Source organism: Varroa destructor, unplaced genomic scaffold (assembly GCF_002443255.2).
Source record: "Varroa destructor unplaced genomic scaffold, Vdes_3.0 BEIS01000003.1, whole genome shotgun sequence".
NCBI classification, from domain to species: Eukaryota; Metazoa; Arthropoda; class Arachnida; order Mesostigmata; family Varroidae; genus Varroa; species Varroa destructor.
This window is the reverse complement of record NW_019211456.1, coordinates 7234719-7378897: the sequence shown is the minus strand read 5'-3', so window position 1 is coordinate 7378897 and position 144179 is coordinate 7234719. Positions and strand designations below refer to the sequence as shown.

Genomic DNA, 144179 nt, shown 5'->3' with positions numbered 1-144179 from the left:
CCCCCGGTGGAACAATGTAAGAGCACTACGTTGTGTTCACTTTGAGATCTTAGGTTTGTTGGAGACAGCGTTATTCGTTTGCCTGCCCGGCTTGTATCAATCATAATACCGATAGCTTGTATACGGAAAGGGTAGGGTAAAAGACCCTACGAAGAAGATGCGGTTTTGCCGGCATTGAGGCTAGTAAAAGTAGTTCGTCTTCCTAAAACGCCTATATTGGCGCACGCATTGGTCTTACAATCATTGCCTAAGCACATTATAAGGATTTGTCTCAGTGACTATTAGTTGAACCATTGCGGAGAAAAGGACGCTACATGTACAATCGAAGAAACAGCTAGCTTGGGCTCAGAGGATGTAGCCAGTCGATTTATCATTTAGTGAGCCGAAAAGGAAATCACTAAGTAGGCAGCTACTAGGCCATTTTGACATATGTTCTTTTCCATAGAAGTCTTATGATCTCTAGTTGCCTAACATGGTAAATGAAAAACTCATTTAGGTAATAATCAAGCAAGAGGAAAGCGGTTGGTTTATCAGTCGTCCATCGCGAGGTCGTCGTCTTGTAGCTGACTACGATAAGTAAAAATCTATGTTCAAGTTGTAGTAGCAGTGGTTAATTGAATGGAGAGTGGATAGGTGGGCTTAAAATGAGAAACTGAAAAAAACTTCCATGGCAACAGCCAGCATGATATCAGTTTGTATAAAAAGAATAATGCCAAAGTTTTTCGTGTAGTATCAAAACCAAAGGCACGGAATGTTTGTTTTGTTGAAACGTACTCGAAGACCAAACTGCACGAGAGAGAAATAGTCCATAACGAACAACTTCAAATAGAAGCGATGTTAACGGGATAAATGCGAACCTGTTTATAGGATGTTTATCTTTTACTAATTTTTGTAACTGTGGTAATCGCTGCTCTGGTACGACAAAAAGAAGCTATTGTTCTAATAGTCGGTGTTATTTATAGTAATTCTATGCACTGTTGTTATTATTTAGTGTAACATTTTGGTAACAGCTTTTAGATAGTAGATCTACTATGTCGGTTATCTTTGAGAATCTCACCATATTATCCTTGATACATAGTAAAATTTGAAGTAAAATAAGAAGAGGACTTTAAAGCGGACACGAGAAAGACATATTTTTTACTATAATTAATTTTTTTAAAATATATTTTTATTATAATAAACCTTCAACATTATTGCGATAATGGCATCCCAGAAGTATGTGTCAGAACAGAAGTATCAATTTAGAAAAGATGTTCAAAATCGAAAAATCTATAATTTATAAAATTTGTAATAAACTATAAATCATAAAATTCGCTCGCACCATCGATTACGATAATGTCAGAGTATAAATCAGATTATTTTGTAAATAAGGTCAATAAATTTCAATGAGTCAAATGAGGTTAAAATTACACGTGTATTTTTTCTATAATTTTCCCATGATAGGGGCTGCCAGCTTTGTGGGCTGCGCTTTTTGTGGAACCACGAGCTTTAGCTTTTGCTGTTAAAATACAGGTTTCAGATACAATCATAATTACAGGATGGAGAGGTTGCAATTTTTCTATGTTATAAGTAACTCCACATAATGTTTAGCAGTTACACTACCCGTTTCATTGGCGGACTTTTTTAAATTTTGAAACGAACAACAATCAGCAAACATGTACATTTTGCAAAAACTTGACCAATCACCTCCAACTTATTGTATCCCATTCTGCTTATTCACTAAGTATACTTATAGTCGTAATTTTTACTATGTCAGTGACGTGAACTAGATAAACTCAGATGATAACTAACGAACTACTTTGATAACACGAGCTTGTTCCGATTCAATGCAGCCGTTACTTACTGACATCTTACTGCCTCCTTCTCTAATTCTTGCTGTGAGTTGCGTACGCGTACGTTTTTGCCCTTATATGCTCTTACGTTCGTTTGTAAATAAACAGTTCCCCGAAAGGGAATATTCCTATACATGCTCCAATCGGTAGACGGTGCCGAAAAGTTCCGCAAAAACTGCGACTTCGTATCCCTTTCGTTCATTTCCCCAATCGAAAACTTCGCGCTTCCTGGAAGAGCAGAGAAATCTATCTATTTAAAGGCTCGTATATATCTATGTTAGTACGTACATATGTGTCTGGAAGTGGGTAATAAATATTAGATGGTCTAGAAGTTCAACCGAAAAGCAGCTTGCTGTCGGAGAAAACGTATCTTGCAACCGAAGGCCTCCATAGCCCAAGGGGCTGCCTCGTTATGGTGTGTCCGATGTATTTGCGACGGCCCAACGCCAGCAGCAGTTGAACCGAATGGGATTGAGATAGAGGGCTAGCGGAGATCAGGCTTTTCGTTAACCGCTAAGTTCTTGCGCGAAGCGTTCCGTAAACAGAAGCCTCCTCTCTCATAGCATACATTAGAGAAAGGGGACCCGCAGCAGACAGCATCATGGTAGCAACGGAATCGCAAAAAGCTAAGCCTGTCCTGCTAACCTCATCTTTTTTCTAGCATTTCCTTGTAGAATTAGTATGTATATAGTATTGTATACTATACAATTAGGATGTTTATATTATTTTTAGTCTCTGGACTAGATGAAGCCAGAGTACATTGATCGGCATGCGTTTAGAAACGTATGACAGCAAACGTCCGGGTGAATGTATCTAGGTCTGTACGCATTTAATACCTGTTTATATTAAAATATGTTACGTCGTCGTCCGAGAAAAACGTGTTAAGCAACGATTACTCATTATATAACAATGAAACGAGAAAACACGAAACAGGAAGAAAAAAAAACTAATACCATCAAGGTTTATCAAAGCTTTTGCGATACAAGTTCATATAGATCCCCTTCATTCGAAAAAGTCCAGCAGTCTAATCACGCCTATACAATTGCAAGCCTGATAAATCGAGTGCCACGCAAAAAAATAAGTGTTTCAAGTTGTAGAGCACACTAATGAGGAGATAATTGTTAATGTAGCATTATTCATTTACAAATCTAGTAGCAGTACCTCCGGTGGGTTATTTTTGCTCCATGCAGACATATGCGGTTTTAAATCGTAGGCATACATCGTCGTAGTTGTAGACGTAAGATTTTGTGCAAATATCGTATGCTGTAAGCATGAATCCTAAAATGCGCCTAAAATGGGATGATCAGTTTCAGACAGGACACTTCCAACCTTGACAATAATTCTTTTGGCCACCAGGTACGCATTGGATCAACGTAGAGTTCATGAATCTACTCTTAGTACACTTACGTTCTAACGTGAAATAATATGGTCTATTATTTTACGTTAGAATGTAAGTGTACGCAGAAAACTGAAAGAAGCAAAAGCATTCTATGGTTGCGGATTACTGCTCAGTCGTGCCTAACCTTATGTAGCTTTAGCTAAGTTGCCATTTCCACCCGCGCTGGGGAAGGCCAGGCAATCTGTTAACTAGCAGATACTTGCAATTGGCAAGAAACGGACCTTTGCGCAGGTGTAATAATAAGTTCTTTCAGTATAGAAAAACCACACCTTCCTCGAAACGACTCACTCCTGTAACAAACCACTCCTGCAGAAGTGAAATCGAGCATCAAATATTTCTCTAGTTGTATAGGTTGCAGTCATGCGAATCACTAAGTGCTTAAACGATACTTCATAATTGACTCATCACCAGACGGGTGAGTAGCACGAAAATATATACAAGAAATACATACATATGAATATGTACGTGTACATATTTATAGAAAGCGAGAGAGAGGGAGAAGGGGAGGTCCCCCGATGTGTAAACAATCTAACTTACAATCTAGCAAACGAGCTAAACTGTTTAGTGGACGAATCTCTAAGGAGATTTTATCTAATCTATTAAATTGGTTTTGTTAAACCTCACGTGGCCGTATTGGGGACTCAGGTATTTGTAGATAGATTGTAATAGACCTTCTTCAATTACGCATATACCTTCCTTCTTCAATTACGCATATATTTAAACTACAACATCTTAATTTCTACGGCCTGCGTTGATCTTAATTGACTTGGTCTGTCATTGATAGTTATCGCGTTTATTGAGGCCTGGACAAGCAACGAAGTGAAAAAATTCAAACAAAAAAAACAAAATATTATATAATTATGCATACTAAATACATAAATAATTGTGAATAAATAAAGAAATAAACGAAGAACATTTCATCTCTTTTACTTTGCTGTGCTATAACAATCTGTTGGTCATCCATTGAGACAATCGGTGAAGGGTTGGCTGAAGTCGAATATACGTATCCATAAACAATGTAAAAGCAGAAAAGTTTGCTAACAAGAAGTGCATTTACGGTAGGTAACTTGGCAGTTCGGACTTCGTGACGATTCGCCGGAGAAAAAACCAAGCAAAGCCATTGGATCTATTTTACATTCCCGACCGAAGAGCAACGGGATGCGTTTCAGATTTTTAGCTAAAAAGGTGACACTGAAACATTTGCTTGAAAATCATTTTCTGCGTTTTTTTAATGAATAAGAAGCACCACATTTTTTACTTCTGTGGCAATAAGCCGTCGTGCTACGTAGCCTCAGTCATTGTTTACAACTATCTCTCATCTTTGCATTAAATGACACGCCTCGTCTTGCCAGAAATCAGCGGCTCACGTCTAAAAGAAGCTTGATCGTTTTGAGCTCTTCAACCATGTTAAGGGTAAGACTACAATTGTGACTGTCCAGTGAATGGAAAGATGAAAATCCGTTATCGTAAGGCTATAGGGTTTGCAGCACAACCTCCTATTTGAAGGCTAAGGGGGGCGCTTTAACGACAATTGTGTGGCTTCACGTCGCCGTGGAGCAGGATGACCTGATCTGTTTGTCGGGCCTTTTCTCTTTACAGGGCCCAATTGACAACCAGGCCAAATAAACATCCCGATCAACTGGGTGATTTGCAGGAAGCAATTTCCAATGAATTAGGTCATTGCAGCCTTACTAAACCTCGTCTGGATAAAGATCTGGTTGTATCCTGAGTTTTTTCGGAGCTATTCATTTCGTCTCTGGTTCATGTTTGCGTATAGACAATTACTCTAACAGTCAGTGTCAGTTTTCTGTAACAGATGGTAATTCTGACGAAATGTTGAGATGCAGCGTTGTCCTGTAGTTTCTTGTTGGATTCTGGGAGTTCATGAGATACCACACTTCAAGTTCCTGTGTAAACGCAAACGAGGCGAGGTGGTAAACGGGTCTTTGTAGCTGCGAGCCATCTTTTCCACTACTTTGTCGTGTTGTTGTCGACCGTCTTTATTCAAAAGTGCCTTCAAGTGGGCGTCATAAAACTCGCTTTAGGCGCGGCACGCCGTTTCCAAATTTGCAAACAACTATTGAGCAGTCCTTTTAGCGAAAACATCGTTATTGTACACAGGATAATTGTCTCGAGTTGTTTCGACACCGTTCAAGCTTCGACTAAACAGATAATACAGCAGGTGTCGAAGCTGCACTTTCCTCCATCTGGAACGTCAATATTTAAGGACTTCTTTCAAGTTAAAATTACACTTACAACATAATACTATTGCAGCACGTCAGTAGAGCAGGGAGACCGCTTTCGAACAGTATATCAGAAGGAAATAACAAGAGATTTCAAATAGGCAGAACAAGTTTTACTTAGAAAAGTGTCTAAGCTTATAATATAATAACCTGCCATTAAACGTCTTATTTTTCTGAAGAAATTTCTAATCTTAATCAATGTCTTAAACTTTAGAATGTTTATCGCTGATTTCATCCTACCACCTTCCTATTAGACTTCAGTCTGCGAAAAAGAGTTAGTTACCGACTAATCGATCGATTCGACAGATCCTTTGAAGTGCCATTGGCATGGCATCTTTCGTATATTAAGCAATTTTGGCAACTGTGTTACGGTAGAAAAAAAATAATGCCTTCAATACAAATATACGCATGGTCAAGCATTTTGTAATAAAACGTTTTTAATGCCTTCGGTTACTCGCACTGTGTGAACGAATCTTAGGATTTCTCGGTGAACATAAAAGAGCTATCCCACCCGGAAGGTTTAGTTGGGGGTGGGTCTTGCTGGTTTGTCTGGGCGTTCTAATACACCTATGAAACGGCATGGTAATACTCAAATTTGAGCCAGCGATAGCCTCCTGGTCATGGTTACTATAACAATGCTCTCAAAAAAAGCGCATTCAGTACCCAGGCTACGCAGCAACGAGACATTCGTCTGATTCTTCTTGCATCTTGCTGATATAATTATAGATCGTAGAACAGTTTTGCTCTTATCGACAAAGTTCATGTGTAGCTATTTACATCTGCCTTTTACTTCTACGCTTTCTGTGGGTTTTTTTTCGCTAACCTTTGTTTTTCTCTTTCTAAATTTATCCTCAGTTTAACTGGATTCCTTGATATTGACCCTTTGTTCAAATCTCTCTCATAGCGGTTCACAACTTACCTTCTTTATTCCGTTTTCTGTTGATGATAGCACTTGAACGTGTTGACGTCTCGTGCTTTTGCTATTCCCGAAATCAACGCCGATATCCATTTGCCCTGTCTGTTCTTGCTTAGGGCACGTCTCTTTTACAGTAACATATTTAAATTTCCTTCGACCGCAAAGGAATGCCCTCAATGTTGTCTTTATTTTCTCGTCGTATTTTACCGGTCCCCGATTAGCGTATCGGGAAGAAAAACTGCCTTCAATCAATTGTAGAAGTTCGTATATGTTCGCTTTAACAAGTACCTTTTTATCTTCATTCGTTTGTTTGTTTTTTTGTTTGTTTGTTTGTCTCGTTTTTCTAAGGAGACTCTGTTTGGTCGCATTCTACCAGCCAGTTCAGAAGCTTGACCAAAAACAATGACGTCGCTTCGTCGAGAAGCCTCCTTAAATCCATTTGAAGACGGTTGGAAAATCTGCAAGGAACTACTAATATAAAATGAAAGCCCTTAACAGAATCAACGTTGGGTACGCCGATATACAGAAACAGGAAGGAACGTTGCGTTGTATCTGGTTGCTTGATTGAATGTAATAATATATTATTGGTTCCCGCATACGTAGACGTACGATGAGAAAAATCTTACGCTTCCGCCAGTAAGGTTCAGTCTGAAGTTTAGTCAGAGACAAGTCTAATTTGATTTTCCCTTTCTGTCTTTTCCACTTTTTTTTGATTTAGCATGAGTAATTCAGTGAATGGTTTTTTATTTTAAGAAGATAAACAAGGACAGTAGGAACGGCACCGGGAATAGAGTTTGAATGAATGTACTTTAGATTTGCACCAAATGTCATACATCATTGTAGGAGCTTAGAAAAAAGGCCAATATCTTCCTGAAAACAAGCTCATCCATAACATTTGAAAGGCTTACAGAGAAAAATCGTTTAATTCGACTTAATAAACGATCAGAAATATCCCTCTTGTAATTTTGTGTTTGTTTGTTTGTTTGTTTATCTGCCTAACCCGTCTCGACGTTTAAAAGTAATTGGGCAACTTTTTTTTTTCGACGAATCGCTAGAGTTTCATTTTGAGAAAAGCTGCGCGTCAAACGAGGCCGATCTACTGGGTATTGTTTTCTGGGACAAATTTGTTTTTCAGCTCTTAGAGCGTATTGTTATGTTGAATAAATTATTTGTTCTTTCTGATATTTGCCTATCTCAGATTTTTTTTTGCAGAAACCTCTTACATGTGTTTATGAGAAAAGTTCTAGAGGCTGAGAAGGGTCATATTTTAGTGCGGTTTTTGTGGAAAGTGGCAATCGAATGCTTGCATGGGGGTCTATGTAGAAGTGGTTGTTTTTCATGCCAAGCGCGAGCTTTCGCCAAGCTAAGTCAAAACGCAATACACATCCCTAAACCTAAAATTGATATTTTGATTAAAACGTCGAAAATGTTAAAAAAACAAAAAAGCAACTATAGGTACTTTTGAATTCTATGAAAATTAATTCTCGAGGAACTGGGTCAAAATGCAACACATCATTCATATGCTTGAATTCCTGTTTTCGAGTCGCGAATGCTGTTTGAAATTTGAAAACCTAACTTGGTGTTTTATGTAGGGGGATCTCCCCCGACGCCCATCGATAGGTCTCGACAAACTAAATCGAAATATACTTACACCTGAAATTGATCGTTTCAGTGACAACTGGTAAAGCCCTATTTGTCACCACGGCTTGTCTACGCAACAATAGCGTAAGGGTGCGTTTCCATCGGTTATTCGAACGGATTTCCAATAAATGTGAATTGGAGAGTAGAAGCGGCAAATGTGTAGCTAATCTTCGGGAAAAAAAATCTAATAAATCATTTTTCTTGAAAATAAATTTGAAATTCCTTAAGCTTGGGCACGTTTTAGGCCGTCGACTCTAGGCCAACGACCCATCCTATACACGTATGGGATTCCTATGGTAACGAACTCAATCAGCCCAAAAAAGCTCCGTAATAACATTGCAGAAACATGTTAAAAGCCAACGCATAGCGAGAAAGGCAAATCTCGGCTTCGCTAAGCCATCTACCAAACATATTAAAACAGGCTGGTAAAAACGTTAGGGATTACGTACAACAAAGTAGTTGCTACGAGACAATAGTTTATGTTAGTTTCGGTGTAATATCAACAATAAAATAGGCGTCGGGCAAAATTGCGGGTCCGTCTAGCATCTAATAAGAATAGGTTGTACACTTTGTTTCAGTGGTCCTGCGCGATTATTATTGCTGGTAATTATTTTTCAGAGACTATGTATTCTTGCTGAAAATATTTCAATCTACAATGCTTAGAGTGAGAGATATAATCATTGCTGCGCACTGCGCCAACATCAGTGAGCCTGTCTTCTTAGGGCACGCAGATAAGTTTCACCGAAAAGTAGCATAGTAAATCTATAGGCAAATATAAACAAATCTTTGTGCAGAAACGTATCGACCAACGGCTTGGTGCGTGTAATCAAATAAGGGGAGTTCAACATTCGGGACGTTGCAGAAACGTTACCTCTGTCGAGAGGCGTTCAAGCGCTCTCGTACGTAAGGTTAGGTTTTCCTACCAAATCACTCGCAGAGTATACCTTTACTATAGCAAAATATCTTCGTAACACATTCACCCACAGAGTTACCCTATCGTTTTTGCTGAATTGATAGATAATGAGATATAGTTATGCGACATAAATATCTTCTCTAAACATACGTCAGTTAGCAACGTGAGTAGAAGCGTTTTAACTTGTACGACGTGACACTTGGAGCACCCGGCTCGAACATAACATAAATTTGCTCGAGATATAAACTGCCGCGGCGCCTCATCTTTTTCTCGGTCCCAAAGCGACTACCGTGGTGCTATCGGTAAATAGAATTGAAATTCTTATAAAGTGTTTCGCTCTTATATGACTGTATCGCTCCGCGTGCATCAATATGAAATACATATGCTAGGATATAAGCATCAAATGTTGTTAAGGTTCAACTGAGGAAAATTACCTTTGATTTGTTCTCGCCTAGTTAGAGCATTGTTCGATTGTTTTTTACATTTAAATGCCACCGAACTAGATCAGTCTTTTACGACGCTACATAACTGACATGTTAGGCTTCTGGCTATATGCCATAACAGTGAAGAGATAGGACTCAGTGTAGCATTTTTTTCTAGCTGTAGGCAAGCCTTCCGATTAAGCCCGGACCGTAACACGGGATTCAGACTGAGTTCAAACGATGTATAAAGCAGTCGCGTTCGCTTTTATTTTCCCTTCCCTCCCGATAACTCCCTGTTCTTAGCCTCTATTTTTTATGACGCTTGAATCATAAGCGACTGACAGAACGGCGGCCTTCCTCACTTATGAGGAACATTTTAGAGGAAATTAGCCCCTTCTCTTCTAGGCCTAATTGGCCCAATCGGTCAAGTAGAGAACTGATACGCGCGGCCGTTGTCCAAATAGACAAAACGACTCTTTTTCCGAATAAATATGTATCGGTTTCGCATACAACATAGATGGATGAGGCAGCTTTCCACCTAATTGAGCTCTGTTTGGATACACCGAAAAACAGAGGTTCTATTCTAGAGTCACAATTACCTTGAATCACAACTTCGCTCGTTACCTAATCGCTCCACGGCTTCAGCAACGAAAACAAATGGCTTTCTTGTGACAATTGCGCATGCTAGAAACAGATCCATGTTCCTTTAGTTCTGCCGTTCAACAACTGGGCATTTATTTATTGGCATTCAATTCTCATTCTCTCAAAAAAAAACTCACTCAATAAGTGCAGCTCCTTCTGTGTATGACATTGCACTGTAAATTCGATACGTTTGTAGGAAATCGATTAATTGAGCGGAACGCTCATCGTAAACGCCGCAAGTAATTCTCTGGACGTCTCAACGACCTCGTAGACAATTCGATTTGGTAGTAAATATTCCTCTGGCCTCATATGCACGCAGCCTACATATGTGTCCGTTGTGGTTTTCCCTTATTCTGGCAAAGAACATCCATTTATGCGGATTCGAACACGCAACTAAATAAAGCGTCGTAACGATAATACCAGCACCGCTATTGCCTCGGCCATGCTCGTAAGCGCACAGTGTGCCTATATATATATGTGTGAGGAAAATTTGGTGGATTGCATGAGTAGATAGATCAAGTGGTTCTTGCTAGTATCATCGATATATAGCCAATATTATCTTATGGTAGTTTTCACGTTTTGATAAACGTTCGTCCATCAAAAACTATGTTGCTTGATTACAACGGAGGTCGCAAGCGTAATGCGGTAACTAGGTAGCTAGGTAGGTAGGTAGGTAGGTAGGTAGGTGGGGCTTAAAGGTACCAGCCCTAGCAAAAAACGACGTCGGCGTCGTGTATAATGAAAGTATTTGGATCATGCTGAATATCAATATTCGCATTCTAAATAGGATAAAACAAGTTTATTTCAAGCGGAACATAATACGAACTGGTTATTTGTAATGTATCTGATATTTTGCAAATCAATGGCACAGTTACTAAAACACCCAATATTCAGTGAACCAATCCACAGATTCGTTGTCGTAGAATTTGCCTAAATAATCCTGATACGAGAATGTCGGTCTTCCTAAATACATACGTATAGCAGTAAAGTACCACACTATATAGATATATGACACACAGTTGAGTAAAATTGTGAATGTTGTCTATTGAACCTAAAAAGTGAGTGCCCTATAAAAATTTCGAAAACGAAAAAAAAATACAACATCTAATTAGTTCTTTGATGTTAATTCATTTACGGATGTTCTTCAAACTATGATGGCCTCTAGCGACAAGGTATCCTTTGTAGAAGATCTGCTCCACCCAGCAACGCATTTCTTATCAGTGTGTCTGCTGATAGTTGAAAATTTCGTGGTCAGATGTCGTTATCGACCACGGGTCATCGATCTGTTCGTTAGTGTAAACAACGGGGTCTTTCATTGCCGTTCGTCTGTCAATTGTGCACGTCGTGCAAGCGTTGTAGGTTCATATTCAGGGCATATGCGTCACGAAACGTGTTATTTCCTCTCTTGCCACTGACCGCTTGCCGTGTCCTTAAATCGGTGTTAAACTGGACATAATTACCACTGATTGTTTCAACTTGTCACTGTTGCCGCCGCCGTTTTTGTTAATACTCGGTAGGGTGCAGATAGCATTCAGAGTACATCAGTATATTCTATGTAAACCAACTCGAATTGACTTTCATAGAAAAGTTCCTCAGCGACTATTTCGAGACCTACAATAATATCCTATTTCGCTGTAGCAGGTCGAGCTGGCATGAAGTATTTTCCTACATAATCGTATTAAACATTAGCTGTGACTGAAATGCTACATTGCCTTGTTCATCATTACGTTGTTACAGGCCGTAGTTTGCATGGTTTAACGGCCTGCTCGGGCAAAAGCTTTCTACGTTTCGGACGCTGATTACAGTTTAATACTAACTACACAAAATATCTTGAGTAGTATTACCTAAGCGTAGATGGGCACTGGCAGACGAGCAGCGATGGGTTCCGATCGAGTGTACACGAGCCGAACGAAAAGTCTCTCAGGTTATTTGTTAATTTTCCTATGTGAGCACCGTGTTATTAACGAGGAATTCAGGGGGCTTTGGTCTAGTTCGTCGAGTGTTTTAGGTTCTAGTCTTATGCATGGTGTTTAGGAATCTCTCCCGCTTTTGTTTGAAAGGGTATGCATACGCTGTCCGATATAGAAGATACATGATCTTCGAATTATCTGTGTATATAATGGCAAGTTGAAATAGATTTACTACGTTACAATAGTTAACAACAGGATATACGTATGAGTTAACGAATACGAATAAGGTGTAAGGCCTCCAATACAGGCCTATGTAACTCATAACCCTGCTTGTTCATGGCGAGAAGGAAGCAGCTCTTATTTATTTTAGCGACGTCAATAGCCTCAGCGAAAATGTCGAAGAGGGGTATATCTATACGATGCTTGTTTGCCGATAGCATGGCTCTGACGTTGCTGCTTCGATCCGCTGCTAGTTACAAATGATATTGTCCGCTGTAGTTATAGGCGACCTGTTGTGAATCACTGGCCGTGATAATATGCGATCCAGGTGTTGTGTGGTCGACGTTATAAAGGGACTTCCGCCTTGAAGTGCACCACTGAATACCCTGAAGGGATAGCGGGAGAGGCTGTTACCTAATGGATTACCTTCCAATCAGCTTTTCACACTCAGATGGACACACACACACATATAGCATGCGTTCGTATGCGAGCGGTCACTGTCTATGCCGATGAAGTTGTGTATTTAGAGAATTTTATTTAGAAGTTGCTTTTTAGAGAAGTATATATTATGTGCATAAAACTACGAAAACTGCTTACTAAAATACAGCGGGGCCTGTCAGCTGACAGAGCGGCCAGTGAACGATTTCATAGAAGAATAGATATGAGGCCGCGATTATTGATGTAAATGTCCACTGCGTCTTGACGGAAATCAGACACATTTAAATAAATACTTTGATAGATAATGTAATGCTACGTTTTGGTTACGACCATCATGGTGGACCGGATTTACCAGATTTATGCGAAGCTAGTCAAACCTTGAAAGCATCATAACGTTGTTTATTAAAAAATCTTTTCCTAAAACGCTTGTTACGAACAGAATTAACATAAGAAATAGAACTTTGCGAAGGAAAAACGTAGTGTTTCATATCTGATTGCTGATACAGAGTACGATTCCTTAATTTGGACTTTTTCTTAGTTTTTGCTGATCAAGCTGAGGCCAATACAAAAATGGACATTTCAACACAGTCTTTCATCTGTGCTAGAGGTGTTATTTCTGGCGATGACGTCCATTCAATATTAACATTGTTCACCGAGAATACAACGCCGATTGCGAGCCTAAATCACTCATAGCTCATTTTCAAGATATTTCTCCCTTGATCCACAAATACAAAAAATTTAAAACGGCCATCAAAAACATTTAAAAAAAAAAAAAAAGAAAAAAATACGTTCTCTCAGAAAAACTAACTGTCGGAGCTCATATGGATAACAGTTGTCGTTTCCTTTTTCAAAACGACTGTATATTTCGATATAAAAAAATCCGGATACGTTAAACATGGCCTTCTAAGCCACATGGACGCATTGCTAAACAACTTAAATTCACTATGAGGAACTCTCTAATTTGCCTTATGGAAATATTCCTCGTTCGTGAAGTCTTCTTGTCTCCGTTTTTTGATTTTGTGCGAGGCAAAAAGGTTAGATAACAGGTCGTCGTTCGTAAAATTGCCAAAACGACGCGTTACTATCTACCATGGCGAGTTTATTGTTTTATACTAGAAGGGACGGCCTTTCTTTTCGGGGCAAAAGTGGCGGATTAACGAATGTTTTCTTTACAAGAGTAAAAAGGAAAGAGCAAAAATACTTTAGAGTTAATAAAATTAGCCCGATTATGAAAACATTGACTCAACAATTAAACAAATGGCTCCGGACGTCATGTATAGCAAGGATCTGTTTTGTCCATTCAGCGATGCCGGTCCAGCGATATTTCAGGCGCGCCTACTTCGAATACGATTTTTAAAATGATTTTAGATGATCCTTTTGTCAAACTCGGACCGTTCCTTATTGTCAATCGGTCATCTCCACGATAAACTGCGCAATGGCACTACATAATTAAACCATCAATTATCGCTATTCTTCCAAATTCTGGCCGACTGCAGACGCAAGTGGAAATCATTTGCACTGGACAGCGTTAACGAAAATGTCGTTTTTCAAAACAATGTCCTATTTTTTGAGCCGTTACATCTTTGTCCTCTTAACGGAGACGATTACGACTAGCAATAGTAAATATGACGCCATAGATGATTTCATTTTCTGGCGTAGCAGCATTTCAGTATGATGAACAGCAAATTCGAAATAAATAGCTAACAGAGAAAACGTTCTCTGTTTTATAATTCGTGGAGCAGCTCTAGGAAATGGAAATGGCACTTTCGTTTTCCTTACGGCAAGTGTATACATGGAGCCACCGCGATGTACGGTGATTATACAGTCTTCACAATGAAATTCAATGGAGCTATAAGAACTTTCAACAAGGAACTAACAATGCCTTGTTTGATAATAGATCTGTCAGTTCGCTTATCTACTATGGTGTATTAGTGGAAAGCCCTTAAATACGTCGTGAGGATGTTGTATTGCGCAAATATATCATTGCTTCAGGGCCAATTCTGAAATTGCTATATATATATGGCGTCAATTGTTGCATATGATAATCCTAATTTGAAATTGATTTTCTTTTATACATCTGGGCAATCCTGGATGTAGAAGCAGACGATAATCTAGAATGCAAAATCTCAGCTGTTATCGCCTTTTCATAGAAAGTCTTGATAACATTGTTTCCGTTAAAAGCCGGTAGCCGCTGACAAACTAGATGTGCACGTTGGGCGACTTGTCTGCACGATTTAATCTTCATTTGTGCCCGTATTTTTACCTGGCCATTTTGCATCGTTCATGTGATGTGTTCGTGCCGCACAAGGGAGCGGCCTGTCTATCTGAGTAGCAGCGGTCCTGCGTCAGTCACAGGTACACTGCCTGTGCTAAAGGTGTGAGAAAGACGCAGCTGAGATACAAGACCTCGCTAGAGATCAGTGATATTTAGTTAGAATTCTTTAAAATTCATTATGATTTAACTTGCTACTCTGAAATGTATGTATTGTATGGAAAACACACGGACATACCCATTGACAGTTATCGAGTCATTTTTATGGAAACGTTCGAACGACAGCCGTCCTCGTTAAATGATCAGTGTTGGTGAATCGTCACTCTTTGTGTAAAGCAATCCAGTCAATGTCAAGTTCATATATTCGTGGAAATTCATAAATTGCGTACAGCTTAGCGAATCAAACATGGCGAGGTATGCGTATTGGTATTAATGGTCCGCGTTTTCGTAAGTTGCTACAATATCGTTCTCGAGAAGCCATCTTTTGTAAAAGAAAAGCTTTATGAAAATGATAAAGGTCAACACTTAAATTTGCTTAAACTTTAATATATACTTCGAATCTATGTGTTATTTCAGTGATGATCCAGTCCAGGCCTTGCCGACAATGGCTTTAATCGATCGCTTCAAAGGTCTTAACAAGCGGTATGTGTTAGCAAACAATTGTTTACGTTATAAATATAAGACGTTTTATATATATAAACATAAACGTATAAAACGTCATTAACAAATATCATTTGATTTTGTGACATAATAAAAATACAACGCTGCAAACTAAAACATGATCCTAGTTTCTATTATTGATAAATTTATAATATATAATAATAGTAATACAGATGCGCTCGAAATAAAGCTTTAGGAAAACATCTTGGGATCGTGTTTAGAACTGTACGTCAGCTACCTGCATATCTTTAGAAATGTGTATCTTGTCTCGCATACGGCAATATTTGCCCAAATAAAGTGAGGGTTAGAGACATTCTACCTTTTATCGAGTTTGAAAATACCGATGATGTTCAAGCAGTATGTGCGGTTGCATTGGGCAGCAACATTTCAAATTGCGCGCCACCCGAACGTCAGAGCCAAAACGAGCTTCGTCAACAAGTACATGCTATTATCTAGATGTTTCGCAGGAAATATTGAATCGGTATCCATTTTTACTTTCAGACTAATTGTGATACGAGATTCACTAAAAGAACGGTTGCAGCTTCAGATAAAAGCTTTCAATGAGGTCCATATTCTCAGGGATCAACTTCGTCATCAACATGCTGCGTATAACCAAAGGTAACCAAAAGGTGAAGTTCAATACAGGCATGTGTCTCGCCACCACATCAGTCGTGAGCTGGGTTGACGCTTTAGAAGTTTTTACTTTCGAATATTTCATAAAAATATAATTCATCCGACAAAGCAGATATTCTACAACCGTTTTATATCGATTTACAATTCAGTTCATGGTAACGTGGAAAACTGCGATAGGTAACTCTAGCTTAGGCTAAATTGCGTAGATTGAATCGTCGAAATCGTAGGTAGCTTCACTATAGCTAAGTACGAGAAAAAGACAATGCAGTGATTGTTCATCAGTAATATCTAGAAGTGTCGCAAATATCTGTCGTTTTTTGTTAAGCATAGAATAGGTCAACTTGCTCACCTATTTGAACCGATCACCATCGCATCGTTTAAGATGCAGGACGCACCAGAGATGCTACCTCTATATGAACGAACGGGCTCTGTGAAAGACGTCAATAGCGAGTTCGGTGAGAGTGACAAGCAAAGTGACCTTTGCCCCGCCGTTTTGCAGTTTGACTTAGACGAAGAAGATTTCGATCAGGTGGAGGGGCATTCGACCGCTTCAGGCAGCAATTCAGACAAGGATATAGATCAAGATAGGCAGTTTGGTCAAGAACTGTTCAAAGAAGACAAAAAGATTGTTCGCGTTGAAGATGAGTTGGAAATGCAGGTATCTGCAAACGGTGGCTCTGTCGGTCATGAGATACGACCTGACGAATCTAAACAGGATGCAGAATACGAGTACGAACCAGAGCTCATTCCCGAAGAAGGTATATATATACATATACATATGCATGTGTACACTAGGAGAACGCATATGCAACATATATATGCTGTCTGCAGGGCAGGGAAGGGATGCAGATATATGTTAACGCTCGTAAATGAAATAACACTAATTTCTAGAAAATAGTTACGTCTGATGTTCATGCCCGAGTAAATGTTGCGAGATTTCACAGTGTTCCTCTTCAAAAGCGCCGGCTAATGACAGTATTTGAAATAGAAAAATAAAACATCGATAAATATCTAACCGTAGACCGCTCTGCCTCTGTACGTAGACGAAGACGAAAATGACCATGGCCACGACTCTGGAATGAGCGAATCTTCCCAGACTGAAATGCCTATGCAGTCACAGCCACGCACTGTTGTGCGTTATCATATCTTAGATGAAGAGACGCACAAGATCGAGGAAGATCAGGAAGCGGCTGAATGCAACGAAAGCCATCGCAACGGTTGATATGATCTTCTATTAAAAAAAAAAAAAGCTTATCTACTTATTAATTTAAGTAAAACTGTGCGAAGGATAAATATTTTTACACTGTTTACACTATTTAGTGTATAAAAGTATTGCAATCTCTGCTGAGCTGACTTCGTTTGAAAAAAATGGAAAGGTTTTACGACAAGAGCTAGTTTCGATACGTTCCCTTTTGAATAACATCAATGTCCTACTTCATCTCTGCTTCAACCGAGTGTATTGAAGTTTCGTCTCATATAAATGGACAAAGTGAACTTTGATGCAAGGTTTGTTAAGCGGTTACCATATCACGCCCATAGAGTATTAATTAGAACACTATTTGCAATGGTATTCGATGCGCGGCATCATTACATAGTCCGTATAACGAGTTTTGTACACTATAAGACTCAAAGCCAAGATTAAGTGACGGACGCTGTAGATTGAATGAACAATCATAGGGAGTACGACGCTATATTTGCCAATTACTAGCTATTTATACTTGAATAGAGTAGAATTGTGAGGAACTTCAAGTGTGGAGTGACTATTAACTACCAGATCATCGCATACGGATATGTATTTGATATACGTCAATACATTCTGATAATACATCCGAGTACATATGTTGGACAGATATTGCAAGTGCTATTTTTTCTATTCGACCGACCATTGGCTATATATATCATTAAGGTTACACATTGCCCCCTTTTTTTGCCATAGAAGATGAAGACTATTTTTTAGTCGAGCAACCGCAAGAGACAAGTACGCATGTCGTCAACGCACTTCAACGTAACCCCTCACCAAACCGAAGCGTGCGTCCCATCGGGGAACTCCAATTGTCCAATGGTGAGTGCAGAACATACAAATTTGTTACACGATTTGAATTGTTTGTTACGCCTCCAGCTAATTAATACTGAAACGCAAGCGACTTCAATTAGGAGTGCTCAGTGAATGATGTGGCGCTATGGAGAAATAGGTGCAGTCAAACGTAGATAATGTAACGATACATATCTAGCCACCTTCTCTATGGAGGTAAAGGACTGGGATTATCAAGCCAGTTCTATTAATTTATTACATAGATGCGTTATAGTCTACGATGCGCGATTTGCCTGTTTGTCAACAATTGACAAACCTCAACGACGATTTGAAACTTTGTGGAAGCTACGCATAGTAATGACAGTGCTGAACGAAAATTCTCTATACCAATGTATGATATATTTATCTATCTGTCCGGGATAGCGATAGGATATTCTTCTTCGAGAGAGCTCTTGATAATAATGAGGGACTCGTCTTTGATCCTTGCCGATCCTATTATTTCTTCAGAACTACATCTGTCAGCGGTGCTTTCGACATCGGGGCTAGGCAACCGGCCATCGGGCATGTTTGAAAGCACGCGAAGCACAGCCACTTGTACGGATCCGCAAGAACTACTTAGTCCTGAAATTGCACTTTCTTCCCCTTTGGCTGACCAGACAGAGATACGGGAACTAAGTACGTGGAAAATATGACTTTATTTATTTCTGTTTAAGAATAATAATTAGTGCAAATGTGTCAAATTGTTTGAACCATGTCTCTTTGAATTCAGCAATGACACCAATTAATAGGCTCCGCTAAGTACTGGATTATTAACAGCTGTAAAATTGCACGAAGCTCTGTGATGTATACAATTGAAAATACATATCCATTGCTAGATTTAATGTTTGAGTACTGATCAAGCAATGCAACGATTCTTTATAGCTTTTAATCGGACAATGGACGCATCCTTTTTGGACGAAGAACGTTCTCGATCAGAAAACCTGACGAACGACCTTGTGCCATTAGCAAGCGAAACGATTATTCGAATCCCTAGTCTTGCTCCTGGTCAGGAGCTCAGACTGGTCCTGATGATAAGAAGCGATCCTGAAGGAATAGTAAACGGAAAAATATCTTGCTCTAAAGCGACGCCCTCCGACTCGCAGACGCCATCAACGACGCCGGAAGAAACATAAAAATGACAATTCTGTAACACTCTAGCTTAAATTTAGGTTTTTGCATGACCTGTTACATGGGTTCAGATATATCCATGCGTAAATACGTAAAAATAATATAATATATTCGTATGTCAGGTAATTCCCATCAGAGCAGTAATGTAGCTTTACATAATATAGTCATTCCAGTGTCATATATATATATATATATATATATATTATAGTACTAGATACTGATCTCGAACGGTGCGATCATGACAAATGGCGTATGTAATGCTTTCGAGTTGGACTGGCTATATAAAATTAAGTTTAATCATGTGTTGATTTATCATTTTCTACAAAAGAAAACAATGCGTTGCTTTGCATTATTTATTAACTCTTTTTTTTTTTTTTTTTTTGTTAAAAAAGCAGTCAACGTAGACTTTTTTTTATAATTCTACCTAAGTCCGGTCTGATCTCTTTGCATCAACTCCGCATGTATAAGACAGTCGGCAATACACTTCGCTGTGCGTTCTGTTGTTAGATCGAGTCACGTTTTCAGATTTTGCCTGTCAGAGCTTTTGCAAATAGCCTGTTAGAGAGTTCGATAGTCCTTAGCTCCAGTGTAAAAACCTTGTTTCGTTTTCAAGGCTGTATCCATAAAGAGGCGTGATAACCGATTGAAAAGAAATAACGAAACACCTTCGTAAAACGCAGGCGAGATAATGCTGTAATCTACAGAACTGGAATTCCTCAAAAAAGTTTCAACACGACAAAGGTTCATATGGACGCTACTACTTCACAAAACGACGCCTAAGAGACATGAAACGAAATTGAATGGGGAAAATTTTACTTGTACCATCGTAATAATAACAATATCGTGAATGTAAACCTGCGGCTATGTCAGGTATAACACATTTTAATGAAAGTGAAATCTTAGAAGATGCCTGTAATTCCATATCATTGCGATCTTAGAACATTTCTTTGGAATAAAACCATACAATTTAGTCGTACATCACTTTTTGTTATTTGAGCCATAGGAACTAGTCATGAGCCCTGTGTACATTTTTTGGATGCTTTTATTTATAATAGATATTTTTTTTTTAAATAATGACATTTTCCTATAACGGATTTTACATTTTTATTTCATTAATACGAGCATTTTACGAACGGCAACAGTCCAGAGAATAGCTGCTTAGCAATATGCTGAAAATACATATATATATATATATTTATGGAGTGGTTCCTGTCCAGTTGGAAATTCTCACGGCATGAAACTTGTCTAATAGACGACAAATACGCAGAGCTGTGATCTCTCAATAAATAAGGACCAACCTACCAGTTCGTTTAGGACGTCCCTAAGGTAATAATAGAGCGACGCAATTTCTTAGCCACAGCGGAGTGACGCATTAGGTTTCAGTCACAGCTGTTTGAAAGCTGTCCTACTAGACTGTAACTACGTAACCCCGTAAAACGAAAGCACTCCTCATCGTCATGCAGATGAAAGGCGTCATTGTACTCCGTTTCAGAACCTTTTAGGGACTGTACTGCTCAATTCAGGGTGCCACAGGGCAGAAAACGGTTGCCTTATCAGCCGAAATTGTAGCTGAAACCGACAACTGCATGGCTGTTGTGAAATTCGAAGACTTGTTGGTACGCGATGCACGATCTTCGTACCGAGCTCTATATGCGGGGTAACATTGAATAGACTTATTAGTAGAGCTTTCGGCCCCCTTGCCACTGTAACTTAGCAAGAAATTATTTTGTTACCATTATCTCGGGCCCATATTTGGGATTCGATTCTCGCCAGTCATTCTGTGATAGTTACTCAAGTGTCGAAGATGGTAAATTTCTTGTATCAACAGTTGCCACAACCCTTCTACCAGATTTGACTGTTGCCTTACGTCAAGATATGACGAAACTTATATTTAACGATTCCTGTAACTCTTTCTCTTGATTTAGTAACAAAGAAAACATCCTTTCTGCCTTCGTATAAGTAGCTGAGATTCAATAATTGCTTGTCCTGGATAACGATAGCATTTCCGGTTGGCACTAGAATAAACTAATCCGACGCAGGATAACGAAAAAGATGATAATAATACAGTTATTAATAGCCTCAAGATTTTTTCAGATTTTTTTCCATTTTTCGAGCCTCAAAACGTAATTCCGTGAAAAGGTTGGATCGTTTACGACATTGGGGTGGGTACCTTCTGTCATTCCTAGCATGAACCCTGACTTGTAAATGTTATTCCGTTTAGTTTCCGCTATACATGTATAGCATCTAATAGTTAGCATTGGCCATCTTGATTGAATTGTATTTATTTTTCTCAGAAATTCTACAAAGTATTATACATAATCTATCGAATTCCCTTCATACTTAACTAACAAGAACGTTCGTGTGATGTGCCGCTAGTCAATAATCCTAAGCTTCCATTTTTGTAACACACTGAGCAGATATCATTGCCAGCTTATCATGACGCTAATACTATCTCTACACCGCGTGTTCAGTCGGTTGTTTGGAATGACGGGCTCACGTGTTCGCTATTATCTCTAATAGACGGACTAAACGACAACGCGCATTCCCTCCTCCAATGTAGAAGAAGGCAATGTGAAGCATTTGTATGTGATGTCGTATATTTACAGAAAAAGCAAGCCAACAGGCTCGTACGCTACCGCAAGTGGTAGTTTTCGTACTAGCCATATACATGGATATGTATGCTACAGAAGCGTTCGATGGAACTGTGAGCAACTGGACCTTGCAGACCAAGCCAGCGGACTTGAGGCTCGGCGGCCAGCAGACATTGCTTGCGGCATTGGTGATTTTGTCTCTGTTCTTCTCAGGAAGAGGCGGTGGTTGAGTTCTTTTGCATAAAGCTCGAGTTATTTCTCTATTAGGCACGGTTATCGACATAGGAGCGAGGAACTATTTTCTTCCTTCTGTTCCTTTCGTGCCAAGATTTCCAGCAGCAAAAGCGGCACCTTTTCTGCACTTGCAAGGATCCTTGTTTGCCGTCTCTCCGTGCTGCGCCCTCTCGCCGGCGCGCACCGTTTGTTACGGATGAGTGGCTGGCGACGGCAGCAAAAGTAGCGACGACCGCCACGATACTGCAAATCCTTTCGATGGGAGCTTCTCGATAGCTTCCCTAGCTCCTCTGGGCACATGAGCTATTTAGAACGCATGTGGATGCATGGGCCACCGGGCTCACCCGCTGCCCCTGACGCTTGGTAGCTGACCCACTTTAGAAGCTCTAGGAGTCTGCCAAACGTAGCCGAAGTTGAAGCAGCCCTCTCAGCTGTCATTCGTTATGCTTGCTTCGAAAAAGTAGATATCAGCCGTCAATTGCAGGATAACATGATCAACCCAACGTCATTGTTTGTAAAAAGAAGAAAAATTAAAATTATAGGGACGTGAAAACGTGTCTTGATTTCAGATAAACAAATTACGAATTCGGAAAATCGAAATTTCAACAATGCACATATGAGGACCTCATGTATATCTCTAGTCGAATTACGCTATGTATTTAATTCAACTGAAAATGGAGAAGGGTAGTAGACGTTTAATAACTGATAAATATATACATACATATATACAATAAAATCTCCTTTTATTTGGAGGGTAATCTATTTATCCTGTTACTGCTGAAAAGTGGGGTACAAGACTCTATGAAGTTTCAAAAAACGATTTCGACATCACGTTAAGACTTGAATGATTTTCTTGTTAAGCAGTGGAGGTTTTGAAAGAAAACCTATGGGACAAATGTCCTGCGAGGATAGCGAGTAATCGAGAGCAAGTGCAACCTATACATTCATATCACCATGATTCTTCCGATTTATAATGAAGCTTTGTCGTGCAACAAGACGTCATTTACCTTCGTCAAATTTGCCTTCGGGTACATATAAAAAGTAAATATTTGCTTCCTAATCTTCCTTGCTTAATGCAGAATTCTTCGTCAGCGTCTCCAATTGTTGACAAGACGCCTTAACAGTGATCGGCAAACCAGGACTCGTAAAGCTGTAGAGGATAATATCTACATTATACCGCCAACCAAACACGATAAGCGTTTACAACAACTCATTTACTTTATACTATCCTAGCAATTTAATTCCATCAACCTACTGATGGGATCATCTGTGAGTATTGTAAAAAATCATTTTTTTTTTTTTTTTTATCAAAAGTGACAATTCAATGCACACAGAAAAGCAGGCGTCCCTACGCCTTCGTTTTTGATTCTTGCGCAAATCGTGTGACACACATTTCTTCATTTTTCGGCCTTACTGGTTTGACCGAAGTAAAAGTATTTTTATATATGTGCGCCAAACTTGAGAGCTAGGCTCCGGTACACTTTGAAATGAGAACTTCCGTCACAGCCCTTAACTCAGCGTTATTCACCTTCGCAGAAGTCTTTAGGCCTAATGCTTCATTAATCTTCGATACTGTAGCTTTCGAAGAACAGAAACTTATCCTATGAGTGGCGATTTTTGAGACTAGACTAGGAGATGCTTTTCCTTCTGAACTAATTTCTCCTTGAATGAAATTGGAGAGAAGATTCCAGCCAAATCGCGTCTGCTAATAGCATGTAGTTCAAAAATTATATTATTAATGTAACAATATATGTATATACATATTAGCAGGTAGATTAAGTTTTCATTTTCGTTTATATATATATATTAATTAATTAAATAAATTAAATAAATAATTAACAACTAATGGAAACCAGTAAATTTACTCTTATATTTTATATTAATTTAACTTAATTTCCATGTTTATTGGTCTGTGGTTTATTTGGCTATTGGTCCTTCACACACATTTAGGAAATTCAAAGTTGAGGAAGCAATAACGAACCCTTGGTTAGGAAAGGGACAAATAATATCGAACGTTTACCTGAAATATATATTAAATTGATGGTATTTAATTTTTTTTCTAAATTAAGGTTTTGTTAATTTGTTACAGTAGATGTATGAATCTGAAATTATTTTGGATTGACAGTATCATTTTTTTACAGTACGTAAGATTCGACCTTCCTAGACACCAGTCTTAGCTGTTTGATAAACAGGTAGGACTAATGTAAACGAGCAATTATCCAGGGTCAAACTTACTTAGATAATCGACAAAGCGAGCCTGTTAAACGCGACAGTGGGTCATTGATTCTTTTACTAATCTTTCTAACTTCATTTTTGTCAAGAATAAAGCAGGTAATTCATTTATGGGCTGGCCAATATTTATGGCAGAGAGGTTTATCTGTGACAATTCCTGTAAACGGTTTAACCACGACGGCAGCGCAGCAGTACAGACCTTAGTCCACCAATAAGGAACACCCGCCTTTCACCTGTCGCCCGACTACTATATAAATAACATTATGGTGAAAAGCTGTTCTGATGTATAATTGAGTTTCGCTATTGGCAGGAAATGAACGCTAGATATACGGATAGACCGAAAAGCTGCCGAGGCTTTGTCAATAATGTCAAAGTTTATACACCGCATTACCGGTTTGTTAATGAACCGAAATCAACGTACTTTTCGTCATCTTCATTTTCACCGCTGCTCAAGTATAATGGGCTTTTTGAGAAGCACTGTTGGTTCGCTAGTAGATGTTTGTATCTGAGAGATCAACAACTGAATGAAAAGTCACAAAACCTCAATCGTATTATTCTGTGAAGAAGATCCTTCAAAGAATAAAAGGTTCACTTTCTCGGTTTGGGGCAGGGCTGACAATAAGCCTTCTTTAAATAGATGCTTGTAGTCATACAAATATATGTAGTACAATGGAAAAAACATACTCCTTTCCATTTCACTTAACGAAGACGTATTTTGTGTGTGTCGCGACGTTGAAGGACATCACTGCCAGGCACAAAACGCGTGAAGTTACTAATAACATCTTATTTATATTATAATGTTACGGTAGCTAGTTAATTCTAGAGTTTTTGGTCACCTGAATAAAATACATTACCACGGTGACATTACTCGTCCAAATTCAGCTTCCCATAGAAACATCAGTGCCCAAATACGGAAAGGGAATGGTTATCTATTACGCATCTCTACCTCTCATTAGATATAGAAGATCTCTAGAACTTTTCCTCAAATAGACCTAGGGTATTTAACCGAGAATTCAGCAGTCCTGGAGCAGCGGGTTTGACCATACCTCAACCAGTTTCAAGTGAGACTACCACACGTCATCGCTTACAGATACATGAAATATGGAGGATTCGACAAAGGCCGATTCCCGCATAAAGTAGCGACTCTGACGCTGAGCAGCGACAATTTTTTCTACAGGCACTAAAATCGGTGGCTAAGAAAATTGGCACTTCATGCTCTTTTTCTAGATAACAAAACACACTGTTTATTGCAATAATTTCTTAATCTATATCGCAAAAGCTTCATAAACTCAAATCAGTATCAGATTTAGTTGCTTTGTAAAAATTAAGTAATTATCTATTACTTACTGGTGCCTGTTACGAGTCTACGAACCATACTCATATGCAATTAACTATATATAAAATGATTAGATGCACGTCAAAGTTGTTAAGAAATCTGCGCTGGAAAACTCGAAAAAAAACGTGATAAACTGAGATGTTTGCAAGTCCTTAATAAATAACTACAATATTTATAACAATCTATCCTAAAAATATGCAGATGTTCTAATTCGAATTCGGAACAGATCTGCACTAGAAATTGGGTAAAAAAAAAAAAGGTTTCTGATTGTATGCATCCGTTTGTTAGGTTTTAATCGGATCTACCGGCTAACCAAGAAACTCGTGCATCACAAAACAAATCTCTCGTTCCAAAAAGATCGTTATCAATAATCAAATAATCCAAAAAAAAACAAGCGATCTACACCATACTGCAATATCTGTAGCCTAGAGCTACCGTTATCTAGACACAACGAAGCTTAAAGATTCGTTCAACAAATGTCTTATGTGTTTTTTGAAACATCGAAGCTAAAAATAAGTCCCTAGTAAAAATGTGAGGCTTACAGCGTTTTTTTTTTTCTGCCAAAATGCAAAGCAGTTGCGATCACCCGTAGAGTATAATTCACTCAATAAAGGCCATCTACAAAAGAAAACGAAAAATGTAATATCGTCTAATTAGAAGCTCGACAGGCTAACCCACGTTTACAGCTATATATTTCATACTTCGCTTAACAAAATGTTCACAAAAATGATTTTGGTCTAATACACATAAAATCTATGAGTTTTTTTTTTATGTTTAATCTGAACGGATACTTTCGACACACGTCACCATAATGTTACTCGTCCAGCCAGACTTAGAAGTCAAATCGTATAGATCATTAGATCCGTTTTTGAATCAACATATAAACAAAACTCGTATCTCTTAAAGGATTTAAAATATAAACGTAAAATAAGTCACTGAAGGCATATAGAAAGAAGTTGCGGAACAAGTTGAAAAACTTCACGCCGTAAAATAAGTTTCTGTAGACAGAGCTCTGTAGAAGTGATTCACGTCTTTCAGATCAAAACGTCAAGTGTTGAAAATGTTCGCCTTTTGTATAATGTGAAACTGTTAATGTACGTCTCACTATAAATTACCGGCGGGGCTTTATTAATAATAAACAGTAGCATGGGATGGTTGAAGCTCTAACGAGGCTGGTATCATAAGCCATTTCGGCGTAAGTATCATGTTGGAAGCAAGGCATCGATCGAGATTTTTCACAGGTTTCTTTCACGTGAAATTACATGTCGAGGATAACGGCTATTGCCAAAGACATCAGAACACTGAAGGCTTAGCTTAGCAGGAAAACATGTCTTCTGTGAGGAAAAAAGTGCTACCGTATGCGGACAATGCCAGAACACGTATGAAGGTTGCTCGCCTGTGGGGCAGTTTCGATAGTGCTGTCCAAAGAGGGTTCAATGCCGGAAGTTGTAAGGCATTCAAAGAAGCAGCCGAAAGTCAGCCAGGAAACAAAAAACTTATAATAATAGTTACTGTGTATCATCGGAAGGTACAAAGAACGCTTTCCTGGTTGGAGCCCATTTTTACACTTTAAAATATATGCCCACTCTTCTTTGCTGACGACCGAGTAAAAGGAAGTTGAGATCGTTGATAATCATTTCTCGATCGAACAAACATGTATAAAAATTTGGCACATTCAGGACCTATTCTACATTCCAGGACACTAGACAAGCCTATATGTAGGTCTACGTGAGCGAAATCCCAAATCGGCGAGCTACACTTTAAGGTAAAGCCGAATTCTAGACACTAGGCGGTATATAGAGTTAATTTAATATAGGAACTTTTTTCAAAGTAGCAGTGTCCGCTCTCGTTCAGTTCTTGCTCCTAAAACAAGGTTCTGATGGAAATGAGAACTTTGCAAAGAGAAGAGGAACATTTTGAATAGTCGTTTATCTATAGAAGACGAGGTATTGGTTGTTGCCTAGTTGTGCTGTACAACACCCTGTTCTGGCTATTCTTAAGGTTTTTTTCTATTTGTTTTCATCATGTTTATTACTGAGGTTTTTTTTTAACTATATTAGGCCTCCAGCCTAATAGGTCCAAAATCACATCATATAGACTGAAATCTAGCTTTTACAATACACCTATCTAATGGGTTTTATTGTTGAAGGTAACTGGCGTGTCTTAGGATGCAACTGAGATGAATTTCTAAAGTAAAAGCGAGTTTCACAAAGTACATTGATATGAAACAATCACTAGTAGCCAGCACGTAATTGTCAGCCTACTCTTATGGAACCACAGTGGTATCGGTCAATATGATTTTAGATTCAAACTAACTCTAGCATGGGCCCCCTTTTTTAATGTTACTTGAACATGATGTTTAACAGTAACACATTTTTTGTCCGTTCCTAACTAAAGTTATACAAATAATCCTAATCTTCCGCAGGAATACACGCGCATGTACCTTTTAATCGTGTCCTTTGAGTGCTGTACGACACACGTAATTGGAGTTAATAACTGTGGGAAAATTATATAAATAAAAAGAAAGCAACATACTATGTGCCACTTTCAGAGCTCTTTGTTCACGTTTTCTGTATATAATTTATATTTCATTTCGGTGCAAACGTTAGACGGTGATCCTCATCGAGGGTCCCGTTCCACGTTACAGCTCGGCCTATCCAAAACCCTCATGAGCTTCGCCATTTCGTCCCTAAGTCCTCTTTCAGATTCTTCAACTATACGCCGTCAGAATCCCAACTCTTGAGGCCCTTCCGCTTCCTTTTTTTCGTTTTTCTCTGCACCCGCCTTTTTTCACCGCTCTTTTCCTTCTTTGCTATACCACCGTCTCAAGGAAACAACAAGCAAAGCCGTGCCAGCAAAAGTAACGACTATAGGCGCAGTAGCAGTACCAGGAGCAACGAACGGCAGATACCGACTTCAAACCCCCACTCCTCCTTTCCTGCTAATCTGCTTCCGTTGTTCGTTCGCCCTTGTTGTCATCGTCGTCGTCGTCGTCCCTGGAGAGATGATCGTCGCTCTTCCTTTTTCCTGTGCTTCATTCCCGGTTCTCTTTGCGCATCGCTTCCTGCCAACATTTCCCATATCCCCCTTCGTTTTCTCCACAAAACGCGATTGCATTGCCTAATCCTATCGTCGGTCGCGCCTAGTTCCTCGTAGCGTCCTGGGAAGTGGACGGCCCTGCCCCCTTTCAAGCTGTCTAGTTCAAGCCGTAACGTTTTTCTTTGCCTCTTTCCCCTCGTTCTTTGTTCCTCTTCTTCTCTGCCTGCAACGCATTTTCTAAAAATTAAAAAAGGCTCTTCCAATCCCTTCCGATTTTCAAGCATTCGCCATTCGCACCCATTCCATCCCTCATGCATCCTCGACTGTCTCCCCGTTCCAGCTCGTCCATCAACCTTGCTCTTCATATAGTCTGCTTTTCTATTTTTTAGAATGCTCTTATTTCTAGCTGTAGTCGTTTTCTTAGTTTTCTTTCAGTTCTTTTTCATTTTCAGCGACAAGAAAAACACATACGTAGAACCAGTCAGACAACACACGTATGTACGGGTCTGTAGCAAACAGTAGTGAGCATCACAGCACAAAGAAGACCTGTAAATAGTAAACTCTACGTTAGGTTGACCCTTGGTTCAGTGCCTTGCCCCATTTATACCGCTTTACGTGTGCAGATACTCCTCTAGCCAAACTCGTTTGCTCTTTTTTCGTCGCAGCAGGTTACAACAGCACAAAGCGCAAAAAGAAATGAATTAGCTAGGCAAAGAGTTAGAGAAAGACGAGAAAGGTGAGGGATGAGCACGGTGGAGCAATGGGGACAGAAAAGCAATAAGAGAACACAAAAAAAAGATGCGAAAAAAGGCGGAGACATCGTGTGTACATGTGGGCGATACAGAATGGAGAATGCATTTGAAATGAGTTGGTATTATTATATGTCTGCTGACGTTGTCTTTTCCTTGTTAGCTTTCACAGCATGTACCACCTATTTTTCTTCTGGGCAGAAAAATGGGAAGCAAGAGGGTGGGTTGAAAAAAAGCCAGATAACTTCATCGTCCCCATCTCGCCCACTACCAGATACCAACTATGCTAAAAGCAGAAGTCGTCCTTTTCTCCTTCAAGAAGAGAGCGGAGGAAGGCACAAAATCATAAAAACGAGTAAACTTCGCTTTAGCCGCAGACGAGTAGGAAGAACGTACAAGAAGTCTTAAAAATTTGTCAGAGTCACTCATATCCAGAAAAGACGTGAACAGGGCGGCCAAATGATAGAACCTGAATATAAGGTAAGCTTTAACAACCTTTAGCTGCCTAAAGTAAATGCACCGATCTTTTGCATTTTGCAACCGCATGCCCGCATATGTAGGCGAAAGGCATGACTCTGCGATGTAGGCACTTGTGCATATGTAATACTTTCAATCGGATTTACCATCCCTTTCATATTGAAACTTGGTTCAGATTAACTAATGTTCGAATGAAGATCACAGTACAATATAAAAGCGAAGCAATATATATATGTGTAGTAAAATAAGACTACTTTGTACAATGAACACGTTAGGCACCTTTAATGTTTACTTGTATTGAATATAGTCTTACAATAAACATGGAGAGTACATTAGAGCGAGGTTATACTTCAAAAGGACTGCATATACGCCCAACTCGTGAACGACGTTAAAAGGAAACGATCCAACGTCAAGCGACATACAGCGTAGAGTATTTGATGGTGGCACCATTTGAAATCAGACTCATCACTTCATAATTCCTTAATGTTTCAAGCGATGTCAATTTTTGCTAAGTATAGCAGTTTTTCGCCAAGAGATCAATGACACAGGGTACTGTTTAGAAAATATTTTACAAAATTACGCATCCCTTTGATGGCTTTCATGTAAGAGTAATTTATTTCCTTTGAAAAGGAACCATTTAGTTGAAAAGTTGTGAAACTTTGTTTTGTATATTAAGCGATCTTAACCACCGCCTGATGCTTGTGGTAACAAATGCATATCGTTTCATTCTCTAAAGGATAAACGCTGCTGCGTGAATAGGCTTTTATAGAACGAAAAATGTGTGATTAATCTCCCGCAAGACTTTCTGACTGCTTTATGTTCGTGTGATATATAGATATAATATTTTCTCGCGGCCATATATCTTGCTATTACATGATCCATATGCCTGTAACCAACTGGTTTTTTGGCAACTGTATTAAGGATAAACTTATTGAGCTTTTAGTCAACTTCACTAAAAACCTATATCATACAACATATCAACCCCGTTTGTGAACATAAGTATCTGCCTCAGTCATCTCTTCAGGGAAGGACGTTATCCTTGGACTCGGGAAACTTACTTGATAACTTCTACGGCTCCACCGTCACAGAGGTAATTGTTTCGAGCGGCTACAATATAATCTGCGACATCTTGTTTAGCTTGCATGTGAAATATTTTCTCTTTTTTCGGTCGTTATTCTCGAAGCTCGGAGGTTTCACTCGATACGTATCACAATCAGCCGAGATGGCAACTGAGGTAGCCATGGCACAATAAAAAAATACCAAATCGCATTACTTTCGGAGACCTTCTTGCATCGAAAAATTTTTCAGCATTTTCTATTTTTATGAATTTAACATTTTAGCATAAACCCTATTTTTCTATGATAATTTAGTCAAATACATATGATGCATATACATTAACTATTTCTTTTGAATCAGCTACATCTAATAGTAAGAAGGGGTGTATGAGATAGAATCTACACAAAGGCTTGACCTAACACTACTGTTAACAGCTAAGACGATTCGGACCCAGAACGGAATCTGAGCGGCAATTCCTGTGAATCTCTCAAAAGGTCACCGGTCCGTTACTTCGTTGCGAACTTCTCACCACTGACAATGCTATCGGGGCTGTAATCTACTTGTGTCATTATATCTCCCAAACATTTTCAAACACTTCATTTTGCAGCTCCTCATTGAAAATTATGCCGAGAATATTCTCGGTCGCTTTGTCTATCAGATTGTTAGACGGGTCATTTTTATTTATTACGTTCTATTTCGACTTTTATGCTTGTCGATTGGCTATTGGAACGGTTGTTTTTTTTTCGCTCTGCAAATGCGTTGTATAATCGTTTTGTTCAGATCGAGTATTTTAGTGTGAACTTGGACTTAAAAATAGGTACGTCAAGACTGGGTTAGCGGCGGCGATCTTTGACCGACGTAAAAATAGCAGTTAACGAAATTTTTTTTCTATGCACTGAACGCAATATATCTAAAGGATATCCTCCTTGTGCTTCCTCCCCACGAACGTTTTAGCTTGAAAAGGCTATCATTATCGAATCTGATTATTTCTTTCGGTAAACGGTGTCGTTTCTTTCAATTTAGCAAAGCGTTTTTGAGTAGGAGTTTACTCAGCTGCAGAGTCTTCATCACACATGCTACACCTATCCAAGGTTGTTTCAACAGCCTTGAGAGAAAATGCCATTGAAAATGTTGTTTCTTGCAACGCTACATATACAGAGCCAAGCTAAACTTTTATGGTACGAAAAAGCATAGAGAAGTCGCAATCATGAACCGCAACCCGTATTGCTCTCTGTCCAGCCTATACCTACCTGTAGTATCGAGTGAGCGCATGCCAGAGTTCAATCGAATTTTCTTGTTTAACCACTAGTGCAGATGGAAGCTGATATTACCCGCAAGCCTCCAATTCCGCTCGGTACCTGTACTCAAGCGCAGAAATCTGGGCGAATGGACATACGTCGCACGCTAACTGTAAACAACACCATAATCGCCATATGGTCGACTATGACCGATTGGTGCTGTTGCATAAGGTTGGGCTGGCAACCTCGCTCTTTCTGGGCTGAAGAGCTCACCTCTTTCAAAGACCTTTCGTCAAACACGTGCGTCGACGCGTAAACAAAACCCATATATTTTTTAAAAAATACAGTATGGTCATCTCTCCTTTTTCTTCATAGGTACATATGTTTAGGTGCTGTGTACGGCGCCCGCAGTGCTTTCATTCAGCTATGTCCCTATAGGCTTCTTCCAGACGATCGCGACGAACACATCTCTTGTGCCAGCTAATTGTGCCCATTTAGACGCGATCTGCCAACAGCCACACTTCTACTCCATATGATCGTACAAGCTGCGCGTTCGGATCGAGAGATCCTGCTTTAACGCTGCTCCGACCCGAAGAGCAGCAGCCTCTACAAACCCAGCTGCCCATCAACAACTATATCCTTGGTGTTCCCCTGGGCTTTGCATGACTTCACGTCTATTGGAATCCAATGTTAGCAGTAATGGCTATTGGGTGGTAACCTGAAAATGTGCAGACCTATACAGTCGTTGGTTTTGGGTAGGATAACGTTTCACCAAATATACCTAGATTTCGCCCCTGAATAGATATGCGAACGTTTGATTACAATACTTGCGTAGAACGATGAGGATGCAAAATTTTCGAAGACTGTGCTTAGTTTCAGTTAGCAGTAGGCGTGTAATAATTCAACCGCATATCATGCTAGCAGTTAAGTGCCACTTCATATGGACATATATAATAACATATAAAAAATTCTGTGCAGACACTCGTAGATAGATGTGCGACTTGTTTAATTGTATTGGTAAAATTAATGAGAATCATTAAAATGAACGTCAATAAATAACAGAGACTAATGGTTTTTCCTCATTTTGCTCGCATTGGGCATGGGTCTAAGAACATACTATTCCCAAACAACTACAGAAGAATACGATTACAGATTTAAAGTTAAAGGGGCACCTGTCTCTCTATGCTATGCTACGCTATCTATAGATCTACCTCGATAACTGTAACAATAATTGAAGAGCACCGAATTCTACAGCAAAAGTAAGTTGCTTTTTGATAATATTTATTTTTCAGTTAAAAAGTTTATAGCCATCGTTAAATGGATGATTTGTATAGACGGTGCAACTTAGAATTCATGTCAACAGCTTTCAGTCTCTAGAAACGTTCACTCTAGATAATTCAGATCGATGATATTGCTTGGCTAAAAAGGTTTGATTAAAGAAGCTCTGAAGCAAAAACAATGAAGGTCTTTTTTTTTTTTATCGAAAGCTTACTAATCATATTCTTCGTAGTTATCCGAAAACAGTATAGTCAGATGTATACGAATATACATACAATCTAACGCTGGCTAAGCACAAATTCTCTGCTGGTTCCTCAATACCGCTTTTACTGAACGATTGCTCGTGCTTCTATGCATATTGACGCACACGAAGCTTGTTTATTAAGAACACGGCTGGTACACCCTGAGAATGACCAATCTTGTAAGGGAGCCTGAATGGTGGATAATTACATTTCTCAGTCAAGGGTTATATTAGGCGAGCTGAATAGGCTCGGGTATTTTCCACAGCATCAAGTGCTAATTGTGTCTCAGGATGTGCGTTGTAGTGAATTGGTTAACGAAGAACACTGGAGGAACTTATAGTTCCTTTCAAGATAAGTAAGTTAGAAAAACGACTACGGGGAGAACGATGCGATATTTGAGGCTCTTGTATAATGTTTGCATGCAAAAAACCGTACTCTTTATTGATCGAGAGCTCTTCGTTTCCTAAATTGTCAACCATTTCAAGCTTCATTCCGTTACTATTCATAATCATTAGTTGAACGCTAAGGCTACTCTTATAGGAATTGCGTTATTTACTGTTTCTCTGATTCGCTGTACTATTTACGCCGCCGCCATCATTATTATTCGACATGGATTTTATGCACCGTGTCTTCCGCATATCTGAAAACATATCTTCAAGTGGCCCACAGTAAATATGAAATACATTTTTCAGTGAAAATACATTTTATTAAATGTTGCTGAAGATTTTATCTAAGACCTATCAAATGAAAATATTATAGAAATAAATAAAAGTGTAATATTTATTGACTAAATTAATTGTCTTCAGTTTATATGCTCCTTGAACTCTAGCGGGTATTCACACATGCCTAATCTATATACATATATATGAATAAAGTAGATTTATGTATCAGCTTAGCTTTCTATCGTAAATTATGGATCATTTGTTCGTGGGCAGCTACGCTAAAAGCTAGATATTTTTGACGACGTGACTTAAAAAGACAACTTTAAAAAGGATGAGCGAAATATCAAAATGAAGGCCATAAAAATTAGCCAATACCCTTTTCTTACCCTCTTTTGCCCATCATTACCCCATCGGTTTAATATCGACTGCGCTCTGTATTCTCTGTTCACATAGATTATACACATTCTTGCGATTCATTCGATTATTTGAAGCCTGAGCCAAAAAAAGGCGCTGATGACTTATGATGACGATGATACGATTTCGACAGAGCGCCCTCGTGGAAAGGCGTGGCCTCCTCGTGGCCTTTGGAAGTGAAACGTGCCTGTGTCTGTATTACCAGGAACCTTTTTTACCAAGAGAGATCTTTCTAGCAAGATATTCTCGAAACGGAAGTACACCGAGTACGCTAATCCAGTCAAGATAACTATATATGCGCAGATATGCAAAGCTATATGTAGGTACTTATTGGTATATCCACTCAACATCTGCAGAAAGATTTTTATAGACAGGTTGTTGTCCATGTTTACAAGTTTATACGAACGCCTATGGGGGAATGTACTACATAGGATTTGATTAGCGCATATGGCGCTGCTACTGCGGAGATCTGTATGGCAAATATGCCACTGGTATATGGATGAACATATATCTGATTCTATGATGGACCAAATCTGAATGAACTCCTCCGATAATCTAGTAAAGCTGGTAACTGGAGCCGAATACACACACAAAGATATATTTACAGATTTTCCTGTCCTATTGAGAACAACTTCAGGTTTTCGATGTACAGGTGCAGAATGACCATACAACCATGTATCGCTGTACTGCGTGCTATTGTTGCACGAATGTTAGAACGGTGTGCATATTCAGCGCAGTCATTGACTGAACGCACAAAGATTCGCACAATACACAACATTGTGTACAATTTACTAAATAACAGTACACAATTTAACGCCAAACTACAAATATACAGTTGCATATGTGCTATGGTCTTCTAGTCCCCGCCAGCCGTTTGCTAAACAATCGTACGATACGCACTCTCCGAGGCGAGATGCAACGAATAGTAGAAAGGTGCCATATATGAGAAGGTTTTTGCTATCGGCCGTTCAGGGGGAGGCAGAGGGTCTATGTGCATTTGCAGGGTGCATTTGTCGAATGGTAGCGAGAGTGGAAGAAAATTAGCTATAAGTTACAGTGGTCTTGTACAGAAAGGTTTTATTTATGTCTGCAACAATCAGGAAAAAGTCATCTTTGTTTTGGGCAATGACAACAATACGTTTGGGCCGCTTTTTTCTACTGGTGACCGCCACCGTTCCAGCGCACGAGAGGAAGAAAGAGACGGAGGAAGTGCGTATCTGTGTGAGGAGAGAGCTAGTTGAGAGAATAACTATGAGAGAACAGAAGTAACAAAATGCCATTTCTTTACACTGAAGTAAAGCGATACGGCTCAATGACCCTTGAATAACACAGCTTGTCTGTAGTAAATTGCCCGTTACCACCACCGTTTGTACAAAACAAACAGGTAAGCGACTAAGGCAACGGCGACGTTATGAGGTGTTTATTCGTATATTTGATGCCCCAATGACAAATCATATCAATTTATTACTAATACATACATGTGCTCTAATATTATATGATCCGGGTTGACTTCCAAGATCTAGATTTTAGACGAGTACTTACCTGTGCCTACTTCTAAAATGTTAATCTTCTAGCCCGGCTCCCCCCCAAAGACAGCATATTAGTTTCAGGAACCTGAGAAAAGCCGGCACATACTAGGATTTAATAACACTTGACTGAGCTCTACTTTTTCTATACGGTAGCTAACATTAACCAAGCTAATATTAAAGAAGATCAAGTAAAGGAGTTGTATTGCAGGTACGGGCGGACATTGGAGGACAACTACATTTCTATGATCCTATATTTGCTTATCGTTCGTTAGTGCAACTAGAAAAACAATCGATAAATACCTACGTAATTTCAGCGCTCTTTAATCTATCAGGATCTTGAAATCCCATTGACAATTATTGAAACAGGCAGTACCATACATAAAGTCTGCGAATAATGAAAAGATCGATGCGGGATCAAGGCGTTGTTATTTCATTTTAATTTCTCATATCAACTTGCAAATCATAGGGCTTACGGCGTCTTAAGGTTCGACCGCCATAAACACCAGCAGAAGTTTGTAGTAAAAACTTTTTGCTCGCCTCCAGTAGTAATCAGTGTAACGTTAACTGGATCAAACGCGCCTTACTCAACAACTTCAACATTTTGCATTAGCGGCGCTTTTCCAGCCTCTTAGTTTGTCCGGCTAACAACACCTTAGCGATGAAGGTCGCTTAATTGGAACTCTGACAAAACAGTGCCTTCCTACGCGAAGCATTTCTCTGTATATTTCATCTGTTAATTTTTGTTCCGGCGAATCATAGGAATCGAAAAAAATATGCCTTTGTAACATTTCCCTGTGACGTACTCCTTTAGTTCTTTTCTAAAAATAACTGAAAGCGCTACCGATTTCAATCGTACGCGGGCAGGGTGCGCCTGCCACATGTTTTAGCCATGGCCATAATCTGTAGTTAATGAAGAATAGTGCTACGGTAGATAGCAGTTCTTTGGGTGCGTCAGTGTTCACAGTTAGGCAAAGCAGCCACTTGTCAGTACCAATGGGCTTCCCTTTAACCTTGTTCTCGTCGCACATTATTAAGGAAATCTGCTCAAAAATAGGTCGGCTAGGTCACATGTTATTAACGGGCTTTCTTTAGCGTACATATGGCTTTTATTCAACGCCTCTATGGCTATCCGGTAAGAGGTTTAACGAGAAACATCTGCAAATCTGTCCTCGAATTATCGCCCTTCTAGCGCATTCTGTTTTCTATTCTGGTGCTTAATCTGCTGCTCTTGGTAGTCTTGAGAGGAGCCGGCGTTCATTTACAGCCTGCACTGCTCTCTGTTCGTAGGGCAAATATCGGGATTTCGAATTATATACCTGCTATTGCCTGCCAACTCTTGAGGACTACGATTGCTTGTGACCAAATTCAGTTGGCAGGCACATTGGTGGACTGATCGAAATATTTCATTATACGGCACTTGACGGGTTAGTGTGGTTATGGTACGCGACGCGTCTATCATCGCTTTATGTGATGAAGATATCTAGTCCTATAAGATATTTGCGTTTTGATTCGCTCGTTGTTGCGTGTAATTGATGACGATGCCACAGGCTGTTATGGGCCGAGTTTTTCGGTAACAGAAGATATATTCACTAAGTTACAACTTAACCAGGCCTTCGCCCGAGCACATAAACGTGAACTCTACTATGTATACTGGTAGCGTTTGGCCTGAATCTAAATTACGGGAACTACCTAGACGGCTCGATACGTTATTTAGACTGCAACGAGTTGGTACCAAAGCGAGCCGTTACGTATACGTTTGAAATATGAGGGCGGCAAGCAATACTAACGTTTCGACGTCACGATCCAGTTTTGAGAGAACTTAGGTAACGGAACAAAATTACTACGGAGTCTATTGTGACGTGTTGCGTCGATAACCTAGTATCGAGTGAAAAAATATTAATCCAACGTAGTATTTCTATGTATATCTATTTGCTCAATGTCGAAACATTTCAAGTGCTCAGTTTCTTCATAAGTGGACAACGGACTTCTTCCGCCATCTCTACATAGCCCTCATTCGCTCGATGTGCCACACTATTGATGGTGCGCGCCTTCAGAGCCTCATATGAGCAAGATGACTTGATTACTGAAAATAGCAGATCATTATTTTGCCCACTCCTAATGAACAGCAATTCAAGGAAATATTGGCGTATGCAAGTGCTTACTGTCACTCAGTTCCTTCTCGAATTATGTGTCCGAAGAGATACTCAGAAATTTACCTATACATGCAGCGTATCGCTTTATTCTCTAACCAAGCAGCTAATCATCTTTGCTAACTTAATAAACTATTTATTTGGAAATATTTTGACTCGTTATCGTTCAATAAAAAAAAAACCTAGAAGTTTCTGCACTGTTTGTCTACAGTTAGCCGCCGTTTTACATCTAAATAGAACATCATAAAGTTTTTTCCTATAGAGTCTTAAGTGAATAAAATCGTTTTCCTACACAGTCAATTGTTAAATAATAATATACAAAGAATTGAAGAATAATCTTCCGAGTTCCACGTTCAGTACAGCTGTTAAACATTGTTTCAGATGACTGACTCCTAATACGGTGTGTCTATATTTGAATTACCATTACGTGCCCTTAAATTCAGTAAGCAAACGTGTGATCACTGCGCTATTACAGAGATAGTTTTCGTACAAGCTATAGCTTTCCAAGTAAATTGAATTTCGTTTACGAACAATGAGCTCCTCTTTCGTTCATTCCTCTTTTGTGCACCTTATCGTCTTTTTTTTTTTCTAATTTTCTTCAAAGTGAACCGTTTCGTTTCGTTTGTAGAATATATGTCCACACTTTTCCAAATATAAATATCCGTACACTGCTAGAAACGTACCACTCAGCCAAATGAATCTTTCCACCCTTTCGGGCGAGCCATCTCAAAACAGTGTTGGACCTTTCCCGCTTATTTGTACGTCTCTACGAAACGAAGATCGAAGAATAGTGTGTACTGTCTAGTAAGCAAATGAGGCTGCGGACTAACCATGCAGTACATAGTGTACCCTAGCCGGGAGGACTTGGGTCGAAATAATATTTTTCTTGCGTTCGCTATATGAGGAAGGGGGCTGTGGTGTCCTGCTTTCCGAATAAAGTCGAACCGATAACCTGGAATCTGGACCAAGGCGTACAGCCGTGGTCGCCTTCCTTTCGTTCCTTTATAACACAACCAGCATACAAGCAGCTGTTCTGTTGAAGACCTCTTAAATCAGTAAGAACGGGCTCTTCTAAGAAATAATTTCAAAGGAAATTAGGCTACTATTCAGGCACGCTGTGTCATGTTGGCCTTGACTGAAGCAACCGGTCACAGTAAAGAGGTTGGTTGGTTGGTACGCATCGTTTTACCTATCTGCTATGATAGGAAGCTGTTTCTATACTTTAGCTAGTTCACAATGTCTTTGTATTTTACTTCTCTGTTACTGTAGTTGAAACCAAGCTTGATTTACACATGTTGAAAGTGAACTCATTTCTTCCGCCCTTCACATTCAGTTCCGTTTATTGGCTTGATGACGACAAATGGCGTTGGGCAAAAGGAACTTGTCCTATGTAACCACGGTCCATATGGCAGCGTTGAAGATGATCCTAGTCCTGTGTTGTTAATGTGAAACCAGTTGTCTGCGCCTCTGATAAAATAACAGACATAGAAACGTCACTTTGAAAATATATAACAAACAGTGAATAAATTCAACGAAATGCAATAGTTAAAATTTATGTATCTCCTTGTCGTAGAAAATTTACATGAATTATGTTTTCGTCAAATTCATGGCAGAAGTACACCAGACCAAGCGAAGCCGATTTCGAGACAGAAACATCGTTTATATAAATTTATTACGTATATTAAATGATTTGAGCTCCATTGAGCAATGGCATACCACGTGGCAGATATTATTAAATAAAAAGGAAACATGTTAAACATTGCCTATACGTACTTGACAAATCCGCGAAAAAATTAATATTGTCCTTATATTTTTTTATGGTAATCCTGCGTTCATTATATAATTATGTATCATAGATAATCGTACCGAAGCGGTGATCAGCACCACTTAGCGGCTTATTGGTACTCATTCGCTGTACCAGTGGTGCTGCATTTATTTGTGCCATTAGTTTTACCAATATAGTTTATAGATATAGTGCATGTTTTACTATTATTACAACATTTAATTGAACATTACGCATGTTATCATCATGAAGAATGATTGAGTCTTGCTTTTAAAAGCGGCTTTTACTGGAAGTAAATTGTACGCTTTTGTAAGGCTTTCGGTAAGTAAGATGGCATTCGGAGGTAACGTGCGATTTTTGCTAGCTCCGAATTTGCCCGAATGGTAAGTGTCTACTAAATGCACTCGTTGACATAGGCCCTCGAGATTTTTCTATATTTAGATTTTCTATATATATGGTTATAGCTCTAGTATAGCTAACACTAGGTCAACGGCTCTGTGCCGAACACCTAAAAATATCATTTGCACCGTTGTAATATAATAGCATTTATAATTTTTTGGTTTAAATAAAATATTCTAGATAATATTTTAGGGTCAGCAGCATAATTTTGATAACATACACAGTTTATTTGCCTCTAGCGTGGTTCGCATCCATCCGAGAACATCACTGTCATCGCCGTGCTTGCTCGGCCTCTTCGGCCTCCTTCAATGAAGGCTAAAATGTCGTAAACGCCTATAATGGAGCTACCCAAAAATAACAAAAATTAAATTTTCGAAACAGGATTTTGCCACTGTCCGTTTGTTCAAAAAGTAAAAATTAGCTGCTACCCTCGAATTTTACCTTCAGCGAGACGTAAAGCATTTTTGTATAATCTTTAGGGCTGTGCATACCATCTCACCTTACAGTTATACCGAGCCACCATAATGAACACTTACAATAGATCTTACGCATTCAATCACGTGCTGAATATGGTAAAACACTACTACTGACAAGAGGTTAAGGGCGACGTAAACCTTGATACCCCACAAGTTTGAACTGATAATTATTTTCAGTTGACTTTCTATGAAAAGAGAAACATTTTCTTCACACATGTTACGGACCCACGAAAAGTAAACGAAGGACAGGGCAAGCTCACAAGGCCACTTCGTTGTACTGTCCCGATGCCAGTGCAGTGTTTGCGTATTTATCTTGAGCACACGTGATGCCTAGGTTCGAATCCCGGTGTAGACACATTTCATTTCGTGCCAGAAGTCGATGGTTTCAAGCAATGCTTAATGACTTAAATATAAAATTCGAAGCATTTATCACACACGCTAAGCGTGAGCGGGCGCGAGATGGCGCGCTGGTATAGACTCGATTTGTTTCCATCATGGTCTAGATGTAACGTGTTTGCCTATGTAACATAGAAACGTGTCAGATAGTCTAAGCTTGAAAGCGGGCAAGCTCGTCGCTAGAACGTTGCTGGGTCGTCATTGCGAAATTGAAATTTTGCATTTTCCAATCCATTAGCTTAAAGACGATCACCTAGTTTCCTTACTATGAAGTTATTAGTGTTGGTAACTTTGACCTTTATCTTCCACTGGAAAACTTGGAATTTCAGTCTTCTAACTTTTTCCTTCAGCTTTCTAATAAGCGCCTGTCAGATTTGTATAGCAATCAAGGTAGAAATTTTGCGTAGGAGTCCAAAAAATAGAATCAAAGATTTGACCCAAAGATAGTTTCTCGACCCTCGGTCGATATAACATCGACTTTGCCGGAACTATCCATACATATAGCGCTCAATGTCCGGCGTTGAAGTCTACAATTATTTTTTTTTTCTATCAACGGGTAAATAAAGAGTCAAAATAGGCAGCCTTAGCAAGCCGTAGAGTTTCAGTGTCTTCACTTAACGAAACCAGCGTTTAACGTTAGCGTTAGTTTGAAAGCTCAGACTTCCCTAATGCGCAAACAGCGATCGAAATGTTAATTATACGAAAACCGTATGTGGTCGAGTATATACAGAAGAAGGAAAAACTAGTCTTACAATTGAATGGGAAAAGGCCTATAGTTGAGAAGAGAACATTTCGCCCTTCGAAAAACAGTGGCTTAGCGAAGCAAACAAAAAATGTCTGCTTTTTTCTCAGATTAAAAGCCTATATTTAGCTGCCTTTATATTTGCGTAACTAGTTGTAATACTAAGCTTGTACCTATATGCAGAAGCTTAATTCTCTTCAAGCCATCGGATGATCCTCTGCATGATTTCAATTGCTATCTATAGATCCGCCGGTAGTTGCTTGATTTTCTTCTTGCAACGATGCGATTCGTTTAACCGGGAAGAGCATTGTATTTGATCTAATATTAACTCAGTCATAATGATTTTTATTCACACCGCCTGTTCTTGCTAGAGAAGCTTAGGAAGACTGAGTTCCGTCATTTTGATTGGAGCTTGCTTCCGGACAAGTTAATTTGGCCATTTCAGCAGCACACATGAATGCAACCCATTTTTTTTAGCCCAATAATAGTTCATAGTTCTTTAATTAAATAGTTCGAACGTGATTTTTATGTTAATTGTCATTTAATATGTGATTTGATGATTTTCTGGGGGACTGCTATCATTAACGTTTACGTTTTAGAATTATACAAGCCTTCGACACCGTTCCTATCTACGAAGTACACCACTTCACGCTTCTTTTGTGTCGATGTGAAATTGGACATAATTTTCAATCTTGTTTTTGAGCAAACGATCAGCTTTTATGTAGTTAGTGGTTCATTGGCACCATTGAAATATTTTCACTCTAAATAGATAGGGGCATTCGTATGCTCTACATGGACAAAACAGGTATTCGTGAAGTGCGAATCACTTAACCGGTTCTAGTACCCGTCGAAAATTGAACAAGATTTTTGGAGTCGAGATCAGTATCGTTACTAGCTAACAAGCCCGTTCGAAGACCAACCCTTGAAACTTTTCTAGCCTAATAATGCCTTCCGTCCTTCGGTCTTCGTTACTATGACACTTGTGACTATGTCAACCTCATAGATGACTATAACTCGATGTTTGTTCGGTATAATGACCGTTCAGGTACCATTTGGTTAAGTATCACCAGCCATAGGGGGGCGGCGACTATGGGATCACGGTCTCTTTGACATCATTCTTGACAATCTGCCCAGTAATTCTTTGGTCGATCAAGGGGCATTTTATGCGCTGATTACGTAACGTTCTTTGAGCGCCTAATCGGCCAACAAGTGTTGTATTACGAAAATTTTGGTTAATAATATCCATATTTACTATCGCAATAAGAGTGGTTATTTAACCTGTATTTAAATCACTGAACTGTGTCAGTAATGCTGCTACTTTTGACCATCTAAACGATTGTTTGATTGATAATTCTTACGCCAGAATTACCATTTGCAATGATATCTGTATGGGTTAAGTATATATTATTTTGGATGGAAACATTAGTATTAGTAATACAAGTACGATCTGCAGAAACAGTATCAGTAATTTCTGACTGAAGTTAGAATTTTGAAGCTTCTTCACATGGTAGATGACGTAGGTAGAGAGGATCTGTGGGCAATTAGCAGCAAAAATAGGAATGAAACACAAATAGCTCGAACGTGTTCGTTTTCTGAGGCACACTGATGTTGTTCTTTGATCCCTATCGGCAAAACATAAAACACAATTGAATTTAATCCGAATTCTAAAATAATACGTAAATAAATTGCTACCAATAGAACCGGTCCAATATTAGATAAAAAATGCCAAAAATAGGCATATAGAAATAGGAACGCAGTACAGATACATACATACATACATACATAGGCAGTGAATTGATGTCTATGATCGATTCAGTTCAGGCTGTTTACGCCTACAGCCTAGAAGGACTCGTTTATGAATGGCCACTTCTGTCGCGTAAACCGAGGATATATTAGCTAGAGGATGTCTGCTAAATGATTGTCATTACTAGAAATATATAGGCCTCGGACCTAGTTCAGTTTCGTCATAAGCTCTTGAAAAGGCGGACAGTCTCTGCACACGGTCGGACCCTTGCTTACGGAGGAACGACAGGTGTAATTAATTATGTTGGTTAGTGATTCAAACTGTTCGTAACCTGTTTTTTTTTCTTCTAAGTTCATACTAAAACCGTAATTTCTCTTCTATCAGATTTCTGCTGTTTCAACCCTTTAAGTTATACCAGTATTCAGTGAACATGCTATAAACAAATAGCATATGTTCTTTTTTTTATTATCAATTGATATTCGAAAACACCTAGGTTAACTGTGGAAAATGCTGCGTTAAGTCAGCGATCCGATCCATTAAAAGATTGTCGTGAACTAACTACGATAGAGCTGAACCGCGCTCACCTGCACATAAGTCCTAGAAAACACATCTATGTTTTCGGAATTGCAGGAACCAGAGGCTACGGTTTCGATGTGATTCCCCCCCCCCCCCGGCCTTAATAAAGTAAATTTCAAATACTATTTTCTGCTAAAAAAAATTTTAGTCTATAAGAAACTTACTACTATTTACGATTACTATTTTCCCTCTTCTTTTTGAACCAGTTATCGCACTTTCCATAATTGTCGTGCATATCGCTTAGGCCTTGACGGCCCTGCAACCGGGAGTGATACCACAACGTAAATGATAGCTTAAACAAACAGCCCCATAAACAGCATGTAAATATTCAGTTAACCATTTTTTACTGTTACCCTTTCATTTAGTGATTACAGGATTGAATTCAGTTCCGCTGTATGAGTGTATCTTTCTAGAAGAAACAGTTGGGACTCATGTTTATTTAAGGCAGACCTTAACCGAGCTGTCTGGGTGAAAGACTTGATTGAGCCGTGTAGCATGTGTAAAATGGTCCAAGTATCGTAGGTTCTTTACTGAAATTATAATTACTACTCGAGCTGCTATTTTCTTCTATTCTTCTATGTTTAGTAACAAACCAATGTCCGTAGAACAAATCTTCCACTTAATCCGACCCTTCATTAAGATTTCTAGGCTGATTTATTTAATATTAGAGACACTTAAAGGCAGCTTACCTTTTAACAACTTGAACCAGGTGAGACAAACTTAAGGCGACTGTTCCGCGCTTACCGGCTTATACGGCAGTGCTATATTGGGTTATATGGATCTAACAAGGTAGACCCAAAGGCGAAGTATCGAAGAACAGTCCAGTGTGGACCCATAGCGTGTGGGCGAGGCCATCTGCATACAACACACAATGAAGGATACATTAACAATTCGATAGAAATAATCTGTTATGGCAAATAATGTCTTCACGATCATGTTATCATAGACAAAATGAGGACGAGAGTGCTCTAGCAAAAAGTGCAATGCTTTAGCAGTGTGCAGTCAATATATATATATATATATATATATATATATATATATATATATATATAGGACTTTACATTATTACGAAGCGATTTAAATGTACGATAAAAAGTTTGGTTTGTCCGAAGATAGATTTACTTTTTGGGCCATTTTAACTACTGGTAACTGCAGGAAGAAGCCGATTTCCCTAACGAGGAGTATCGTGCCCTTTTCTTACTGTTCGGCTAATAAATAAGTTCTGTACTCAAAGCCAAACTCGACTAAACTTCCCATTAAAGCCCCGAGAAACTTCTGCAGAAACTTGAAAGCAAAATTTTTCAATCCAGTTTGACGAGTTCTTCAGTTGGTTTTCAGGTTTGGAGGTATATTGAAGTATAGCTCCAAATCATCACACAACATCATATTTCATAAATGGTGTTTTCCCGATAGATAAATGTGTGGTGTTATTTAACCACTATTCATATTGAGAATTGTCCCAGAATATGAATGTGTCATCCCCTCACAGAAAATTATTTTTTTCTCATCGATAGAACTTTCAGTTACCTAATGTAAAACTTATCTTCACCTCTTTAGACTCGCGTTTGTGCTTTCCTAAATCATAAAAGCTATCTAAAGCGAGACTCTAGCTTAACTTCTCAAGCCGACTGAGTTATATTCTTCTTTGTTCCTCGAAGCAAAATCTGCGTTTGGAGTAAAGTTTCGCCGAGATATATTTGACTCTCCTTAATCAAGCATCGTACGGTTACCTTGGTCTCAACTAAGAATGACGCAGAGCAGAATCGAAAAAAAGCATACTAATTTTCAGCTTAAATTACGTACGTATGTGCAAAATCTGCATCTGAAATAGTTAACAATCTGTGGAAAGTACTTTTGACTGACTTAAAACAAGAGCTTTAAATGTGTGACGATGAAAGGAACCTCTCTCTACTGATCTAGTAGTCCCAAGGTGAACTTTCTTTATTGTATGTTCTATTACCGGTTCGTACCACCGTAGTGTTAAGGTGGAAACAGGCTTTCAGAGATGCGACAAATTTAGGATCCTTGGCAAATGGACGTAGCAAATCTAGGGATAAAATCACTATATTGGCATGTCTCCTAAGTAAAATTATGCGAAATTAACCATAATATAGATTAAATTATACCTGTTTTTTTTTTTTTTTTTTTGTCAAAAAGGCTATTCCGGCTTGGCTAGTGACTTGAGTACAACGGGTACCATGGAAAATTATTCAGCATCAAGTGCTTATGGGGTAACATGTTCAGGTAGAGTTGATGTCTGTGGCGAGGCTATGAAGGTCGTTGCTTTCGTGAATACACTGTCTGTTCTGAAGAATCATACCATATACTTGCCTACATTCTATGACTATGAATAATACTCAGATCAAGTGTTTGTTCACTCGGATCCCCGACCGCACACGAGCATTGAGCCTTACCAGACATCAGTCCGAGGAACCTTACATTATAACAGCGACTATTACATAATACGAGCGTAAGTTCACTTCAGCTTCTCTATTACTCTAATTTATTGCGGCTGTTATTGATCGTTTCCAGTTGCGACGATCTTCACCGTCCTATGCTTTTAGTAGGATTATTCGTCCCGAGGATATCAGCCTGTACGTAAAAGAAATGTCGTTCACTCGTTGCCGGTAATTTTTGTTCTTCATTTACCTCGCCACACAAATGTCATTATATCGCTCTAGTAAATTATTGTTTTTTTTTACCTAATTACCATGATTTTGGGTAATCGATTACTGTCATCTTGTTACTCTGTAGCAACTTATCTAGAAGCTCGGTGCAATTATCCCGTCACTCTGCCGTTGTTCTGCAAGCGTACTGAAGTGAATCAGAGCAAACTTTCCCAAAATCCAACACAAAAGTTACAACCATTTTACGATCCCGACCCGATTTCGTAAAATCTATTTTGAGAAAGAAATTTGACCATCTTTCCAAGTATCCACCATGTGTTTAATGTGCCTGCGTCGCAAACAACCCTATTCAGCACAGATAGTAGTTTTGCGATACGATAGTCATTGTAGTTTTCATTGTGGGGGGTATTTTTTCGGCGTAAACGCATATAAAAATGAAAAGTAATGTATGTAGAGAAGGACCCGCGTCGTACTGTCACATGCTTTCACATTCGCCATTGATTTTTTAGTGACTTTCTACATTTTAGTAGATAATGAGGAGAAAAAAATGTTTGAATAAGGCATACACGTACACGTGCACGTGCCGATATAGAATGTAAGATGAAAATATTCGCGAGATACTCTCCTGTCGAAGGCCAATATCATCTGAGCCTTATGTGGAGAAAAGGTAGGGTTGAGTGTATCCTGGTAGAGGTCCAACGGGATTCACAGTAACACCTATAGAACTGAAAAACATTCTTAAATGTAATATTTGTTACATGACGGGTTATCATTGCACGGATTATGGAAAATATGAGAATTTGCCAAAGATCGAATAATCTTCCATACTGCAACATTCATCACATATATTTTTATGAAATATGCGTTTGACTAAGTATAGGGCATCGTTTAGACGCTGTATGATATAGATTTCGTATTGGCGAAAAAGAAACAGCTAAACAAAAATCGCAGACATTCTAATAAATGCCACGGGATAATAATAATAATTAAATAGGTACGGGAATTTACTGAAGGGTTGTCTCCGCGTAGCAATGGGCATCCTAATGCGAAAACCGCGAAGCAAGACTGTCGACGATTTACGCGTATCTGCCACTCAATATTTTCGACGCGATCTGTACTCACTGGAGCATCACAGACAAACAGAAATATTACGATTGACTACACCAGGGGGCGTGAGATTGCTTTAGAGCTTGAAAACAATACGATCGAAATCTAACGACCTCGACCAGTTCATTTTGTCGACTGAATTTATTGCGTTCGTTTCGAAGCTGGTTTCGTCATAATTCCACTGTTGGTGCAGCTTTTATCTAGGAACGCTTCTTCAATCAAAGGGCAGAACAAGCGAGAAAAGCCAGAATATCGCACATGCATATAGCACGATTGCACGTAGTTTAAATAAGTACAAAACAGAGAACATTTCAAATTTTACGTCACCTTATTGTTCTCTGTCTCTCCATATCAATAATTCGCCCATCGGGCCATAGTAGCATCGAAAAACAAAGGTTATTACGTTACACTTACTAGAAAATCTAACTTCAAGTTGAAGATCTTCAAAACGTAAAGTTGCGAAGTTCGGACAAATTTTGCCTGAAGATCTTAATTATCGAAGTGTAACATCTATAACCACAAAGGCTTACGCCTGTTAGGAACGGTTCGCTTCAATAAGGATTGTCTGGGCCAAACATAACTTAGGGAAACTGAATTCTCATGGAAATATAAATATTTACCATGGGTTTGCCAGGTATGACCTCTACCTCGTAGCTTAAGGACTATTCGCAGCATTTCATATTTTTAGGAAGGTATTTTGCTACCGCATGTAGAGGAAAATGTTACGTTCCGACAACAACTTTCTGCTTATTTTCATGCTCTATACATGGGTTGCCTGTGTATAAGGCGATATGGGAACTAACACAAAGAAAGTTTCTTGACTAACCAATTAACTGGTCTATTGCGCCTCTCATGAGTAACTTTAAAAACACGCAAGGTTTTCTAGGTGTTGATTATTAGACATAAACGGCCTTCTCGGGTGGTCGAAGTGAGACAGGTGCGAAAAGGACCCATCCACAGATCTGCGACAAATTTTACATCAGGTAAGTACAATATGTCTTTTATATATCTGAATCGAGCAACGGTTTGTCACGGTAGTAGCGCCAAGCTGACGCGCTCCGTCGAAGAAGCAGAAACGAATCAAAGTAAACGATTCTGAAACTTTTGCGACCCCGACTTCATTGGAAGGTGTCGATATTAGAAGCTTTTATCATCGGTAGCTTGTTCGAATCGCCAACTTCTATGCATTTAAGAGCATTTGATAACGAAATGACGCACCGAAAACTTGGGCTTTGAAGATTCACTATTGTTTACATTCTGCATCCGGAGGCCACTTTCTGCCAGCTATTTGGATGCCTCTATTTCCTACCAATTTAACAAAGAGACTCAGATTATCGCGTTATGCAATTGTGCGACAGGAAGGCCTGTTTTTGGAGATCGCTTTCTACATTGCGACACTGCATAGTCGACGCCCGCACTTCGAATTCAAATGTGGAATTAAAATTAGGAAACTCCAACAGGTTCATTGCAAGACCAAGCCTGGTACTAAGACTGTGTAACTAACGTAACAATTTAACTGATCGGCGTTCCCGATCGTACATAAAGGTTTGTTATTGTAACCCGCATGCTGACCTAAATTCGAGCCACGCAAGCTAATGCACCATATAAGTACACCGAAATCAACGAGTTTATGGCCTTAAAGTTTAGCCAAGATTTCGAAGCGGATACTGTTTCAGATTGCTGGGTCATTTCAATTAACGGTAACTAATAGAATAAACAAATAAGTTCTCTAGGCAATCAGGGTTGTCTAGACAAGTAAACCACTTCCTACATATATATTATTTTTAGTACATTTTTATATATATATATATATATCCGTTTAGTCCGGACGAATAAACGACATTTTCTACATGTTACTTTTTACGTTGATCTTCAGAGTAAAGAGCTAACCTCGACGCCCTAGGGATATATTTGGAGACGAGATGTGTGTCTCGTTTTACACTGACCGTGTCAAGCTTTTGGGTGATCGTCCCCCGGACTTAGCTTTAGGTTCTGGGTAATGTTGACAGGCATTTTTGGCTCTTGCAACCTCTGCTACGCAGCTGGCTTAATTACGTCTTGTACAACTGTCTCGTTTTCTTGTGTGGCCAAGCTGTATACTAATGAGTTACGTTTGCTTACTAGCGAGAATAGGTATATCACAACTGATGTGGGATAATGGTGGATCTGTAGATGGTAGAATAACGGTGCTTTCGATAAGCAGCACTCGAGTAGCTGGCTTATACACGGAGTGGATACTGAAATTACTCGTTGTGCCCTTTTACTGATGATCAAGGAAGGATCGATAGCGTAGTTGGAATGGCTTAGCCTGGCCTGGCCTGGCCTGGCCTTTTGTGGAAGGCGCAAAACGTTGGCAGAAACCGTACTCCAAATATATTTGAATTTGATGCTTGGCGGCGTTTAGCTACAGCCAGATGAATTAGCACGAGTTTCTACATTCAGCATCAGAGGAAAGTTTTCCTTTGTGACTGGAGCTAAATCGATAAACTCCAACCAGAGAAATCCAATCGAAACACCTAATGTTTTGTTTTTTTGTTTTTATTTTATTTGACATTCTACTTGATGACGTGTCGTTACGTGCACGTACACGTTCCATTAATCGGAGTACGCACCAACTTTCACATAATTCAGCACATACTATTACCGTAAATGGTCCAGAATGTTTATCCAAAGCAGGCTTGAAGTGTTCGCGTATGATTCGTTGGAAGTTCCTTGTGTTCAGCCCGTTCTACAGCAGTACTATACTGTTGTTAAATCTCCACTCTCGATTCCAGCAGTTGCTAATCTGCGAGTGTGATTTTGCTATGAGAGATCCAAACGGCGATTAACTCAATTTTACGGAGCTGCGTCGTTAGGTCCGCTACCGAATCGCTATTAGTAAACTTGCATTGTCCAGATGTTTCGAAATACCGCCGTAGCTAAATTATTTGTTAGCATAGCGCCAAGTTTTCCTTACGTTACGCCACGTTAGTGGACTTCGTGCTGTCAGATTTTCTAGTAAACGTTATAGCACCGTAAGTAAACTAAAGATACCTGTTGAGTAGATCCTGCAGTAATAGATACCGCACGATCGATTTAATGTTGCGGATTTCATTATTTATCTCTATGGTATACCGTAAGCTGTAATTCCTAACGAGCGCATTCAATTTAGTACAAATAATTTGGTTAAGAAAGTGCCAGCTATTTTCGCTAACCGAAGTTATCGATAAGCGTCTGCGCGAACCAGTTGTTGAAGTTTTCACACTCCCTTGACCTGGTACGAAGCTAGAACGCGATGTTTATTATTTAGCCGAAAAGTCAACGCGGCCATATGATTCGAGTGTCGCCTTAAATCCGAAAAAACGTCACCCTTCCTCAAACAAGTTTATCAGTTCTATACTGCAAACGTTGTCTCGGATATCCTTCAAAGGCAGACGCCAGAAAAACTATGCAAGTGTTCAAGTGTGAGAAAGCTGAATGAAAGAAAAATAAACAGTGGCTTTCAGCCCATACCAGCCAGGCCTTTGATAGGATTGAACCTGTCGATCTAAAAATACAGACTAAGTAAACAATAGTCACGGTCAAAGTTTTTCACGGCCAATTAACAAGCTACGTCTCATCGTATACACAAAATTCATCCAAGATACGCGCAACGTTTATCGTTCATCATAAATCGGTTTCTCATTTATTATATACAACTCGTTGGTGAGTCGCTATAGCTACAAGCAACCATTGTGTATACCAATAGGAATGAAACGGTTGTGAGCTATACGAGCAGAAATTTACTGCCGGCCAAGCACATAACGATTTACAGTGCTGGCCTATCAGAAGCTACACCAGCTAAAAACAGCATAGGCTCATCATTGACATGCTTCCATAGGGCTAGTCGACGTTCTGATTGAGCATTTGCCGCTAATTCCTTCTTGATTTTTTGAGGTTGCCCTCTAAATGTCACAGGTATTAAGGAAACCAACTGTCACGCTTGTATACAAAGAGAAATCACGCAATAAAGCAGCAAACAACAATCCGATGCCCAAGGCTTCGTCACGAAAATTGCTTCTGAGAGCACTTGCAAACCGAGGGAGCCGCTAAGGGACTTTTCGATTCATATCAGCGCAGATTTATGAAGGTACGCTCAACCGATACATACCTACTTGAAGTTTCCTTTGATCGGGCGTTAATTCATAGTCGACGTGGTATTTTGCACGTGGCCTAGTTTGATAAAAATAGTCATTATAAAATTGATCTACGCGACTTCACGTATTGCACAGATACATACGATCGACCTCAAGACACATACTCATGCCATACATCTAAAAGCAACATCGCTTGCTAGGAAATGGTCGGCTGCATTTCTCGTCGAGGCACTACAAAGGGAGTATTTTTGCTGAAGTGTAGAAACTTTAAAACAAGAGCTGATGATATAATATACAGTCTGCTCATTGTGCAGCTTACCCACATAGAAGACTGGGGTTGATGTTTGAAATTCGAGGTTAATATTTCCGAAAAGGTTAGAGTTGTGGCACGGTCGTAGTGTTTTTACTTTTTGCAGAATACTTGTTGTAATACAATTTGAAACTCATCGAAAATCGGTCACGAAATATTTAACGGTTTAAAATGTTTATTATAGTCGTATTTTTTTTTTGGTTTGTACTACGTCATTTTATCCTATATATTCTAGTATATGGACCTCTGATGGCTGAACAATGCAGTGCGGCATAATTGAATGTGCATAATTTAGGTAGTACCCACTATTAACAACAATGCCTACAATACGCGGAACCGTTGTACCACCCATCTGCGTTTTTCGAGCTATACAATATTTGAGAAACTCAGTGTACGGGCCCCATTTTCGCAACCCTTGGTGGTTATAGTGAATTCCAAGTATTATTATAAATTAAAATGGGTAATATTATTTGCTATATCATCCACTGTGGATTTCATATTAGAACCATACTAATTAGTATTTCTGATAGGGTTACACAGAACAGTTTTGTGTGGATGGGTCCTGCTGTACACAAGGACATGCTGCGTTTTTCCATTACGATGTTTATCTTCGAATATCGACCACTAAACATCTCTACGTCTAATAGATGGGCACGACTTCAATATCCACAGTTATCTGACTAGTTGTCGTACGTGAACGAGAAGGATCTCAGATCAGTCGTAATTTATGATTCAGTGCTTTAAAAAAAATGCAGTTGTACTAACGAATATGATTGTAAGTTCTGAAACCGACTAACTAGGCATAATGATTGTTATTTAGATAGTAGAAGAAGTTTACTCATAGTTGATCTGTGCAATAACTAGCTACAGACTGTTGTGCGGTTGTACGTCTGCAATGCTGAGATATTCCTAAATGAGGCTGTCTTTATAGGTTCACAGTCAAGTTACGAATCTTTGAAACGTGCCCGCATTTGACCTGAGACGTTCCGATGTTGTTTGTTTTTTCCCTAGTTCAATAAGCAGTCGACGGCCAAAATTATTTTGCCAGGAAAATATTGGCTCGATTTCGGTCATGGTCAAACTCATTCGTTGTTCAGACCGATTCTCTACTGAAAACGATTTCCTCTCTTCAACGGACGGTAGAAAATTTTCTACATCTATATAATTGAATAGAAAAGATGGGGGAATGCTCGTGGTGGAAAAGCAGTTCGCTATGGTATCTCATCACTGTTTCTAGGCAACTCTTCCAGTCACCTTCGAAGGTGAGGCAAAACCATATCACTGCAATACAAGGCGCGATATATCGAGGCGATAAAAGTTCTGGTCCGCTTTGAATGTAAACTTGCCTTCAGTGTGCATAGGCAACACACTCTTTGTTTGATTAAAGCTCACCATCGTCGCGTATACTTTGTTAGCCATTTTCCACCAGGCGTCCTTTGAGATTGTCCGTTCATATTGCCTACAATTCGCCGATTCAGTTTTCGTGGCGCTCTGCGGCTATAGTTTATAAGCTTTCCATGAAGCGCACGTCTCGGCCTCGAAGAATGTAGAGATCTTTTCCACAGTGTCCCCTTGACCTGCCCCCTTCCCTCTATAGGTATAACTTCGAAACAGTCAGCTCGCAGATTGGAATTTGTCGCTTCTTTCATCGACGAGAACACCAACGTTTGAAATTAGAACTTCAAGGCGAGTGAAGCCTATAACACGTATAAATACGTACCCATGAATGGCATTGCACAAGTTCTTGCGGCTCCTATAGTCGTACCTTTTCGGCACACGAAAGCTTGACGTATAAGTTGCGAAGCACACAAATAAAAGCGACGAACCCCGTCTGTAAGATTTTACCGGGCCACCAGCTCTCTCCAAACAAGCCGAATCCTTCCTGACATCTTCGATCATACACTTTCGCGATTCTTTTGTTATTACCGCTATGGAACATTACTACTTTCTGGGATTCTCTGAGCGCTATTAACTTTAGCCAGGCTAATCGTAATTTGCCCCTTTTGGGTTGAGCTATTATTCGAGGTTCGCAGGAACAAAGCCTATCTTAATGAAATGACTGTCTTACATCTTCTTGGGAATGTATTCGTGAGCTTCGCAAAAGCTAACGAGTCTGTTTTGTCTATTCGTTTGCGTCCGTTGTGTAACAGTCGTTATTCGACTTATCCAACTCCCGACATGCCACTACCTGCCCACAGGAAGGCTGCTACCTGAGCCAGCTTGAAGCCAGATTTAGCCTTGCTAGTCAGCTTTCAGCTAGGCCTACGCGGCCAATCCTTCCTGGGTCTGAGCTTTCTGCTAGATAATCGAGCCATGGCCGTTTGTCGGTTTCTTCTGAGCTGCATCAGCAAAAAGCATGCGGAAGCTCGCTACTGAGTTTTTCAAGAGCTGTTCGATCATATTTATACAGTCAGTCAGATGATTACTATCATGATTACAATTGCTCCTTCAGTGAGCCTTTAACATTAATTTTTGATTGCTCTCTGCAGCCTCTGCATATGCTTTGTCCGAATAAGGTCATAGAGCATATCATCATAAAGCAGAGCTTGCTTGTAGTACTGAGCAGCTTCTCATCATCAGACCAAAGAATCCAGCTTATAAAATGCGAGGAAGTCCTGAATTAATCCCTAGTTTTTGAATTTCAAAAGAATGCGCAGTATTTTTCGTGTTTATAGCTCCGTTGAACTGTGTTCAAAGTTATGTCGAGGCGGATACTGGTTCTCTGCTAATCTCGATAAGTGAGCCTGCCAAGACGCTTTTTGTCTCTTTCTTGCAGGCGGCTAAGGTCGGGTGCGATCTGAACACCATCTTTTAAGATATCATTGAATGCGTTAAATATTTTGCATTAAATACTATACAGCAGGCCTGTTGTAGCTTAAGTAGCTCACAATATACTTTATCATCCACAGTACACCGAATGTACCCTTTTCAAAAACCATCAATACGCTAATGAGATTAGAGAAAAAAACGCCTGAGAAACCGCACCATATTCAGTCGAAATGGTGCTCAGCCGGTTTTGAATATTGGGATTATGGTTTGCAGTATATAGCGGAAACGAGATGTATAAGCGGTGTATATGGTACGTTTATGATCTTCTGAACCTTTGCCGTACGTTAAGGCGACTAGTACGCTCTAGTGGTCCGATTCCTAATAGAATCAAAAAGCTTTTTCGGCCAGAACGGCTTATGCTATTTCGGCAAAGACCCTTGTTTCCCGAAGATCTGCATAGCAGCATCATGTCAATGACAATAACAACAGGGATCTTCTGGAAGCATTCGTCCAGTGCACGGATGTGGGAGTAACTAAGTTCTAGCGTAGCAAGTATACGCCCCCGCTGATTTTCTGCATAGAAGAGAATGTCCTTCTCACCGAATATCAATGCTTAATTTAACTATAGATCCGAATATTTCGGTAATTTGTGTAGCTCAATGCTTTTTCGTCTGTGTGCAAGAGCTTTTCCGAATACTTCGAAATGATGCGGATGAGCTCGAACTTAAACAGGAGTGTTTTGCTTTTGCAATCAATATTCGCTTCAGTAGGCTTTTTGCCCTACGCTTAAAATATAGGAAGACATATTTATATAACTAAATATTAAAAATATCTGTAAAAACAAATTTAAATTAATCATTTGAAATATACAGAGAAAAACAAGGCAATATTTTGGTGGAAAATCGATGTGATTTATGTATCACTCTATATATGTTTTTTTTTCCTGTTCGATAGTCTTCAGTAGAATCCTGGCTTCGCAGGGAAGTCTTTACGGCTGTGTTAACATAAACGGGGTGCTCCCAATAAACAGGCTCAAAACCTGTTTGGGTAAACCCATCATAACATAACCTAAACCTAGCAATCCAACAACCGTCATAACTATTAGCCATTAAGTGCCAATTTCAGTAGATAAAGCACATCCGTTAGCACACAAGTTTGTTAGTACGTTTATAGCTGAAATTAATTTACAACCCTATATGCCCGCAAGTCACACGTGGTTTCAACTAAAAATACCTTATTTTCACCAACTAAACAGCAGGCATTTGTAGTCAGAAAATTCAAATGCTTACAAGTTTCTCACTACAGCCGAACCAGAACAGATCACTGAAGATACAAGACTGAGATCAGCTGGTCCTACGGTAAACCGCAGTTAATTTCACTAGCTATGTTTCACCGCATGGGGAAGGAGGTAGGAAATATGTGAGCTGAGTTTAAACATAAGCTAACGTACCTGAATTTGTCCGTTCGGATCAAAAAGGAGCCCAACTTATATTACTGAACTTATAATCGTTATTTTCTCGAGCTGAACATTTCAACGTCTGAGCAGATGACGCAGGAATAATGCCTATAATATTTCTTACATGTCGTAGACTATAAATGAAATGTTGAATCTGATCATGTGTAGTAGCTTCGTAACTCAAGCCGCAATGGATATGAAAACTTATAAGGTGTCTTTTTATAAAAGCAAAATAATAAAATGGATTTGGACAATAAAATCTATTGATTAAAAAGTGCCCCCTATCATTTGTCCCTGTTGTAGATACTGGCATTAATACAGTAGGTATATATATAAGCTAACACAAATAGAATTTGTACTGATTTTTTTAGTTAAATGCTATAAAAGTTGATCTATGTAGTAGAAAATATCAGACCAATATCCTTTGCACCATCATAAAGAGTTTGGAAGCTTCCGCCGCATCAGCATTTTATTTATAATTGAAAGCACTGGATCTGTTCTAAGGTTTATTGATCACTGAGTAACGATGTCATGCGAAGCTCGTTTTCTTTACATATATGTAATCCCTGCTTGCTGCGATGTTCTTCTGTACGGTCTCGTGGTAATCACTGCAATGTGGCGTTTGAACGGATAAAAGCGTATAGGAAGATACGATTGTGACGTTGAAGGCCGAAGCCGGCGATCTACAGGGACATAAAGCGCACTGCATATTCCCTCCTAAATCGAGCGTCGCCTGTAGCTAACTCGATGGCTCTGTTCTAAAGGTGACTGTTATGCAATAATAAAACTTTTCTAGATAAGGAATGACCGATAGGGCGTTCGCATATATTCTTCTTTGGCATCTGATGTAAGACAATCTGATATAATACCTCGCTTCACACTTGACTTGCATGACAGTTAAGTTGTTGCCTCCTCAAGGAGGGGCTTTGCATTTTTCACCATTACTTAAAAGCGTTGTTGTTTTGTTCCTTTAAATATACGTTCGGTGCTTTTATCTGTTTGTCAGCGAAGCACATAAAAAGGGAATAAGGAAACTACGGATTGTAACAGCATTGTGGCACGTCGTATACCTTATGGACGAGTAAAATGGTCGATAAGACATAGCAGAGTAAACAGCAGGTACGAAAAAAGAGGCAAAAGCAGCGAACGATTTCTACATCCGATTTCAGAAGCAGGGAAACATTAGTTCACGGTCCGTTATTGCTCTGCTTGAAGAATTTTATTTGATACAAGCAGGCAATACATAAACCAATTTAAAAAAAAAAAAGCCTCAGCGCGATAAAGTTCACAGGCAGTCAGTGGAACAAGCATCGCATCGACGTTGACAGAGAAAAATGGTTTTCAAGTATTTTTTCTTCAATTGGTCTGCCAAATGTAGATTTTTTAGCGGGTACAATGTTAGAAAAATTCAAATTTCATTTTCGCATAACATTCATTATCTTATTGTGAAGTATTTTCGCAAGCCATCGTCAAGATGTCGTATTCCTGTTTTCATACTTCTACCAGATTTCCGTTAACAACACAACTTATATAACATCAAGAAGCGTTTATGGGGGACTGTATCCGGATATCTTGCTTCAAGGATCGGTTTGAGGCGTTGATGGGGACATGTACAGTCACCGCCTTTCTGCGCATGCGCGTTCTCCTTCTATGAATATTTTGTTTTCTTGATAAAGGAACGGGTATGCTACTATACGACCAAAATCTGTATAAGGTTAGTTTAACGTGCGGATTCATAAATACGAATAATCGATCTCGCCATGACCAGTGACTTTTCTCCTCTGCCAGTGATTTTTCTCCTCTTTCCTGTTAAGGGGCCATCTTTGGAGAAAAACGCTAGGCAGGTGATGCACCCGATGATGGATATGATTGCCTGTCGGCGTGATCCCGCAGAATGGTATGAAAAAATGACGGTTCATCAATCAGTATTTCCGTATGATGCTCCTTAAAATATCCGTCTCTGGATAAATGAATATAACGATTCACAAATCCAAGTCGAACTAAGCAGCTTATAGACGAACTGGATCTCGACAATTGTATAATGTCTTTTTTCTCAATAACAGCTTCAAAATGTATTCGGGCTTTATATAAAAATTTCTAATGTCAGTTGGGATGTGTCTCGAGGTGTTTTATAGCAGAACTATTGCATAAAAAATACTTGAAAAAAGGAGTTCACCATTTTTGAAAACAGAAAATCATCATTATTGTGTTCCTGTCATAATAATAATCACTGCATACTGCTTCTTTGTCTGCTTTCTTCATAGAAAAGAAAAAAAAAAAGCAGCTAATCCACAAGTGACGTTTTGTTAGCTTGATGGGTAGATGGCATATCACGAAGCATTCTTTGTTCGTGGAATCCGAAAATATTTCTATTAAAGCTTACCAAAAGCTTGCTTTGCTTACCAATATACCTATATAATGGCACCATTTACCATGATGCATTCATAGAAATGTCGCATGAACATGTAGACAAGCTAGTTGTTGGCTCTGCATTTGATTTTTCTATTGCTCAGTGTGGTACACAATCGAAAAACGTGAGAAAGCAGGATGGGGACGGAGACCAAACAAACGTAGGGACAATTTGGGAGAAAGTTGGTATCAAAAAAATACGTTTGGTCCTTGGTCGGAAGTCAGTCTGGAGTGCCTTACAAGTTTCGACACTAGAAGCTTTTCAGTCAGAACCAAAGAAGTCATGAAGCACATCCTCGGTGTCCTACTAACACATATTCGAAAACTTAGTGTGATGGCTGAGAAGCAAGGCTAGGTTTCTGAGCGAAAGCTGGGGCGAGCATTTTCGAAAATACGACTAGTTATCCAGCGATTTAAGTAAAAAAAGCTAAGAAAAAACATCGGTTCCTCAAGCTAGATGAACGCACATAGCTACAGAAGTTATCAAAACTCGAATGGTAAGTGCCGCAAACATTTGTTGAGTCTTTATGGAGAAGTGACGTACACAGTTTCTGTAGATTGAGCCGTAAGGGCTAGGAACTTTAGGGTAATCGGAAAATATGGCTGGAATTAGCAACGCTACAAAAACAAGCCTCAGGGCCTCTGCAAAATGGTTCCATGATCCTGGGCAAAAACTTAATTGTTCAATGTTGCGATTTTCAGCCATTGCTCTCTGCCTTCCACGTTTGCCTACAAATTGACACAGTTAACCAACTGATCCTGACAGCTTACGTGGGCATTGGTGTGTCGGTAGTTGTACCTGATTTGCTTTATGGCTCTTACCCTTTTGGTACCGGAATTTTTGCCGGTTTGGTAAAGTGGCATTAAATTTGCTTCCGTAGACGACGCCACAGGCAGTAAAGACGATATCGTCCTTCAATATGAGTAGTATCTTTTTATAGGCTTTTTGTATTTTCCAATAGACTCTCCAATACTCACGTTGTCTGTTCGCATGTTATTGAGTAGAGTTCGCAGCCCATGCGTCAGCTGTGATAATCCCCGTCGAATATCATATTTCTGCGGTCTGAATACGAGACCCGCTTGGTATAATACAGTCCGTACGCTTGTCCATGTTACTACAACGTACCTAAGCCCAGGACTCATTTACAGCTGCCCAGGCATATACGGACTCCATGTCAGAGGTAAAGCTATATTTATATGCATAATAACCACAAGATCATCCGTTTTAATCATTAGGTTCACAAATTACTTTCGGCTTGAGTTTTAAATGTGTTTCAATGTTGTATATTTTTTTTCTTTATTTCAAACAGCTCGACTAAAACACACAAGCCCAAAGAATCACTTAAATTTAAGAGAAGTCTTGACCGTTTGAGGGCATTTATAGCAGGTCTAAGGTCTGTCGACCGTATATCATAAAACCTACCACAGAAACTCTAAGTTTCGAACTTGTTTGTAAGGACTTGTTATCTGAGCAGTTCTGCGATGCTCCATCGAACATAAAATGTCGCGTTTGTTTCAATATACATGCAGATATTTACACACCTTAAAAAAGATTTTCGAACAACATCTGCCAGCAGTCGCAATTATAGCCCACAATAGGATCATCTACTATCATCTTGAAACTAATACCACTCTAGTTTCTATTTGTTATCTCTCAGTGGTTTTACAATGATGTCTTGCCTTATTACTGCAGATATAAATCTTGTCTACCCCATGCTTGAGCTTCTCACAAACAAACCAAGTTGGTCAGGTATTTCGCAGCTCTCGCGTACTGCTAACAAACTGTGACATCTACTAGAGTAGCTTTACTTCATTACACCATATTAAGTGGCATTAGTTTCGTACGAACCGGCTGGGGAGAGTAAAAATAAACTGTACTTTCTCCGATGGACACTGCACACATCTTTCGGATGTATATATGTATATATTATCGAAATCGATTCATCCCGTTGAAACCCTTTACTTTGGCGCATTTGATTAATTACCATTAGACTCATTTGAATTCATTGGCGGTTTTATGGTATACCTAGCGTTACCTACGTTGTTTGAGTAATCTATACAGAACCTAAATAGCATTTTAAGGTCCCAATAAAAGGATACTGCTTCCTGTGAAAGGAGTCTCAACACTCAACAACAGTCAATTCTTCTCTCACATATTCGTCATGCCGCACTACGATGTATCGCCCTATTTATTTGTACTTATATATTGTATTATATTATGTAGATTTATATTTGTTATATAACTACTATATATATGAATATTATTATTTAAACCAATCTTTTTCAACAAACTATATTTGATATATATAAAAGAAAACCGCAGCCAACTAAAAGACCATGTTAATCTTACGTAAACTACAAAATTGTGGACAACAGAGCTTAACAGATACGCTATGAGTATGACTTATTATCTTGTAAACGTTTGAATTATATTCGAGGCCTCCAAAAGTTGAAGAATTACTTCGATTTAAATAAAAGTTCCGCAAGCTTATTGAAGACCTGTTAGGATGGATTTGCGCATTTTGTATTTTACAGAGAGAAGGTTGTGGAGGAGGCAACTTCTGAAAATTCGTAGATGGGCATGGTTGGACCGTTGGAATATGTCAAAGAACAAAGGCTTTATCAGACAATAATTTCCGGACACCGATTGTGTATCACTTGATCAGGTGACAATTAGTTCATTTACTAATTTCGTTCTCGGGGAGCTGTTTACCTTAAATTCTCATTTCAACAGTGGACCTGCGAATCGTATCAAGCTGTTAGATTAGTCTGAAGGTTGGTGTGGCAACCTATTGAGATGTTTGAAGCTGAGGCCGTGTTGATGCACCTTCGGTGTTTACTAGCAGCAGTAAGCGATAAGGCACGAGTTTTGTGTTACCTTTCTCTCTCTCTCTCTCTCTCTCTCTCTCTATATATATATATATATATATATATATATATATATATATCTTCCCTCTTATTTCTATTCTATTAAACTTATCAAAGTTTCCCTCAGCCAACGCTAGATGCGGTGTTACCATTATTATTATGGCTGAGTAAACGTGTCGTCTGTATGTATGACCTTCTGATTTGACTTTTCGGTAGTAGATGTGTTCCAAAAGTTCAAATCATCAAACGAATATCTTCCTCTGCTTATATTTCTCTCCTAAACATTTAATATATATGAACATATACAGATTTATAAGAGAATAGCACACAAAAATGGCCCATCGTTCATTCGTTTGTGACCATATGCCTGTTATGACAAGGGATCTAGAGTGAATGTTAGTTTATATTAAACCATATGTAAAAAATTTCAAATATCAGGGGTATGTTGAAGAAAGGTTATTTGAACAATAAATGCAATACTGGAATAACTGTGAATTTTTCTTCCGTTTATTCTTCATAGAAGTATCGGCTAATGAGTTTACATACGATCGGGGCTCGGAATATGTAGAATATACGACGATATGCCGCTATCGTTCTTGTCACCCCTTCTGAAGTCTGAAACCATTTTGAAACATTGTTCGAGGTTCCTTGGAGGCAGAAAGGGAGAAGAGTTTTTACATTACTCTTTTCCCGCTTTTTTTTTTATTTCTACTTTTGTTTCATTCGCTATTGCAAGCTCTCCTTTCTTGTATATAATTGTTTCACAAAAATCTTCTCTCTACTCTAGCTTTGAAAATATCAAAGCATATAATTAACAACATTCTTAACCACGGTCTAGCATGTACCACGCATGCACTTTTCTGCCCTCAGGGCGCCTTATATTCAAATACATATAGCGCAGTGGACCCTACCTGTCTTACCTAACTTTACCATACAGGCTTGGCACCAACCGTATTCCGTCTATACCTACATGGTGCGGGTAGTAAGGCCGACGTTGTTATTGTTACACCAGCAGACCCGAGCTGAGGGGCTTCGCCTAGTTTCCCGGTTTATCTATCGTTACTGGTTGTGACCTGCTATTTTCGCATCTTTTCTGCTCTGACCGTCGACAGATTCATATAGCTATCCTCCAGATATCGTTCCACTCGTTCGACCGGCAGAAAATCCCACCCCACAGCAGCATTTTAATAGCAGCTTAGCAAACACGAAAACCACCTTAGTGAACAGAGTCCTATATGCCTTGGCTATTCCAGTTTCTATAGCTCCTTGTACCATAAGCAAGGTCTTTCTGGTCCTTTATTTATCTAGAGCGTTACTCGCCCATATCGGGGCAGCATACAATGCTACAGATTTTGCCATCGACGCTAGAAGGTGTTTCGCGTTTTCTGAGAAACTACTCATTCTAGGAGAAAATCGCGTTAGTACGGAGTACATTTCCTGCAGCGTATTAGACATGTAGTGCTCCTGTCAAATCAGCGTATAGAACAATTTCTAGATACCTTACCTGTTGCATGATCAAAGTGCAACTTCTTTCTATGTCTAGAACAACTTCTGCAACCAAAGTTACCTTTATTCAGACCACCACGCCGTTAAAAGCCTTACTTGCCTTTTCTTTTAATTTTCCTTTGGAACAAGCTGTTGCAATTAACACTAAATTACCGACGTGGGCAATACTCTTCGCGTTGTTCTGCATACTTAGAATAGTGAACCCTTCATCATAGGCAAGGTTCCACAAGATCGGTCCGAGAATCGCAAACCCACAATCTGCAGACTTCTATTCTCTAGATACAAAGATACCACCCCACTGAAATATCGTTTTCCTCTTAGGCCTTTATAATTACACCTCAGTTCTAAAAACACATCCCTAAAGTATTAATTAAGTAATTATGAGGAAGGTAATGCTAATATTTTTTAATTACAGTTTAAATCTACAATGGATGGCTAAATTTGATGCGATGACAGCACAAATTCGAATACAATAGCGCGGGTCTAACACAGTGGTAACAATTATCAGTCATAGATAATTCAACAATAGCAAATTGTGATGTAGCAAACTCCTCATGAGTTGCAACTGCGTGTGTAGGTGATTTCACTTTTCCTCGCCACCTTTAGCCACATTAAAAATTGTTGCATCGCAATTTTTTTTCTCAGGCCGTTTTTTTATTAATTTAAATGTGTAGTATATTTAAGGAATTGATCTAATGTGGTCATTATTTAGTTTCTGTTTTGTAGGACACGACAAAATTAGCCTAGTCAGGTTTCATGGACTATAGTCTGGACAACAGGACGGAGGCAAAACCGCAACGCGTGTACCCTCAACTAGTCCTTCAAATGTTAATGGCATTACAAAGATTTAGATTGGGATGAAGTTGCAGTATTTTTGTTCATCTTTCCTAGTATTTCGTCCACAAACAATCTTTAGCGCAATGCATTTTTTTCGCTGATATTTTAGACTTTACATCATGGATAAACAGACTGTAGATATATCCTGAAGGAAGCTTGCTACAGTTTACAGTCTAGCAACCGCATTCGATGCTACAGTAGTGCTGACTTAAGAGATGGTCTCGAGCACCGCAAGCTACAAATAGAAACAAGATGTCCATCAAGACTCTATCCGAATGACAGTAGATAGAAGACAGCGATAATTATCTAGAGTGCAAAAGTAATTACGGTCGTTCATTACACTGCATCAGAAAATAGTGTCCTCCTTAACGCGCCATTAGACTTTAGAAACAGTTACTTTTACAACAGTCTTTAGAAACGAGGCCTGTTAACTTTTCCGTGCAATGCGGTACGCTTTATACCGTAAGTCCTGACAGTCATATGGTATATTCCACGTCAGCCGTCACCCGTGTACTCGCTTATTTCCGTATATTTCAGGAAGCTTTAGGGCAAACAATAAAAAGAGCAGGATTGATAACGACGCCACCAATGTCTATGAGGGCAACAGGACGTCAGATAAGGTTTCGAGAAAGCGAGAGGATTCACAGCGGTAGTAACGGATATGACTTCCTATCGTACGTGTTATTAACGTACAGCTGCTCCAGTACGTGCAATATAAACAGTACAGTAACAGCAGCAGATAAAAAAAAAACTGAAAAAAGAACGTATCTCAGGGGCATTGTGCTACCTAAAACAGTCAGGAAGACCAGACTGCAGATTTAAATTTATATTAATCTTAAATGTAATAGCAATTAATTGGTCAGTTCAAACGGAACAATTATTCTCTATACGAAAAATTCAAGAATACCCTAATACCAAAATTAAGGAATTGTCGTGAACATTTAGCGAAACTTAGGTCTGGTGCTAAAAAACCCCTACCGTGGAAACCGTGCGGTATTTTCTTTGAATTTCTTAAAATAAGCTCGTTAATTGAAGTAACTCTTTGATTTAAATGGGGTACTCGAGCAGCCCATATACGACGTATAAGCGGATATGATCACTGCAAATCATTAGGTAATATTAAGGCAGGTCATTTCCATTAGGGGTGTAATCCTTTACTCCAAATGATCCACGAAAAGTAAATCCGTTATGGGGTACGGTATTAAAAAGTTATTTATCAGTCTGAAACTAAACAAGCTGAACTTACCGCTGTCTTTTAAATGGTTGTTCAATCAAAAGTCCGTCCACTTTAACTTTAATTTACTGACTAAAAAATATGATTTCCTAGTTAGAGAAGCAATGAGATACGATTGCTGAGACAGACGTTCAAAAGGGTTTTATCGACTCTCAAGGATAGTATACATGAATGATATTGCTTATTTAACTTTTATTTAAAGAAAGCGTAGCTAATAAAACTACATACTCTAAATTAGTACGAAATATCAAAGGTTTCGACACACAATTATCTAAAATACCAAGAAAATATGAAATAGGCTCAAAAAACAGAAAAGTAAGCGAGCGTAACAAAGTCTAGATCGATTGAACAAGCTTTTTACCTCACATTGTACTATTATTTACGTTGTAATGGAATAATATCTCGCGTCTCAGAGGTTCCATATATACCTGACCTTTTCGTCATTAAAATAGAGCGGAAAGCGTTTTAAACAAATAACCTCTTCTGTGCAGGCTGCTTATACTGTTCACTCAATCGGAAGAAGTCTTCACTGTTACGTATAGGCCAAACACTCGTTTTTATTGGGTGTCTCTTGACAACAATCATAGTCGCCCAAGCTGGCGACCTAAAGTCAAAATATCACATCTAGGACATGTTGCAACGTTCCCTTAATCCGCGATATCTGCTTCGACGATACGTAACCATCCACAACATGGCTCGAGAGTCTTTAGGTAATCTAGTTATCTAGTTAGTCTTGGTTTTCTCAATTCAATGCGGCTTGGAGAATAAAGCAAAGGCCACGATCTGAAAGGTAACCTCTGTCAACAGCCTCGAAGGTCCAGCGAAAGCTGTCACAAAACTGTAGCAGCAAGATAATTTTGAAAACAAGCCAAGCCTAAAAATTAATTTCAGTTGAACCAACTGGACCCTCATTGCTTACAAACTCTCTAACTGAGATGGCGAAACCCCTGAATCATGTGACTAGACCATTTAGAGGAAAACCGGCTGCAGCGGTCATATTCCAGCTTAACTGTCAGGTAACCTATTTTACATCACAATTTTAAATGCAACATATACGAAATATTTCATTGTATATAAATATCGACCGTGTTTAAGGCTCCACGATAACATTAAATCGGTCTATATAATAGGCGTCGAAGTTTGATGCTATGTGTGCCCTCGGAAAAGCCTATGGTCGACTTTCATCGCTGAATATCACTGAATTTTCTTACGCATCTATGTTGGCGTCCAGTAAGCTGATCTAGAAAACCCAGCCTAAATTTCTGCATGTCTGAGCGATTCTGTTTACGTGATAACGTAGAAAATCGGGCCACTAATTCCTCTCGTAGCGACAGAACCCGATTTCTTGCGTTAAAGCGTGACACTACCGTCGCTTAGATGCATCTTACTTTATCTATCTGGTACGTGATGATCTTCTGTTTTAATGAAGGATAAAGTGGATGTATATAGTGAATTGTCAATATTCACCGGAACAATCAACTGTATTTTGCATGTACGAACACTGTGTTTGACACTTGCTAATACTTTTGAACTGGTTCCGCCAATGCACATATTCTACTTACTGAGTGCCTGAGTACTCAGTCATCATTTACCTACGAGATTACAGATCCGATCGTTTCCGTATTGACCGGCAGAAGTTTACGGAACTCAGTTCTGCCGTTAGCCGCCATCGTACTTATATAATGTCGGCCGCCATATTTATGTAGACCATGTCAAGTCAAACAAGCGATGGGTTCCTTACACATGAGGGCAACACCAACGGTGACTTTTTGCCAAAAGCAGAGAACAAAACGAGCAACCACTATATGAATGAAGGGCCTACGCCGAACGGATACATCCACAGGGCCCGTAAAGGTTTTCTCCATCTATCCTACTTACTAGTTCTAGGGAGACTGAAGGTAACAGTTTATACCGCACGACTTCGGGGTAGTTTGGTAGAACTCTGTGAAGTCGGACGAGCTGCGTCTCAACACTTCACTCAACACTATACAAAGAAGAATTGTTCACTTCGAAATTATGTAAATGTCCTTCGATGTTCTCCTGGATGGCATATTGAGAAGCGCACAAGGTGAAAAATAGTAGGTCGGCCAGCTTTTTAGAGGAAGTTTACTGACTCATTCGGCCAGAAAGAAAAAAGTTTATTGTACGCTCAGATCAATTGGCAGTCGATACACAAGGCCACCGTGTATTCCCCAACATATAACGACCAAATCGAGCGAAAATATTTGGCTTGAGAAACAATTGGCTAAAACCTTTGTGATGTGTAAACAATATACTATCAAACATGTTGCTACTAATACGAAAAGGATTACCCGTTAAGCTTGCGCTCAGATTAGCTGAAATAGAAATTATATAAATTTCTCATACAGATAGCTCATTAACGTATAAAGAAATTAAAAATATATTGTCGGTAGAAAAGTGCCATTGTTGATTATTTTCATAGACCCAAACTGTGTGCAATCTAAGCAAAGTACGTGAAAGAATATAACCATATTTATAGTATTTTTCAAATCCTTACAATGACCTGCGTTTTCACGGGACGAAATACCCTTCTAGAGGCTAGACGATACCTACTCCAATTATCCAATAATTCCATAATCGATTACATGCAAATGAGTTCTACAAAGCAGTAGATGACAGCATTAGAGACGATGATACACTTTGAGGGTAATATCCAACTTATGTTTAAGTTCTCTGTTCTTTCCAGAAGCGAAAAAGCGGCCGCAGCTATACGATACGGTTCGCATATAAGTATACCCACGTAACATCTAATGAAGCTGACAAATAACGCTTCGCATTGCAAGCACATATCTTTAATTTTTTAATTGAAGTTTTTTTCTATCGAAGCTTCAATACAATGTAAGCACTTGACTAACTCTGAAAAAGGCCCCGAGGGCGTCCGTTTTTTCGACCAAGCGTATTCTTCCATTGCAATAGCCGCCATGACTCCAATGTAGTACCTTCTGGAAATAGCTGACCAGCGAATAGTATTTGTACTAGACGGTATTGAGAACAACAGATAGGGCCACGGATCAAGTGTTCACGGTTTATAGAAGATCATGACATAGCTTGCCTTAGAAACACACGGTTCACATAATACGGAAAGCAAAACGTGTCTATTACAAATTGAATGTAATAGTCGCATACTGTTATTGCTCAGTATTTTAAAATTTTCGGATTAAACGTAAAGCTGTATTCAGTAGTCAATAGGGCTTTGCCAGCTTGAGTGGCCCAAATGCCCAGCTATACATTTGATATTCGGATTCTCTATTTTAGATTTCAGTCATAACAGACCAGAGCTTTCATTTAACGTTTTATGTACAGAGTTCAGACTATTAAGCACAACGATTACTTTGTAAATATTTTATATTTTAACATATTTTTAAAAATAGAGTAACATATTTGGTACAAATGAGCGAACTATTGTATAACATTCACCATGCAACAACCATGTACATGACTATAGGCTTATCTTAACGATAGAGGGACATTTCTAAACGGCCCTCGAAGCTAGCTAATTTTTAAATTGGGCCAGTGTGCTGAGTGCAAACAATCAAGGGAAAGCTTTTCGCCACGACTGTTCTAAGCTTATTAAGGTCCTCTTTCAAAATCTTTTTTATTGCATCAGTTGACGCCATTTTCGCATATCATGACTGGAAGTAACTGATCGCGCGTTATTTCGTATTACTTAACCTTGTGAGACGTTTCCTGACACGAACATATGTGTGCCTAACCTGTCACAGATTACATGCGATCGCAAAGGGGTAGCACTATACGTTTAGAAGGCGAATCTGAGCGAATTTTGTGCATTTTCTGCTAAATACGCAGTACAGGATGTTTCCGTAAGCATTGAAGGAAGCACTGTTGGTCGTGCGCGGTATGGCTGTTTACGGGGGCCAGTTTCGTAAGTCAACTACCCCAGCAGTTTTGACACCCTGTCATTACTCAGTTCTTTATTAATCAGCGTTATCTAGCCAAAACAAATAACAAACTAAACACAGCCTTCGAGTCTTTGCAGTTAGATGCCCACACCACATTTGCCCAAAAAGGAAAGACGCATGGGGAGGAAGGGGGAGAACGAAAGGGAGAGGGAGAGAGACAAAATGCAAAATTGTTTTTGCAATTCATAGTTAACAGAATATACAAAGGAGTGTGACCTGATATAGAGCTGCCTTCCGGCCTACCTGGCGCACTATAAGAGTGTGCTATGCAAAATAATAGTGCACATCGCCTCACGATGTGTAAACTAAAATCCGTCGTTCCTATTTTTCAATAGAAAATATTGCATTAATTCTTCCTTTCTTTTCGAGGCTGTGCAATGACAATCATTAGCAGTATAGCTAACAAATTTTTCTAACAAATAGCCAGGAAATAACAGCTATTTAGAGCAAAAATTCTCGACTTCCTCGCGTATTAAGGTTTATTATTGTCATTGTGACATGACTAACGTTTCATAGTTAAGTGTTAGCGAGACATATATAAGTTATCTAAAGGAGCTATCTTGATATATAAAATTTAAAAAAAAATGATGAAAAAATATTTATTTTCGTACTGCTGTAAAAGATGAACGTTGTTATGAAATGACTGAACACGATTAACAGTACAAATAGCAGCAGCTTAAAAGTAGTTGTTTTAAAAAAAGTAGTTCAAGTTGGGTGACCTATTTGCAGTGCCTTAAAACAGACTTTAGGCTTTATAAGAGTTTCAGTGGTAAGGCTTCACAAATCTAGGGTAAAGGTGAAACAAATACTCTGGTATAACTTCATTTCGTTTTAGCTTTTCGTAGGCACCTTGAAAAAACAAAAAATGAGTTTCATTTGAGGTCTATGCTAAAAATACTATTTAAAAATATATAGCATACTAGTAGAAGATCAAACGGCAACAAAAGAAACGGTTTGATCTAGAATGGGAAAGTAGTTGGTACTCAGAGTCGTCCTAAGTCGACGCGCAAATCAATGGCCAGTCATACAGCCGATCATCATCCCGTATCTGCTACATCAATATCATCAAACTTGTAACTTAAACAATCGAATTCTACTTAATCGGTACTGGTGAGATAAAGATACCTTTCTTCTCATTGGGACATTATTTAACTAAATACATTCCAATGCGGTTTTCAGCTTGGTGAATACACACTCCCTCAACACCTCTACATAGAATATTTTATTATATATGGCTCGCATGTCTTTAAACTATGGTGAAGATCTGTTATTATTGGACACATAAACATGTATACAAAGGTGAGCTAAAAAGTCCAGATTACCCATGTCAACCAGAAAAAATACATCCATGTGTCATTTTCGTCTGCGTAAAGTAGTTAGAACAAAATTTCAAATCGACCAAATGATTTTAGCCGTTGATTGAATTGATCTCAGTATAACTTCATCTTCCTATGTCCAGCGCCGTCAATCATTTGGACAAAAACGAGTAGCAAGATGTCCTTCAAAAGTCGAACGTCATCTGAAAATGTGTTCTCTATTATAAACGCTAATTCCAAAGCGTCAAAATGGAAAACCACAATAATTCACAAGATTCACTCACAGTATATAGCTGGGAAATGGCATAATTGATAAGCAACAGGGGCACTTCAAGACGAGAACAGTCATAGGCCGCCCCCATATAGGATCGACAAAAAACCATTCGATTCTAAAGGAAGAGCTTATCGATTATAATAGGCTTTTCTATAATCGGGTAAGGCAAAAGATTTGCAAATGTTTACGTTCTAAGTAATTGTAAACCATGGGAAAGTGTTGACTTTTATTGAAGCCGTATCACTCTCCCAGTCATTTTAAATTTGCCCTAGAGATAACCGCTTAATAGCATCTTTCCCTAGTAGCTCAGTAGAGTACGAAGCCTGACAATGGATCACTTATAATAATGGTAATTAAATTATATAATTATGGAAACAATTGTTTTTTGCACAGGTGCGATGAGAAGTCCCTAGAGAAAATAGCGATCTATAACGCTAAACCTTGTTTTTGTTGTCACGACAGCTCTATGAATGAGCCCCCGTTGTGAAAACGGGTGACGTTATTAGAAAACGGTCTGCTCGACATTTCGAAGATACTGCTATGCAAAAACCTTTATTAATTTTAATAACTATTTATTTAATGTAAGTATAGCAGTGGGTTTTTGCAATTATGGACAATTAGAGAAAACAGGAAAAGTGAATAACATATAAAGAACCTTTTCTTATTATTTGATTGGTATGAAGTACACCTACAAAACCTGGCATAAAGTATGATCGTATTCGGTAACTTTTTTTTTTGTATCTAGCGACCTCTGTCACCATTACCGTCGTTGTTGACTTTTCTCTAGAACATCTTGAAGACGGAAAGCTGATGTGGTCCTAGCCGTTTTCCATTCTTGTTCAATTTTAAACAGTCATAGCAATTATTGATTCAAAAACGTGAGGCCGTAGACCATTGGACATCGTGCCCTGCGGTGTGCTTTTCTGTTCGTCATCGTTGACGAATCCTATTCGATCGAATAGTGGAATGTTGGGGCGGATCACAGCAATCCTTGACTCTACTTTCACTCTAAAGTCTAAAAGCTTTTCGTTTTACGTTTCGCTCTCTACGTTCGTTTCGCAACCGACTCGTGCTGCGAAAGGAAGCGCTGCCAGAGCGAGATTGGCTTCTGCTCCTATTCGATTTCACGCAACATTAGAAACCAAATTGCATCTGACATTTGATTCGCCTTAAGGTCCTAAGGCAACGCCGTACGAGGCTCAAGCAGCCACGTTACGTCGGAGATGAGTTCAATTCTGAAAGATTAGCAGAAAAAAATATTTTTGATTACTTGTATGCTCCTATGCCCTATATTCAATATTATCTACTAGCGCATACTGACTTAGAGGCTTAGTCTAAACTACGTTAGTACCAGGTGTATTAATAGCCAAGTATTCGCGTACCCAAGACAACGGGTTAAGGCCCTGAGAATCTCAGCTATTATATTGTACACTTTGCAATAGTGTGCGTTTAAGACACCGCGGCGTAGCCATAAGGTAAAATGGCTATTTTTAATAATAATACAATAAAAGTAGCACGAATAGTAACATCGTTTAAAGGATATGAAACAACGCACCATTTTCTTCAATGGCTATTCTTTGCTTATGGTGCATGCTTACTGCAAAATAAGGAGCTGACTATACAGCATAGTTGCATACATGAGGTGAGGGTTGCACGTGTTTGCAGCTATTTAGCGTCATGTGAAGGGGAACGAGTGTACAGTCTCTCGTATACGTCTGAAAGTGGCTCAGATCATTTACTTCAGTAGTAACGAAGGTAGGCCGGACTTCTAACTAAGTTTGTTTTATCAGAACTGCACGGGTATATTAGTGACAAACTTATCAGCTGTCGCCTATTGTAGACCGTCGCAGGCCGTTTCGTCAAATTGTTCTACTACGAATGAAACTACGGTAAGGCGACGGTAACTCTCTTACCAAGATGACGTTTTTGCAAAAGACTATTGGGTCCGCTACACAGCCAACTGCCCCTTTAACGCATCCAGCAGTTCCACTGCCTCGACCTTACATTATTTGTAACCGCCGTCTAGACACAACCGTACCAGCTATGGAAATCGCTTATTTCTTTTATTTCACCGTGCCAATGTTAATATCCACCAGTGCGACACTGATGTCCTTGACTCCCTTAGGTTACAGGCACCCGTAAAAACAGGCCGTTCTGCAAGAAAACCATATATGGGACAAAGTCTGCTTCTCCTCGACGGACAGAATAGAATTGGCAGAAGTCATATAAAAGGTTCACCTGGGCGGAGAGGAAATGAATAGTTGATCCAAATTGGACAACCCGCCATCAACATGAAAACTCGCATAAACAGATTGAAATTGCATTTTGAACTTGCGCGCGCCAGCTATAGATTACGATCGAACAAAGGAGACCAGCAAATATTCGTCAGTCGTTATGATATATAGACTTAACAAAGCTACGTTCAATCTAGTATAGCATATTATTGTTTTAATATTATTTAATGAATTATTGTAACTTTTCTGCTCATCTATTTTGCCCTATATTTCAATTTTTGGTTCTAAATATTCTGGCTCTTTTTTTTCAAATGGAGTCCGGTCAACCGGAATAAACCTGCTAGCTTCCTTTGTCCGATCCTCGTCATAACTCAGCCTGAAAGGTCAATGATATCTAATAGGTAACTTTGGCAAATACTCGATAAAAGACAATATTCAGACATTCATGTTTGGATACAACTCAAATATTTAAACATATCGAATATACTTTCAGAAAACAGAGTAGTATATGACAACAGAGGCTTTTGAATTGTTCTATTTGAACTTTGCATTACACGTCCCAACGAGTAGTTAGCTGACAAAAATGGCCTCGAACTTTACGACCGGTACTGCCATGAAGCATTGTTTCATACGACTGGCTCTAAGCACGAAATGAAGTTCATCTCGCTTGGTTTCAAACCTAGGCCTCTAGATCTATGCCTTAAGCAGGCGAACAAGTTACAACTGCGCTATCTTGTAAACGATTACTACGTGGCTAACTACGAATGGGTAGAACGTAGGGGAATGAGCGTGTCCATAAAGATTGGGAAATGGAGTTAATGGAAGCGGTTATGTACAACCTATGGAAGACCGGAAACAACGCATTACTCCAAATGAGAAAAGCTTTTGGCTAATGATCTAGATGATGGCTGAATCTCGCATCTACTGCATCTTCTTTGATTATTTGAAATACAAAGATATTTAACTTTTGCATCTTCACGCACTCTCGACCACGCACTCCCTGGTCGCTTTCACTGTCGCGTCTTTCTTCTAAACTGAGAATTTGGAACAAAACTTCAGCCACATTTTTTCCCGTCATCGCTGTCATTCGACGTCGTGTGTCCGACATAAAAAATGTAATCAAAACATTAAGCCCTTCCCACTGAAAAAAAAAAATAGAAAAGAGAAAAGCGGACCTATATGGATATCATGCACTTAGGTAGTTCGGTGTCTGTGTTATCAGTGTCTTCTCTCGACATACCCCAAAAACGCATGCATACAGACGACGGTAGTCCATGATAATAAAGCAGAAAGACTAGTCTTGGCAAAGGGTTTGGAGTCATTCGTTGACGTATATGTATTGGGTGTGCGTACGCTACGAATGCTACAAGATGACACATAAAACATGTTTATTCATTGAGATGCGACGTATCTGATCGAGATTTGCTTCTTACATATGACAACAGATATTCGAATACCTTAACATATAACCTTTGTTTTATATTGTAACAGTAATAACGGCCTTGTACTTTAAAGTGGTAGTTAAATAGGATTTGTTTCTTATGATTGTTCTATCTGTACGGAACGTATGATGCATTTTAATTGTACCACCAATTAAGACTTGAACTCAAGTTAACTCTATTCAGCCTCAGCTATTCAAGCCTCAAGGCTACTTTGCAAGTTTGATAAACTGAGATCATCAGAAAATAAATTCTAACTTCACGTAACTTAGCCAGCATATGGTAACAGCAGAATTGGCGTCGCTGTTAAGCTACCGCTAGCGACGCCCAGCAAATCTCAGTAACTCTGAGCGGAATACTTCGCGGATATAAAGTGGTAGGAAATTCTAAGTATACTTAGAATTTGTGTTCATAACTTGGAGAACACACTTTGAAGTTCCTGCACAAGTATCCGTGGTCATTTCGAAGGCCGGCGGCGATGTAAATTAGATGTAGTTTGGTTTGGTGTTGATGTGATTTGTATAGCAAACAGCAGACTTGCACTCATTAAAAAGATCTTATGTCTAATAATAAAAGTAATAATAGATAATCTATAGGCAGTCTACCATTCTCTAGAATAGCGCTATAAACTACGAAAAAAAAGAACGATGCTTGAATTAAAACGCCATGCCGAAATCGTCCATATTCTATAAACCTTCTTTAAAAGCTTAATGTGCGCATCTGATGTTAATGCTTTTGTTCGTTGTCACGGAAGGATAGTATCAGGATGCCTCAGATTTATCATCATAACCATTCCTATGTTTAAGCAAATTATGGTGCATCATTATTATTCTGAAGCGCATTAAAGCATTTTGTTTATATCACAAAATTGCCGGAAGTATCGCTCCTTTGAACACTACCATAGGAAAAGTCCGTCGTCTACCTAGCAGCGCATGCCTCCTGATTCTTTGGCGCTATAATACTCAAAAAATGCAACAGTATCCATCAAAGTATCTAATCGATCCCGTTATCGATATCGCATTATAGTGCGTGTGTACGTAGCTCTTTTTCCATGTTTTGTCAACGACTTTCTGGGTCTAGCATAATCAGAAGGGTTAAGCTTTCGCATATGCGTACCGTCCTTAATGTGCAAAACCAAGAAAAAATGAGACTTCGACCGCGAAAAAGACAATTATTGTCAGACCCAACGTTACTACATGCGTATGCATAAAGCATTAGATAGAAAAATTACGTACGTAATTTTTATGCAATATCAATCGAACTATCTTAATATGCTGTTGTTGACTTCTGTTGTTTCGCTCAGGTTGCCAGTCGTCGCGCTCGCAACGGCAGTCATTTGGTAGGTCGCGGCATCTTCGTCTTTGTTAACGCCCACCTCGGTTGGTGTTGGGTGACTGTAGACGACAGCAACGGAATGGGTGTGCATCCTTCGACCCGCTCTGCTCCCATCCAGCTGACGCCACCGCTGATTCCCTTAGCTTCTCCTTATTATTATTATACTTCTAAGGGAAATGTACGGAGTGGTAGCTACCCTCACGTACAGTCTGCAACCACAACGGCCGCCATACCCGCGTTGATCCTAATCAATCCTGTGTGAGTAATAAATAATCCTGTGTGGGATATCTAAAGCGGAAGAGTACGGAGGTTGGAAATAAACACGTTCGTTTAACATTAGCATTTTAATAAAGCACTTTCGATGCCAACAACGAAGCGATGCTTAAAAGATGATAAGCTCCTTTTTAAAAAATATAAATAAATAAAAAGGAAATAACTTTATTAATTTATCCTGTAAACTGAGAAAGTAAAAGTTGGAAACGATATCCGGTTGAGTTCCGTAAAGTAACAAAAACATGGATTTACAAAGTACCATGGCCAAAGTAATTTTCTAGTATCAAAGCTGATTTTGCAGAGTCCTTCGTACGTCACAGTTCTCTAAAAGCGGACCAAATTCTACTAAGGAGCCCTACAGGTTGTAAAGTAATGATTGTTTAAGCTTCGAGTTAATAACGAATTCGATAAATATTTCAAGAAGTTCGAGCAGTGTCCAAGATTTTATTAAGTTTTATAAAATTCGAGCAACAGATGACTAATAATAACTAAAACTAGCGTCATGAACTATTGATATCTGCTGCGCTGGATACGAACCTACAATTCTGAAATATTCACACAGTCACGAGCGAAAGAGAGTGCAATTGTCTAGTTCCATCCGTTTGCTAAAAACAACTTTTTGGACGTAATTTTTCGTGGTAAAGACACGATCTAATGAATCATTCAACGACGATATCTAGGTAACATTTCGAAAAAATTGTAAAAGCAGTAGCTGACATATGTCAATATTAATAGGAAAAGCTGTTGGAAATGTTCAACTTGACCATCGATGACTGAAGGTAACGGAGAAGCCGATGTACTTTGTGACCTGTTTAGGTTGACCCAAGCCTTGAGCTCGTTCGTACCTACACGAATGGCTGTGCCACCATTATCCGGTGCTCAGTAAGAGTTCAAAGTCTAAAAAAAAATAGCAGTTTACCGAATCGTATCTGTCGGAAATATCTCAGGATTAGACAGGAAGGCCTAATTGTCGAGTAGCAGTTCGCTTACATGAAGAAGAGCAAGGCAATTGACTGCCTGCTGTCTTCCATTAATCAACAGTATCACTCGATGAACTAACCTGTTTTTACCTGCTTATAGTATGTAGTGAGATTTCAGAGATGTCTTTGAAGTTATGACGCGTAGCTTGTTGTTAGGCGTACTGCACACCAACGGGGCAGCTGCCCCTCGGGCCTTTCGCATAGTACAGTCTCCACTGTTAGAATAAAGACCGCGTTTTCAAGATCTAAAAATGGCTTCACGAATCTGGAAACAAGGTACAGTTCTAGAAATGTTCTCTTTATGTTTTTTATAGATGAGGTTAAACATTTGTGTGCATTTACCTTATATAGTAGAGCTAATGTACAAAACAGTTTGTGCCCCTTCTAGCGCATGAAGAATGGACGCAGATGCTTAAAAAAATGCCAAGCGATTTTTTACCACGGTATTATAAAGTATGTCTAATGCTAGCGGTGCACCAATGCAAAGTAATCTGCATAAGGACACGAAGACCAATGTACAGTTATATTCTCAGCAACGAGAGCTTGAATCAAATGAGAATCGTAAACTATTTGAATGTACAACCTTTATCCACTCTGAAGTTCATTGAACAGATCGAACTCATAATAGACGATGTTTCCTTGATTCGATTCGACTAGATATCGGAAGGTCTTACAGGAAAAATGTGGACGCACACATCAGGCCAAACGAATTTTGTATCGTCCTACTAGAAATGTACGCAAATGAAGCCTGTTACCGTTCGCGCGTCCATAATCCTTCTTGTCTCGAAAAATGCGAAGATCCTTGTGAAGGGTTGAATTTAGATTTGACGTACGAAAGCAGACTGAAGTGGTATCGGTTGATGATCCAATGAAAGCTGCAAATAGAAAACGGCTTATTTGAATAATGAAAAATGGAGAGATATCCTGCGTAATGTTTTACTAGACTGGAACGAATCCAAAGAAGGTTAAAACTAAAGCTTAATGATACGACACATTCTCAGCCACTGATTGAATCAAGCCCGTGATACAATATGGATCGCAAGCATTGTGGAATCACAATGTAAATGGGAATAGTTTGACATGGAACAAAGATACACCCTTTTTCACTTTATATAAAGAGATAAGACAACAAAAACTTTCGCTGTGTAGGCTATCGGCTATTTGATGACTACAATTGTCTACAATTATGAATAATCCTCCGACAGTCTAGCCGCTATCAGATGCGTTGGCAAAGCCCTCAATAAGCTCGTTAATAATTACCAGCTCAAAACACGGCAGTCACTTAGCTCCACTGTGTCAACCTATGAAGAAAAAACTTAAACGAATACAAAATGCAGTTACGAACATAGAGCTAGGAAGACTTTATATGCCGCAGAATACGCCACCATTTAGCGTAGCGAATCAGATCATTCATTTCTATTCAGTCAGAGCATTGTACAAGTTATATATGTCAGGCTTGAAAAACCTGTTCACGTCCGAAACTTTGATTAGAGAAACAATTTTTTCTGCACAGTAGTCCCCAGCGTATTGATTGTGTAATACAGATCAATGATGTTGGACTTGTGCGTAAAGCCTAGACAATTTAATAGAGGCACGAACAGTCATGATGGTGATGATGATAATAATAATAATAAAGCTCTTAAAAAACGGTGGTTGAACTTTCAAACCTAAATCTAATGCTTGACTCTTCTGTCTTGCCAGACTTATGAAGTAGACGTTCTTTAAACAAGCGGACAATCTACCTTTTGTGCCACTGTGCCGTAAAAGATTCCGTTTACCAGAAGTGCTTTATGTTATGTCATTTTCGTATAGGCCAGCAGCGGTTCTCGAAGTTATCTGTCTAATAATAATATTAATAATAACCTATTTAACTCGAGTAGTCGACGAAAAGAGCGTGTAGCCACGTCGAGGCTCATATAACCGATTGCGGCCTAATAAAGAGCAATTTCAAATATACTAATTAGATTTAGTACTGAATATTTCTATGCTGGCCTATGTTGATAATAATAATTTTATATTTTGTCTTGATGAGTGTAAACTACGGAAAATTAGGCTTCTCATATTTGCAGAGCTCATTTCAAATACCCAGATAGAAACCTTTAATACATCCGAACACGTGCTAGCATGTTATATTAATACGCTGTAGTATCTCCGCTTACCAAGGTAATAGGCAGCCCCGTGATACCTGCATTACCTTCCAAAATCGACTTTTTCAGTCGGTACATTTCTCCTTGCGATCAAATACGCTTTATCGACATCTATGCTTATTATATTGTACCGTGCAATTGCCTAAATTAATGTGTATATACGCTACATGAATAAAAAGCCATTTCTGCAGTGTATCCTGTTACGAGTCTACTTGAATCCTTTGTTTTTATAACAAGTTCTTATATCCTGACAGTAAATTGAACCAACTGAGTCACGTAAAAAAGAAATGCACTTGTATATGACGTGAGGTTCGTTTAAGAGGCATTTTCGGGTTCTGAGGTTTCGACCCCATATTTTTTTCGTCGCAATATAACGATCGTATTATTGGTAGGTACTCTCGTAAAGCAATTTCCTGTCCGACTGACACCGTGCCCGTGAATATTCTCCATTCATGTTACTGCCATGCAAGCCAGTCACCCTCTTGTAGATCAAGCAACTTTACTCCGCTCACTATCGAAGTGATAACATATATCTTTCTTATTTTATGCCACCATGCAACTCTGCCTGCCAAGCCCCGTCACTATACACAGTTCCTATACATAGGCCATAGCTTGTTTCTATCTGTTGTGGTTCCTCGTTGCCATCCTTCCGCCAACGTCTGTAAGCCGCCGATCCAATGAAGTAATACCGAATGAATCAAATTTGGGGCAAAGATGAGTCTCTTCTTCCACTGTTCCGCTGTTGGAACCGAACCGGTGCCGATAATCAACGATGCGTTTATAGAGTAAAGCCTCTCGTATATGGAGTTCAGGTTTTCATCCGACGTGCCTGTCTGTACTTTTGTTTGCCTGGATGCGTTTCTTTTTCCAGTCGTTCATCCCTCTGAGCACGCCCTTACTTTTCCCTTTCCACCAAATGACAAGCAAGCGGCAACTGGCTACCCTTTCCTCAGGGCCTTCGCGCCGATTCAATTCTGTAGCACAGCGTAGCGGTTGTGATTGTCTGTGGTGAGCACCTTCAGTGGGTTCCGTCAATTACGGCTCGGAGCGGACTAAATGCGTGGACCAGCTGCACCGACACAGGCGCCCTGGAGTAGAGCGTTCCTGGCGCCAAGGGCGCAGACAGCGGAGCCGACTAGCGGAGGGGAGCGCAGACGACGGTAGCAGTCAGAAAGAAGCAGGCGAGTGGCTGTATTCGTTCGCTGCCGTGTTCAGACGAACAAGAGCTGCAGTTCAGTCGACCTGCAATCGCCAGTGAGTTGTGTCCGGAGGGCGGCAAAGAGGGAGAAGATAGATATTACGCTCTGTTAGCGATGTAATCAGACGACAACATCAGCTGCTGTTAGTATGGTGATGAGACGTGTAAATCTGTTAAGTGCGCGCTGAGTTGTGCAATAGCAAGTAAAAAGTAACCGTTTTCTAGTCGACAGCAGCGTCGATTGATTCGGCTGATTTATTCTGTGTTGCTGTTATATTGTGTGTGGTATGACGGATATTATCGATATAGAGCAGATAAAAAGAAGCAGGGTCCAGTCAAATGAGCATGTTGCTGAACTAACATGACAACTGCAAAAGGTCTGCTTAACAAGGATACCATCGCTGTGTCGCCTCGAGCAGCGCAACAACTTGAAGTCGATCGAGGTTAGTTTGAAAACATGTTTTAAGAGAAGTAAACACAATCGCCGCGTAAAGAAACTAAAACTGGTATACTGCGTTGATTGGTGTGTACTATTATAATGCTGTCATCACAATTCTAGGTCAAAAAATTAACACCATCCAGTGTTCAAAAGAACGTCAATATGTAAGAAAAGATTTAATGAACATTTGCACACTGGAAGTAACTATTCATAGGGATTCATGACCTCCGGTAGTCCGGATAATCAGGCATCGAATTTTGTAGATACCCCGACTAACTCATCAATCATTCACTGAACAAAAGTAGTTCCGTCAATTGGCTAACAAAATTGCTCATTTTTTTTTTAGCTAATTGACTAACTAGCTAGCTTTCAGTTGTACTAACTACAGACAGCTAAGGACCGTTCAAACTGTCAAGAGACTTAAAGAACTGCAATAACTCGTCGAACAAATAAGCAGTGCCAAATATCCTATTACTTTCTGTAGCATCCCTTGTCTTATAAACTCTTGAACTACGTTAATCAATAGCATCAACGTTTGTTCGTCACTGGTAAACAGTTGATGAAAGCGAGCTTGGAGCCGCCCAGCACCTATTCATCATAGCTTCATGTTGGTTGTCGTTGTTAAGCTGAGCGTGTCAAAAAAAAATCAATACAGTTTGGCAGAAAACCTAACTCAATGGATAACAACAAAAATGTCGTCAATGCATGGTAGCTAAAATATACCTATCTATCCATGTAGCTTGATTTTCTTTTGTATTGTCTGCTGCGAGATGGGTTGTCCTTCAGTCGCAGGTGTGGTCTCGGCGGGGTGTCAGTGAACGCTGTATTTCTCGGTCCCGAGCCAGACGGCAGATGGAGTGACGGTGATGCAGGCCACAATGGTAATGCTGCTACAGCGGCGATTTCTGACATTGTAGAGTTATGGCCCTAATGGGAAGACTGCGACACCCAAGAGGTCCTAAAGTTGTACGTGCGTAGAGGGAGAGAGCTGAGATCGCTACGTCCCTACCTTTCCCGCCGCTTATTTCATCTTTCGTTTAACCTCTATGTCTGCTGGTGACCATGAGGGCACAAAATGTACAGAAAAAATTAGGCAGCAGTTCCGATATCTGGCGATGCATACAAAAAAGATATACAGGATATGAGAAAACTTCCAGAAATATTTCTATTGATGTGAATAAGATAAAACTGCGAAGGTTATAACTTATAACTTATGTGCGTGCAACAGCTGGATGGAGCAGGGCATCCCGTTATTTCTCTACAACTTGCTTTAAACGTTTAGAAAATAGAATATGATTCACTAGATTTAACGGCGCCGGTCACGATAATAGTACAGACTGTTTTTTGACAGAAAGGAAATTTTCAGCCATGTTTCTTCAAAAGGGTTACATTACTACGAACTGCAATCTTCTATAATTATTACCTTAATATATAAAATTCTCATTGTGTGTGCATTTGGAATAACCAAAAAGCCAGAGTCGTTTAACACAAAATAAATCGAATAAGACTGGGGTAACATCTATTACAGTAAATTTTTTTTGTTCGACATTCTATTTTTATTAAGAGTAATTCAGTAATAGATAAAAAAATATTTCTACTGAGTGGGTTTTTTTTTAATTATTGTTATATGAACAAGTCGACGGAATCACTTATTTTTAGATATGTACGAAACATTTGCTAGTAGTCGAAGTGGAGTGGGTTTTGCTAGATCCCAGAGTTTCCAACAGACCTTTTGAAACCGCATAAATTACTATAAAAAGAGCTATTAATCTCAAAGTAATTGTTTTTTTTTCGAATTCCTACTTTTCCTTTATTTTTTGTTTTCCTTATTCTCGATCACTGGGGCTAATTTTTACTAATGCTGAGATTTGAACCCGAATAGCAGTGTGCTCGATATTTATGGTTGCTATGGCAACGCACTTTAAGGATGCCCTGTGCTTATTGAGACCACGCCGCTCACAAACTGTATTAGCGTATACTTGTGGAAGCAAGAATGCTGATACTCATGTCAAAATGTTTAGATATTTAATCCCGCTACAAGTCTACTATTGGCTAATATTGTATAAGGTGGAAATTACCAAAAATCGTCATCAAGTCATAAAAAATAAGAACACCAAGAGGGCGACTGGTACATTTTTTGGGATACAAAACCCAAAATATCTAGGTAATGTCCTATATTTCAAATTTGTCTTCAGTTTTCGTGCGAAGTATATCCTACTTGAACAAAAGCCATAACAAACTTTTTCCAAGTTACGAATCCTTCGAATTTTAAACTGACGCATTAGGAACGAAAATCAAAAGGGTTATCAGTTTACTCTGTCACAGCCATGCTTCTAATCTTAAAAGACCTTTGCTTTCAAATTAAGCTTTTAATCCATATAATAGATGGAACCAATGATTCAGTTATACGCTTGTGTACACATTGTTTTAATTGATCACTCCTCAATTGTGGCGGTTTTAGCACTGCTCCTGTGATTCAAAATGGCTGAGATCGTATTCTTTTGCGCAGATTAATTACCGTGAGAACGCGAGTCGTTACGATCCGCATATTTATGGACGTCGATGTATGTAGAGGTCTTCATAGAATTCGAAACGCCAAAAATTAAAAAAATCCTAGCAATTTTTGTCTAAATACTTGTGTAATGCATATATGAGACTATTTTTCCGATCGTGCTCCTGGTTCTTATTCTCACGCAATGTACTGTGTGTACTAACCGTTTGCTGGCCACAGTATAACGTGTGGGGCCGAATATGTACGTGCATATATCATCATGGCTACCGATGGTTCAACGAAGTCGTTCCTTCCGTTTCTTTTGTGGAGGGGGGGGGGGTGGTAGGTAGGGGCTATTCTGGTTAGGTATAGGTTCTCCTGGTACTTGTTTCTTGCCGCATTGAGGTTGTATCATGCACGGTATAATCTGCTTTTCCCTGGTCCTACTTGGCCCCAACGATGTCTGCAGTCGCTTGACATTGCTCTATGCGGTGGCCTGTTGGCTTGTATGTTGTTGCTGTCACTGCTCTAGTCGCTCTGGTTGTTGGCCTTGAGGACTTTCTAGTAACAGTTGCTCAGTCGAGTACTGTATCTATAAGCACCGTATTATTGGCAGCGGCAGCTTTCTCTCTTGACACCAAATGTGTTGTCCTTGCAGGTTTGTACCTATGAAGAGTGCGTGTGTGTGTCTGTTTGCGTTATATGTGTAGATATGTACACATATGCATAATAGGATGATAGTAGCAGCGGCGGTGGTCGTACCCGTGCAGACTCGTATCGCGTCAAGTCATATTTTTGTCTAATCGTCAGTTCGCCTGACAAAGAACGTATTGTTAACGTACCCGTTTCGCTGATATCTTCCGAGTGGGGAAGGTATGCACAATGATTGTGACCAGCAAACGAATCTGTCGTGCACAAATGTGCGCGATGCTGCAGAGACTTACGTTTGCTTATTACAATGTTGTTTTTTCACTACAGCTAAGTTGCTAGTTTTATTTGTAAACAAAGGAAACCCTTCATATATAACCCATATAAAGATTTTGCTGTACTTTAATAGTAACCCTATGTAAAAGCGGAGTGATCAGCGCACGTGGGCAGTATAGGTGATTAATCGGCTTCCCGTTTTTTTCGTAAATAAAAAGTGGGCCAAATGGACAAAGAGGTAACCTTTTAGCCCTAGGTTAAATAGCATCGTTGTTTCCACACAAATATATTTTAGATATTAGTTTTAGTTTCATTTTGGATCACTACTTATTTGAATCTGTACATTATTTAATAAAACGCAGGTAACTATAGGCAAAGAACTATTATATTCATGAGGCAAGGAATATATTGAAAAGGAAAATATTAGGCTTGGCTAATGCATCGTGATTTACGTTATTGTAAGTTCTTCGCACATCGAACTCTCGCTTATGGTACAAGCCACTTGATAGGTAGCATCCCAGACGGAATAGTTTCGAAATAAGTTGTTGTATATACATGTATGCCTTTGTCACCATCGATCGATCGTGTAAACTTACCGTGGTTTATAGATGCACGCCCGTTTACTGGGGTTTTGTCCGTGTTGTACGTTATGTAATAAAAAGATGTGGGTCCTATTAAATGATTTATTTATGATCCAATTTGTTGTCCGAATCCTTGTTGCGAACAAAGTAACTTCCTAGAATATGAGTCAGCGTTTGTCTGGGACCATACCGTTTATTTGATGGTCGTCCATTTCGGATAGGCGATCCTGCAGAAGAAAGGTGCGTGGTGCACCGTAAACACACGAGTTCATTACATAATCGCAGATGCCCTTTATAAAGTACAGATTCCACCTTCTGTAGTGTTGAAGGAAATTTCAGTATTTGCACGCTAATAAAGACAACGGTTATGACAAAATTACCACGATTTCAATTACGTTTCTGGCAATGTATTCGTGTCAACATTAGCTACTTCACCGCCTGCAATAAATCGATACGTGGGTATTATCAACGGCAAACGATGCCGAAGTAGGAATAGCAGTAGTGATAACAATATAGTTAAGTCGTAAACATAAACATTTGTCTTATTTCTTATTATATTTCTTATTACATTTCTTATTATAATTTGTAGAACTGCACTATTTGAATGGCAATAAATAATCACTGCGTCGTATTAAACAATAACAATAACTGTTGCTTTCGCGTTTGTGAGTGTTATCCGCGTCGCCGTCATGCGTGATATGTAACGTGTGCGTACTATGATCACTATTTTCATTAAATGCATGGGCCTATATGGGTGTTGTTGGAGCACACAAAAGATGATAAGTCAGTATATTGTTGGCAGATGCGCATGTTCAACATCGAAACGACGCTGGGGAAAGAAAATTCGAGCGAACTGTAAGATTCATTGTGTGAAGTGCAAGACCCACATTCCACGTGGGCTACAAACAGTAGGCCGCAGGCGCCGTCAAACCCAGCAATTATAACACCGCATTAGTCTTTTGAGCCACAGTTGGGGCTTCACGCTAGACCAAAGCTAGATAAGACGGACTAGATGGCCCGGTACGTACGACGGAAGCAAAATCGGCGTATGGTGGCTGAGACGAGTCAGCGATTATAGCGTCAGTGTTTCATCGCAGCCCATGTCATTCTAATTGCTCATTAATATTGATTATGTTCGCGACTCTGTGACACACGCCGTGTGCACTGCCTGCCGTAGGCCTAACTAGCAGAACTTGGAAGAGGACTGAACGAGTCCTGGAAGGGACCCATGCTAAGACACCATTGAGGGAAGGGATACAGAGGAGGCGCCGACAGGCAGAATAAACGACATATAGAGAAAGGGAGCCGAAAAGGCTAACGTTAGAACGGCTTTGCGACTTGTGACGTATCTGTTACGCTATATCATGTATTCGGATCTCCCTGGAAAAACGGTGGATTCAGGCGCCGACGTGCTGCGTTCTCCTAATGCCTCAAACAGATACATCTGTACATAAACGCTCGTATTGGATATATTATGTTACGCACATGTACATTTAGATGCTATTATCGCAACTATAGAGGAAACAGGGTCTTTTCTTTTTATTGACATTCATAATATTAGGTCACTATGACGTTAATTCCTGTCCTTGCAGTGACCGCTCCATCATTGGGTGGAAGTGTGAACAATAGGTGGTCAACAAAGGGTGTCAATATCAAAATTATTTTGACTTTTAATGGTCCTGAATACAAGTTAGAATGGAAAAATTGTCGGCTCTTGATTCAAGCGAGGTATTCTAACAAGACAAATGCTAATATGGAATTAGTCATTCTTCAAAACTGCCAATGAATTATAAATGATACGCTGGTTAGTAAAAATCTAATACTGAAAATCATTAATCATTTTGAGTACTTAATTTCTTTGTTGCCAAATCCCTGCTACTAGTGAAGAAAAACCTAGAATATTTTTATCAAATATCATCATCAAACGGCTCATCGCTTAAACGTGATCAAGGTTAAGATTTCGTTCCTGCCAACCGAATTTTTTTGTCTGCAATTTTCCCTCGCTCAGTGTTGATGACCTATGCAGATTTGATTAGGTCAGATGTAAACAGAAACCACGATATATCGTTGTCGAATAGGTGTTTCTACCTAAATGCGTTAAATTCTTGGTATGTAGGATTCACGCTAATGACGTATTTCTTGTGAACAGTGCGCTTACTCAAAGATCTCAAGGCGTTCCCAGAATAACTGGGTAGTTTATGTTCGTTTACGTCAACAGTGTGTATTTGTCGCTACTTTTACCCTTTATACGAAAGCAGTGCTTCTAGGTTGATCGAAATGTTAGCTTGAATATAATGCTTTGCGTCTGTTCACTAACTTTTAAGGTGCGATTAGCCGTCAAAAAGTACGTCCATCATATGGCGTCGAGAAGTCAGGTTTAAGAGCTGTTCATCCAAAATGATGGCTGAACTGCCATATCTTTAGGATACGCAAATACCGCCGAATATTTGTTTCGTGTTTTTTTTCATGTTTCTATGATGAATTTCCACGGACATACACATGCTCGTAGATCAAAATGCGTATGGCCGCTTCTGCTATCATCATAATACGTACGGACGATGTGTATACAATCAAACAACAGTGATGGTTGTCAAAGCAGTTCTTTCAAAGAATCCCTAACGGTTCTAACTTTTCTCAACATCAAGTGAGGCAACCATCTGTGAGAACTTGTCATTATTCCATTCCTGTTGTTGTTGTTTTGCTGGCTTATTATTTGCTGCTGTATTTCTGCAGAGGTGAGCCTTGGCTTCTGTACTTGGTTTATTTTCCGATCGGCGGTCTACTGCACCGAGGTCGAAAGACGAGCACAGGAGAAGGAGGGGGTATCGCCGAAGTCAATGGTAGATCACAATACGTTACTTGGATCCGATCTGAACTTGGTTTTCAGACCACGACTGCTTTTCGTGTACACTTTGTGTACATCGTGTCTCAGTCGATCAAAATATAACAGCTACATGATAATACGAACTATTATTATAAATAATTCGAAAATGCATTAAACATTGTATTGTCATTTAGCTCTAGATGGGGGCACTTCTACTCATTATAGACTACCGATGATGATGCTGGTATTCTTGAAGTCAGCCACAAAGGACGGCGGTAGAGCTCTAGTGAGGCTCGCCTCCATGCCACTATTACGTTTGATTCTAACTAGTTATTTAGCGTTAAATACAGTAGCAGGGGGTTGCTCCCCGCTAACCCTGTTCCAAATTTACACATTTTTGATGCTCTCCTGTAATCAGCCAAGCGTAAAAGGGTTAGGCCAACTTGGCGGATACGGCTATTAGAAGGCTCCTTGCTTATGAAACTGAATAACTTTTCAGCTAGGTGAGCTGGAATGACGACTTTTCTATATAATTTAGAGTTGCTCTGCTGTATTCTCCACATACTTTTCATAATGCTCTGACTGCTTCTAAACGGCCATATACCAACCATTTACATTTCTAAATGTCAATTCTCTGCTTATGGCTTCTCAAGATAAATGACAAGTGAGATCCGATTGCCCATAAGTTTCCCTTTTTAAGACATGAAAAGCTTGCTAATCGCACAAACCTAAATCGTAAGAATAAGTCAACGTTGAATACGCCTTGCTTCAATTAAAAAAATGGCGCCATAGCGATGAAATCAGGGATTGTCTCGAAATAACCAAACTACGTGTTTTCGCTTGTGGTGCCAAAGGTCCACGAGTCCCTTGAGGTGGCGATCAGCATTTATTATTTCATTTTCGGGGATCATCTCGTAGTAATAGATGTCCTTGACATCTACTGCAAATGCTATTCACAGCTAACAACCGAACCTACTCGATACTGCCGAGGCGACTGTTTAGGCTCTTCCCGGCTGTCACGAAAACTGTATTCTGTAGGCTGGTTTTTGTTGATTAGTTGAAAGTACCGCAAATTGCACGTGGAATACGAAACAAGCAGTTTCAACTGGCGTGGAGACAATTTGCGGCAGACCCATTGTTATTCTATTTGTACATTTTCAGTATTATTGAAATGTAACAATTTGCATGTGAAGAGCTAATTTTGGCCGACAGAATCCTCGGACTTCGAGCTTTGCCCTGTGAAAAGCCTCTCGATTTAGGCAGTACGTTCTTGTCCTCGACAGCTGGCCACCTCCCCGCTGGTCTTTAATACTCCATTTCTCGTTCTTGAGACATTTGCACTATCCAAGTACTAGCCTTCACTCAAGACCTCCTTACTTAATATCTCTACCAATCTTCGATGAACTTCAGCAGCGTTATTGCTTTCAAGGAATTAAAATCTGACGACTAATTGTATTCATTTCCAAGACTAACATATGCTTTTTCTTCTGAAGTGATTTCTCCTAGGGTGAACTCATCCAGTTCTTAGTCACGCGTTTCTAAAAGATTGAAGTGTTTACCTGCGAAATTCTATCTGTTAGCAGAGCCTTAGTTCAAAAGTTTTTCAATTTCAAAATCCACCGAATTCATTTATAACAGCCCAGTGTACCTAAATGGCTAATGAAACAATTTCTATATTGTATGTTATCAGCAATGCTGTTAGACTTGTAACACAGTGCCAGTTTGTGTATTTTAGAGTGTGCAGAAAACGGTGTGTTTACATACTGGACTATATCGTACGCGTTTTTACCACTGCTTAGGAATACAACCTTTAAACGCATCTTTGCAAGAGTGATCATGTCCAGTATCTGCATACAACGCCCGCTCTATGCTGTATGGTGGAGTTGGTTCGTTATTAACAGAAAGTTAATAATAACACCATGGTAGCATTGAGCCGGTCGACAAATCTTTTTATTTAATAGTCCTAAACTTCGGCATAGTCATACTTGCATAAAATCGCTATGCGTTGCCCGTGAGAACCATCACATGAGGCCGCAAATGTTTAACGGTGCTTTTTTGCTTCGACACTATATGCTATACTGAGCTTATACACACACACAGATATATATACCGTCTACCTATGTGCATGCATATTGATGAACTTCAAAGTGCTATTCTAGCATTGCGAGTCGTACGTTCACCTCCTGCTAGCGATAGCACAAGTCGCTCCTGCTTTTTAGGTTCCTCCACGTTGACTCGCTTGCCCCAATACCTTGGAAGCATCACAACAGAGCTTGTTTCCGTAAACCGTCGACATCATCGTCCATACGACAACCATCGTAGTGTGTCCAGCCGGGCGTGGTCGGCACCGGTTGAAGCCCCTGTCGCCTGTTAGTTGATTAGTTTGTCGTTCTAAGCGTCATTTAGTCTCGGTAATAGCGGTATATACGAAGTACTACACACCGATATGGACTTGTTTTGTTAAAGGATCTTTAGGTAGACACGTATAACGTCATTACCGATGACGCCTACTGTGACCGTTTAGCCCCAATTATGGTACTTATACCTCGTAGGGTATGCTTGTATAGCATGTAACGGTCGTGGGCCGGCTCGTATTTGTTTGACACTCTCTCAGGAGCGCAGCGGTTAAATAGCTTAACATGCTATGAAAATATAGTTCATGCTTGCTATCAAGTCACTCAAAGCGGTAAACACTGTATTTACGACCTACGTATGTGGAAGAGCGAGCAATCAAAAACAGACGACAGAATGATGCCTAGGGCAGCGTGGAAAGTAGTGAAGGGAGAATGACCGTATTGTCAATGTAGAGAAGTTGTCTTGTCACTGTCTGGCTTCTACGGGTATCCACTGCAGGCCGTTCGTGTATCTCGCGTTCTATGTACGCTCTATTTAGTGCCACTCTAACGTGCTTTCTCTCCTGGGTTCATTTCGGGACACCACGTCTCTCGTTTCTGGCTTCTTTTTTTTTGCTAAACGCTTCCGCAACTCTTGTTTCTGAATTTAGCATGACGACAATAATAGTCAGTACTATCATTGCTACTATCGTTATTTTCATCTGGAATCACTGGGGCCTACGAGCTAGACACGTTCTCGTTAGTGACAGCTTATCCCTTTGCTCATAGCAGCAGTGTTAGTACACACTTTGCCAGTACAGAGGCGGCGTTGGCAGCAGTTCCCTCAACGGTTCCCTGGTAGTGATGTCAACACGTTTTTAGACTTAGAGACGACGGGGGCGTTGGGCGTCGGAGCTGGCCTCGGCTGCTGTTAAGGGTCAGAAGCGCCGCGGTGGCCACTAAACCCGGCCATTGGATCAACGGAGAGGGCCCAAGGAGGGCACGGTTTCGAAAGGATTTAATGAGGTTTAATCTCAGCGTGAGAGATACTGTAGCAGCGTCCACTTCCTATTCTCGTCCTGTAAAGTCATAAGGGGACATTGTTAGGCCGACAGACCACCAGGTGGCCCGTCACGCTCTGACTTCCCGCGCTGTGGACTTTTTCTGCTGCTTTCATGTATAGCGTTATTAATCTATGTAAATGTATTTTTACATGTATATTGCCTCTGCGTGTGCGAAGGCACAGAGATTGGTCTTTTATTATATATCAAATGTATGTTGTGCTCTATACGGTGTTCAATTAAAACTGCTTGTGTTGAGGTGCAAGCTTTCATAAATGCCCGACAACAATTAAACAAATCAAGCTAATTGTAACCTTGTAACTAGTAATATAAACGTCTTATAGTAGTAATGTTTTTTTTTTTTTTTATATCAAATAACATGTGCAGATCAGTCAAATTGAAAAGCTATTATCAAAATGGTGGGCTGTGTTGTTCCTTCTGTGGATCTAACTCTGAAAGTGTAAATAATGGTAAAAAAATGTAATAATTAGTCGTCTCGTTTTTCTTCTGCGTGCGTATGAGTAGTCGTGCTAGCTCGCAGTGCTTTTACAATCAACTTGGATTATCCATTTAGACATTGGAAAATGTCCCCTTCATAGTTGATTAGGTCAGCTTCGATTTTTAGCTTTTAGTAATGACTTAGATCCGAAAGCCACCTGCCGTAACAAAGCACCCCGATGATTCTCCTGTCATAATTTATTCCCGAGCTTATCAAGGCTGCAGAGGACTTGGTTCGGGCTGAGAAATTCACTTAATGGCAAATATAGCAAGTTCGAAAAATTGGGTTATAACAATTTTTAGATAGATTCACGATAATAAATTTCGTTTCTTCTAATAAAAAATAGTCTATTTTAACTATAGCCAAAAGAGGAACCACATAGAGCTGCAATATTACTTATCGTTAGATTTTCGGCAGTCTTAAATTGCAACAATATTGGTTGTTTTTCCTTTCGAATTATTCTAAGCTTATTTGTAGCAAATAGATGCCAAGCTGGTCGAAGATGTGATTTTTTTTCTTGTAATTTTGTTTTGCCTCCAACAGTTACTTACTCATTCAGATTCTACGCAGTATGCCATGTCTAAGAACCAAATTGATAAATCCCCGCGGCGGGAACTCGTACAGGGTGCGACTATATTCCAAATGCTTCAAGAGTATCCGGTAACAGTAAACAATACCGCAACAACGAATCAATAGTACGTAGTCTACGCACCTGATCAATATAGACTGCGTAGGCCGCTGAAGAATTGATTCCGTCCAAACTGTGGCGATTATTATTTCTCTTATTATGACGAAGGAAAAGATTCACTCAAAGAAATGTCAATTTTTCATTGTTCGTCGGTCGGAAACAATGCAATAACGAAGTTGCGGCAAAATCAACTAAAACCCGGGACTCGTTCGTTCATACCTACCCACTCGTCTCGTGAAAAACTGCACTACAAACACATTCATCGCCAAGTATTCTGCTATTCTAGATGTGGGTTGCGAACATCGCGTTTCGGATTATTCCACGCCTTGCATACAAGAAGGCAAATTACGATGATAAGAGAAAGGTTCGATTGGAAAGACACCTCGCTGAACGTAGGCCACTATTAGTAAACTGACTAACTTTGTTTATCAAAGTAAAACTGGGCAAAAGGTCAGGGTATTCGTGCCAGCATAGCGACAACTTAAATGAGCGGGGTTACTTATAACAAGACACGTTGTCAACTCGATAAAGAACCGGACGTTTGCTGGTCGCACCTCCCCGATACTACCGCCTGATCCGTCTTGCCAGCTAAAGGTGATGGCCGATAACTCAGATTTGAATCATATGTTACTGAATAGTAATCTCGGCGTCTCTGTACTTCCTAAAATTAATCGGGTCCTTCAATAGAAAAAAACTAAACTAGACCAGTAAAATAACCATAGCATTTAGTTGCTTCCATTTGGTTATTTCGATCTTGTTTATTGTATTCGTCTGAAATAGAAACGTTTACTCTCCATCTGTTTGCAAGGTTGTATATCCATCTAAGGGCAATTAGATTGTTGCTGACAGAACGGAAATAACAAACGGTGAAGAACTCACAAGAACATATCATCGGTCAGTCTTGTCAAATGCCCGTGTTTGTAGAAGGCTGCATATGCTCAGCACTATGCCAAATGCTTCTAATAAAAAAAAAGTAGATTTAGCGCATATATTATAATAATATATATATATATATATATATAGAAATATATATAAATAATAACACGCTGAATAATCACATGACGAAGTGCAAATGTTTAGTGACAACTAATATTTGGTCGCCAATTATGCTACTATGTAGGGCATAAGGAGTAACTTTCCTTCCTTTACGTTATATTCAGATAGTATGTAATCCTCAGCAGTGAAACTGGCCGGGCGTCGTACTTTCAGCTCAGGCTGTTCCCTGTACTTTACCTAATCTTAGGAACTGTGATTTGGCTGGTTACCGGTTCTACATGCCAGTTAGTGACTTCCGGATCGAGGCCTTCCGGGCCGTGCTTGAACGTGTCCTTTGCGCTTAGGAGCAGACGTTGTTTAGTCTACTGATCAGGACAGAAACGACGCTATCACTGCTGGCGACTGCTTCGTTCGTTCGCTTTCCATCATGTTACTGAACTTCTCTAGAAAACTCTGTTAGTGGCAGCATCGGCTAAAGGGACACTCACAGGCAACAGCTGCACTGAACAGTTAATTGCCCCGTCTGCATATTATTTTGTTGCGAGCGCTGATTTGTCGAGGCGTTCAGTCCTTGGCCGGTTCGACTTATGTCCTTCGTTCCGTTCGTCGGTCTTCGAAAGCATCCAAGACCACTGTAGCAATTTCGACGTTGCCAGAGTGTCTGTTGACAGCATTATAAATACTATTTTGAAATGCCTGGTAAGGACAGACGCGGATGCATAGAACGCAGGAAAAAGTATGGCCCTTTTTTGGCCACCGTATTCATTAGGAGAGCGAATCGAAGCATTTAGATGAATATTGTATACGTATATATTATATCGAAATGTCATTTATGAGCGAATATGCTGGCAAGTTTAAAGCCGTGTCCCTAGGGGATGATTTGGGGAGTCACATTGGGATCATTTGCAGAAAGCTCCATATTCTTGGGAAGTACCTCTACGAGATTATTGTAGAATAGTCCTGGCTTAAAGGCTACAGATCGAACAGATTCTCTTATCGAACAAAATTCATATGTCGTCAAAACTGATGTTGTTAGTCTCGTTATCAGGTAACAGAAGATTGCTAGAATAGAACAACTAAATAAAACACAACTTCTAATTAAGTTGTGTTAAACGTTTCTCAATCTTGTATAGGCGGCAATTCGGCAGGTGATAAATTAGAACTATATTAAACATCGATATTATTTTAAGTGCGTTTGTCTTGCGATGCCAGCTCCCGTACGCAACAATGAGGTGCCGTCAAACTCGAAGCAGATACCCGAGTGACCAAGGAAATAGTTGCTGAAGCGAGACATATCAAAGGCCTCTCCATTTTTAAATGATACTATTGAAAAATAAGAATCTAGGTTGGAAATGTAATTGAAATAGTATTAAAGTAGGCGCCGAAGCAAGGCCAGGGACAGAAGACGTGTCAATTCAGTGGACATCTAAAGCCCAGCGCTGCCGTAACAGTTAATCAGGAGTTACGTTAACTTTAAAGTTCAGTGCTTTTCCCCTAGACCATGATAGTATGGAAGGCAAATCTTCTACCATAAGCCTAATATCTGTGCAGAACAATGAGTAGAATAAACAATACTCTAGAGCATTCCGCGATATATTTAGGAGGGCTAATCGTGACCGACCAAACAAAGTGTTGTGATTATAGTGTTTGTATTAGCATCCATAGTACGACATGAGTGAACAGGTGAGCGAACGCTTATTTTCTAGTACGGTTAATTGACGTTTCTATGTTGTTTCGACTTTCCCTATTATTCGTGTACTGATGTGGATCTGTTGAAATATATATACACACTCGGACACATACACACACTGAGAATAATTGTATGAGCCAGAGGAAGTGGGATGAGTGGGGAGAAATACTTGAAGGGTCAGCTCGAAGGCGGAAGGCTGATGACGATGGCCAGCGACCCAGTCGATGGCGGTTCCACGTGCCTTCTCACAGTCTCAATATTACGTAAATAAGTGGGTAGGCATATCTAGGAACTGTGCAATTCTTTAAAACCCATGTAGATCGAGATAGGAAATTTACATCTTTTTCGCACAAAGATTCATCATTCCCAAGCAAGTGATCTTTTCGTACGATATCCCATTAGCAGTCCTACAGTGTCACCCGCAGCACACTATATGCTGTTCATCAACTATTGTATAAGCTACGACGTTCGGTGGAATAGATTGGAGTCTGTTAGTCGTTTTTAATGGAACTAACACGTAGTGGACCTGTATCTTCTTGTAGGTCTTCTGTGTAGACTTACTGTGCATGCTTGCACAATGCTTTTTCCTAAAAGCGTTACGTGACATTGCACTGTTAACATAATATACAATATTGTATTAGATTATTCGCCCATCGCGGGCATATCTTTTACGATTGAAGACACAGGATTACTTAGAGAATTTCGATGTACTTAACACTTCCCCGTAATTTAGCCAGTGCAAGATGGTCATCGATGAATGTTTATTCCCAGTATCTTTAAATCAAGCGGTTCAAGAAAACCCCGAAAAATAAGTGAGCTGTAAGTCGCTTCTTTTTGTGACCGATGGAAATCTTCGTTTTTTTTGCCAGATTAGCGTGTTAGCAAGGGGCCAGATCGTATCCCTAGTGTGAACAGATAATGTTGATAATATGGATATGTGCAAATGAATCACGAAAATGCTTATACAGGCTAACAGTCATCAAGAGCTAAAAATAGCGACACGAAAAACGAAGGTACGGAGCTACGTCTACTACTCACTGGATAGAAAACAGAGATTCCCGTCCCTCGAATCGCCTCTCCTTTATACTGGCTACGCTTTGAGACGGACAAAGTACGCGCGCCGTGACGCCGGCCATGATAGATGAGCCAAGAAATCTGCGGGAGTAACTGCAGCTGCTGCTTTAAGAAAAGGAACGGATGTAGAGGGTTCTGTCCTGGTCTATTCTAGCGACATCATTTTGGGGTATTGTGCACCCAGTGCACCGAAGCCCAACTGTCGCTTCGTCTGTTCTGCTGGGTACTATCGTGGCAAGTTGTTGGTCGTCGTTTGTCGTTTTCGTCGTCACCGCTCGCCGCCTCTGCCTGTGCCGCCTTAGGGAACAGAAAGAAGAGCAGAAGGCGCTGTCGAAGTTCTGCTACTGCCGCCTCCGCCGTTACTTTGCTGTCCCGCGTGTCGTCTGCTAGAGAAAACTGGCACAGGAGGGCGAGAGCAGTAGAGTAACTTAGTTTCGTTTCCATTCTCTACGCATTTGCTATTTAAATGAGTTCATTTACGCAACGCATCAGTGAAGGACGAGAAAATGAAGGAGCCAACTTAGGTTGATTGAGTTGAGCTTGCTCTTTGTCGACGGTTATGTTTGAGCCTCTCTACGTGTGTGCCCAAAAAAAAAGCTAACTGTATCTAACCGATGTTAATATCACCCTAATCTGATGGTGAAAAACAAATGCCTATTTGTAATCAGTCTACTCTTATTTATCTTAGGTGCGTCGTGGAAGCTTCTGTGAAAATCGCAGATGTTTATCATGAATAAATCCGAGAATCAAGCTGCTTTTTCCGCCAACCTCCGGCACCTATGTTCTTCTCTTCTGACTGCGCTATTCATTCGCCTCATGTAATCGCTGGCTACCAGCGAAGCTCTTCGATCCTATTCATCGAAAAGTTCACATATGACATGGAGAAAATCATGATCTCTAGTGATTCATTATACATACGCCCTGCTGCGGAAACCTTGTACTATATCCGTAAAGGACCTCGATGCTATGTGTCAGTCTAACAAGATGTTAAGTAAACAGCCTTAATTGTATGAACCTATCTAAAGAGCAAAATAAAAACTAATGTCAAAGCAGAGATGACACGCATACAAGAAACAATATATACCTAATTATTCGCATTGTGCCTTGCTTCTCTGTCGATCGAAAAACGCTCCATCGAGTACTCCAATTGTTACATGGGGTACTGAATATTGATCTTCGTCGTTAGAATTGTTTATTTAGCTTTTAAAAGGTAAGCTAGTCATATTAAGGAGATACAGAACAGTTTCGTGCAATCATCATCTTCTCACTTTTTGACTTCAACTGAAAACTAATAACTGACTCAGTTGTGCCTACTGGATGTATAGCTTATAATGATGTGTTTTGCTTCTTAGTGAAGCTGCTTCTCCAGCCCGAAGGAACTGCAGAGGCCGTTTTCGCACGGGTGCCTCATTGACTGTATTGTAGATTATGACGTGAAGCTTGCTGACATTATTATGGTATATATTGCGGAAATGTAACGACAAGTATACAGCAACATCGGAAATAGACTGTGCTCGATTTTGTTTGGACTGGGTGAGATTGAATCAATCCTATTTGACTGAGATCTGCTTTACGTTGGAAGTTCTTTAAATATATTCAGTTCCTTTCTTTTTTAAGTTATAAGCCGTCTGACAGAAAGGAGAAAAGTAGTGTTTGTGGAAACGTACCACAGCGTCCTGTTCCAGTGTTTTGCAACGAAAATGGCCGAATCGGTAACCCCGTGCCTCGTCTGCTTTGCGATGACTAGGCGATATTTGCTGAAAATGTCTGCGAACCAGATAGCGCAAGCAGGTGTCATGTCTGGTACGCCTTCAAACACGAAAAGAGGGAATTGAAATTCTTGCCGTCTCGCAGCATGTTGCAGTTTTTGGCCGTCTACATGTTGTTTAGCCTTTTGTAGCCTGCGGAACGAAACAAGTAGAAATCGGTTACGATCGTTTCGTGTGTTTCGGTGTTCGTGGTTCTCTTCGGATCATCAAAAAGTGACGAAAACACAAAAAGATCTTCGTTTTTTTCTTTTAATTTTCTTGTTGCTGTGCCTTCCTTCTGTAGTACGACAGACGAGCTATGCTTTTATGTTGTACATTTTCAATAGTCAGTGATTAGTCACAAGAGTATTGTAGATGTCACAGGATGGTATTGACCGTTTCTTAGAACCGGACGACTCTAAAACTACATTTATTAGGTAAGGGGTGCCGGCGTTGGTGTCACTTGGAACCTGAGATCTGGCATTAGTAGATGTGCTAGAACGGTTGGGGTTTTTTTCAGGCATGAGATAGAGCGCCTTAAATATAAATGAACGTTAGGTAAACATTCGCTATGTTTTACACTTTGATTACGATAGAGGCACAAATGCTGCCTAGGCTCATGAAAAATGTGTGCTGTTTAGGATCAAGATGCATTATTGGAGGAAACGGCTTAAAGATGGTTCTGTCCCTTTCGGGCTGGAAATTTTGGCGTCAGAGATTCTCCTCGTAGTGATCGATCTGTTATGGAAGAGAACGGTAAAATTTTTGCGAAGATCGAGTGAGACCGACACGCGAATAGCCATGATATTACCAAGGAGCCAGGCATGCACCATCGAAGAGTTTTAGGCCATTTTCGAAAAAGCTGGCTATAAAAAAACGTCCATGTTTGAGTTCCGCACGAATTGACGTAAAAGAATACGCTCCATCGTAATTCCATGTGCGAGCGGTAGATCACTGGTGATCAATACGGTAATCTACGCAGGACAATAATGTAGAAATTGCGCGATTTCACTGACACCAAAGAAGGTCATACTATGTGCCTGGTGGGATGCTGTGGGAAGCAATCGTACGTTATGAATTAACTAAGATAACTGCAAACAATGGAAAAGAAATACAGAGTACGCAGAAAAAGCGTCGTCTGACAACACAGTAATACTAGATCACAGGCATCTTTAGCTGCCCGGCTCAGAAACTGATGTAACTTCGATGAGCAATTTCAACGCATTCGCCATATAGCCTGGATCTTCTACTGTTAGACTTTAACTTGTTTTGCTTTTGCAGAACACCCTTATTCAGGTTCATTTAATTTCAGTGGAAGAGTACAAAAATCCTTTTTTATAATTCTTCCCATCTCAGAAATAGTTCAGAAGATCCTCGATAAAGAAAAACGCATGTCTAGTTCAATGATATTATTGTAAAATGTAAGAAATCCTTTCCACCAATCTAACTTATATATATATATATATATAGAATTCGGTAACATAGGCAAACTTACTTAAACTTCTGAAGAAGTATTGTGTACAAGTTGCTGTCTACGAATTTACATAATAAAAAATAGAACGTTACTGTTGTTTGCATTGCGGGTTAATAGTTGGGTTGATGATAGTATTTCGTTTCGAAAATACTGCTGACGCTTTTGCCTTTTTCTGGTATTGCACGTTTGTAGTCGTCACCATTGTCCGTTTAGGCCACAATCGTCATAGTTTCAGTTCGATCAATTGCACTATAACTGACGGCCTTTATTTGCCCTAAAAATAGCCTGCTGCTTACTATAATCCTGTAGTTGGAAACGTTCTCGCGCGTATTCTAGCTGCCTTCCTCGTTGTATAGTAACAACGATCACGGACACAGTGTGTCCTAAAGTTGTCCTGTTCGCCGGTTGATGTATATGGACATACAGTCATATTTACATAGTTGTTTATACAAGATTCACAGGGGAGCAACAATGGCCCGCTTTGTTATTCTTTTCGGTTTGTTTATTTCTTAGAAAGGAGTATGAACTTTTATACCTTCTTTAGCAAGGCCTTTCTTCTACGTATTGACCGTAGCACTGCTAGTTCCAACAGGGCCAGCAGCTGCACAGAATTATTCGCAAAAACATCCCGAATTTGCTGTGCGGATGGTCGAAGCTGGGGGACATTCTTTTTCGAGTAGCAACTAGTACAGAACAACGTCATTGGATTGAGCCTTGTACGGCCTTGCGGTCGAAAGATAAGGTGAAATCGTAGCGGTCAGTAGCAAAACTATTGGACGGTACGATTGTGCCACTACCGTAATAGTATATAGTAATGCAATAGTAGAGGGATACTCTTTAAGAAGAGGCGAGCTTAACGGGAGCGGTTCTTCCGGTACCGTCCAGCAATTGTTATGATGGACAAATGTTGAGGCACGCTAACTATTGCCCTATATCCGCGTAAACACTTTTGTGCCCTTTTCAAGTTTAATAGCTGTTGTCGTTGCTGGTCGTGTTACCATATATTCATTTAGTAAACAAAACGAACTCAAAGCCACATTTTCTCATATTAGCATAATCATTTAGAATGTATAGAACTAATTAAAACGCACGCTATCCCAAATTTACTTGAAGCGCTACAAACATCGTGTGTTTGCCGCCTTATTTATTCCGCAACCGAAAGTTTACGTCGATCGAAGGAAGATAAATATCGCGCTGTTATTTTTTCCTCACGGTTTTTGTGCTCTATTTGGGAGCAATAATGGACAAGGTAATGTTGGCGCTTTTGTATGCGGTGGTAAGCTTTACAACCCCTAATGAATGTACTGAAAATGGCCTGGGAGATGGGAGGTTGACGGGTGGATAAACTGGCCAGTGTCGACTGTCTACCAGCGAGCCATAAAGCAACCGTACTGACAGCAATTGTTATGGTTATTGTTGCCGATGTCAAGAATAAGTCGCTAAATAGGAAAGAGGTCACTCCTCGTTTTCGATTAAGTTGACGGCCATCTCAGTGCGGTCGGTAACCTTTTCTATCGAGTGTCTGCCGTCGGCAAAGACAGTATGAAGGAATGGGAAAAGGCAAAACATTGTCTCACTGACCAAGTGCCAATCACCATAAGTATACTGCGAGACGCCGGCTGGCGAGACAACGGATAGCTCATACACACACAACCCCAATTGAGCATCAGCCTCGTTCATCTACATTGGGCTCCGCGGTTTGATGGGCCCTCTGATCCGATCCTGTAACTGGATAATGTTTTTGCTTAACAGCCTGCTCTTTTCTTTTGCTTCGTTTTAGTATTCGTTGCCATTACTGAGGCTCGGGCGTTGACGACGATCTAAGCACGTTTCATAGCAGCATTTGTCAGCGCACCGAAACAGCCACTTACTGCTAATAGCTCGATCTGATCGCGCAGTTATTTAGAGCTGTACTGTGAATAATGATGTTTTCGTACGGGCTCCTTCCTCCTCGTTGCTAGCAACAGAATTAAGCCAGTGGACTTATCGCACGATTTCCCATATGATACATTTACAATCATAATCAAATCATACACATACATCAATACAAATCATATACAATTTTGCTTTTACCTACATTACCTACTGTTTGTAAGCCAGAATAGACACTGCCAATATACATATAAGCTTTTGAACTTCCTGTGTGTGGAACATCAGCGGCAGCGTGTTTACGGTACCTACTTGGAAAGTGTAACTACCGTAACTGCAAAGTCGTGTAGCAGCATTATAAGCGATAGTGCTTTTTATACGTTACGACAGTTACGTTCGAGAGACATTGTAGGTCATTGGAAATCAGCTCATCTTGTTCTACATCTGATCTATAGATCCGCTATATGATTATCAACGATTCCAATACGATGATATCCGAGAAGCGTTTATTTTTCTATTTCTAATACTCATTTGTGCTGTGTTCCTCTAACGTCGGTGAAGGACAGCCAAATACTCGCTAAGCGTCAATCATAGGTCGAGACCTTTAGCTATACGAAAAACATCAATCGTTGTGCTACTAGTACCAATTGTAGCCTATCACCCTATCTATCTCCAGTTCTTCTTTTTTTTATACCGTAATCTTAATAGCTGACCCTGTTGTTGCTATATCTACATGTTTTTTCTATGAATCTTTTCCGCTCCATGTTCAGCGCTGGTCCGCCCAGCGTGTACGTTTACAGGATATGGAAGGGTGCTGCATGCGTGCTTCCAGAGTATCCCTGAACGCCAAAGTTGTTTCTGCTTTGGTGAGCTTGTGCGAAAGATCACATAGGCAAACACGTCTTCGCCTGGGTATGCGTTACTTCTAGGGGAATTTAAAGGGATTCTACCGTGTAGAAACCACCGATGTTGACATCGTGGGCAATGCAGCGGATGTTTGTAGATAAACGAAGCTAATAACATGTGGCGACGAGGGCTCCCCCTACCGAGTTCGTTTTGATTATTAGTTATCGTCAACAAGCGTTGTTTACGATTATTCCTAATAGTAGAATTGCCATCCCTATGATTAAAAACGACCGCCATCCCCTTTGGGTCTTGCACATGCGAAAAGTCGGACGAATAGTGGTTTTCGTTGTCACAATTTGCTATCGTGTGCTTTTCACGTTCTCAAGCTGGCAATGACTGCAGTGGCTACAGTCATTAGAAAGGGGCTTCTTCGTTAAATCTATTAGCGCGTAGCGATCTAGGTCGCTACGTGCTAATAGATCATGACGATTCAGTCTGTGACGGCATTTTTGCCGTTGAACACCTATTAACGGAACGGGCTTGTTCTTATTTTCGATCTTCGAAGTAAGTTGTAAACAGCTCAGTGGAATGTACTGGACGTGTCTACGACCAGTGTAGTAGGTACCGGTACCAAACAAAATGTCAAATAGTGCTCCCTGCCATATTCCTTATTTGTGCTGAGAAAGAGTAAAGCCATAAATGTATTACGCCGATTGGCTGGCGAAAATCTATTCGAAATACAAGTTTGCTCCCTAGCGCCTGGTTTTATCCGGTTGAGTTGGTTCATTGAACGAACCGAAAGGGTGATTAGAAACCTTCGTCCTTCTTTCACGTAGCAGCGAGTAACGTAGACAAACGGTACGACACCCTACCCACTATATTGAGGCTCTTCCGTTTCAGTCACACTTAGCGATTATTTCTTTTGAAGCTTTAAATTTGGTCTTCAGTGCGTGTCGGCTTCATGGATCAGTAATCAGTGGAGAGAGAAGTTGGAAGGTCATAAACAAAGTCTATTGCCTGCAACTGCATTATGCGAGCAGTCCTGCTGCTGGGCAGGAAGAACGAGTCAATGACCCTTTTTCAAACTAACGCTAATGATATGTGTACTGTTGACCACGTATTCTGACTATAATCACTAATAGCCAACGAATCTGCTTTTTCGCTTGCTTTGACCAAAGTTGTAGGAGTCGGCATCACCCCATCACACGCATATCGTGTTTGTGTCATCCGACCAAATAAGCTATATTGTGTTATATTGAGGAGGCTCTCGTCAGCATGATCGGACGAGGCAGCCCGAAGTGACAGAGAGCCGGCCACGATAGGACAGCGTTCGGTAGAAGAGAGTTGCTCTTTTCGTTATAATTCGCAACCGATTCGCAAGGAACAAGTAGGAACGATTGGATCGCTCCTACTTGTTCTTTCCGATTGCTACAGCTACATATGTGTTTAGTGCATAGGATGGGCATTACAAGTGATTACAACATTATCCGATCGTCTGACCGAACTTGAACCTGCCTGTGCAGTCTAATGATTTTACCTCTGCCAGGCGCTTAATTAGGCGGTAACACAGCAGGCGAAGTATTGTAAGTACTAGGCAAGAAATTTCAGTCAATCAGCAGGGCAGGACATCGCTGTCCAAATGCTACGAGACGGTATAGTTTCGTATTGCATTCAACGCTGAACTATTGGTGATGCGTTACATCCACAACGTTGGGCATCAAGTAGCTAAGTTGACGTCGCCCATACAAGTCCAGTGTGCCAAATACCTTGGCTAGCATGTATCCTGATGTTACATAAAGTTTTACTTAAACAGTTCGAGCAAAAGTCCACAAGAATAATGCCAGAAGCTTTTTTTTTTTATTAAGGTGTTCACAAAAGTCTGTCGGACGTGAACGTTTGAGCTGTTTTTGTATACAGTTAAAATAACAAGTAAAACACATTCTATATCGAGTTAGAAATAACATTTGAGCAAAGCGGAAAAAAAAATAATAATAATAATAACCGAAGAAACCTTCATTTCTGTGTTTGTTAACAGCTGATTTTAGCACACGTGAGTGAATACCTATCAGCTCGGATCGGCTGTGTAAACATTAGGCGGATAAGGGAGTGGCCGAGTTATGCACACGTTGATGGGAACTTTCCGTTTATATCTGAAGGATCGGGATGCATCAAAATACAGAGACGCGATCTAATTTATCACTTCAGTACTTTGATACAGGTGTACGTCCATAACTTATTGACATGTTCCAGGATGTGTTCACACCTGGCGAAGCGTATGACGGCAGAATTGATCGTGTCCCTTCAAATGGCACGTCAAAGAGTGCTACCTCTTTGTAGGTTCAGTGTGAAGATCACCCACCCAATCTTTGGATCAACCTAGATCGAATAGCACAGTGAATTTGCATTTTTGTATAGAACCGCTAATACTCTAAAGTAAACTAGTTAACGAAGCCTAGAGTTTGAGTCGTATTTCGTTACCATTATGTTAAAAAAAAAGGCTCTGAGAGTTATCCGGGCTTTGAACAGCTTTGAAATCGTGCTTGCTTCAACGGGATAGTTGCTTGCGCCCAATACGTTACATACCCTTCGTGCACGATTCGCGGCTAACCTGAACGAATGTGGTCGTCTTTACCAGACAACTGACAATTAAAGGCCAGTTATAGAGGTAGTGCTAAATAACGGCCGCGATTCCTTTCGTTATAACTATCAGAGACAATTATATTACAATAACAATAGTAGCAACAAGTGTAAGGGGCTGGGTGAGACCCATGCGTCTGAGATGAACAAGCGTGGCTTCTAAATATAACGTGCGTGTGCGTAAAACGGCGCTTTAAGTAGAGACTCGCCGCTGCTGTGAAGCCATTATGTAACAAGAGCTCACCTGTCGTAACTACCAACAGCGCTTAGCGGAAACTAACTTCTTTCTTCTAATGCTATTTTTAGCTGCTGTCGATACCGTTCCTACTAAGAAATAGGTCGTTCTGAGCCTTGTAAGGGCAACAAGTACTAGAGGAACTTTTAAAGCTGTTTAAAAGGCTGTTATCGTAATCGAATGACAACCAGCGACACGAGGTAGTTACGTGCGTGTTTTAAAGATGCGCTTTTCTAGTTATGTAACGTTAATGTTTACCCAGTGCTTTGGAAAACCTCGTTCAAAATCACGCATTGTCAATAAATAAAAATAGCCAGACCCAAGTTGCTCGTAGCAATTTACTTTGCGTCAAATTCGGTTGAGAACTACGCAGAGAGACGTTAGAACTTGCTCGATTAGTCTAGCTGCACCATATAGTCCTTAACTTTTTAACTCGACGAGCCGATCAAATGACAACAGATAACTGATGGTGCTTTTGAGAGAAAACTAGAGGCTTGGAGCGTAAATAATGTATTCGTTTAGGACGAGATAGTATGCGAATGATACTACTAATATGTACGACATTAGATGTATTAAGCTGTTGTCAACAGTTTTCATTGCATGTCTGCGAGGCGACATGAGTATTATTCTTTGCCCTGCCCGCGTGTTGCGGCTTCGTTCCAATCTACCCTCTTTTGGTAAAGCATGCGAAGGGTTTGTGTAGTTTCTAGGTTGTCTATGATAATGGTTCCACTGTGCGGGAAAATGGCTAGATCCTTACTTCAGATGCTTCGCTTACTGTTATTACTTTTACTATCAGGGAAACTACAGCAGTAGAAGAATCAGCGTAGCTAGATTCTGGGAAGGGTAAATCAATGAAGATGCACGAAAAGGGCGACTTGACGTCCGCAGAACTCAGTTCAGGTGTCCCTTTGTCAACATAGCGAACGCGAGAAACCACGGGAGGGAACTGAAGATGTTTAAAACAACTGCCCATAGTAACTAAGTGGAGAGCAGCGCTTTCGCTATATTAGGAAAAATAGCATAGCCGGACCAATACTAGTGGGAGAATAAACCAGTTCGACTTCAATGAGCGATAACGGAATCATGACTGGCGTGAAGAACCGTGCAATGCTTGCTTGCATGGCGCACATGTCAAATCGTTGTACCGAATAAAACTCGATAGACGTTGAACCGGTGTACATACAATACACTGCGAACGAAAAAGAAGGAACATATGTCGATCTCGGTCAGCGGACCCAGGCGGATCCTCCTATCCCAGACAACAATAAGCGTGCTGCTTCAGGGGCACGAACTAAGCTTATCAGCAGCATAGGAAGGAGTTAGAAGGGCGTGCCGAGAGGGCGTGGAAGCAAAATAACGGCAGTAGATACCCTTTTCTCAGCCTGTGTCGTCTACCTAGTTGAGACTGTGGCTACCCTTTTTGCCTAAATCCGCGACGTCTGGTTACCGCATTCAAATGGGCCATTTTGGATTCTATGGGAGAACGACCACGGCCTTTACTGGTGTTCTGAGGGAATACGAAAGCTTACGAAGTCTGCGGCTATATCACTTTACAGCTCAAAACGGTAAAGGGGTAGGCGCCACATAGATACCAAGCTCTATCTATACACGTTCCACGTCAAGAAAAGCTCGTGGTGGATAGCCGAACGAGCGCAGGCGGAAAGGAAGGGAGGGACCAAGGATAAAGGTGTGGTAATTTGCTTGGTGTAAAAAGACGTGAGAACGTTGAACAGAGGCCAAGGCTGTGAGGTGCGAGTCGATAACGGGGTCAGCAGAAGGAGGAGTGTTGTATGTAAGGATGTACCATCCCCTCCAAGACGAGGCTGAGGGACGGCATACTGCCAGCGGCCATGTACGTGCTAAGTGCAGCAGTTCGAATAGGAGAACAGAGCTGGATGCGTTATTTTCATTACCTGTGCTGTTTTCGCACTTGTGGCGAAATACGTTATTCACCAAGACGAGTACTGCTAAAGGGCCTCGCTTCGCTTCACGATACCTCGTGGTACACCAACGTAGCAACAAGTGTCGTCCGAGCAGACTTCAGTGTTTCGTTAATGAGTTTCAGATAGTTGAGCACGTTACGCGAAAGCAAAGCCAGTCAATAAGTTTGGCTCGTATGGACGGCTTGAGTTTAAAGAACTTGGTGTTTTTCGATAAACCGAAGGTATATACCGAGCGTATGAGGATAGAGGCGTTAACTAAATAAAATATGATTTTCATTGAACTAAACACACCGTCCTGTTTCTCGCTATCTCCCCAACGCAAAGTCGATTCAAGATTCCGAAAGACCACTTATCGTCAAAGGCATCGAACTATTTTTGCTTATTCTTTTGTTATTGGTTGAGGTACCGTAGACAGACCACATCATCGGAAGTACAAAAACATCCCCTCATTGCTCATCTCTTCGTGAGTTTTTTTCTAAACAGATTTGTGTTTGAATAGAACAGATTGTCGAATATTTATACGAAGATGGGCAACCTCTTGTGTAGTCGCCATAGAATCTAAAGTTTGGTATAGGCTGTAGTATTGTTTTTCGGTGTTAGCTAGTAGAATCTAGCCGAAAAAGTACGAAGATTATGCTGTCATTGATTTTAATTGATAAAAACCTCTCACAGCTCGATGTAGGCATTGCGGACCAGGTTTAACTGGACGTTTTCGGACATAGTATCTTAGCGTTTACGTTTAGTCCACCCGTAGCTACAGGACCCAACACCATATCGGCAGCCACGATGGCTGATGAGTGACGGACGGGTGATGTATTATTGGCGGACTTTGGCCAATAACACAAGAATTCTTGTACCGTCTGTTTCTCGACCAGAGAAATTATTGATAAAATTATACCATACCTCACCTCGACAAAAAGAGAAAGCAGTTATCGTCGTTGTACACGTAAGAGTGCTGGCCACGTATATGAGAGAAAATTATACATTCACACAATGAATAAGTACATTGCTACTAGCTTAATAAGAAAACGTAATAGTTCATTTCGCTTGGAAAGTTTTTGGCCAAAAGTGTGTAAATAGAAAACAAAAGAAAATTTGATCTGATGAAAAAATCATATCTTAATGTAGGAATTACTTCTAAATAGAAACGGTTTTATGATTTGTTTCAATAGAGATATAATCTCTTTTGCTTTGTTAATCAACCTAACAAAGGACGCCGCATGGAGTATCTTCACAGACAAACAGCACAAAAAGAGCACATAGGAAATTTGTGACAATTTCCCACTGTGTCTGAATTTTTCATTTTTTCAAAAAATTGCTTCGTGCGTCTCGTCTTGCGTTTGCGTTCTCTGCTGCTTAACTAGGCAGGAGGACCAATGGACGCCAACGCTATCATCGCCTCCATGTCACACCGTAACGAGCTGTATGTAAACATTTTGGTGACAGTAGCAAAAAGCAGCAGTATCCGAATTGAGCGAATACTGCGCCAGTCTATATAGTTCTATAGTTGGCAACCATCTATGTTCTACGATACAGATAGCTCTAAGTCGAAGCTGATCATGGGTCCTTTGATCCGATTGTGACTTGCTCTGACCCATGTCAGTGTAACGGCAAGTGCGCCGACCGACTTTTGTCACTCGTCGGATTACTCGTCCGGCTGCTGCCGATTCGGCTGCAAATACGAAACAGCCGGTCGAGGCAGAGCTGTTTTCGCTGCTGTTGCCATCTATTACGTTGCGGCGATAGTATTCGTAGCTAGAAACCATGGAAAATAGAATGACGAGGCGACATCTAGGAGAATAGAGAGCCGTATTGCTGGTAGAATCAGCTGCAGCTTGAGACTGCAGGCGCCACAGTATTATATTGCCGTATTACCAACGCTGGGCGGAAGGCCAATGCGCAAAAGCTGAAAAAGGAAAATACGAATTCGTTTTCTCGCTAACGCCAAAATCAGTTCTGTGCGTTTTCCTGTTGTTCTGCATTCTGCTGAACTGATTCAGCTTCTGATCCAAGCTGTGCCATGTGATGTAATAATGGCAGGACCACCGAGTGCCCGTTTGTTCGTGTGTTCTTGAAAACTGAGCATTCGAAAACGAGAAGACCATCTCTCTATGGGTCAATGTGCTGTTGTACGCCCATGTGTCTGTCTGCCTGTTCGTTATGTCAGAGCAGCGGTGGCAGGGGGTAGTAACATCAGATTTATTAGGATTTCTGCTAGCCCCACCGCTGCTACCAACTCTGCTTTGCGTCCTTTTTTTCGATAGGGTGGGGAGGCAAACTGGAGAAAGCAGGGGACTGTTGATAAAAGTGAATTGGGCGCAGAGAGCTGCTGTTGTTGTTAGTATTTTCGTTGCTGAGGCGCCCGTCGCTACTGCTGCTGGCGCCGGAACTATCGCACTCGTGATAAATTGTCTGCGTCGTTGCGGCTCTCTCATTTGTCAGGATATTTCTCTGGTGCTCTCCTCTTATAGCCTGCTTTGCTGAACCCCACAATCCGTGCTGACGGCCCCAATGTCAGACTTGGTGGTATGCCTCTTCCTTAGCAGATATTGTTAGGCAAAATGCGAGAAAGATAGGTCTCAGAGTAAGACGAAAACAAAAATAAAACAGTAATAAGATACAAAAAAAGTAGCTTGAAAAAGCGTAGATGCATCAATCCCAATGACAACGATGATGGCAATATTAAAAATAATAGCATTGATAGCAGGCATTGGCTGAAAGAACGTGTACATTTTTACAAAACGTTTACATTTATAAAAAAAAAAATACATAAGCGACTTGTACAGTAGTTACAGAAGTTACAACTTCAACCTTTCTAGAAATGAAAGTGAAACCATGCCTATTCTCAGAATGAATCAAGCGTAAAATAAATTTCAGTTTCCTTTCTGTCAAACATTCGTCATATAGCCATACGAGAGACAAACGAATATGGTGTTGGAGTTTTTGCTAGAATGTTTTTCCTTCTGCTAAAAATAGGCTTACCTCAGGTCTCGATGCACAGCTCTTCCTTTAGTTCAATTGACAACAGTCTACATACTGTTGGTCTAGTATTATATAATAATTGCTACGTGCGTAACTGGCCATTCGTCCGGGATGAGTCACGCTAAAACGATACGTCTTTTTCACGTTTTCTTTTTTCTGAATTTAGGGAAACGGAGTGTTGTCGCCGACGCAGCTGCATCACAACGAAACTGCGATTTCTCCCGTCGCTGCTGATGCCGGCGTCTTGTTTTTACTGCTGCTGCCATTCTGAGTAGCAGGAGATCTCTAGCAGAGCTCCCCGCAGATGGTGGAGCTATGTGGTTTCAACAAATGTAACTATCAAGACAATGACTCCATTGAGAGTCATGTAGATGATCATATCAACTTCGCACCTATACCCCAAGGCGGGTAATATGATGGTGGGGTTGCCCGCCATTTAAGGCCACCATTTAGGACAGCTAATTAGAGGAAGTGAATCGCGGGCGCGGCCAGTAACGCCGGGAAGAAAGGCCGATGCTGGAACACTGGATACGCCGGCGCAGCAGGGCGCTGTTTGGTGTATGCGCCTTTACGACATTCATTCTATTTTGCCTTAAATATGTTTACCTGGGCGAACTCGAAATACCCAACGGGGGCATTGCAGGCGGGCCCGGGGCCCGCACTCGACTTCTTGATCTGCCGCTGGTGCCACAGTTACCGCAGAGGGTTGCTGACGAAAACATGGTGGCGTATGAACAGATGCAGCCCGAAACAGCTGACAGTGAACGAGTTCGTTTTTACATGACTCGCCGTAGCGATGTCATGGTCTTCTTGCACATTCAAAAAACCGGTGGTACCGTATTTGAGCGACACCTCATTAAAGACCTTGACATCGAACATCCGTGTGTACCTGGGCCTGGGCGAAAAAGGTGAGTTTCTTGAATGAGAGTGAAATTAATATATATATATATATATATCTACTTATCTACAATATACTTAAATTCTTAGTTATATACTTGCATTATATGGGCTCCGATACACATTCTGTTATTATTAGTGAATAGGAGTTGCAGGACGATCCCGTACCGTAGAGTTGACAACAGTGGTGCCATAAGTATTACCTAACTAAGGCTTTCGTCGTGTGAATACTCTAGGGTTAGTAGGGGTAATAATAATTATTTTGCGTAGTAATCTTGTGAGCAAGCCGCCCATAAAAAAAACAGAGCCATGTTAGCACCTTTATTTATTGCACACAAATAAACATTACGAAGACGTGATCAGAAACATTTGTTACGTACACTAGGGGTCGACACGGTCAAAACCATCTTGGTATATTTCGGATAGAAGGTATAATGACGCTCAGGCTGAATAAATTGTTCTAAAGACAACTGGACTCTGTTACTGGTGATGCATTTTATGAACGAAACACCTTTCAGCGGTGCTTCTCTCTCTGCCTTCTCTTGTGAATCAAGCGACCAATTTGTAACATATCAGTTCTCTACATTAGCACTATCTACATATGATTTTTATAACACATAAGGACAGGTGATTGAGGTATTCAGCTGTGACAGCTAAGTTTGTCTGGGTAAATGTGAAAACGTATCGTTAACCGACTGCTCGTTCTCACGCTAGTTTCACAGGCTTTTTTCATGTTAGGTTATTGCTGGACCTAGAAAGCCAGTAGAGAAACTACCCAGTAAGTTGACGCATGCTTACATAATACGAAATACATAATACATATAATTTAAAACAGCAATTGAACTAGCGTGCTTTTGTGGGACTAAGCGTAGGTCTCGTTATATAGCACTATTCCTAACATAAACGTAAGGGAAACTGGGTTTGGGTCAATGGTTGCTCTAGAATGTTCTCACTGTCCTTTGTTGTGAATATAATTAGTGTAGAAATTTTTCAATTGGCAGTGACCTGCACCGACGGTATTTACGTGCTCAAAATGATCTCCAACACTACATCCAGTTCCCCCGCATTATCACGGAGAGTCAAATTCTACTACGGGACGTAAATAGTATTACAGTTCTTCTATTATTGAAAATTTCCGACTTAGCGTATTCTGCTAGGTTGTTTTGGTTCGTAGATAGTGAGTTATCATGTCACGTTGAATGATACTTGTAGATAGATAGCGAGGGCGCAAAAAAATGCATCAAGTACGTGACAATGGCAAACTCAGTGGCAGCGGTGAAACTGGCAGACGATTGGCCTGATTGCAAAGCTGTCGGTCTCCATGTTGCTTTTTCTATTCTCTACTACACATTACCTATTAAGTTATCTATCGCTAATGGTCTATTGATGATGTAGGTATGAGCAGCTCTAGCGAGCACTTTCTTGCTACCTTTTTCCTTCGTGTTTTTCTATTTAATCTATTCTCAACATAGACGTGACTGTTGTTCGTTGCGTAGTATGACAAGTCGTCCATCCATTCGTTATTTTATATTTGCTGTCCACTTGTTGTTGTCCGAGCCGGCGTGATGACTGCTGCCAGTTACGATTGAGCTCCTCAAGCGAGAAAACATCGAGGAACCGTGTGGCACTCCGCGTAACATTGCTCGCATCACCCATCGTGTGACCCCTAGAGTAAGGCTAATGCCCGGTAGGGTTTAATGGTAGAGCGAGTAAAATGACAAAAACCAGCGCCAAATGGAGGAAGCGAAGACGAAAAAAGGAGCCAGTTTCCCTAACGAAAGAAATTCGGCTACCTCACACTTTATGATGCGTTCATCCGCTCTACGACTGTCCAACTCACGTACGGTAGCTGGCTGGCTAACTGGCAGAGCGGGATAGATGACGGTTTTAATCGACGGTCAAGTTAACGACTGTTTTATGGAATAGACCGGGTCTGTTCAACTCGTCTAGGGAAAAAGAATTCTTATTCGAAAACAACACAGCTGTTGAAGTTCTTACTTCTTTAGATTCGCGACGGGTTTGAGGTACGTACAGGTTGGGAGCACCGCCAGTCAGCTGTTCTACTTGTGGTGAAATAATCTACAGCCCCATATCTAGGTTCCGTGCTTCCTATGAACGCAGAGTGAAATAAGCCCCGCTATGGACGAGCTAATTGTGGTCTTAGAGTACAGTTACGGCAGAAGCATTATCACGTTTAGCTATACAAAGTTCCAGAGCAACATTTTATTCTGAGTAAGTTCGTTGTTCTGCGACGCACCTTGATCTTGACAAAGTGAAACTTATTCGAATAATTCGTTTTACGATCAGAAGCAAGTTGAAAGTGTCGGTTTTTATTTCCTGATGTTCCAGATGTTTGGCCACATAAACCTTTTTACTTGATTCAGAAGACTAGTCGTGCTTACAATTGTACGCCACGCATTTCAGTAAGCTTGTTTCCAAAACCTGCCAAATGTGATAACTTTCGCGGGTAAAGGCTTTTCTTTTAATTCTAACATGCATTGGTCTCACCAAGTATCGAGTCGGTGCCAATCAATCAGTTATTATTACCCACCTAATCAGCTTAACAGGTTTAATACGTCAAAAAATAATTATATCGTGCAGAAAGCCTATTGTTCCAGTGCTCTCGTTAAAACGTGAACTAGCGAGGCGAATGTTTAATATGTTCTATGGTGCTCTTAGTAGCTTGCGTAGGCTATTTAGGTTGAAACTGACTTTTTCGTTTTCATTTATAAACAGTGAAAAAAATCCTCGAAGCCCCTCAGCAGTGCGATTTGGAGGGCAAGTTCAGAAGACGAATCATGCATTGTGCATCAACGAAGAACCAGCCAGTTGAAGGTATTATACCATAGTATGGCAGACTTCTTACAAGGCTGCGAAGCCTGGCCGGCGACGTACTCTTGCGGTTCTTGTTGATGATACACTCCTGCTCCCTAGCACGTAGTATTTTTATAGCAGAAGTCTAAACGGACGGCAGCAATGGCGAGTAGTAGTAGTAGTAGTAGCAGCGGGTGGCAGAACTTCAATGCCGGAGCTGACAGGGCGTGGAAAGGGAGCCATGAAAATCAGAACAACACCGTCCTAGTTTAGGGCATCAAAAATATACATAAAGAAATATAGTTCCGTAGAGACCGCAATACAACATTTGCCGGCCTTGTCCGCGTGTCGATCTATTTACCCAGCAAGGCTGAAAACTTAGCTCAGTATCCAATGCGAAGTGTATACTTCCGTTTGGCTCGATATTCGATCAATAAATAGGCAATTCTTCCGTTTCTTTCACACCCCTCACCTCATAAGCTGCTTCGTATCCTTAGTAACTTTACGGTTCACTCATATTATCATTATTGTTATTATTATTTTGGATACAGATTATTTTGGACGGCAATATTGCGTAATATTCTATTATAACTAAACCTGGGGATGTTATCTTTTCGTTCTGTAGCTTGTATTCTGCAGCAATCTGTGATGTCGCTCCACTCCCTTTAGCAAGCATCTTACACTTTATTGCTTAGATTCGCAAAATAAATTGGGCATCAGCGATCATTTTAACCGTAGAATATTGTCAGCTATGCTACAGATACTTACAGCATTATATTTGTGAGCATCGTCCTACGAACGGCTGTGTTCTCCTTTGAATGTATAACAAAACACGACAGGTTGAAGAGCTTTGCTGTCTCTCTAAGATCCGCCTTCTGGGCGACAGCGGTGTTTGATCCCCATTTTTCCCCTAGTCTCTCCCACGGGTTATGTGAATGATGGCAAGGTATAATTGAATTCACCGTTTGCTTCCATCAACCCTTGTCCTATATAGTTACGGTTAACTTTCTCCCTCACCGCAACAATTAGGAATGAATGTTGTCGGCTCATTGTCAGCGTACACTGAGCTGTCCTTGAAGCAGCATTATAGAGGCCTGTGAGTCCTGCAATCGCCGTCTGAGTTTTTCACCGACGTCTTTTCCTCTAGCTAATCGTGCCACACGAAAACAAAAGTCCATTTCCGATTTCTGATGTATACGCGTCTATAAGGCTTCCTGAATTTGGCGGAATAACAATAGGTGAGTCGTCCTTATTTTCGGTGAAAAACTGCGACCCAGGAGATTTCAAAGAGTAGAATATGACAGTATAATCTTCGTGAGATATGAGCCGTGAGAGAAGATACCCTGGGGGGATCTGCGTTTCGAACTCTGGAGAGCAGAAGCGGCTACGTTCCGGTGTTCACGAAGATGAGGAAGGAGAGAAAAAGAAAGGGGCGACCGGTTGGTCGTGAGAGAAAAACGAGTTGAAAATCTCTAACCATGGGAGACCATGAAGGCGACACACAGTAAATAGATACATGAATAGACGAGCACAACGTCGACTTGACTTCAGCGCGTATCGAAAGAAAAGGCCAGACTAAATATACATTAAGTCAAACAATGCAAAATACTATGGAATTTCAAAAGATCTTGTTTATTATATTCCTTTTAGTTTTATAGTGGAATAGTTTTTCAACGCGAAACTCATTGAAGTGAGCGCTGGCGTCCCAAAGCAACCGTGTTGAAACTGGTGATGATAAAAAGTTGAAAAAAATTATTAAATCAATTTATCAGGATGCATGAACGCTGACAGCTTGAGTTTTGAAAATTTCAATTCTGATGGAGCATCAATGTATCAATGACGTTTCGTTATTTGCTGACGCTCGCTGAGTGCTATGATACATGCAAGCAGCGCGCAGTGTAAGCCTTAAGGTAGGCATTCAAAATTAACCCTTGTCGTATTATGGGTCCCCAGCAGCCTACGGGATTGTTAGTTGAGCACACTTTGTTTACCCGCAATAGGATGACGTTATAGTAGTTTTTGACGTTTGACGAGATCGATCGCAGGATCCCGATAGAACTGGTAAAGGTGGGCACGTAAACGAAAGCTGGTAAAAATGATTTCGTAAAGGGTTTACATCAAATGAAACCTGCTGTAGGTTATGCGAACTGATTCATATCGACAATATGTCTAGATAGAATAATGTCTAGATATAAATAGAGCCCTTAGTTTAACAGAAACCAATTTTAACGTGCTTGCTTTGAAATTGCTGTTATTTCTCTAGCTTTCTGCCGTTACAATGATAATAACAGAAGTAATAGTGCAGCATTGATTAGTAACAGTACGTACAACAAGGATAATAGAAATGAACGCAGGCACTGGGGTTTAACTTGGCCGAGAATTTACGAATTGAAGGAAAAAAGAGAAAAATAGGTAAGGCCAAGCGAGGCGATTGAAGTAGAACACGTGGTGTCGTTGTGTTGTCGATTGAAGAAGGGTTTTTGAAGAGATGAATTATTTGAAGTCGACGGTGACGACGACGACAACGAATAACGACCATCTGCAAATACAGCCGCGACGAGAATGCAGCTAAGGGATTTAGTGCCAGAAGAACGCTTGCTGTATAGAAGCAGGTCCAAAGAACCTAAAAAAGGGATGAGAAGAGGAGACGCTAGAGAGGATCCTTCCATGGAAAACTACTGCTGGTGAGGTAATAGTACTGCTAATGTTCCTTCGCACTCGATCGTATTACCCGTAGCCGACAAATTCCTCTGCTTTCGACTATGCTTAGATCTGCTTGGCGGTTAACCGGCTAGAACCGGCAATCCGGGGAGCCTGAGCTCAGGCAGAGGCAGGCAACGGGGTCCTACCATGCTTCTATGTTCGTCACTATCGTCCGCTGCTACGTGTAGTGACCACGTACGACCAGCCTAATGGAACCAGTGGCAGAGTGCGAGCGGAACCGTTTTGTATTATACATCACAGATAGATCTATACCTAAAAGTACAACGCTTTGCCCTCCGTGAAGAGTTTTGACATTGCGTCTTCTATGTTATCATACTACTGTTAGCTTGGCGGCAACGCCGTAAAATTCCAACTAGACACGGATGTTCTATTCCCCGGTTCCAATGGAACAGTGCGAGAGGAAAATAGAGAATCGGTCGATACAGTGGTCAAAAGGAAACGTAGTGAAGACGAAGTCCTAGAGAGAAAAGGAAGGAAAAGAAAAAAAACTAAGGAAGAGATGCTTCAGGCTCCAAAAAGAAAAAGGGCCGACTGGCCAGCTGATCGACAGATCGACCCCCAATCCACTGGTTCCAGCAGTACGAGCAGCAGCATCCGCGAGTGCTCTGGCCACCGCTGCTTCCCGCATGCAATTCTGCGTGATAAGAACGTATGGCCTGTCGCAAGTCGGTGTCGCTGCGTGGCTCGCGAACTCGTCTCATCGACTGCAAGTCTGCATGCCTTTCTGCCCTAGCTTTATGCCATGGACCAAGTGGCAGGCGTGGAATTTCAATAAGATCCCGTGTTCTCTTCGTTGCAGAGTCTCGACGCTTCACGGCCCTTTCCATCTACTCAGCCAGCCCATTTGCTCGCTCACTTCCGAAGATCTTCAATGGCAGTCCTTTCGTCCGGCCGTTTCGTCTCGTGCAATTCCAGTGTGTATGTGTGTTTATTTTCCCCTTGCCGTGTTCAGCAGCTGCTTGTTCCCCTGTTTGTTTTCCTCGAGCCTATCAGCAGGCCTTCTTGTTATTGGAAGTACGTACGTGAAAACGAGAAGCAACCTTACATCTCGACTCTTTAATAGCCCCAATGTTCCGGAAGTAGCTGCCGTCTTCGCTCCATGGTTATCGGAGCCTGCGACCAAGTTGATGCTGTCTTCTGTCTTTTTCGCACAGCCGCTGCTGGCGCTTTTGGCACCCCGTCTGTGGTCGTGAGGTAGGCGCCAACAACAAACTGGAAGACTTGGTGGAAACTGCTACGTTGAGCGTATAGTAGCGGTAATGCTGGTTCTGTGAAGGACGCTAGCCCCTGCTTAGCGCTCGTAGAGGCTTGCAACATGTATAGGGAGAAACTGTATGGCCTGCTAATGTCGTAGTATCTAGAACGTTGTGTATGTCTTCTTTCTCGTTCACTAGTGCTATCCTTGTGCTCATCTATAGAAGATCGGTCAGAGCAGGAACAGCCTCGTTCAGTTTGGCAATCAACTTAGCGGTACTTCTTTTGCGTTTACTGTTGCTACCTCCTCGTGGGTCGTTAGCTATTCAAAGACGGCGGGCAGTGCTGTGAAAAGACGCCGATGTGTTTTGCTAGAGACAGTAGTGAACTTCGAACCCTTTTAATAACAATCAAACAAGGACGCTTTTATGCTCAGTGGAAAACGGGCGGACTAGGGCTTCACGTAGGAAAAGCTTGGACTTACGGTTTTACTAAGCTAATCTGTAATTTGTAACGTGTAGATTTTTCGTATTGAAATCTTAAATGCTCGTCGATATTAGCTACAAGCAAATAATTATATTATGTCGATGTCGTAACCGAATTGTAGTGAACGCTGGTTCTATGTCTCCCAAGATATAAGTGGACTAAGAATAGTAAGGTTAGTATTTTTTTGTGAAGATAATTACCACGCACTCTTTGAGACAGCTGAGGGGCGGTCAAAGCTTGGAAGCTTATAACTTAATAATGGGACTATTTACTGCACGAGTTCACTAAACAGAATAATCAATCTGGATCATTTTAGGTAGCTGTCGTTTTTCAGCATAGTTCAGTACTTTTCATGTAGCGGATTCGACAAATATTATAGATGAAGTCAACTGACTTTAACACATATTTTAAACGTGTTCCGAAGTTTTCTCTCCGACAAACTCGATACACGTATCAATGCACTGAGATTTGTCCGACGCTTGTAACAACTGGTTTCCATATACCTAAATACTAAGTTCCAGATCAAAATATCACTCTTTTCCTCAAGCGTCACTTTTTATACGCATTCGTGGGGCAGGATCTGCCTGTATCTATGTGGCGGTAAGGTTTCAGACGAGATGATCAAGGCCAGTGCAAAAAACGGAGCTGGAAGACGGGAAACAATGAAAGTGATGGTGAAGGACGGGTGGGTGGCAGGGGCTCTGTTCGGGCGGTTACGGTGGTCATGTCTCTCGCTAGAACGACGTGTCTCCTCTCCACGGTATTCTGCAAGGTTGCTGCTGCTTTTTGTACGAATAGGGTAGTCTGGAAGAAAGAACGCGTAAGGCTCGTACCAGCATAGGAACGGTGGGAACATTGCGAAAATATTGGGACAGAAACGCCGATTGTCGGACAGTCAGTGACCGAATCGAGTGCAGTAGCAAGCGAAAAGAGGGAAATGGGGAATACCTAGGACAAAGAACAAGAGCGTGTAAAGAAAATCAAAGAACGAAGACAGAGAGAGAAAACGACCATCAAATATTTTTGCTTTCCCTCGAACGTATCTCCGGCTAGCAAAATAGATGGGGCATCGGAAGGAGCCACGCTGCTCCTGCTGGAGCTCTAGATAAGCTTGTGTTCGTCCGCGGGCGGTACGCCAGCCCACTCGCTAAGAAAGGAACACGTTCGATGGGACGACTGTTAATGCTGTGGTACCCAAGAGTGCAACGATGATGTTCTTCGTATCTGGGAGACAAGCGACGCTTTTGAAACCCCCTCTGTATTACAAAGACGCGCTATATGCAGGCTACCCGACAACTAAAAATATAACGAGCTTTTTGACCGCTTCTCTACAAAGCGCATGCAGTGAACAAGTACCCCAAGTCGATTATACTTCTAAGATGTCTGCCGAACCACACCCAGTGAGTAATCAAAACATCGAGTCGATTCCACACAAATATGGTCACACGTTTTATAGTAGAATCAATGTATATTAGCTCAGCCTTAGAACTTCGTGATTAAAAACTGATGAAAAGCCGAGAATTTTTAACTTCAAGAGGTGGATGTAGCTGTGTATAATGTACATTACTTTAGAATGATGTATATTACTTAACTTTAGAAATGAAGACGTTGATACCTTGTTAACATTATCTCGCTTAGACAGTAATTCAAACGAATCTAACTGCTTTGCTTAAGTTAAAGCATCGATAACTGTAACCACAAAATACTATCATTGTGTTAACTAAGATGTATATATTGATAATTAAATGATTTATGTACCTTCTTTTAAGGATTTAACTTAGTTAAATGAGAAACACAGAGTAAATTCGATCACGAGGATTGATCTGTAGAAAACTGAGGTCCTAAACGCAGGGTTCGTACTTCTTTGCTCAAACTGTTCTTGAAAGCTTTTATTCCGCATGGCGTTTAGTTGGAACTGACTGTAAAAAGGCCATCGCCCCATAAATTATATAAACATTACTAATATGGCAACGTGCAAAAAACAAAAAAAAAAATGTTGGTTTTGCTGTCTGTATATGGTGATGTCCCGGTAAACAGAAAAATCCTCGCTCTTTAGCAGACTTTGACCTAGTGTGAGAGCCGTTGTTAGCATTACACGTTTAGATAGTATTGGATTATATCATTATATTTCTAAAAAAATATAAAACATATATTTTTTGTCGTACGAAAAAGTAGATCAAACAGTCGGGTCGCTCGCTTCAGAGCATGTTTATACTGTATAACATTATTGTTTCTATATTCTGCAAAATAGAAGAGCGAAGTTCAGTTAACGGAAATACCTCAAATCGGCGGAAATTAGATAGAAGTAGAGGTGACTTAGAAATGGAACGGCGGCGATTTTGAGCAACGCTGATTAAGACAAAAATTACGGCTAGTAGAGGGACGAAACGGAGTAGAGGCAGGTGAAAGGCCCAGGGAATGGTTTAAGTCCATTATGAGGCAAAAGAAATCGCTAACTGGTAGAAGATCGACGAAAAAGTTGATGAGAAGAAGAACGCCACTAGGCTCTATGTCGCGTGCCGTTTCTTTTGGTAGCTGCAACAGCCAATGTTTTCCACTACTGTTTGTCCTTGTAGGCCTTCAACTTCACGACGGCTTTCGTTTTCGCTTTGATCACTCTGCAAATTAACTCAACGCTGTAGCAATGAGATTCCGTTGTGACGCTACTTTCTAAGATCTTTTCCAAATTAGACCGACACTCAGAGAAGACTCATCATGAGTACGTGGCGTTTATGTGGAAGCAACGCAGCCGCTTACCTATTCAAATGGACACAATACAGATCGATAGGAGTCATGTATTTAAAATAGGGTTTGCCGTTCGTCTGCGTAAAGCGCGGACCGGACGCTATTGTATGTTCAGGTGCGTCGTCTTGACCTTCCTCGACGGATAGGCATATTAATGATCTTTTGTCCTCTATTAGCGTGTATATATATAAAGCTATACCCATTTCTGGAAAGGTCAGGTGACGATAAGATAAACAGGACCAAGGGTATAACCGTAGCGTTCTATCTTTGGGTCTTCGAAACACATTCGGAGTAATTTTGTTATTGATGTGATCGGATGGAAAAGCTATCAGGTAGATGATGAGCAGTGAACACGCCGTATATGTGATTAGGCGTCGTTCGAAGTTGACGTCATAGATTCTACACTGGCCCTTATTTCAGGGCAAAGCGGGAAAGTACTTTTTGCAACTAAGCGTCCGCAAAAGATTAAGAAGCCGTATTGCAACTTCCATTACCGAACAGAGTTCATATTTTTGTACCACCTACAACATTCAACTATAAAAAAAAGCTCATAGATTATGAAAGCACAGCTATGTTGCACCTTATATACGTTATAATTCGCTCAACCAAACTAAATGAGGTGAGATTTGTTTCTATTCAAGCGCTTGTTTTGTTGTGTACATGCAGATTTGTGAGGCTAGTAAATAAAGCTCGTACAATTACGCTTAGGATTACTTTTTCCATTCCGTTTGTTAGGCCTCTATTATTTAGATACGGATGGAAATAACAATTAATGAATATTGTCTGCCGATTTTTCTTCTATCTGTTCCGCGAATATTCAATGCTATCAGGTATAAATGCCATCGAGGCTGGTCAAAGAAAGAGGGTAGCTGGATCTTCTCTCGTTATTCGGCTGGTTGGCATTGTGGCCTGCACGCAGACTGGACTGAGTTGACGGCATGCGTCGATGGTGCTATAGACCGGCAGGAAGGTGTTCTTCTAGCTCAACACAGCCGAACTGCAGAAACTCAATCATCTATTGGACCAAGGGGCCGTTCGGCTGCAGGGGCAATACAACAAGTTGCCGCCTCAGGGCTGGTCTATGCAGGGACGACCTCTTCCGCTGGCAGCAGTAGCAGCAGCAACAGCCAACAGCTGTTAGTGCCATTGCAACAACAACAACAACAACAACTACATTCGCTCAAAAGAAGGTACTTTACTAGCGCTGCATCGGATTATTACGTTTGCTATAGCTTGAATCGTCTATTTATACACAGTACAGGGTGTATTTATACTGCGAGAACCTTCCAATCAATTTAGTACATTTCCATCATCGAACGATTTCTGTTGTCGCGGTATATTTTTATACAAATCAAGCCTTCTCTATTCCCATTATTTGGTGTGTCAAGGAAAAGAAGATAATAAATTATCACTGTAACACTGACAGGAAAATTTATCAGTTAACACTGAACTGAAGAAATATGAAGATTGATGAAAGATAAAAGCACATGACTTGCTATATATCTAAATTATTGTATAATGTGTGCTAAATGTATATAGACGTGAAAGGCGTTTGTTCGTAGAAGGCACAGTGACGCTTCGATGGAATTAAGGATCATTTTATCTAGCGCTTCATATTTATTTGGCTCGCTTCGTATTTACGTAGAGACTCGAAGACTGGGAGGGTCAGTAAAATGTAATTCATTTTGACTGATCGTTTCAGATATTTTTACATCACGTTACTCCGTGAACCTCGGTCCCGATTCCTCTCAGAGTTTAGGCATGTACAGCGGGGAGCCACGTGGAAGACTTCGAGGCACATTTGCAATGGTAAGATGTGCCAACATACTTAATATGCCTAGACTCTTACGGTCAAACAAGATGTGCGAACAGCGAAACGCTGCTACGTAGTCTTCGTACAGTTAAGCAAGATAGCCTAAAAATGCCATACTGATCCGTATGTGTTACAATGGATAGTATTAATCGCCAGTAGTGTTTTCCGTAAAGAGGGTATTTCCTTAAACAGCTTGCATTGACATATGGTTGAGGTAAACTTATATAGTAAGGTTACTTGGAACAACAACAATAATTTTTTTTCTTGATACCTTTCGCCGAATTTATCTGAAATAGATAAGAATGATTTATTTGGTTTGTGAGTGGAGTTGCCCATTTGTGGAAAGGGGCAATTGTTTTAGAGTATAAACTTCACGAGGTGGTCTATGTGTTAATACAACTAGAGGCTGACTGTGGGGCTACATTGATTAGAAAACGAACATGTTACCTTATAACTGGAACAACTAAAAGTAAAAAAACTGAAGTGCGTCAACGCCTTTACGGTCCCGCGGCTTCGGAAACACTATTGCGCACAGTTTTACGACAGATGTGCAAACGATAGAACAAAGTTACGTATGCGTTCCAATATCGAACAATCTTAATAGACGAGCACGTAGCTAGTAAATAATTCCAACCCTATACGCACCAACGTATGCGTTACCGACTGGTTACTAAAGGTAAAAAGAGAGTGTTCGGGGCAACGGTGCTGTGGCAGCAAACGATTGCAGGACCAAAGCTATGCAGTACTGCGTGTAGCCTTCTAAAAACCATCATGTTTTGTGTGTTGGATTTAGGATTGTTCCTTAGGCTGTCGTGATTTGGCAATACCTCCTTTCGCCGTACCTCTGCCGTTTTGTATGCCAGACATGTACCGAGTTGCCGAGGGCGCTTTTCGCTTTGCGGTTCATGGGAATCAGGTTGTTTTTTAGGGCTAGTTACTCATGTCAACAGGCTACTATGCGTCGCCTTCGTCTACGATTATGACTAATACTTTTGTTTTTAAAATGATGTTAGTTATTTTCGATGTAAGTGCGTATCATCGAATTGAAACACATACCCGCAGAGTTGATGTCTTCCTTCGAAAGCAGCGGAAAAGAACTTGGCCGATTTATATACAAGCAGACTATATAAGCATCACATTCATGGCGAATCGACGGCGGCACAGCGAGCTTCTTCTGGAAGCTTGCTAGCATAAGGGATGGCCGGCTTAGTTATAGTGGACAGCGCTATTTTGCCGGTGGTGGGCTAGCAAGAGAAAAATACGCGGTTGTACCCTAGGAGTCGAGAAATAATGCCCTTAGTAATAACCGGATCGAGGCTTGCACGAAAAAGCGTTCGACCCGCATAACGATTGTTGCTCGTCGTAACGGATCGGCTGGACATCGGGTGGACTAAGACGAGTCATGGAACGAAATAGGGAAGCAACTCTTCAAATCCACTACTAGACGCAGGTTAGATCGTAAGCGTTCTATCCGGTCAAATGCTGGGTTGAACGTTTCGAAGATGTGTGAAAGATTCGTCAAAAGGAACAAATTGGGCAGTGTTGTCCAATTTGCTCACTCTGTAAATTTTAGTACGTTAACCAGCACTGTCGACGATCTTATGAGTCGGTTATAGTAATAGCACTACCACACAAACCTTTTTGTTTATACAGTCACATTGAGTTCCTCAAATATAGAATATATATATATATATATATATATATATATATATAGAAGTATAGCAATTGTCATTTAGGGTTAACTGTTCATTACAGCAGAAGTTTGTGCGTAATTTGAGGGGTAGGTCCAACTTAGTTGCGATGATTGGATTATGCAATAATTGTTTTTGATCTTTTTTTTTATTGAAAACTCGTTTCTTTCTGAAGCTAACTAGCAACACCTGGAGGAAGCCGATATGTTTTGAAAACGGCGGTTTATAAGAGGCTGTTTGTAAGGCACAGATTCCAGCCAAGGCTTGGCAAGCCAATGGACAAACAATCATATCCTTCGTCACTGCTAATTTGACCTTTGTGTCCTTGATGATTGTTGCTGCAGTATGTTGATATCTCCGCACGTGGCCTTTCGCTAGCGATCGTAATCTTTATAAGCCCGTGTAAATTAAGGTCTCGCTAGCAGATTGTCTATTCCATCCCAGTTAGATATACTGGAACCCTACTGTATTCAAGTACACATAGACACACTCACGTGCATTCGCAGAGAAACATTATTGCTCATACACATATGTATTTGTTTCCCGCGGCCGGCTTACAGAATATATATATAACCTTATATAAATAGCTTGCGAATAGTAGAAATGAGACGATGAGCGTGACAACGGGATCCAATAGTGGGTTGAGGATAAACGACGGGCTAGCGGGAGGTTTAGCTTTGAGTTGAGTCATTGGTCGATCCGTCTGGTCAATTAGTCGCTCGCTCGCACGCCTACTGCTTCGTCGAGATCGATGCCAGGTAGTTTCACTGCTATCGCATATTCATACTCCAGCTTCGGCTGCTCGACGCGGCAGGAAGACGATGCGCACATTCCAGGATCATGAGAAGGATAACACAGCTGCTGAAAAAAGCAACGGCAGATCCTTGAACAACACGCCCATGGCCCCATGGTACTTAGCTCACAATGGCATTATCGATGATTGGCGCTCATGTTCAGATATCGGTGCACTTGCTTCGTTTGTTTCGGTTTTGCAAATGATAAAGGTGGAACTAGGATGATGCACAAGCTCTGCCGCCTGCGCTAAGCGCGGAAAAGTAGTCCGTTTTCTTCAGCTCCCGTCACACCCGAACGTCGACAAGGTTCAGGCAGAGTAAAGATTTCAACTAATGAATGCATTTGCTCCCAGCAATCGATTGTTGTTATAATGCAGATTTAGAATAAACGATTTACGACTTAGTACAATGTTCTGCGGCAGGGAGAAAACGAAAAACACCTTTGCCGGTGAGCGAACCTTTATTGCAATGAAAATAATCATTAACATTAGATAACAACAATTACGCTCAGAGCCTATCGTTCTTAAGATTATCTTGTAGAATACATAATATTTTTTTTACTTTTCTTATCTTGAATAGCATTAGCGGTAGTTTTCTATAGAAAGCAATAGTTCTGTTAAGATTCACAAGAACATTAATGTGGATTGTTCGATTTTTATTGAGGTACAATCCCGAATGTGCATGCACCCTAGATAGTAAACAAACATCTAATAAACAACTTTAAAGTTATAGCTTGTGTTATATATTCGTGTTGTTATACTTATATCTTTTATTTGTCGTTCGCTGCGAGCAGAATTCTATTGTAGAGTTATGTTTATGGGCAATTATGCAGACAGTTTTTACAAGCTATTTAAAGTTTTACTAAGGTCTCGTTTCGCTGAAAGTACGGAAAGAACTGTAAATGATTTCGCGAACAACTTGTACAAAGAAGACACAAAATATTTATATGTAATTGAATTCTACCAACATGAATAGACAGCTTTTAAATTCAAACGTCTCTTTTCCCTAAGGTACAAAGATTGTTTATCTGAACGTTGCCTTAGTATTGCGGTCACCGAAAGATCGTTAACGTTGCTCTTACTTCAACTTCGCCCTATCATCACAGCTTGAAAGATAAATTCTACTTGCTGTTCTAAAGGTTCTTACCCACTACTAGATCTTCCAATATGTCCCGACACAATCTGCTTTGCGACAAGTGGTCAGTACCAGGCGAATTCTTGAACCAATCGTCATTAATATTTTCAACTAGTAGGGATCTCGTCGGGAAGTTTTCGATTTTTTTTTTTTTTTACTTACAAGCTCTTCAAGGTATTCTATTTTTCTCTGTCGTATATGCATACGCACTGTGTGACAAACTTTTCCATTCGTCCTTTTTTCCTTTGCAGGACGGCCTCCAACCGTTGACGAGCTACCGGCATGTTACTCGACGCCGGATTGGATGGACGTGACGTTTTCCGAATTCGTGTCCTGTCGAAGTAATCTGGCCATCAACCGCATGACTCGAATGCTGGCTGATCTATCGCTCGTTGTTTGCTATAATGAGTCGGCCATGCCTCGCGCACAGCGGGACGCGTTGTTGCTCGCATCAGCCAAAAGTAATCTTCGCAAAATGGCTTTTTTCGCCCTTTGCGAATTCCAAAAGATCTCGCAGTACCTTTTCGAGCGTACTTTCGGCCTACGGTTTAAACAGGCCTTCGTTCAATACAACTATACTAGAAGTTCATTGGCTATCGCGGAGGTGAGCAGTGCCGATCTCGAGCTTATTGACCAACTTAACTCGCTGGACATACAGCTTTACGCGTTCGCTAAGGAATTGCTCATGGAACGATTTGAGCGCGCTAAAAACCATGATCCAGATTTTGAGCAGAATTTTAACCGAGTCATGAACAACAAGGTAGCCCTCTGAAAAGCTCCAATCAGCCTGATCTTACCCCATCGTTGTCAAGCGTTCAAGAGTGGTGTGGAAAAAAGCAGTCGTGACGTTGTTAGTTGTGGGCACCGCTTCTACGGTAAACCTGCTCAATTCTCCATTCGAAAACCTCTGAGCTGATTGAAGAGCGTCAAAATTAGGAAACAGAAGGCGTGAGGAAGGAGGGAAAAGTTTTCAGTTATTAGCTGGAGATCACGAGCGTGTTTTTCGAAAATGGTTGAATGAAAAGTCGGTTGAGAACGCCTGACCCGTACTATAGTATACGTAATATAAACATACACTCACCCCACATAGTACACGTGTGCTTGTCTGTATAGAAGAAAAGAACGAAAGTTTTTTGTCGGGGGCGCTTATGATATACAGCCGAATTTACCGTAATCGCTTACACCTAACAACACAATTCGAAAGGGTGGTACCAGTGCCATAAGCTCGGAATACGTCTTCAAGACTTGACTATCCGGGTCAACAGCTAGGGTCGAACAATATAACAGATAAACAATGTTACGCACTGTTAGAAACATATCTCTCTAAAGAAATGGCAGTTAGAAAAGGAGAAAAATGCAGGCTGATTAAACGGCGAAAAGGAAACAACTGCGCTTATTTTTATCATAGAACCATTACATTGGTTAAAATCTTACAGACGTCACCATCGCTATTACAAGAGGACGAACAGTGCAACGTAAAACTGTTTATTGTGTTTTTTTTACAGTCCTATATTAGCGTTCGTTAACTGCATTTAACAAAGCAGGATTGTCTGTAGTAGCAGCTATCCTTTGTCAATTAACAAGATGTGGAACTGTTAAGTATTAAAGGACGTAATATGAAGAAATCAGTGCCCCATATGAAGATAACCTAAGACAACTGTAGATTTCGAGCTTGTAAACAAACAGCCTGTCTTAACTAGGGAGGCACATAGATAGCTTGAGGCTAGTGAGAGCTGTTTGCGAGCGTCCTGAAGAAATTCCCTGTCTCCAACAAGATGTGTGTCTAGACGTCACAAGCCTCACACTCCACCGTAATTACAAAGACAAGACATTAGCTGAGAACAGAAAGTATTATATGAGTAGGCGGAGTAACCTGCATATCTACCTGGCGGGATCGTCTTCAGGAGCGCTGAACTAAAATGATTCCTACGGGAAGATATTTTATTTCTTGTAGAAGTGGCAGGGGATGGGATAAATAAGAAACAGAGCACTGCAAAAGAAGAAAAATGGAAGGGTCCGCGCAGTGTGGATTTTACCACAAAGATGGCCGGTCTTGAAACTTTAGACCAATGCAGCGTCTCGCCGGCGTAGAGTTTTAGCACTCGACGAGAACAAACCAGAGAAATGGAAGCAAGGAAAGGTTCTGTGCAGTGCGCAGTGCAATATAAAGCGTAACGTATTCCTCTGTGCCTCCTACAGGCACACAGTATGTAATATACATGAATGAGGTTACAGTAATAATAATTACTATTATTATCATGACGGATATTACCGTTCCATGGTGCCAGCAAGAGTATTTCTAATACCATTAATAGATGATACATAATGTAAGCCGAAGAAACATGTGGGCTGGGACGTTACCGACAAACTACCTATCGTATCCACTGGGCGCTATGTAAGCGGTTAAATGCGTGTGTGCGTGTGTTACTGATACCGCACGGATTACGATCCGTCTTAGTTCTACGAAGCAGGGGTACGTATACGCTACCTGTTTTTAGCATCGGGTCTCCTTGCTATGTCTGTATTCTACATCTGTGTACGTATATCAAACAATAAATTCAGATAACAAACGGTGCGATCATTAAGCTTGCAGCGACAATACCTGAGTAGCTGTTTATTTCACTTATAATTTATTTATCTACTCTAATAATAAGCAACTCAGAATGATCTGTTTTTTTTTCCCGATTCTTTTGTATTTTAAATACTCTTCGATTGAACAGTGATTTCAGTGTTTCTCGTATTTCTTGCTAATCGTGGTCATTTACTTCTCTAGTTGCCGATCAGAGCAGAGCGATCATTAAGGCGAATGATCGGCATTATATGGGATGGTGCCATCGGGAAAGGCGGACATCTATTGCGATTTCCAGGGACTATCCCGCTTCTAATTACTCAAAACAGGAACTCAACGAGGCTAAAGTGTTTTTGAATGGGAACGACAAACAGGATTACATAGGATGAATCGAAAGAACATGTTGACGACGCATAGTGAGACTTGTGTTGTACCTGGAAAGATATAAACAGTATCAAACCATTGCAGAGAATAAGAGACATACTATAATAGTTCGCATAGATGAAGAAGACGAAAACAAGATATCACAAATGGAATAGAGAAAAAGTTTTACGTGACAATTGAAAAACAGAAACGGTGAAGAACAATACGGAGCCACAACGGTGTACTTCAGGGAGAAATACAAATGCCAATAAAAACATATCCGAGTTTATTGAGGAACTGACCGCACGACATAGTAGCGTCAGACATCTATATCAGGGAAAAAATCATGTCAGCAAATAGCACATAAAGGTGGTTCCAATAAACGCATGTCTGTGTCGTTAATCTGTGACAATGACGAAGTACATACGTACAGACACCGAACATGAGACTTTTAATGACACGTGACGAAGCCAATTGGGAACGACTCAGGCTGAAAGCATTGTTGACAACTGGCGTGAAGGAGGGAGAGAACTAAGAGGGTCGGATCACGATGGAGCAAGCCAAGCTGTTAACATGTAGATTGTGTTGTATGTAGGTGTGTATGGCCGGCGTTCGAAAGAGATGGGAGACAAATGTATTAGGAGCGTACAAAAATCGCTCAAATAGAGTACAACTAATATGCAATGAACGATATTACGATGGCGGTGATCTAAATAATAGGCAACAACTATAAAAAAATAAGAGTTAACAAAAGTAGCTACTAGTGTTACGTCAACGGCAAATCAAAGGTGTCAGAATTCATTATAAAATGGCAGACATATAGATGATACTAATGACACTAATCGCTTAAACAAAACAAATAACTGATACAAATAATAATAATAATAATACAAGCTAGCATGACATAGGGGCTGGGTACGTCTGTGTGTCATGGAAACGGTCTTTTGGGACGGAAAGACAACTTAGAAAAGATGTACTAGAATAAGGGAAAATACCGAAACAAAGGATCGCTCTTACATCTGCATCGATAGGAAGATGGTCACAATAAACAACAACAATGGTAATTTTAATTGTATTACTAGAAATCCACAAAATAACAACAGCTTATTAAGTGACCAACGACAAGGAACGAACATACTGCAAAAAAAAGACGAGAACGTCAAGGAATACGAAAGGAAATAGCCAACACACTGCTGGAATATACGAAGCAACAAAATAGGATTTTGATTGAAAAAAGGAAGAAATAACAAATGGGACAAAAAAGGATAAACAATAATAAATACGAATATACATTTATGATAACGTGAAAACAGAACTGGGAACCGTATCTTCATTCGACCTTTGTCTTCTCTATTCATTAACTCATATTTTTGTGCACCTTTATTGTTTTCTAAGGGAAAAGAAAAAACCGATTGTTACAGAGAATATAATATATGGTTTTAGTTCTAGAGCCTTAAAACGCATAGGCTTAAAATGGACATCAGTGACAGTGAGCGTTCTTCATCTGTCAGTGTATCAGCTTTGCTCAAGCCTTACTGTCTTTCAACGTTTTCACATCTAACCATGTTTCAGTGGAGTATAAATCCACTGATATCAAGTGGAACCGACATCCCAAACAGGCTTGTTGATACGTGAAGCGCTTTCATGCATCGATATGGCGAAAAAAAGTAAGTGTACTGGTTTCGCAACATACAACACAAGTGGTAACCTTAATTTTTTATAGAAGTCTCAGTATACATGTTTGACATGCACCTTGAGATTTTTTAACCTCAACTCCTTACCCTCAAAGCAAACACACCGAATTTTAGATTTATTCAAGCCCGAGGCTGTGTTTCTAAAATCCCCTAAAAAAAACAAAAATGTGAACTATGACAGTGATTTTTTCATGGAAAAAATAATATTTCTACATGGAGGCTCTTCCAGCTACCTAAATTTAAAGCGAATTATCCTATAGACAGTTGCATAGACTAAATAATCGTCGTAGAGGGTGCCATACACTTGGAAATAGAAGCGAAATTAAGCCAACTAGCCACTGACACGCACTAAAGCGTCTGATATCGTATGAATAAGTCGCATCGCAACCAATCATTTTCCACTCGTAAATTGTTTGTCAATAGGGTTTCGCATTTACTAGACGCTCGCGTGTTCCTATGCATCGTTTTTCTTTTCGCGTTTTCTCGTAGACAAGTTAACTGGAACTTGAAAAGAACCCTTTCCGGGTTAGGTTCGCTGGTGCCTAGTTTTGCAGAAAGCAAAAAACGTTTAGTGTCCTTAACCAATACTTTCGTTGCTCGACCGTCGATTCCTGCCTCAAGGCGTTCGACAGTCCTTCGCATGCTAGTTGTAGCTGGCACTGGGTGGCTACCTATCTACTGCCGGGCACCACCATCTTCCACTTAATGCTTATTTTGTTCCCTGTGATTTGTCTGGATTTGCTCAGCGCCGGTGCCGTCACCGACCCTTAATTTCCCGTGCCCTAAATCCTTACTCTCGGCGGTCTCCCGCGATCGGACCCTACTCAAACAACCACTCGTTGTTTTATGCCTATGGGCAGTTCTTTCATAATAGTCAATGGCAGTGCAACGCGCTACAAAGAAACATCACCTTATTGAGTAGTTTCGCCGTTCTGGGCTAGTCAATAACATTGTATGTTGTAATGCCCTTTGTAGGGCATTGTCTACTGTCATTCTCTAAAGTCTCAATCCAATTTAGCCACTGGGAACAGTCATAAACGTTTGGTCTTTTCTTTTTTTTTCCCAGTTTTTCAATTCTTGTTCTATTTTTCTTTAGGGCTCAACCTAGAGGCCCAACATGGCCATACTTCGAATCGTTTAAAGTCATTTGAAAAGCTATTGGGTACAATACTGAGCCTTGCTGTTGCCGGTGGTTATTGCTAATAAATAACATGGATTCACATTGTTTATACGGAACTGTTCTGAATGCTTGGTCCAGAATGTGGTGTAAGAAGTACCGCCAGCTTTTACCGTTGTTAGGTACATTCATCATTAGTACGGCAAGCACCGATTATTTGTTTCATTATGAATAAGCAGCTCAACAAAGACTATACATGTCAGGCATTTTTTTCAGCACGGACACAGCAGAGGTTTGTCTAGTGATTAGCTGAGATCTACTAAAGCCAATAAAAGCAAAAGTAGGAGCGGGTTGAGCCTTACGTAGCCTTTTGAACCTTAGTAATAGTTGATCGCCAGATTTCAAGTCTAGCGAGCATCTCCGATAATCTCCCCTTGGATCACCTGAAGTAGTTTAGCAGAAATGACAGGAAAGGTCCATAAAATTCATTTGCAGACAACGGAAAATACGTGCGTAGACTAATAAAGACCAGTGACATTTCAGCACGATCAAACCTCGGGGCCTCACATAAACATTCGGTGATCAATGGGCTTTACGCAAAGGGGTCGTTACATTTGCTCCCGACGGAGTAAACATAATATCTAGATAACGCTTTAAACAACCACCCGTAGCAATCTAAGAGGAATCAAAACAGGCATTTACCAAATACATAGGCACTGCCGAAGGCACACTGTTACCAAAAAGAACATTAACAGAAAGAAAATCTGCTACAGTTTAGCCAACAAGCGTTTATTATTAGGCACAGACAATTACGGCAGCTGTTATTTTGGCTGTGCCGGAAACATTTTTTATTTATTTTACACATCGTTTATTTGTGGTAATTAAAATGAATTAACTTCCTGATTGACCGGCTTTCCTACCTGCTAATTTCATACTGCAATGAAAAATGACATTTTTTTTTGAAGTGCCGTTAATACCTTGAGGAAACAGCTGAAGAGAAACAGAACCACTGTAAATCAAACATGTAAAGTGGCTCTCAGTGTTTAAGAACGTTTGATAAGGGAAATGAAAGGTTTCTTTAATAGATAATGATATAGAGGCCATGAGTTTTTGAAGCTAACCGGGTTTGCGTTGCAGGAGAAAATCTGATGTACATGAAGGGTATTTTCCAAACAATGTAGTATAGTATATATCCGAATCGGCTTCGGTGGGTGTAGGGTCAACTAAACTAGTATCTTATTTTTTTATATTTATGACGAAAGGTCAACTTTTGCTTATCTGTCTACTAACAGCTTTGATGTGAGTTGTCAAGGTCATCAAAATGGTAATAGCATGTCTGCACAGACTAAGAATTCGTATATTTGGAGATTACCGCTTTTGATAATTAGTATTTAATTCCTTATTGACATACTCAACTAATTTCAAAAAAAAAAACGTTCTGAAAAAGGGCTCCTCAGAGGGGCACGACATGGCAGCACTCTGCCAATTAATTCGTCATGACTGAATGGAACGAACACAGTGATCTGCTTACCCCGAACCGCGCCCCTAGTCACAACAGGCACATCCCTTTTGCTCTGCCAGCAACTGATCACACTGTTGTACATAGTCAAAAGTATGGTAAGAAACAGCTGAAGGATAAGCATATGCTATAATGTGTTTCCGTATCGTTTAATATGTAAACACTGCAAAACAAAAAATAGTCCAGTAGAGCCATCATCGCCCGAAAGTATTAACGAAACTCTCAATGCGGTCCTTTGGCAATGATTCCTATTTTATATAGGAAGAGCTAAGGATCCGAGAGAGCAAGATTTGCTCATTTTTTTGCTAACCTCATTGGGGTCGGAGGATTATAGTACCCGCTACTTATCTGTTAGAGTATCTGTCTGTTCCTGCGACATATATTTATACAATCTAAAGCAAACACGCCTTTACTAAAAGAAAAGGTAACATAGAATTTAGGTATGTATCTTTAGGAGACTAATGTGCAAATGGCGCAAATTTGCACGTGGAGCTTTCCTGTCGCCCGTGCTTATTTTAGGTCCTAAATTGAGAGGGTGGACTAATACGCCAGTCTGCGCACGTCTATCCAGTTCAACCCGCATATATATATATCTACTTTCTTTCTAATGGACGACAAAGCCAATGGCTTATGGAGTTGTAGCAAAAAACTCTAATTGCAACTTAACATTTAGACATTGCATTGTCCAGGGCACAATAAAAACGGTGTTTAAAAGATTCATTGAAGCATTGCTATTTGTCTGCAATGTAAGTCGGAAGAAATTTGTCTTCTATTTTTTGAACAGAACAAATAATACGCTTCCTTTTCGAGCCTTTAGATTTTGATTTATAAATTGGGGTCGTGGAGTTTGGTACCGTCAGGTATCTATACTGAAATGTAACATTTATCAGCTAACTTTATAGCGTCTACTAGAGATCCGTTAATAGGGATAATTTTTTTTATCGTAGTAACAATTACTCTGGTGCCTCAATCACTCAGTCGATTTTGAAATGAACAGAATTGTGCCATTTGCGTTTAATCATTTCACTAGCAACAGTATACGAAAAAAAAAAAAGTAACAGACCTCATGGTCTCATTTACACCGTACATGGAGAACAATGTGCGCCAAACGTCCTCTCAGAAGCTGCTCGCGGAACCCGACCCATTTCGCGTAATATCGAATCACGGTTTCGTATAGTTACTCAGCATCAATTTTACCCAATACAGTGCTATAAGTTATCGATTGCTTCCGGCGTTATTCCTATCTCTGGTATAGCTTCACAGAAAAAAGTCGAGAAGAATCAGATTATCAAACAGGGACGGCCATTCGATGTTACCGCTCTGCAACAAGCTCAACCAGGCTGGAAACATAGTTTCGAGCTTGAGATTGATTGTTTCTGGCCCAACTTGTTGAATGCCCTCATTTCAATCAATGTATCTACTCCATCCTCATTTCACCATTGGCTGGTGCTACTATTCCGTCGTCATTTTCAAACAAAAAAGGCCCAACCATATCTTTGCTCCACAAGCTGGACTATACACACGAGTTCTCGTGAGTAATATAGTTACGCATTGAGCTTTTCAAGTCCCAAGTGTAAAATAATCATTCAAATGAAAATTATTAAGCGTTAGGAAAGTTATTAAGCGAAATGTCATCATTTCAGGGGACTATCCTATTTGGTAGTAAGTTTTTACCATAGATAAGTACTGCTCCAAATTGTAGCTTTCCATCAAGGCAAGCTTCAAGTGCTGGTGTGCTTAGTTTACTAGCTTTCCATTATTTACTAGCACAGGAGAAATTGTGAAAGAAACCCATTCCATCCTATGAAGAAGACCGATTGGTAATATAGGAACATTGTAGTGCAGCGTCGGATAGTTAGTACAGCGGATGCAGGACACACATACAATTTACCCAAAATCCGTGCACTGTCTGTATTTTCGAAAATATCCAGCCATGGAATTTTTAACCCATATTCTACGACAGTAAGAAATAACTTCGCATACTTTGGGGAATGTACTCGGATTCACGGAAGTTAGGTTTACTCGAGTGTGTAGTAAACAAATGGAATACACTGGGACTGCAGAAAAGGCAAACCCCTGAACGTCCGGTAAATATTAGAATAAGCGGGGCTGAATATCTCCTGGCTGTAAATCTTCGCAAAGTGCGTCCATTAATTATGGATGAAGGGCACGATGAAGCTACGAGAACAACACGAATTCAATTCTACCGAAAAGTTACGCTCCTTTTTTCTGTATTTCGGAACAAACGTTCAGCTGTGGTGTATTCCTGAAATCGATTGCCTAGGCATTACGGTAGAAAGGTGATGTGCTGTAAAGGCTCAAATTTTAAGCAGGATTCGGTAGAATTCACCAACGGTTCTGAAGTTGCTACTATAGTGCCATGACGCTGATTTCTTTAGCAGATAGAGGAGTCATAGTTCCGAAAACCGTCGGCCACCAATAGCATTATTTCTACGACAGTTGTATTTATAAGATATGAATTTATTTTTCTGTCTTAGAATGTTTATCCTTATGTAATACACGTTCCATCTGTGTGAAGACACCTCAGCTTTTCGTATTAGAGACTAATATTAAAGGTATCGGCCCACAACTGCTATGTATTCTTGCATTTACATGTTCTAATACGACAATTTATACAATTTAGAGCGATTAAGATCAACCAAGTTTTTATACTAATGACCCCCTAAGGAAGACGAATATTTAACGACAAGCTGATTAGAATCGGATTAAACATCCCAGATGTTAATTTAGCGCACAGAAATAAATAGGACAGCTTTTTACTTAAAAAAAGGGAAAAATTTGTGATAGAATCTTAGTTCGGCGTTTATCATTGCAACCGTCACTATGACAGCGCAAATCGGTATAAGTCGTGCCTGAGAACTCTCACTTAGCGGTAAGGCACATATGCACTGCATCATTGATGAAGGACAAAGGAACCCCATAGATGAGCTCTTTTCAACATCCATAGATTCCCTTTTCATTTAAACTCACTATTAGTTATCGTAGTACAGAATAGAAATAAGTAAGCCCATTTTGTAACTACCATCTTGTTTTTTATATCAAACGGCCACATATTATCCAAGCAACGACGCAAGTACATATACCGCATATGAAAACGATAGTTTCGAAAGAATAGCATATAGCAAAAGCCATCTGGAGCACTAGAGGGTAAACTTCTTATTTTACAAACGTTACCAACCTATATTATTCTGCCTGTAATAGCATCATATTGCTATGGGCTCTATTTTGTCTCGTCATTGCCAGCTGGGAAAACTATATAATCCATTCTCTAGAGCAACAGGCAAGTATTTTGTTAAAATAAGTTGTGGAAAAATATTTTTTTATTTTTGTATCTGCTTGACAAAGGTAGCAACACTGTCGAAATCATGTTAAAACATCTGCTGAGTGTTTAGTTAGGCCTATTTCTTAAAAACTGACCTACAATAATTAGTTGGCTTGGAAAGGTGGCTGTGACAAAAAGCTAGAAGGGCCTGTTCTCTGCAGAAAACATTAGAGAATTATATAGCATCGAATCATATTGAGCATCATTTTAGTGACCAATGACATCATTCAATAGCCCTGAGCTCTTATATATGAAGAAGTGCTCTGCAAAACCGAAGTCGACTCCGAAGAAGCGAAATTATTATAAGCCTATATCGTCCAATGCAGAATATATGTCGGACTATTGGCTTTCCAATCAGTATTATAATCTATAGGTTACATTTCCCCTTTCCTATCTAAGTACACCAGGCACGAGATACAAAATAAGATATTATGAAAAGTGACATTTATTAACCTTCTTCTCAGAATCTTCCGCAACGGGGAAATAACTATCTAACAAAGAACTATGTACGTAGGGTGTGCCGAGACAGTGGAAGATCGAACAAATAAAACCTTAAAGTCTGGTCCATATTATGCCGAGAGTATGCACTTGCCGGCAGATACTTCAGCTAAACTCTGGGTTTATCTTCGTCACTTCAGAAACGGATATGGGTTGTCACGCTAATTAGGTTTATGATTTGCTTTTGCGTATAGGTCAAGTTACCTAGGATCTCATCTTTCTCGTGCTTCGATTACTTGGCCACACGCAATTTAAGGAATTACCAGAGTTCCAAATCAATAATGGTTGCCATTTCTTATTATTTGATTGTCGTAATGAAATTCTTCATGTGTAATTATACCTATAATTGAACTAGTATATTTCAATAGGCCTTCTTTAAGCTGCGCAAAATAACTGCTTTATTTTATCTCTTTGCTAAGGGCAAACATCTGTTTGAACAAGCAAGTTACGCTTGTCTAAACCCCTAAAGAAGGTTAAATACTGAAGAACTTACCCAAAGTAATAACATCGAAGGACGACGATGTCATCTTTACTCTTGCACCCATTATTGGCAGATTCCCTCCTTTCTAACGAAGTGTTAATTATTTCCTTGTTGAAAGCAACGACGACACAATTCAGTTGCCATTTAGCTCTCTCTTCTGGAGGACGGCTTTGAAGGCTTATAGTCTCAGTGTTTATGTTTTTTTCGCACCTATATTCTTGTTTAGATTCCTGCTAAACGTATTTGGGGTAAGCATATCAAGGAACTAGAATGGAAGTTCTCGAATAATAGTAAGGAAAAATTGAGATTCGCAAATAGCATCCAACTAAGAGATGTCTACTAAGAAGCTCTTAAAAGATAAATTTACATTCGTGACGCTTACTTTTAAATTCTAGGTTAAAATCAGCATCGAATTACGGCAAACGTTTTTACCAAATCTGCAACAACAATTGTGTAGAAAAAACGAAAAAAAATATATATGTATATAGTATATGTTTATATATATATATATATATTAGTAGCTCTTGTAGCCCGTTTGAGCTGTTCTTCTGTACAAAAATATACAAACAGCCAATTCTAAATTGAAGTTAGTTAACCATTTATTGTGTATTTGCCGAAAAGCCTACAATTGTTATTTAGGCGTCTCTAAAGAAATCTAGCGAAGGCTTTACTCATCAATAACAGCGACACTCTGCCGAATATCTACTATATGAGGATGCTAATCACGATGGCCTTATCTATGTAGTAGCATGTCTATCGTTATACTGTATTGGAATAACACACTGTAAACGATTAATATCTGGGTCGTTACCTGAATACGTCTTCGGTATTGGCTAACGATAGCAACAGAGCGGACTGTTGGTGTTAAACAACACAGAGATTAATTCTTCGATCGAATTTGATAATATACGTGATACTTGGAAACGTTACTAGCTTCTAACTTCTAACTAATGATATAATCAAGTCAATGATACACTTGAACCACCTGTTGTTATTTGTCTTTGTTTGGATACAAACTTATCATTGACATTTAAGCGTACTTCTGATAAACAAGATTTTTTGTAAAGTTGTAAATGAAACATAAAATAGCATAAATTCAAAGCCTACACTAATTCGAACTGAATCAAAAAATTTCTACACCCAAATAATGACATTTTTTTGTTTATAAATTGGCTAGTGTAGGTATGTTGTATATGGAAAAACCTTTATTTATCCAGATGTACTCTGCACGATTCCATTTTTTTTTACTCCATCCCTCGAAAGCGACAAGCTCTGAAGTGCATTTGGAGACAAAGGCCATTTAACATCTGATTACTATTAATATTATAGGTTCATACGAATAAGTGGTATAATCCAAAAATACGATCAGAGTGATACAGTGGGCTGCCAAAGTCCGTGGTGATGCTCGACGAGTCTCGTTCGTGCTTGTACCTTTTAAAAATAGAACTATTTATATTTCATTATTATTTCCAAAGTGTATTATATTAAGAATTTTTTCTTTTCAAATTAAAACAATATCTCATAATCAGATCCTGTTTTTATACACATTTTTTTCATTGTCATTTTTATTAATTTCCTTAATTTTTTTTATTCATTAATTTTTTTGTATAAAATATTTTCAATCTTCTATTATTTAATTGTCCTTAAGTAATAGTTTATTATTCACAGACTTCAATTTTTAGATCCTTATTGATTGAATAAGAACTTTACTTATGTCAATAAAGCTGTTGGCTGTGGTTAGGGTCAGCTGTGGTGTAAGCCGCAAGTAGATTTTATGACGGCGACGGCCCCGCGGCAATTCCTTTATGCCCCCTCGTCGTGCGACGCGTCCGCCTATATCGCAACATAGCGCCTCGGGTAAACGCCACGTAAAGCATTTACTCCACAACCGGGTGAGTCTCTCAAACTCTATCGTGTTTAATTTTGTGCGATAAAACAAAGCCCGCGACAACAAGATAGTAGAACCGGTGCAAAAGGCTACCTAAACGCAAATCTACGTGCAGAGCCGTCCGGTTTTCCAGCTAGACTCATACTAAGCTTATAGTCGTCTCTGAGCTATTACTCTGCTTGAAAAGTGAAGAAATTTGGGGAACACCTGTAGGTTTATTTTTTAGGTTTAAAGCATAATCCCTCGCTTCAGGAAAACTTATCCTTCCGTTTTGCCTCACGTGTTGGTGACTTTTAATATACAAGAGCGCTCTTCCTACACTACAAGCGTGTTGTAACGGTATTGCGTTATAAGTACAAAATCAACTCGAACGAGCTTTTCGCGAAGAGAAGGTAGAACAAGGTACATTTTCGTCGTATCTTTTGCTACGCGTTTCGTTAAAGTCAGAAGGCCGCTAAAACAGCTTGGGACATTTACTTCGTGCACAATAGCAACGCTGTCGCTACAAGGAGTGGTCAAGAGTGGCTTGCCAAGTGGTACGTCTAATTATGAAAACGGTAACCGAAACTTAGGGTATGCCGCCCGCTATTACCGATTGCTTCAGTTTAATGGCGACGACCTAAAGGCATTTTTGAAAAAAGATGGCCCACAAGCAAGTGGAAAAAATTAACTACACTCACACGACTATCATTATCCACCTCAAATCGCTTCGGTCTATGCAGGAACTTGCAATCCGGGTATCTCATTTATTCTTTAGGTCTAATAAATAATTACGGTTTAATGCTGCATCTCAACATATAGCCCGATATCGAGTGTCACGAGGCCATAATGGCCGATTTTTGCTCAGGATTGTCAATGGCGCTAAAAAGTAGTTTCTGTACATCAGTATGAACAGGAGAAATGGGTCGCTCCGGGACGGAAACCAAGATCCACGCTCCAACCTCACCTTCATCCAAGAAAGCTTATGATTTAAATTTGGTAGGACTGCTTTACTTGAGATTGCTTCCTAAAAACCAGGGAGTTGATCAGTACGTTTGTTTGACCCTGTTGCATTGAATCAACCAAACCATCTAACAAAAAGAAAACCACAAGTCATGAAAGCCACCGGTGATCAAAGCTGCGACAAGTGATTTACAAGGTGGTATACAACCCTACAGTCTATTGTGTGTAAATAGAGGAGGACATAGGTCACTAGGGTGTTTCGTCAGTTAGCGGAGTCAGAAATTTTTAATTCAAGCTGTTTGGTGCGCTGAATATTTTGCTGTCGTTCCTGTGGTTCCTCTCAGTGCTTCAGGGCCTTCTTACTATTACCTCTATCTCCGAATACGTCGTAGAAAAAAAAATAGTCGCATAATTATGTATATTGAAGAAGCAGCATTCCGCCTGTCAAGGAACATCTATAAAGGCGGACGAGGCCCAATGCCGTATCGATCGAAAAAGTTCGGTGCCAGCGTTTTATGGGCTGGTTTCCGGGCCCCTCGTCACAGGTCTGCCAATATGCGAGATACCGCAGGAGAAAATAGGTGTTCGGATTCGGTCACGCATGTCTAGCTTTTAAAGCGTCGCGTTTGGTTTAAAGTGTTTTCATTTCCATGAAGCAAAAAACAAAGTATTTATTTCGACATCTTTTCTAAAACGTATAGATGATGCATAATCTCTAGACGAGAGAAGATAAACGTCAGCTAAGCTAGACATGTGTGAACAATTAGGACAATATTTCTGTGAGATCGACACGGAGTGCATCGTCCTTTTCACTTAGTTACATAGAAGTGACAGTGTTATTACGAAGAGGGGCAATTGGTTGAAAGCACTGTTTCATTAATTTGGGGCTCCTTAATAACCGTTCCCTAACAAGCGGATTCTAGCCTAATACAGAGATAACTTCTATTTAAATCGCCTGGCTGTATTTAGGTGAAATTCTGAATTTACTTATAATACATACAGTACGTCATATGAACACTAATCAATATAGAGGGCTTTTTGGCAGAATTTTAAGCACAAGATTATGTGCAATCTATGTAAGCAGAAACAGTTAATTATATCGGCGATACCTCTATACCAGTGTCTATACCATCAGAATCGAATGATGAAAAATCGCTGAATAGAGAAACTTTTATTAATTATACGTGCCCAACGTTACGCTTCTGAACAGCTTAAATAAACTGTATTATATACGCAACATTTTGGTAATGCTTGTTATGTAATAAACCATTTATCAGTCTGTAACGACGAGGTAGTGGTTAGTTTTTGCCCATGCCGCGCGGTTGGCTAGACGCCAAACAAAAAACACAATCAACAGATATACACATATAAAAAAGATCGAGTAAGGTTCCCGGCATTTTCCAGTTAGCAAATGCGGCTGGCAACTTCGACGTTGATGAACAGTTAGCAAAAAAAAAAAAAAAAAAAAAAAAACTCTGCCTTACAAAGTTTTTCAACGTAACAAAAAGTTATATATGAATATATCTTTTTAAAGGATAATTAACTTATATCTTCTCTCCTAGATTACCAAAAATGAAAAAAAGCCGTATTTAGCCGTAAAACCTGTTGATATTCTTTAGAAATGTGCTTCAGTTACACGTCAACAAGCACGCTTTGAAGCGCGTCACACGCTATTTGCTGAGCGCGGACATTCATTCATCATCCCAAAAAATAACTTCAGTACCTGAAAAGAGAATAGACTGACATAAAAGGAACCTTGTTACTTACGATGATTTGTAATGACACTTCTCAAAATTAGGACCTTCTTATCCGCAGGGCATGATCGGATGTACTATATAGTCCTTCATTATTCCACTATTCATCGCTTAAAGCTCTAAAAATTCAGAGAAAAGTTATAGAGAGGTTTGATCATTACTGTTAGGATGTGTTTGATGTCAGCATAATCGTCACCTGTTGATGGAATCCTCTGAATTTTGTAAATATTATGAGTTTAATTTGTAATATCGGCTGCACGGTTGACCAACTGAGGTTAGGTCGATATTAGTGCAGTATAGTAATACCTATGTTTGATCTAAATTGACTTAGTTACTTAGACACTATACTGAAAATGCAAGGTAACCGTACCGTTATATATTTTGCTCTGTAAAAATAAAGCGAAGATCTTCTTTTGTATTCATTTCACTGAATAATGTCATACAGTTGTGAACGTCAATCTATAATAGACAAACGCACACCATTTGATCGGAAATTTATCACAAAAAAATATGCATTGAATGCCAGGAGCTCTTCGTTCTCTGAAGGAAAGCCAAACCTCAAATAGCTCAAATTGTGAATACAGTGGCAACGTAATTCGTACAGTATCTAACTTACCGTCACAGTACTTACTTGACTAACGCTACCGCTCGTCTGATCGTTGAAGTCGACAGAACTTCGCCAGGCAAACTCATGAAACATATTACTTGGATATAATAAAAATACGAACGGACAAGTGCTTTCTCGTCGCAGGCTGAACGTTGACGCTTGATTCAGCGATCGAGCCCGCATTTTTGCTAACTTACCCCTCTCAGGAACAGAATTAGCCATTGTCATTGTCTTATCAATAGTACAAATGATCGGCAACATTTTCTACCACATTCATGATTGGTTGTATTGTTATTTTCAATCTTATGTGGCGCCCTGTTTTTCTATAAGATATAGTGTAACCTTTCGCAGTTCTGCAGAATGGAAGCAAAAAACGACTGGATCACTGTATATGCTTGCGGTTGTGGCGCCAGCAGCGGTCGGGTTTTTGCATAGCAGCGGGTAAGATTAGATCGCTCTTCAGGTTCTAGCTGTTTGCAGCATAAGACCCCGAAAAAAATCTTCGATAGATCCCTATTACGGTGGAAATTGGCTTCGGTACAACTATCGACAACCTCCGCTGAAAAACCGAATCACCCCTGTTTGCCACTCGAACGTAAAGGCTCTTGGAAAAAAAGAGTTACTTAGACATAAAGCGGAACAAACGCGCTAAAGCAGGTCGTTCGAGTTCGACACGATTGTCCGTCGGGTTTGATTCCAGACGTCGCTCTGTTTGTCG

General features: G+C 40.1%; 2 protein-coding genes and 2 long non-coding RNA genes across 17 annotated transcripts; 2 read left to right on the top strand and 2 right to left on the bottom strand.

Annotated features, from left to right (window-relative positions):
- The first annotated feature begins 14811 nt into the window (after positions 1-14811).
- Positions 14812-20315, top strand: LOC111246993 (uncharacterized). Of its 6 annotated transcripts, none has more exons than XM_022797487.2 (8): positions 14812-15261; positions 15424-15489; positions 16009-16125; positions 16471-16898; positions 17184-17357; positions 18080-18202; positions 18680-18847; positions 19094-20315. In XM_022797487.2, exons 1-8 carry the CDS (start codon positions 15254-15256, stop codon positions 19342-19344), a joined length of 1335 nt encoding a protein of 444 aa, XP_022653222.1. In that variant the 5' UTR covers positions 14812-15253; the 3' UTR covers positions 19345-20315. The 6 variants fall into 6 exon arrangements, with proteins under 6 accessions (XP_022653222.1, XP_022653221.1, XP_086840257.1 ...); XM_022797486.2 differs by having other exon boundaries at positions 14820-15261; positions 18077-18202; XM_086984131.1 differs by having other exon boundaries at positions 14827-14950; positions 18077-18202.
- An 18338-nt stretch (positions 20316-38653) lies between these two features.
- Positions 38654-45601, bottom strand: LOC147756455 (uncharacterized). The gene is made up of 3 exons (XR_015324611.1): positions 45372-45601; positions 40969-41092; positions 38654-40033 (listed from the first exon to the last, which is right to left on the bottom strand). It is a non-coding gene; the product is annotated as an uncharacterized LOC147756455 (long non-coding RNA).
- Positions 45602-68893: 23292 nt separating this feature from the next.
- Positions 68894-84823, bottom strand: LOC111247239 (uncharacterized). 7 transcript variants are annotated; one of them, XR_015323368.1, is made up of 6 exons: positions 84212-84819; positions 82220-82605; positions 80027-81101; positions 78468-78587; positions 77793-77977; positions 72088-72686 (listed from the first exon to the last, which is right to left on the bottom strand). It is a non-coding gene; the product is annotated as an uncharacterized LOC111247239 (long non-coding RNA). The 7 variants fall into 7 exon arrangements; XR_015323367.1 differs by lacking the exon at positions 80027-81101 and adding an exon at positions 76360-76747 and having other exon boundaries at positions 84212-84818; XR_002672018.2 differs by lacking the exons at positions 80027-81101; positions 82220-82605 and adding an exon at positions 76360-76747 and having other exon boundaries at positions 84212-84814.
- LOC111247530 (heparan-sulfate 6-O-sulfotransferase 1-like) lies at positions 81016-130933 on the top strand. Of its 3 annotated transcripts, none has more exons than XM_022798560.2 (6): positions 81016-81500; positions 110561-111302; positions 122085-122444; positions 122957-123063; positions 126938-127290; positions 129460-130933. In XM_022798560.2, the coding sequence occupies exons 2-6, from the start codon at positions 110908-110910 to the stop codon at positions 129610-129612; spliced, it is 1368 nt and encodes a 455-aa protein (XP_022654295.1). In that variant the 5' UTR covers positions 81016-81500; positions 110561-110907; the 3' UTR covers positions 129613-130933. The 3 variants fall into 3 exon arrangements, with proteins under 3 accessions (XP_022654295.1, XP_086839213.1, XP_022654293.1); XM_086983087.1 differs by having other exon boundaries at positions 81018-81500; positions 126938-127147; XM_022798558.2 differs by lacking the exon at positions 129460-130933 and having other exon boundaries at positions 81018-81500; positions 126938-129287.
- The last annotated feature ends 13246 nt before the right edge of the window (positions 130934-144179 follow it).

Coding starts and splice junctions, on each gene's coding strand:
- LOC111246993 (XM_022797486.2), top strand. Junction 15,490..16,008: donor TTCAAAGGTCTTAACAAGCG/GTATGTGTTAGC, acceptor TTTTACTTTCAG/ACTAATTGTGATACGAGATT. Junction 16,126..16,470: donor CATGCTGCGTATAACCAAAG/GTAACCAAAAGG, acceptor TGTTAAGCATAG/AATAGGTCAACTTGCTCACC.
- LOC111247530 (XM_022798558.2), top strand. CDS start 110,908: ATGCTGGAACACTGGATACGCCGGCGCAGCAGGGCGCTGTTTGGTGTA. Junction 122,445..122,956: donor CTACATTCGCTCAAAAGAAG/GTACTTTACTAG, acceptor TGATCGTTTCAG/ATATTTTTACATCACGTTAC. Junction 123,064..126,937: donor TTCGAGGCACATTTGCAATG/GTAAGATGTGCC, acceptor TTTCCTTTGCAG/GACGGCCTCCAACCGTTGAC.